Source organism: Gambusia affinis, linkage group LG20, assembly GCF_019740435.1.
Source record: "Gambusia affinis linkage group LG20, SWU_Gaff_1.0, whole genome shotgun sequence".
Lineage (NCBI taxonomy): Eukaryota > Metazoa > Chordata > Actinopteri > Cyprinodontiformes > Poeciliidae > Gambusia > Gambusia affinis.
The window spans coordinates 8146974-8268869 of record NC_057887.1 but is presented as its reverse complement, the minus strand read 5'-3'; the positions used below and the strand labels follow the sequence as shown (position 1 = coordinate 8268869).

Sequence of the window (121896 nt, the reverse complement as noted above, 5' to 3'; positions counted from 1 at the left end):
ACAATTGACAAAACAAGTTAATTGGTGCAAAAAGTCCCAAAATATTGCATGAACTGAAAAAATGTGCTGGACTCCAACTAGGGAACGTTTGCATATTCACACTGCATGTTTACAATGAGACGACCTTAAAGTAGCGCGATGCTTCCAATCTATTTTCCAAATAAATTTCAATTGGTTGCTTTACATTTAACCACCAAATGCAAATGTTTCCTAGGTTCAAATTCTTTTAATTTCATACAGGTCCACAATGGCCTTGACCCCTCTCAAACTAGTCTTGAGTTATTAAAGAGTTATGTAAAATGAAAATAGTATGAAGGTTATCTACTACAGGAACGTTTTGAATTTTAATCATCTTAACTCCTTGTAGACTAGACGCCGTTTTTTATTTTTCACATTTGCTAACCAAATAACTAATTTTACTTATATTAGATATCATTATTATTCAGTTGAACAATCTGAACTTAGCATCTACTTGAGGTTGTATTTTTTTTATACAACTGTAAATAAATTCAGATATGAAGAAATATCCCTTATAACAGATTTCTATTAATTTAGACTTTATTATTGTTTTTTTATATATCTTGACGCAAGTACATTGTTTGTCTAATGGCGTTTTCCATTGAATTAATGTGTTTATAATGATCAAATTGAAGGTAGATTTTAAAAGACGCCCCTTCCTCAGATTAAACTTCACCAAAAAAGCTACCTATATTTAATTTTCACAACTCGCCTGCAGAGCTCATGAAATGTAATCAGCGTGGGAAAACGTCTAACAGAGAAAAACAAATAACACAAAGACCTCACCGAGCCATGTTGCATGTTTAGAAAAATATGGATGATTTATTTGACCCTACTTTTGACAAGCCTTGGACTCCATACCCGAGAAATTTCAGTCTTCCATTGTCAGTGGACTACAATCTACATCCAAACATGAATGTGGTACATTTGTTGTTAGCAGCACATTCATTCACTTCTCGTCCAAGCACGTTTGCAAAGAAACACGATAATTATCTTTTCAGGTACTTGGTTAAGTGGGTTTCTATCTTGAACTCACAAAACAGTGATGAGTTATAGTTGTTTAGAATCTATTTAAAACAGACAGTCTAATACAAAGTTCATCCAGTACAGACTTGTCCATAATACTGCTTCTAGTATAGCTTATTTACAATTATCTACTCGAAGCAAAAAATGAAAATAAAAAAACTAAACTAAACCCAAAAAAAACAAAAACAAGATTGCCATTGTTTTAAGAACAAAACAAACTAGCCATCACTATTCAAAGTTAAAGATAAACCAAAACTGAATATTTTCTATTGATTGTGCTTTGTAACCCACAAAACCACTTGATAGTCAGAAATGGAACATCAGTCAGAGGCACCAAATACGAGTGCAGATAACATCCATTTCAGTTTCTCTCTTGAGATTCTCTAGAGCTATGAGTTAGATGGGGCGTAAAAATATTCTTTTTATTCCTTTATTTTATTTATTTATTTATATATTTATAAAGATATTACAGGCTCCCTCTTGTTCATCGCCTGTGATGGTGCTGCTTTGCACAACAGAAGTCACAGAGGAATCACTTTTTGTCTATACCCATGCAGAGCCCTTAAGATTTGCCAGAAAAGGTCACAGATTGTTGGGACAAAGGGGACTGATAAAGGCTTAAACAGACACAATCAGTGTTTTCCACTAAAACATACACAGATGCAGTCCGTTAAGACTGTGGACAAATGGGATTATCCAAAAAGTGGAAGTTATATTAGGCAGGTTAACTTGACAATGCCCAACCTCACCCCTTCCAAAACCCAAATCTGACTTTAAATCTTGCTGGGCATGTTTATGCAGTGTACAGTGTAGTTCTTCGTTCCGGTCTCACAGTAAGCTAGCGGATGATCTTGGTCCTGGAATCTTCAGTTAAGGAAAATGTAGTAACTACGTCCTACTCTACAAGGTGGCAAGTGTAACCATGTTCTGCAATCGACCCCACTGCCTGGTACAGCAGTGATTCTTCCAGCACAGTTTAGGTTTGGGTTGCTGTTACACAGTCACCTCAGTCTTGCTGCCGGTGCGGTAGTGCTGTGGCTGTTGCTGCTGCTGCTGCTGCTGGTGGTGCTGTGGGATGTAGTGGAGCTGCTCCACAGTGTGAGTTCGTCTGGAGGCAAACACTTGTCTTTTATTTGCTGTCTGGTTCATGGCTAACGTGTTGGAATGCACGGCCACTCCCGTCCCCGGTGCCCCGCTGCCGCCACCACCACCGCCACTACCACCATTGTTCGAGGCACTGGGATGGGAGTGCATTTTGGTCATCTTGTAGCGATCCATGAGCGGAGTGGTCGGTGTGAACACATCAGTGTGTGAAATGGCGCGGGAAATTGACTTGTCACTGCCATAGAAGCCGCCAGAAATGCTGCTGACCATGCCACGCTTCAAGGACATCATCAGCTTGTCCGGCGACAGAAGAGGATCTTGGGACAGGAGGCGGTCTTGCGAGTACAAGCGGTCCTGCGAATAGAGGCGCTCTTGAGAGTAATGGCGGTCTTTCGAATACAAGTGCTCCTGGGACAAGAGTCGGTCCTTGGAGTACATGCGATCCTTGGAGTACAGGCGATCTTGCGAGGTGTGACGGTCCTGTGGCAGAAGACGCTCCTGGGAACGAAGACGTTCAGCAGACAGGAGCTGTTCATCTGAGAGGATTCGGCCTCCGTAGGGAGACATGCCCTCAGAAGACATGTTGTAGTCCTGGTGGGGACCACTTTGTGGGACCAGAACGCGGTCTTGGGACATGGCCCTCTGGACACGGCGAGGCCTCTGCCTTTGCTGTGACTGTTGCTGTGAAGACTGCGACTGAGGAGGGGCCTGGGAGATACTGGAAGGTGGGGGCTGGCTTTGGAGTTGCTGCTGTTCCCGATGCTGGAGAGCAAAAACAGAGATATAGGGTAAGTTTACTCACAATCTGAGGCAGTTTAGTTGGAATCTAGTGGATGATCATATATAGCTTTGAAGACACTGAAGTCTGGAGGCTTACAGCCGGCACTTATACTTCATGCTTCAGAGAACATGACCTCATTTTAAAGACTGCTCACTCAAATCTAACCATTGTGCACCCACCTGATCTTGACTCATTTTGAGAACATGCAAAGGAAGAGTGCCTCTTGCTGCCAGGTCAGGCAGGTGGCGCTTACGGGTGTAGTAGTCATCAACGTCTTTATCTGCTACAGAGGAAATGATAATTAGGAAAAGAAAAGGAGGCGAGCAATGAAGAGAGAGATCCAGGATGTGAAGGAACAAGAAAACACACAGGAAGACGTTTAAACAGGAAGGGAAAAATTGGATCAAGAGGAAATGTAGAACATTGCACACATGGCAGAGAGCGATGTTGACAGACCCATCTGTGTTTCACCTTTCCAAGCACATGAAGGGGAATAGAAAGTAGAGGAATTGCATATTCCATGCTAGGCACACAACATCCACATATCCTTGCTTCGTCGGGAATGTTACAGTCAGCCCTGGCTGTGTAGGGGGGAAACTTTTCAAAGGTCATGTGAAAATCTATACACAGGAATGCTCATTTCGCAGACATGGAGGGAAACATACAGGCACTTTATACACTCATGCTGGAATGCTACTGGTTCCCAGGCAACAACAGGTCCTCCTTGAGAGCTGCAAGAGGTTTCATATTACTGAGTTGGTGCCTCTTTACTTGTGTCAGCAGACAAGAAAACATGCATTTAGAGGCAGGTCAAAGTGACAAGAAGACTTTTGCAGATGATCAATTGTAGGGAAGAACATTGAATCAAGGTCATGCCACACAACACAATCACATGCATAAAGACTCATCACTGAATTACAAACATGGTGACACACATGTAGAAAAGTTGGGCCGGACGTCTTGTCAAAGAAACACGGAATCGGCGTCCGTGAATGTTGTTGAGTAACTCGTCCGCCAGTGAACTAAATTAGGAATGAACGCAAGCGGAAATAATTTATTGAGAGCTCCTAAATGACTTTTGTGTGTGATGCTATCTTCTTCAGTAATGAGTGCAAAAGTGTCCATGCCACCTGTCCGTATTTGATTCAGCCAAAATCCCCCTTGGCAAGCCACGGGCGCTCGCTGCAAATCGATTCATTATGAGAGATAATAAAAACAAGATGTTCCTATCTCAAGCATAATAGTCACCGCGATCTGGGCAGGGCATTGCAAGCTCATCAACCATATTATCATGGAGTGAATTAATAACTTGAGATGTATACTGTTCTACATGGCAACAGTCTACATGCTTTTTTTCTTCGGTTTGATAGCAATTTGCATTAATAAGCATAAGCATTATTCTCTTTTATTATCTCAACAATGAAACCGCTGCTCTATCTTCCCTCTCGCACATTCCTGCATGATCCATCAGCATGCCCACAGTAGTTAGGCGACAAAAAGAAACAGCACAGCCTTTTGGCTATTTGCTGCAACAAATAATTTGCTTTGGAAGCAGAAAGAAAGTTAGTAAAACTGAAGGACACAGCCTGGGGGTATTTGTACTGCTTTGTACACCAGCTCTGTGGTCGGCTTCTGATGTGACAATTGAATTCATTTGCTTTTGATTTAATGCCCATCAAAAGCTGTTATCTTAATTTTTCCCAAGCATTGTTCACATGAAGGGATTAAAAACTAGCCCTGCGTGCTGCAAAGCCATTTCACACTTTGGCCAGAAAGGGTTGCTGGCAGCTGCCGCCACGTGCGCCGGTGTGGAGTGAACCCTGACTGGAGGAGCCGTAGATCGTCATCCTTCACTTTGAGCGCGTGCCAGCAGTGAAGTTGGGCAATCTTGATGAGATTACGCAGGCCTCAAGGAATATTTGCTTTTCCCTTACACAATGTCAGGAGAGGAGATCTCATTACGCAGCAGAAATCCAGCGTTGTGCCACTAAATCAATGCGAAACCAAGCCGCGTCGGGCCGGGCGCAACACTCCACTTAATGTTGTGCTTCTCTGCTCTGAGAGAATAGGTGGCTGCAGTCTTTAAGTGGAGAGGAGAAAAAGCAACGAATATCAATGACCCAGAGAGTCTGTGAGATGACTCCACTGATTTTCTGATGGATCAGAGCTGAGAAATGAATACCTCAATTAGATTCGAACCTCTCTTGATTCCCCTTCATATTTGCTCAAATTGGAGTATTGTGAATGAGTTCTTTCGCTAGATGACCTCAAAACAGCAGGAAAATCTAATTCTTCTCGCTTCCAGTAAGGGGTCATGGAAGCAGACATGATGAATATTTTTTTTCTTTCTATGTTTTTGGGGGGCTGGGGGGGGGGTTATCATGCAGGCACCGGGACCGGGATCCTTCTCTTGCATTAGTGCAGTGAACTTGGACCTACTGAGTTTCTTCAGGGATGAGAACCGGCTTAGGTCGGCCTTGACGGCCGCCTCGTAGGAGGGCGGCAGGTGTGACAGGCTCTGGAAGGAGCGCGAGAAAGACAGGTCGTATGGCTCCGTCTGCGAGGTCAGGATGCCGCTTATCCGATTGTTCTCTGGAGACACATACGTACATATACAGACACAGAAGAAGAAGTAATGGGCTTCCCAACCCAAACCCCTTCAAAAGACACCGAGCACGGATGAGACCCCAGGCGATCAGCACAGACGGCCACCTGCTGAAGTGGAGGGAAACAGGAGTAGGCTGATGGAGGAGCTGAAGTCTTAGTTGTGCAAATATTTCCTGGGGGTTCTAAAGGTGCTCTGAGAACATCGTCTTATGGAGAAATTATTCATGGTTGAATCAGTTCCTTTTGGTGCAGGTAAACTAAGTTAACAAAAGACACATCTTCACAGTTTCTCACATTAAAACCAAAAATTGAAATGTATTTCACTGGGGTGTTTAGGGATTGACCAACACAAAGTAGTGTCTTTCACATTAGGAGAATTGTGTTTTTTACAAATAAAATTGTCTTCAGACCCCTTTACTTTGATACGCCTATATAAAGTCAGGTGTAAACAGAAGTCATTAGATTTGTTTCGTAAATGGAGTTTGCCTCCAGGTAAATCATCTGTTCTGTGAAGGAAATTTGTCTGTAAAATGTTGCTATTGGTCTAAAGATCTAAAGACTTTTGAAATGCCAGGTGCATGAATGGTGCAATATAAATAAACCTGCCTTGTCCTCTCTAGCCAGAATAGTAAAATCGCTTACTGTATTCAAGTGTTAAAATGGTCTAGTCAAAGGCTCAGTGGTAAAGCAGGCACACCATATGCAAAGGCTACATTCCTCATGCAGTTGTCCCTGGTTCAATTCCCGACCTTAGGCCATTTGCTGCATGTCTTCCCCGTCTCTTTTTTTTGTTGTTGCTGTGGAACAAATCCCACTACTGCTACAAAAACCTTTAAAACAATAGTCTGTGTTCAGACATGAATCCAATCCAAACTCCCTGTCAGTCGGACTGAGCTGGAGCATTTACCTCATGGCCATCGGTTTTAGTCTGTAGATGTGAAAAGCTAGCCAAGAGATACCCCAACAGAAACTTCTGTCAACTGAGGGAAGCTGAAGATGCATATACTCCTCACTGAAGGTTTTTATTTGTAGAGAGTTATGAAAATCATTGCCCTCCTACTTTTATTCCTCACTTTGTGTTGGTCCACCTCATAAAATGTCAAGATAAGATACACTGGAGCCAATGGTTCAAAATATTAAGATGCTGGCGGGTTATTGATAGATTTGGAAGCCAGCATATAAATTAAACGTGTGAAGAAATGAGGAATAAAGCATTTTTACAGCTGGCTGTACTCCATAAAGCTTCAAAACCTCCAAACACTCTCCTGGCTGTTAGCTTTGCAAGAGCTCCAGTCGTTGTGTTCTTTCACAAATCTTGCCTTTGAAGTTCTATTTCTGTCAAAAAAAAAACAACAAAAAAAAACCCAATAAAACTTCAACATCCAAGTACCTGCTTCTCAGAAATGGTTGCGCATCTAAAACTCCAGCTTTCTGTCGGTGGCAGTGGGGTAGTGGAGGTGGGTGGGGGCACTATAGGTGGAAACATCACATAACTGAGCGACCGTTTGCTGTGGGACTGACTCGACAGGTGAGGCGGTGGTTTGACGTGAGGAAACGGTGCTCTGAGAAGGAAACGAGTGGAAGAAAACAAGACAATACACGGAACGAGCGCTGTGTGCTGGAGAGTGACCCTGCTCATGACAGCATTGTGATGTGATCTGGGACCAGGTGGGGTGGGCGATGCCCGGACTGACTGTTGTTGAAGCGATGTGATAAGGTTTCAGGAAGACACTCGGGGTGGGTTGCTGCCGAGAGGCATGTCTCAAGGACCTAAATCTTCTGTTATTCTCACTCTACTTTTTTTTTTCTTTTTCTTTTTTTTTATTATCTCGCATTCGCACGCATGCATGCGCGCAAGCATCCGGAGTCTGTCCCATTTACCTCCGTCTTCCTCACTCTGTCAATCTTATCTATCCCGCCATGCTGCCACCCACTTTTCTCCGCTTCTTAATTCTTTCTTGTCCGTCCAGTATTCCCTTCTCCCTCATTTTCTCTCTGGCTGCTTCTCTATCTCACTTCGCCTGTGAGCCTTGAGTCTGTCACAGTGCAGAGCAGCAGCATGGGTGCGGCTCTAAAGCAGCCTCCATTGAACGGATAAAAAAAATAAATAAATAAAAATGGGGCTTTAGTAAATTTCTGCAAGATGGAGAGCATGAGGCTAAAATGCAGCAAAAATGTAGACGAGGCCATCTGAAAGGGACAAAAAATCAAAAACGTTGACGAATATAAGAAGGAGAGAAAACTGGATGAGAAGCTGGACAAAGTAGGGCAGAGGGGCGTCGAACAACTGCTGGGGGTCCCGGGAGCTGCAGGGAATGGGGACTGGAGGATGTGAATGAATTGTAAGTGGAGTGTTCGGCAATCCTGCATCAACAAAAAAGAACCGACTCAGAATGTGGCATGCTGTTAGCGTTCAATAGAGCAAACACGTTTTTTACCCCTTCATCAAGACGGACACTACAACCACACAGACCTGGCTCAAATAGTCCCAGACTTCTGGGAATTATCAATTTCACACCAAGTATTACACCATAGAACTTGAAATTATATGTTACTGCCAACAAATTCAATGAAAATGTCAACAACAACAACAAAAAAATCGAGTGTGAATACTGTGGAGAGAAAACCTGTATGATGGCTGAAAGTAAGACTGGGCACCTGAAAGTGGTTGCCTGAGATTCTGGGGTCTCTAAGCAGAGAAAACTGGATCAGGGCAAAAAGAAAATGACAAATTATTATTCTGTTTATGGTGCTTAAACTGTTTGAGTGAGTAAGAGAGATGATCTTGGTGATATAAAAAATTGGCTTGTGCATTGAAGTTGCAACGAATTTCCATTCGATTCGTGTTGCATCACTCCATTCAGTTAGTCACTGTGATGGCCAGTCACCAGAACATTAACAATCAATTGTCCATAAACATTTACTGAATGATTTATTTCTGATTCAGTAAATGATTTAGAACATTGTTTTACCTTCTGCTTTGCTTTGTGAACTGGTTGTTTGAACGCTGATTGTAGCAACTGTTTTTTGGGGTTTTTTTAGCTCTTAAAGCTAATTTGTCATAAATCCTGGTTGCTGACGACCAGGATTCATATCACCATTACTAACCATTATCGGTGATGGTTATGGCAACTATCACTAGTCATTTTACTAGTTAGTGACCGTTAAGTTTTCTTTGCTCCGTTTTACTATTTTTCTGTAATTTCTTTGCATTCCTTGAATGTTACTAGCCTATCTATAAAGAGTTTCTTGCTGTTTGCTTTTATTTATTCTGTTTATCTGTAGGGCTTTCCGTGTGAGAGCCATAATGCAAAAATTCACTCCTTTAGCTATCGTTCTTTAAAACCAGACCTCACCAGACGGGTATCGATAAAACAATAATTGACTGTTTGGCTAATAATGGTTAATACAGATCAATGTGATCTAAATTACCAGCTTTATTAATATTTTCCCTTGGCACTTATTAATAGTTATTAACCAAACCTATTGTCAGAGAACATCCGTTTCAAACATGGCTACTGCAGTGTTTAACTTGCATTGGTTTTCAGGTTAGGAGTAAACCATCTAATTAATCGTTATTATCTTTTGACTTTTTTTAAATAATTTTTTTATGTGAAGTTAGTGGGTTGGAATAAATACATATTTATTTCCACTCTGGGTCTCGTACTTTAAAACAAAACAGTCATGATGCAGAAACTAACAATAGTCAATATCGTCACAGCGGTTCCTGCTGTTTTTGGCCAAGTTAGAGGGTTTTTTTTCTTAGATTTTGGCGTAAATATGAAACTGTAGTATTTTGACCCGTCGTAGAATTTGTTGGCAGTAAGACAGATTTAAGTCGCAACGTAAAACCTCGGTTTGGGTTGCGCATTTGCAATCACGTGAGATCTAATAGTAGTTTGAACCCAGTATTTGCAACCACACGGCAAACCCTGAAAGTTTCCCGTCGGAGCGGGATCCAACGGGCTTTCGAATCTACTTAAATCAGGTCTGGAAAAAAAACACAACAACACACCAGCCGATGTGGAAGAAAGGAGGACAGGAACGCGAGGATGGGTTAGTGGAGGATGTACAGTATGAGTGATCAAAATGGCGTGAAGAAACACTTATATCAAATCAAATATGTATGTATGACTTACCACGTCTCAATGATCGGTGAGCTACCAAACCCAAGTAAAAACAACAACAACAACAACAAAAACAACAGTAGTGTTTTCAGAAACATGTCGATGGCAACAGGGGTCAGAAAACACACCGCACACAAACCTTCTCCACATTCAGCATGACCAGTGCAGAAAATCCTCCCACAAACAATTATTCTGATGAATTCAGCCTTCGCCTCCGGAGGCTCCGGTTCCGGAGTCTGTGCCCGATTTGCCATTTTTTGCGTGTGATGTGGAGCGGCGTGCTCCGGTTGTGTCAGTAGTGGGCCGCAGAGAGGCTCGGAACATTGGGTTTTATCTGGGAAACACACTGCATGCTGAAATGCGAAAGGATTTTAGCCAGACTGTGATCAAAGTGGCTGTGTTAGATATGTTGTTGAAATGGATTTTTCATGTTTCCCACAGATCTCCAGGCATTTGTTCCCAGTGTGTGGCTTGCTTATCTGGGTGAGTGTGTCTACACCATATGGTCAATTATGTCCACAAAAGGAAAGAGCCGCTCTGACTGCAAGACGTCAGACGCGTTTCCTGCATACTTGAAATTTTTTTTCTTGTTTTCTACTTTTAATGAAATACATAAGAAGAAAATGAAACGAACCAAATCTAAATGGCGGGGTTTGTATTCAGATCGGTGGCTCTTTGCTGCTGCGTCTTTAAACGTGGGAGTCTGCAACACCGGACCAGGCAACCGGCAACCCTCACAAGAACAATTTGGACGTGACCGCTGAATGACATCAGCGATAACAGAAAAGGATTCGTAGTGTTGCTCCTCTTTGGCGCTTTCGAGTTTTGGCAATAGGTTTTGGAATCACAGCAAGGAATTCAGAGTTTATAAAAAAAAACATTACAAAAGTAAAATAAATGAATAATGAAATGACATAGAAGCTATAAAATGTTTAGATGCTTTTTTTCTTAACATGGCGACACTAAATAAATAATTGTTGGTTTATATAGAGCTCAACTCCTGATGTCCATTAGGATGGACATTCAACCTTGGAAAAAAAATCCTGCAGTTTGATTGACAACATTTTCAAAAATAACTTCAAATACTATCACTGAAAATATTGAAAATGTTTATACTGAGAGTAATTTTATTAGCCTCTCATGAACTTAAATTGATATTTTTGATACAAAATAGAAACTCGCCGCTTCCCTTCTCGAGTTTCAGAGCAATGCTTGTCTTGTCTAACGTGACGCTCACCCATACCCAGTTCAGATTTAGATCTTCATTGCCATAGGTCAATAATAAACTGGTCAGTGAATCATTCAAATAACTAAAGCCCTATTTTTGTATTTGCTTAAACCGAGAAATCCATCATGTCCATTCCAGTGGACGTGATGTCTGACGGGGTTTTAAGGCGAGTTTTTATCTGACAAAACAATATATAGGCACACGATTGTTATCTTGAAAGTTCTAGTCACGTATTTCTGTGGGGTGGGCAATCCTGTCCTGCAACTCTTAGATGTATCCAACACACCTGAATCCAACAGCTGAATCGCCTCTCAAGTGCAGTCAGGTTCTCCAGAGTTCTGCTAATGACCTCATTATTTGACTCAAGTGTGTTGAAGTAGAGACTCATCTAAATGTTGCAGGTGACCGGCCCTCGAGGACTGAAGTCGCCCACCCCTGCTCTAGAATCCAGAGGGCCACATAAAACCTTATGGCGGACAGGATTTGCCCCCCGAGCTTTGAGTTTGTCAAATGTGATCTATAGGCTAAATCTGTCCAAAATATGACTAATAATTGTCCTGACAACTGATTCTCCCACCTGAGCTGTAGGTTTCCGTTGCTCCTCCAGAGTTACTTTCTTAGCTTTCTGGTGGTTCCTCTTGCCAGGTTTTTTTTTCCTGGTTTTCCCAGTAAAGTTTAATTTTTATAATGTTTCCTAGTGGTAGGCGTCTTAAAGCTTGGCTAATCCCTTCATAACCTAAGTCCCGCTTTCAGCCTGGTCTGTCTGCTGCGTTCCTTGGTCTTCATAATCCTTTTTGCAATACTCTCCTGCAGATTTCTGAGGCCTTTGCTGCACAGCTGCATTCATACTGCGATTTAATGACCCACAGGTGGGCTCCACTGCTTATTATGCACCAGTTTTCCCATATGTCTGCTTCATAAAACCCCAATAAAATACGTCGCAGCTTGCCACTGTAATGTGACAAAAAGCTGGAAAAACCCCAAGGGAGCGCGTCCTCGGGTTTCCTCGCCCGTCTTTTTTCCAAGAGCCGCCTCTCGAACACAGAGCTGAGCCAAGAAGTCACTTCAGTCACTTTTTCTTACCATTCTTAGGTGTGCGTGTGGGGCTACCTAGAGCCACATGGTTATAGCTGTGCTGATGGGTACCTGCAATGACAAAAAGCAGTGAAAGGTCTGTTGAATGTCCAAGAGGAGCTCCAGGTGTCAAAGTGCAAACACAGTGGTGTGAAGGAGAAGCACTTAAAGGGATATTCCACTGAAAAACGTCGGCTTTCAACGTTTTTTAGGGCGAAAAACCATAGACTCTGTAGTCGACTACAGAAGGTTGTAGGTTCAAATCCAGCTTCCTCCTGCCACATGTTGACATGCCCCTGGGCAAGGCACCTAACCCCAATTTGCCTTCTGATCTGCATATCAGTGTATAAATGTGTGAGTGTTTGTGTGGTCAAAATGACTGGGAAAGCATTACATAAGTCCAGTTACAATTTGAGTTGGATGCAAAATTATTATTATTATTATTATTATTATTATTTTTAAGTAGGTGAAATATCCCTTTATTTATTGTTTTGCTAAATTATCACAGTGAACATGAAGACAGGAGGAGAGTGAGAATTTAAGCCTGCTTAGACTTCAGCTCTACCTCAAAAAACCTGTTTACATCAAATAGCATCCAGAGAAGAAGAGCCAACAGCAAATACATTAGAGAAGCAAAAAAACAAAACAAAATAAAAAAACATAAAGCAGGGTCAGTATGCAATATTTATTACATCCTGTCCTGGAGCACACAGGCAAATTGTATTATTTAAGAGTAAGTCATACACAGCGACCACTTGAATCGATGCGGCCCTATTAAAAACGATAATATATATGCAGAGCAGCCGGCACAAGAAGCTGCTGGAAGATTAATGAAACAGGAATACTTGCTGACCAGTCTGTGTTCTATGTGGCGCGGCTACTGCCCAGGAACACACAGGCATTTACTGCAACTTCACATTGCACAAGCAACATCCATTTTGAGGTAACCCGGTTCGAATCCATCTCAGGCCAAAATAAATAAGTGCATCTTTCCAGAAAAAATGGAGAAAAAAAAAATTGCAGCCCCATTTCTAGACTACCTTTCCTCCCCGGGGCTTTAGAAGAAGTGGGGGCGGAGAAACGCGTTGCTTCAGTTCCGACCGCTTGTGGCCAGATCCAGTCTACAGAAACTCATTTGCTTAGTTATTGTGAGTTCTGTGGGGATGCTACAGCTCCGGATTAACTTGCTCCCACCTTTTAATTTAATTTTTAATGCCACATCTCTCATTTAGAGGGGATTTCATGAGCTGCTTTAGACTGGTTCAAATTGTCTAGGTTACATAGCCTTGTGTAAAATGCGGCAACAACTTGGTTTGGATCGATTTTTCCTTGAATAAAATGATTCCATCAGTTGAAAATTCAAATGGCATACATTTCTTAATTAATAGAGAGAGCCACCTTTATTTAAACTATAAAAACATTGGGTGTTATTTCTCCTGATGACTAGGCTACTAACCGGCCAGTAAGACTCCACTGTTCAGCCGAGCCTGAGAAAATTTTGTCTTGAGTTTGACCAAGTCACCACACTCCTGATCTAAAACTTTTTCTTACCCAAGAACCATTTTTAAATCAGATCCAACACCAAATCCTGAACCATAGATAATCATATCTGTTTTTAAATCCTCTCGTTTAGATAATTGGAATGCTCCTTTTTTCTTGTGTTAAAAGCAGAAAAGCCTTTGATCGTCTCCAGACAGCGCAACACGGCTCAAGGCGCTTCTGCGAAGTGCAATTGTCTCACATGGTTTAGCTTTGAACTCATCAAAAATTCAAGCCGTTTTACTTTTTAATCCAACAAGTAGAGATAATAATAGGTAGCGGCCGTGGTACAGTCAAAAAAAAAAAAAGAAAAAAGACCGAAATAGAAACGTCGGCTGCATGCATGTAACACCGCAGCGACATTCAAAAGCTTCAGCAACAAAATCTAGTAAACATAATGTGGCAGATAAAGGAGAAACATAAAACACAGAAGCACTGCGTGGGGCCCAGCAGCCCTCCAAAGTGACATCTTTTCGAATTTTTATGACAGACGGCTATTTTCAACACAGGCTGTCACTATCACACCATCAGGCTTCATGCGGTAACCCTGTGAGCCACATTGTTCTGTTATGCATTGTGATGGAAACACGCGCCAAGCTTGGACTCATAGAATCACACTTACGAAGTCAGAGGAAATGATTGAGAAAATTTCATTTAACACGACAGCTTCCTCCGCCCCGGAGGCAGCAGGCTCGCACACAGAAGTAGCACACCTTTAACACACCCAGGAATGGTTTACCATCCTGGAGCTGCTACAGAATCCTTTTTCGCAAAACTACACATAAAACAGCATTTTCTCCCAGAATAAACCAATCTTACTTGTCTGTAGGTGCATCGATGCTCCTGAGTGCTGACAATGGTGATCTGAGAACGGTTTCTGACATAGCTGGGTGGTCCTGCTGCAACAATGTTTTGGCAGCAGGCTCACTAAAAGAAAAGAAGTCAAACCGCATCACCAGCACACATCTAACAAGTTAACATGTGGCTCTGATTCTGTTTTGGTTTGGGCTTGACATGAATGTTGGCATCTGTATCTAGCCACTGGAATCCACCAGATCATTTTTGTGAACAATGCATCTACGATAAAACTGACTAGCAAACCTTAAGGTGTTATTGTTATCCCCCTATGTTTCCACTACATTTATCAGGGTAAAAACAGATGACCAGGGTAATAAAAGAAAACATTTCCCCCTAAATATATTAGATAACATTTGATTAAAACTTTAGGTCATAATACCAACCATTGGTGTCTTCATTATATTCTCCAAAGCACTTTACAGTACAGTCACCCATTCATTCACACACAGATAGTGGAAAACTACATTGCATCCAAAGACACACCAACTGTTTCAATTAACCTTTTTTCCATGCGTATATTGAAGTATTTCAAAAGTAAAAATGGCATAATTCATACATTTTGCAGAAAAGCTTTTATGCCCCGTTGAGGTAAGTTTAGACTTTTCCAAAAAAAAAAAAATGTAAATGTGCTGAAATATAGATGAAAACACATTTCTCAAGTTATGGCAAAGTTAACACCCCCATCTTCTTGTGGGTCTGTGCCTTACCAGAGGCACAAACCATTAGCCATTATCCATTTTTTTCTGATGTATGGCCCATGCTAGTTTGCAACTTCTAGCTCTTGCATATTACAGCAGTATTACACAGCTACACATAGCTTATAAAATTATGCTGGTTTGGCTGATTCCCTCCAAACCAGGAGCCAGAAATGTGAAAAATTCCACTGAACGCTGGATCTCATCCTCCAAACATCCTTTCTGTGTGCTTACCATACAACTGTTCAAGTATTTTATCACAGCTTCAGCAGGATAGGTTGTTCTACACTCCAATTACAGTGGATACGTTAAAAAGAAGTCATTTTCTACATCAACTTTATCAGTCTAATGAGAAGCTAAAATACACTTGGAAGATGGAGGACGCCTCAAACAGATCGCCTGTCTATTAGTGGGCAACAGAAAGACACACACACAAAAAAAAACTGTCCACAACCAAGATCTTGGATACGGCTCAGGGATTACAATTTCCTGATAACGTTTCCGCCAGATGATGCTAAAGAAATCTCCTGACTCCTTTAGATTTGAAGGCGTTCGGCATTAACGAGCGGCAACATTTTATTTTTGTGTGTGTGTGCGCGTTACCTTCCGCCTCAATCGGGAGAGTGGCTTTAATTTCAAGCCACAGAATCAAGAGTTTCAGCCAATCATCCACCCTCCCGCTGGGTAACGAGTGTTTAGCAGATGACAGGAGACGGGACGCAGTGTCGCGGCGCTCCGCTGGGCACTGCACTGTGGAGGTGCTTGAGTTGAAAGATGGGACCTTTACTGAGCCCATTGTACTGGGAAAGATGATGAATGACAGCCATTCTCAGCGGTGCGTGTGTGTGTGTGTGTTTGTGTGTACGTATATGTGGCTTTTGCGTGTCACGTATAAGAAGGAGGCAGCAATAGATGGAGGCTCCGTCATACTAATGCTGTCGCGACACGTTCTTATGCTGTCTGCTGCTGTGCCTGTTTAAAAATGCATTAGAGCCAACTGGTGAAACATCAATTTACATCTGTCACAGAAGAGCGAGGCTCGACGCTCTCACATCATAGCTCTCGATATTTGCTCAGGCTATGAAGATAGATGGCATGTGTCTTGTCTGTGTTCCTCCTTTCTCTTTACTCATATCTCTGCTTAACAGCGACTCTCACTACAAATGTTGCTCAAACGGCAGTAAATCCACACACAACCGAGGCCCTCTCTGCCGAACATATTAAACAGTGCTCATCGTGATAAAAAATGTCTGCCCGTTTACTGTCGGAACTGGAGGAATCCAGTCGGAGATTTTGAAGCGATAGTCGCTGCTTCTGGATGGACAGCGTTGGTGCTTTCAAGACGTGTCGGAAAACATTTTTATATTTGCTGGAGTTACAAAATTAGTTTGATTATTTAAGTCTGACAGGGAGGCGAAGACAAAATGATACCTTCTGACCGTACTTAAGTGTCGAGCTTTTTAGCTGCATTGTCCATTAGTTTAGTCAAATAATTCACCTCTCACCAGTGAGAGTTGGCCAACCAATCAAATCCAACACAGACTTGGGGTAACTTGTGAACTGACTGGTCTATCTGTCTCTCTGCAGAGATGCTTTTCCCCTCTGGGTATCGCAACAACTTGGCTGATTTCCAGAAAATGTCACGTTAGCCACAATAATAGTAATCATGATGGACATTTAATTCCACGTTCAATCTGTGAATCCAAGCGCTACCCTGTCTTAAGCAGGAGAAACGTTCACATGTCTGATACTTAGCAAGGCTGCAGACTCTTTATGTCATGTACCTTGTTAATCTCTTCCATTAACCTGCTAGAGGAGTACTGATGGAAAATTAGCTCCTTTGGCTAAATCTGGCATATTTCTGTGATGTATTCCTGTTGATGTGTAGTCATGGTTCCCTTTGTGATTTCATTAAAATCCACAAAAAACAATCCAACAACCATTAAACTTACTAAATTAGCTCTAATAAGACGTTGTGCTAAACTCCTGGCCTGAATCCCACTCTGGGATCTTTTTACATAGACTCTGAGTGTTTCCCCGTGTGGGTTTTCCCCAGGTGCTCACAGTCAATAAACACCAGTGTTGGCTTAAATTATCTCTTTTAAATTGCCCATAGGTGTGTGGATGCGTGTGTGCGCGCGTGTCTGTGTGTGTGTCTGCCTGTCCTGTGTGTCTCAGTGATGGACTGGCAACCAGTTCAGGGCGCATCCTGCCTCTCGCCCAATGACTGCTGGAAACAGGGACCAGCCACCCTGCAAGGACAACTGGGTAGAAACAATCGGAGGAGGAAGTTGGAGTTGACTTGATGATGGATTCATGTAAGAAAGAAGATTAGAATTGCTCTTTTCTTTAAAAAATTTTGAAAAAAGTGGAGAAAGGCTTTAATTTCTCTAGGTAAGGGGTGGCCAGGAATAATAATAATAAAAAAAAACCAAGAGGGAAACAAAAGAATAAGTAACTTATGCTTAAATGCTTTTGCAATGGCAGCCTTAATGACCAGCCTCTGATTAATTTAAGCAGCTGCCTAGCACTAGAAGAAAAAAAATTAATAGAGCTAATCAGCACCAAACAGGAGCAGGCTGAGCTGTAATGAGGACATGACAGTTAAATTCTTAGTGAGACAGAAATGAATACCTGCTCTGAGTTTTGAAACATTATGGATATTGTGCTAATGAGAATTCAGGCGACCATAAATATTAAAAACAATTTTAAAATCTACGCAAACGACTCGAAAGGCAGACAACAGAGCGGGGGGGGGGGGGGGCAATATAGCGCCAAGTGAGATGCGGCTGGCGCTTCCGTTACAGACGGCCATTTGTACGTTTCAGACTGAAATGGACCCGGCTAATTGGACTAAACGAATCACTTCTACTGTGTTGAAATGGCTAATTTCTCACCACAGTAAACTGAACTGAATGTAGCAGGAGAAAACCTCGAGCTCCTGAGAAAAGGAGTTGTTTGTTATTTATGTTATTTTCATCCCTCCTCCTCCTCAACCTGCTTTACTTTCACGTGTTTGCAGATGCAGCGAAGTATCGGGTTCACTCCACAGCGATCCGGCTGACCCCTCCAAAAGTGCTGGTAAGAGTGTGAAATGAAACGCTAAATAAAGTTTTAACATGCCGGCGCGGCGCTGCTCTGTTCCACCGAGCTGCTACAGATGCAGAAACATGACCTTCATGGTAAAAACATCAACAGCAACAACCCGTCCTGTGAATCCTGACTGCAAAAACCATGAGGAATAGAGAGAGAGCTCTGTGGACCGACGGAGCAGAATTTTATTATTTTAAACTGGGGGTGTTTTTTATTTATTAAATCTGAATTATTTAATGGGAATTAAAGGTGAATGTAGTACTTTTTACTTTAATATGTTTTTATTCTTAACCTTGAGGGGAAATTGTGGATTTTGTGTCGAATTTCTGATCTCTGGATGGTGCAAAGTTTTGGACTGTAATGCCAACTTTGACCAGCTCTGATTTCTCTTAAAGAGCTGGAACCTAAGAAGACATAAACCAGCACTGAAAATCTGATTTCTTCTACAGTCAGAATGAACCAGAGATGCTTTGAGACATAGAAAATACAATTTGTCTCTAAAGAGCCTTTTAAATTTTTTTACTGTATTTAAAAAAAAACAACAACTTAACAACAGATCTCGAACTCTGAGTCTTTTTCACTGAGTAAATGTAATAAATGTAATAAATTTGGTCCCCAATCAAACAGAATTTCCAGGATTACCAGGTCTGAAAACACCCTAAGAATGAAAGTGGAGTTTTTTTTTAACTGATCTGACAGACGGGATCAAACAGTTAGAAAAAAAAAAAAGCATGTAGTGATTAAAAGTGACTTTCAGATTCAGTTTTTAGGCCCTAAGGAATTTCTCTACAAGTCATTACTAATACCCAGGAGATTTGGAGGGGAAAAAAGCCCATTTCACAAATGTACCTGGCAAACATGTAAACAAAACTGCATTTCGGAAAGTTCGGCAAAACAGACGTAATGTTTACTTCCTCGGCAGCCATGAGTTTAATGTTCACAGGAATGAAGTTGGGACTTTTGATATAACTTCCTGCACTACTTCACCGCCACTCTGCAGTAAGGCCCCCAACGCCCATTTAAACGCACAGCTAAAAAAAAAAAAACCAAATGTGAACCAACACTAGGCAATTTTCTTAAATTCTGATCTCACTCCGGCGATTTCCACTCAAAGCTCCGGTCTGAGGGGCTCTGAGGAGACGGGCGTGAGCTTCACAGACCAGCCGAGCAGAATCAGAGAAGGGCCGAGGCTCATTAAGACCCCGGGCGGCTTCGTTCAGTGATCCCATCGTAATCTGGAGACCAATTAAATTCATTCAAGAAACTCCAGCACAGTTAGCCTCCCACCAAAACTCTCCGTCCGCTTATCAGCTCCTGACACCCCGCGGCCTCGTCACCTTCCTGGCCTCCTTAAGCTTATGTCAGAAAATAACATCCACACGCAGCGTTTCTCTGAGGCAACCCCAGGAACCTATTAGTGATTAAAGTTTCCTCCCGCGTACCTCCATGTCTGTCGGCTCTTGCATTTACCTCCCTAGCTTGTCGTGCTAAAGCGCGTTCGAAGCCGCCGGTGCCGTTTCTGAACACGATGACAAAATCCTTTGTGACTGACACGCCCCCTTCAGATTACCGGAGTTAAATCGCTAAATGGCTGTTTGTGCTGGCAGCACGCGGATGACGCGGTGGTGTTTTGTGAGACTCGATGGTTAAATCGGCCTCATCTACCATCAGTGAGCTGCGGAGACCGTTCGCACACGCATTCCTCTGGATACAGTCGCCTGCAACTCCACAAGAGGATTAATCACATTAAATTTCCCTTTGCTTACACAGTAAGGGTCCTCTGGAGAATACCTCCTTGGCGAGTTTGCATAATAACATCCAGATGGCGGGCAAGTGAGTCAGTAATATGACATTTGGTGTGGCATTTTGTTTCACATCACACTTCCAAGCATCGCATCCATATAAAGCACTCTGGGGAGGCATGCCAAGGAAGAGTGAGCCAACTGGAAAGCACCTTGAAAGCCCATGCCAAGGTTAGATAAGCAATCGCGGAGCTAATTGTAGTTACACACTCGTACCCGTATTTCTATGACTGCCATTGATTTCTGCATTCTTTGATGTCACGGTGTCCAGGCGGGAATCCCGTCTACTTTTTACGAGAAGAAATGTTGCAGTGCCTTGCAAAAAGTGTCCACACGCCTTGAGCCAAACGGCCAGAACAATTAATTGCAGCTTAAAAGTGAAAGAAATGTACAACTTTGAACTTTACAGAAATAAAAATGCGAAAAAGTTGACATGGTTTTGAGCTTAACGTGTTAGAAAACTAACTCTATCACAGTGAAGTTGCAAAACACGGTGGCGGCTGCATTATGCCGTGTGATATTATTTGCAGCAAGAAAAGGACAGCTGGTCAGAATTAAAGGTAAAATGGATTATGTTTATTAGTGTGCATTCAGTTGGGAAACCTTTTAGAGATTGCAAAGAAAGGTGCAGGATGATGACATAATTACATCTGGAGATACTTTTCTTTTAAGCAGAATGCCCTAGTCAAAGTCCACACTAAATCCAATTGAGAATCAGACTTCTCTATAAATGCTTTCCACCACATAGTTTCAGCTATTTTCAAGCAGAGTTACAGACTGTAGATGTGGGAAGCTGGAAGAGATATGTAGTCACTAAAGGGAAAATGATCGATGGGAATGAAAACTTTTACAAGCTTATAAAAGAGACGGGGAGGAGAGAAAGGTGATGCACTGCCAGGACTTTGACTGCTATGGCACAGCAACTCATTTATCCGTGCAGACAAACGTGGTCATCAAGGTGTATGACTTGGCCCCCGTGCATTGCCAAAAGTCAACTTTATTATGTCAAATAAAAGCAATTTGCAGGAAAACAAACTCGCCAAAATGTCAGAATCCTCAACTCTTCCACTTCCCAAAGGCGAAGAGGTAAGAAGCCAGGAGCTGGGTAGAGAGCAAGAACAGGAAACTATTCCACCGGGTTCTGCTGTGTGATAAGTGTTGACGGGGCTGGGAGAGCAGATAGCATTGCGACGAGACAGTGAAATGATGTTGGTCTGAATCGTTTATTTATTTATTTTTTAAGTTTAAACAAATATCTGTGGATAATAATCTCATCCAGGACCAAAAGAAGTCCATACAATGATTTAAAAGGTCAACCTTTCCTCCCAGGAGGGTGTTTACATTCATACAGGAGTATTCTAGCCTCGGGTACATCATTAAAGGTCAACTTTATATCACACGGACATTGGTGAATTAACTCCACTGTGCTGCAGCGCACAATGGAAACCAAGACGTTAAAACTGGACGCACAACATTCTCTTTAAAGTTACCCTCGATACAAAGACCACTATCTAATGCCCCTGCAATGAAAGCTCATTTGATGGACAACATATCAGTAGTACAGAGATTAAACTGGCCTACTGGTGTTTGCACAGGGCTCTGAACACGCTCAGAGACTCCTCACACTTTCTCCAAGAACTTTCTAAACAGCTGCCATGAGGCCAATGGTGGCACAACATCAAAAGCGCAATCAAGAAACTGCCACACAGCTTTCTGCCTGGAGATGTTAATTACGTCCCGCATGCGGTACTTTACCTGCTTTCAGGTCAAACTTCAGAAATTTTAAAGGAGCTAAAATATCGTCGTGCTGCTGTCAAGATTATGGGCTTCATGTCGTCATAGAGATTTTATGTTTTATCTATTTGTGTTTGTTCATATACTTTATGGATTTTTTTTTTGCCATAATCTATTGAAGATCAAAGAGAAACGTTCACATTTTGCAAACTCTTTGCTTTACGGTGCTGATGGAGTCATAACAAAACTGGTTGGATTTTCCTTTGACATGCCAGACATACGTGTTTTTCCGGGTGTTTTCGCACCTGATGGTCAAGTAGACTCTGTTTGTTTGGGGACCAAAATAGCAAATTTCTATTTTCAGCTGGTCATATGGTCCAGACTAATGGAAAAAGTTGTTCCCCTCCCTCACCTATAGTGGCGCTGCCAAATGAAACAAAAACCCCAGAAGAAGACATAAGCGCAACTTCCTTAGCGTAAAACAAAAAGCATAGAATTTTAGCGATTGTAGGATTTCTCTTTCGATTTTGTAAAAGTTCACGAGTCATGTTCCTGCCAGCGGTAGACTCTCATGTTTGTTTTGGTTGCATTTACCCAGAATGCCCTGCACTACAGACCACTTCCTAGACCTTTCACGCAAATGAAGTAGAGTTTGACTAAAGCGGACTAAACAGGGCCGATGTGAAGGAATCTTGAGAGAAAAATCAACATATACACTGGGAAAACATGCATATGTCACTCAGAAAGGCACCATCTTAAATCTGAACCTAGAACCTTCTTGCAGCACTATCATTTACCAATGAGAGAGCTCTAATTTGAAAGGTGATTATTTAGCCTGCCACCAAAAGTTGTCCGATCCTCTTAAAAGAATCAATAAATACTTCAGGCAAAAGGGTTTGCATGGTATGCCTTTACCCAAAGTCCAAATAATTGATTGGTCCACACCAGCACATCGGGGAAAAACACCCTTAAAGTTTTAGCTTTCAACTCTTCCAAGATCTTCAAAATGCAGGTAGCATGGTGGACTCAGACAGACTAGAATACACTACAGACAGATAAACACAACCTAATGAAAAGCCTAAAGGCTTGATATCACTCAACAACACACAAGAGCAAACAGAGGCGCAGTGGGGAAGTGAGCGAGGGGCTATGGAGACAGAAATACACTGGACGCTGGATAAAGTGAGACAAAAAGCTGATAAGAGAAAAAAAAAGCATAAGAATTTGGTGGAGTGCTGCAATAAAAAGTGGAGAGAACCATCAACATGGGCGAGTGATCACAAGCCCTCACAGCACTCCCTCAGCCCCTCACCTCCGCACCACCCACCGCGGATTCATAAGAAAGTCGTCGTCTGCTCTCTGCTCCGCTCCCCTCATGGCATCCCTCTCTAAAACCAGCAGCCTTTCTGCTCTTTTAGCCCTGCCAAGCAACAAGCTGGAGCTATGACAGCCCCAAAAAGGAGCTTGCGCTGCCACGAGGGCTTCAGAGTGCACACGCACGCATCCTTTATGTGTGTGTAGGCATGGCCGTGTGCGTTTGTGTGTGTGTAAATCCATGTGACAGGTATGAATACAAATAGTGGAGTCCCGCCGGCTCAGGTGTCAGCGTGCTGTGCTGTTAGTAACACCTCCTTGCCTTCCTCTCGCCGCCGAGGACGCGGAGGCAACGGAAGCCACCGTGGGCCTGACATTTAACAACTGACAAGGAGTGTTCACATTTAATAGCTAAATGTTAACTGCCATAATAGCCCCACTTCCCTCGATTAGTGGGGACAAAACTTCAGGCCCCTGGATAGAAGTAGCTTCCACCTCTCCATTGATTTCCCTGGCAGAGCAGGAAGCTTAACGCTGACCCAATTGCAGCATTGATGATAAAGCTTCAGAGGTTGGTTAATAGAACTTGCTGCTCTGCTAATTTTGGCTTAACTGAGTGGCTACTGTGGGTAATGCTTTGTAATTAAGAAAAATGACCATTTGAACTCAAAGCTTCACTTTTATCCAATGTCACTTGTCTCATTCAGCCAAAACTATAAGAAGCAGTGAATGTATAACTTCTGTCTTTAATTTCTCTGATCTGCGTTGCTGATGAATGAGTCCTCTTACACCTATAGAGCCTTAAAAAGGTGTTTCTACTCTTTCAACCTGTGTAGTAGTGCACACATGCGAGATGGAGGCAAGATGCATAGTTTTCAACAGAAGTGTGCGATACTGCAGATTTTGATTTCAATCCGATGACAAGTGAATTGCTTGGGTATCAGTATCGCCGATACTGATACCCAAGTATTGGTATATCATTCTTGTGGTTTTTCCTTATTTTCTTTCTTTTTTTGGTTAAAACTTTGAACAGACTTTAGATAAAACCTACAGGTGTCTACAAAATATTTGAATAACATCTTCACACAACAAACAGAAAAACAAATTTGTGTGGATTGTTTACTAAATAAACTACAAAAAATGAGATCGAATCAAAACAAAATCTTTTTTACTGTGCAGTTGGGAAACTACAATACAAAAATAATTTTAAAGAAATTCAAGAGGGAATCTGGAACTAAAATATCAATCTTATTACGGTATTGATCCGATACTAATACTGTCTTGTGGGTCGATTTGCCCTCTAGTTTTCAAGGTTGCCACATATGAAAAGGTGAATAACACTAAATATACAGCCAGTAGATTAATATGAGAAGCTTTTCCATTTGACTCCTGCTGAGTCTTTTGTAAGTATCCACGTAAAAAAAGTGTAATAGAAAAGATAATATATATTGTAGGTTTATATGCACAGATCTATGCAGTTTGAATGCTTATGTCAAACATGTATATGTAAGTTTATTATCTAACAAATGCATTTCCTTGTCATATTGGTGGTGCGCTGTAGGGTTGCTATTTTCTCACGTGGTAAACAGTTTGAAATATTTGTGTATTCGTGCTTTAGAAAACCCCAGTGAGAAGTCCAGATTAGAAATTTGCTTTTCACAGGCACACTCCATCCAATATGGCTGAGCAAAAAGGAACGGGCAAAACGTTCAATATTGATGTGGAAACCTAGTAAACATGTGCAGCTGGGGCTGCAGTGGATGGTCGTTTCAAAAAGCATAAAGATGCCTGGGTAAAAATACACATAATGTACACATTCCTATTTTTATTTGTATAAAGTTTAGTCTACTAAAACATTTGCAAGCCGCTGTAATAAGCTATCTCTTCACCCACAGTTTTTAACCAAAGCACAATTTACGTGGAGCTCAGAAGGAGTAAATATTAACATGTATGCCAGCCTAATTGGTTGACACATCAGTGTGGTTTCTGAAAGTTGAATGCGCTCCACGAAGGCAGTGAGTGACAGCTCCGCCTAGGCATCAAGGCAGGAGGCAGAGAATTTATTGTGATTTCAGTGCCTCCTGCAGACTCACTCGTTGATTTCTGACTTTAAAATGCTGCTGGCAGTTGCACTGTAGCTCCATCAGTCTCTTCGCACCCTCATTTTTAATTCATCACGCTGCAGCTAACGCTCTGCGAGTGTTACATATTAAAAGTTTTCTGCTGTCGCTCGGTCAAAGTCGAGTGCTCAAACTTCATTGCATTGAGCCGGCAGGACCTTTTAGAGAGCTGTGCATCAATAAAATACCTGAAGACCTCAATGAACCGAAGCTCTGTTGGGAAGGAGTGTGGGTCAGACTCAGAACAATGAGACAGACGAACAATTACGTCAAATTCTTAATCCTACTTTTATTTTTATTTTTTTTAATGTGACCCCATTTTGATTATCTTGGTTAAGTTAGTTCAAGTATACAATGCTATAAAAATGTTCCTAAGTGTTCAGGAATTATGAGCTGAAAATAAAAAGTACATATAGCTGCCAGCAGTTGGAGCTTTCCAAGCATTCAAAGTAGCAGAGGGTGTGAATCTTCATCAGTGCAGACAAAATGTTTGCATTTTGTAGTATGTGATGAAGCAGCGTTGTTTCTATTCGTTGCTGCAGCACTTGGGTAGCATATCTTTAAATTGTGTAGCAGTGTTGTAAATATGTGGCACACTGTGTGTTTTGTGAAAGTAATGTAATGCTGTGGACTGTAATGACATATCAAAATTGCAACAAAACTGCAGAAGCTGCTGTATGTGCTTGAGAAAGGAATAGGAATTTATCTCCCTACGCCATTAAAATGCAAGGAAAGGGAACCAGATCCCTTCTGAAAAGGTGAACTGGTTCTACTCTTAGTGGTAAAACTTTGCCAACAGGTCACACACTGGGCCCTGAAGTATGAGAGATCTAAGACAAGTTTAATTTAAGTTTGGTTAGAAATCCTATGGTTTTCAGTCTATATCTATTTCTGGGTATCTTCAGTAAGAGACTTCATGAGTGAGCACTAATATTGGCACAACAAAAAAGCTGCTTTATTTTGACTGTCTGCCTTCAAATGGCTTAATGGCTTAATCATTTGACCGCCAGTTTCAACCCTCTTTGCATTTTGCTAGTTACGTGCCGACGCAAACGTACCCATAAAGTTAGAAATGCAAATGCATTTTCTAACTGCAGCAAATGTTAGAAATTTCGGCTTCTTTTGCGATATGATCGGCAAGTGATGCTAATGTGCAATAACAGACCGGAATGATTAACCTAAACATCTATCAGTTTGTCTGTATTGATATTTGGTGTGATGGATCCATTTGACTGCAGATTTTATCCCCAAGGGAATTTTTCAATATAATTTTGTGTCATTCAGAGTCATGGCAGCACACTTTGTAGAAGCATACATTCTGGTGTCTGCACTTTGAAATTTGAGAATCTATTGGAACAATTTGCTTCATGAACAACTAATAGCTTATTTGACGTTTAGCCCAATTGTCAAAAAATGTCAGAAGTCACATATGTTTACTATATTGAAATCTTAAGTTGCTGTATCGTTTCTTACAGTATTTTTGCTTTTGTTTTGTAAAGCAATGTGAGAAAGGACGATTTTGCTCAGCCAGTCGTGTCGGGCTTCTAAATTGTTGCTTTGTTTTTGATGCATTGGCATTTTGAATACTGTGTATACTGGGATCAGGGGGGGGGATCCACAATATTCTGCTTTATAAATGTAAAGGAAAACCCAAATGGCCCTGTCTTGTTTCTTCTTTTATGTTAAAAGATCGACTCAACATAATTGCAACAATCTGAGCGCTCCTTGTGGTCATAAAGCTGTAACCCAAATTAAGAAGAAAGTAAGGCATGCCACAAGTTTCACTTTCAGTTCAGGTTTCCATTATTAACCAGTTGTTTGGATAGTATAGTTTGATCATCAATATATGCGAGACGTGGTGGACTGGTGGAATTTTTCAACATTTACAAAAAAAAGTACATGGCTTCATATCTGCCAATGCCATTGAGACAAAATGCTCACATTCCACACTCAGACAGGTTTTATAAAGCTAATATGCTGCACAAATGGTATTGATCTTAAATCCCAGTAAATGTATACCTCTCCCAAGTTATTCATGCTAATTTCCAGTCTGGCATGTACAGTGCATTGGTGTTTACCTGCGAAGGCAGTTTCTATTTATCAATTTTCTTATGAGTTAACATAAGGTGAATGAAGACGAGGCTGGAAGTGCACTTACAAAACAACTTCAGCTTAACGAGATGATGGCACAGAGTGTCTTTTCAGGTCTGCTATCCAGCCGTTGTAGCACTGCTCTGTTGTTTCTCCCGGCGACAGAGCAGACCTGCAGAATTAGAGTCAATCCTCTGCACATCGTTTCCATTACACACCCTCATCCCATGTGGTATTTAACAGGGTTATTTTAAAATTCTGCAGCGCATGTCTGTTTCATATCAGTAAAAAGCAAAAAAAAAAAAAAAAGACTAAAATTAATAATAGTGATTTAATTCCTTGAAGTGAGATTGGAAATCTCTCGAGGAAGTCCTAAAACAAAAGAACAAACGACAAGACTATCAGTTTTCTCAGCTATAATGAGCCATCTCCATTAGTTAAATAAGGGCATCCATTTCCATCCACACTGAGACGATCCTCCTTATGAATCAGTTTTGCCATCATATTTGTTAAAATGGCCGTGCTTGTTGGGTTATCCATATTTCACATCAGATAATGACTAAATCTAAATGAATGTGTTTTGAATTGGGTGAAATGAATAGCTCCGATTAAAAAAAAATAAAAAATTCAACACCACTGTAATGCTCTAAACGTGTGGAACAACCCCTGTCCAAATTGCTTCCATCTCGTACGCTGGCAAGTATCGCTCTTTATCTCATAACTCACAATCAAACCCCCAGACAGCAAAGGCCAAGTTGTTACTTGACGTGTCATCGCCTCTCCCGTTTGACAAATGTGCCGGGATAGTGTCCGCGGTGGCGGGGAAGCGAGCGCAAGACGTTGAGATGGACTTTGTGACCAGCTCGTTGTGGAAAACGATGCACAGGTGAACTCTTGTGACCCCTGTGAAGGCAACAAAGTAACCATTCTATTGGGAGAGCGGAGTTGTTGTGTCACAGCAAAAGACATGATTAGCCCATGTTTTTCTCCCTGAAAAACCAAAGCCGGCATTTGAATGGTAAGTTACATCGAATGAATAAATGTAACAGCAAAGGCCGTTTCTTTTGTTCTTCTCAGCAGTCGACGGAGATACCAACCAAGTCCGCTTGCAGGCTGTTGAAAAGCAGACTTCCTTTTGAGAGGAGGTGGAGGGCGAGGAACAGGCAGAGGAGGAAGAGGAGGGTCCGTATATCGTAAGCAAGGATAAGCACAGATTTATCTGATGTCTTCTTAAGATAAAAGAAGTAACATCATCAAAACTGCGTTTATCCGTGCCTTTATAGACCAGCCCTCCTCTCCACTGAGACGGACAGAGCCAGAGAGCACACGCACGGCAGAGGTTAGCACATCAACTCCAGCGTCAGGACATCACAGAGAAAGTGAAGCGAGTTTTTGAAAAAGAAAAACAAATGTACATTTCAGAGGGCACAGATTAGAACAGAGGAGTGGAATGAGGCCGACCAGTCAGGTTCTAAGGCACAGCACAATAAAGAGACTAAACACGATGTGGGCCGGCGGCAACAAACACCAGGAGCGTCGCTTTACTTTACGTTTTGGCTTTTTCACGTTTTCCACAACTTCCATCCAATCTGTGCTCAAGGAGTGTCCCAATTCAGTTAATAAATAGAAAACAGAGGAGCTGTGCGGTGTTGAAGGCAGGCCCACATTAGCACACAAGAGTTTAGAGCAAAACCAAGAAAGGGTGTCACGGTACAATGTTAGTAATTCACAGCTACTACAGGTTTCTGCACTTTAAATCGACTTTACAGATCATGTTAGTGAGAGAGACAAGAGAGGAAGAGACATCAAACACAGTTACTGTCTGTTTTAACATTTTTCCTCATATAAAATAAGAACAAAGGAAATGATTTTTTTTTTCCAGTAAATAGTTGATTTATATTTAGTATGATGGGAGTATTAGCGCCACGCTAACACAAGAGAATTAAATTACAAGAGTAAAATAATTATATTATAAGAATAAGCTTGTATGAGAACAAAGTAATAAGTGAATAAAGTCATAAAATTACAATTTTATTCTTGTAATATGACTTTATTCAGTTGTTCAGTATGAGGGATTGGTGCAAAGTCAGTGACACAAAGCAGTTGGTTGTGTACGTTCACTACCTGCCCTGCTAGGCGGAGTGAACCCTGCAAATCAAATCAACTTCATGACTTTTTAGCCAGTTTGAAAAATAAACCCAACTTTGCTGCGTTGTTTGATAGCCAGGAATAATTGAATGTGCGTATGAAACGTGTTGCATCATGTTGGCGCTACATAAACCGAATTCAATTCACAACCGTTCAAAAAGAAGGCTTAGCTAACCAAATGGTAAATATGTATCTCTTTTCCAACTTTTATGTATTCTTTACATCAAATCAATCATTTCCTTTGCACTTTGGCTACTTTGTAAGAAAAAAAAAGTATTATAAAATATCTAACATGCAACTTTTTTTGTTTCTATTTCGCATTTTCGGGGAAAAAAAAAAAAAACAGAAGAAGATCTGCAAATTATATCTTGAAGTCTCTCTTGAGAGAATCCCGAAATGAACAAAACCGGTGAACGTAAAACAGAACAGTTTGTGGACGGTAAATAAATTCTGTTTAAAATCCTCCTGTACCGTTACACCCCGTGAATCCAGCACATACAAACCAGACTGTAACACAGGTAGTTCATCACACAGACAGGAGAGCTAAACGTTACAGGTCGAATACACAGGTTAGATAAATAGATAGAGGTCAATGGGAGGGCACTGCACCATGATTAACACTCCAGGTACGAGCTGCCTCAAAACATTGTCTCTGCTCTGTGAGCGTTAACAGGCTCACAGAGCCAATCCAAACAACAGGAAGTGGTTTGAGGCAACTTTGACCCTTAGACAGAAAACAGCCATCCCTACCATGGTGACTCTGGGAGCGGACCGGCCAATGTTTTTCCCCTAGAAAACAGAACCCAGTGGTTATTGATCAGACTGAGCTGCAGCCACAGAAAGTAATCACACTGAGCTAGTAGTCAGTAGAAGTCACTGTGGGTTGAATTGCATAGCAAGAAAAGAAAAAGAAAAAAAAGTTTCATTCAAAACATCAGTCTGGTTGACATAGTCAATATGTGTGAACATTCCAACATTAGATAGTAAAACAGCACAAGAGCTTAATGTCATTATAATTAACCCTTATAAATCTTTAACGGGTGCCCGTGGGCCACAGCAGCAGATTTCTGGACATGCCGAGTGCGGGAAGCAGCGGGGAGATGAGCACAATTTTAGCGGCTTGATATTGATTCTGTGGCATTTTATCTTCCCATCAACTACTGGCAGATCCCATCTGACACCATGACACAAGGTATCAGCTATTACTGCAAAGGCGCGGGCGGAGGAGCGGAGGGATGACAGAGAGGAGTCGGGATTTTGAGATGAAAAGAGAGAAACTGGGCGAGAGGAGAGGAGAGGAGAGGTGGGGAGAGGATAATGAGAAGAAGAAAGGCGAGGAGTCACTGCTGTTCCCCTCCGCACTCCCCCACTCCACACACACCCTGACACCACGGGGCTCCAGCCATGCAACACTTTGATCCATCACTATTGATTTACCATCAGTGTCTCATCGCCACTGCCTCCCACACAGCAACCAGGATGCCTTCCTGAGATGTGGCTCAGGACGACGAGCACACCGGTTTTGACCTGAAACCTATCAACTAGATGAACCATTATAGCGCAGTTTACATCTATGAGAAGTCTTGCTGGAGATGCACTCTGAAATGGAAATAACAGGTTTCTTTTCTTCTTTTTTTTTCATTTCAGCAAACTGACAGGGCCTTAAAGGGGCAGTATTATGTGTTTTCCAGGCGCATAGTGCCATTTTTACAGCATTATTAAGTAACTGTGTTACCTTCAGATGTGAATAAATAAATAATATGACTTAAAAGAAACTTTACTTCCTGATTTAACACTTTGAAAATGGGCCACTGTCTCTTTAAAAACGCCTGCTCTTTCTGAAAGGCCGCCTTCAGGAAGTCATCATAACATCAGTCCTCCATAATTAGCCGTTTAGCGTCTTTACCAGCGTTGCTCTGAGAAGTAGCTCCTATAATGAGCTTAGCTGAACCACAGTTCCACCAGGTGGTTAGCTATTTACTGATGACTAGTCTGAAGGAGTAGAATAGGAGAAATAAAATAAAATAAAATTTTATTTGTATAGCACATTTCAGCAGCAAGGCATTTCAAAGTGATTTACATCAAATCAAACACAAAAACACAATGCAACATAGAATCAGCAATCAAAACACGACATTAAGTCAGATTCTGTCAATAAATTTGTAATTGATTACGTTTCAAATACAATCCAAAATAGGTGGGTTTTTAGTTGAGATTTAAAGGAAGTCAGTGTTTCAGCTGTTTTACAGTTTTCTGGAAGTTTGTTCCAGATTTGTGGTGCATAGATGCTAAATGCTGCTTCTCCTCGTTTGGTTCTGGGGGTGCAGAGCAGAAACAGAACCAGAAGACCTGAGAGGTTCTGCAAGGTTGATGCAACAGATCTTTAATGTATTGTGGTGCTAAACCATTCAGTGATTTATAAACTAACAACAGTATTTTAAAGTCTATTCTTTGAGCGACAGGGAGCCAGTGGAGAGACTTTAAAACTGGTGTTATCTGCTCTATCTTCCTGGTTTTAGTGAGAACTCCAGCAGCAGCATTCTGGATCAGCTGCAGCTGTTTGATTTATTTGTTGGACAGACCTGTGAAGACGCTGCTACAATAATCAATGTGACTGAAGATAAACACATGGATGAGTTTCTCTAGATCTGGCTGAGACATTAGTCCTTTAATCCTGGAAATGTTCTTCAGGAGATAGAAGGCCGACCTTGTAACTGTCTTTATGTGGCTCTGAATGTCCAAGTCAGAGTCCATCACTACTCCCAGGTTTCGGGCCTGGGAGTAGTGAGAATCATGGAGGTGGGCTACTCTGTGAAGACGAGCTACACCTTAAAGGTAGGGCTAAGCCCAGCTAGGCGTTTTGGACAGCTCAATGGTTGCCATGGAGATGAAAGGATTTCTCAAACATGCATGAAAGAATCACGGCAACACTCCTTGTATGTTTTTGATGAGTGACTAACATTATAACATGGCGAAAAGCTCCAAAAAGTTGATTTGACGTAACACTGCCCCTTTAGTAAAAGTCACTCTGACATGTAGACATATTTAGAAAACAGAAATAACCTGGACGGTGCAAGAACATCGCATGATTTTTGCTATAAATGTTTGCACAGGTCAACAACAGAAATCACCGTATTAGTCCAGATATCTACGCAAACACGTCTAAGCCCACTGCAGTTCCTAAACATCGTTTTAAGAACCGTCTCTGTTCATGAACACTCTCAACCTTCACGCTCTTCTAATCTTCTAATTGCTACTTAACAAAAATCACACATATTGTTTTAAGCAAACATTTTTACCGTTGTTTCCCTTGATTAAATACGTTAAAAGTGAAAATGTACTCCTTTTATGGTTTATACATGCATCAAATCCATCCAGCTCTTAGAAAAGATTTTTATATAGTTTAATAAGTTTATTAAGAATACTTGTTCTGAAGTCTTAGCGGGGATACCCTTGATTTTATTCTTTGTTGGATTCAAAAGTCTTACAGCAAACCAGGAACCTACAGAACACTTCTTTTTCTTTTTAATTATAAAATTAGAACGCATTTTACACACACAGAGGTTAAGACTTCAAGGAAAACTGCAACTTGGTATCGGCCAGTAAATTCCAGCCTGTAGCAGGGACATTCTTATTTCTAGTTAATTAGAAAAACTATAAAAGTAGTGAAGATATAAATAGCTGACATATTCAGAGGAGAGTGTTTTATCTCTGGGAGTGTTTTCCGCAGAGAAGAGACTCTCCTGTCCTTGGCTCGGTGCGCAGCTTAAGCCTCGCGCTGTAATACTACAGTGAAGGAACCTTGTGAACCCGGCGAACTCCCAACATTTTTTAAAGTGAGAAACGAGGCTGCTGTAAATCATCGACTTTAACAGACGCAGGATGTATTTCAGCGGATTCTCTCTGAACCAGATGGAGAAGCAAAAACAAAAAGCCCCTTTCAAACTTTTGTGATCCATCAAACAGGGATCTCCCTGTCTTATTGGGGGGGTTTTTAGGAAGAAAAATCTGATAAATTCTCAAGCCCAAGCTTTGCTGACTTATTATGCTTCTTAGTTTGGTTTTGTTTTCTGTAGGGCAGTACCTAAGTTTTTTTAGCAAACGATAGTTTCGATTCACGGTGTTGCCATCTGATGTTAGGGAGCCTTCTCGATGTTTAGTGTTTTTTTTTTGTTTTTTTTGTTGTTGTTTTTTGGGGGGTTTTTTGCCCGGGGAGAAGCATAAGTTGGAGGCTTCAAAAACAACTGTCAGTCGAGGGACAGCACTTTTCATAAAAGTCGAAACCTTAACGGCGGTTACAAATAAAAGAGCACCTGGCAGCTCAGCGGGGTGCGCTCGTGCTTCCTGGCTGGATTGGCACCGCGTTTTCAAGTGCCATTCTCACACCTCCGCTTATTCAGCGAGAGCAGTTCTGACAATAAAAGAAGGGAGGAAATTTCAGAATTTCAGATAATGCACCATTTTAAATAACACAGCTCCAAGCATAGAAAAAAATAATAAGCTGAGGAGAAGAGAATCCCTTCCGAAGGGCCAATCAACCTGCCAGCGTTCCCACCCACAGCTTTTTCCAGTATTTGCTCGGCTTTTCAACCCAAGATTTCTTCTTCTTGGATTTTTCCGCGGCAGGCCTTGGCATATCAGCGAAATTATTTCACTGGAAACATGATGTGGAGCTTGCTTGCTTATATAAGAGGCTAGAACTGTCGCAATAAACAATAAATCAATCAATTAGCATAATTTACCATCTTCATCTTTTTTTTCTCTCTCTTCCTACCAAAAACTAGCCGACAAAAGCCTTCAGTCTGGTGCTCTGGTCTCAACCAGCCCATTTTGTGAAAAACAATTCTGTTTACAGAGACTTCATAATTCATTGGATTTGTTGTTTTGTTTATTTATTTTGGATATTTAAAACGTCTCCCAGTTCCAATGCTGATAAATGTTCATTAGAATTTTAAGTTTAAGGATATTCGAGCGGGTGTACTTGCATTGTTATGCCATTACCAATGTATTTCTTGAAAATAATCTCGAAACGATATTATCGTTCACTGCGATGAGTTCTGGGGCAATTTATCGTCCAGCAAAATTTATTGTGACAAAAATCGATAAACCAATGGTGAGGCTTTAAGAGCCGAGTTCAGAACTACCAACTGTGTTTCACAACTTCACTTTTTGCTTCCACTGATCATCTTAGCAAATAAGTACAGAAAGCAAAAATTACACACATAAAAGTGAGCGCCTTTTGCTAAATCTCTTGATCTAGTGTCAATATTTGAGTTTCATTGATAATAATGAGTATTTCAGTGACATAACGGCTTACATGATGGTAATACTGACTCCAGGGGCTGCTGCCAGACTGTGATGTATGTTGCAATAAAGCTAAATGTTTTTTTATGACTGCGAGACTTCACATAGTCTTGAGTTTCATATTAACACACAATGTAGCGCATGTAGCTCTCATAAATCCCATAAAAAAAATAATAAAAACTCTCACTTGCTAATGATGCGGGTGCAGCCTGGGAGCCGAAACCACATTCAAACCAAATGTTCATTAATTCATCGCTGCAAATGGATCATTGTAATGTGATAACTCCGAGCTTTCAGCGTAGCATGGAAAAGAGCTGTTAGGATTCTGGGTTCACTGTTTTACAGCTTTTGTTCCTCAGCAGAAAGAGATGAAGGAACCCAGTGGTGTATTGTTGTCAGGCTCTTAATGTCTGGTTTAGTCATCTCAGCTTTATTTTCCATGGGTTTACAACCTCACGCCACTGATGTGTATTATGTTTGAGTGCGCTGACAGAAAATAGTGGCTAGACTTTTAAACCAAGCTGTAAAAAAAAAAAAAAAAAGTGTGACCACGTGCCACAGACAGAAACAACACTAAGGTGTTTTAAGAGAGAAGCATGTGTTGTGGCGGTAAATGAAGGCAAACTTTTAGTTTTTTCGTAAACAGCTTTCTAATTTCACTTTCAAGCAGCTGCTGCTGCACTACAGCTCTCACTTGGACACTCGTGTAAGTTGGCTTTGCATTTCCTGTATGCGCAATACCCAGAAAGTCCGGTGGATGTCAGAGAGGGTTTTTTTTTTTTTTTCTTTGTTAAATGTAGCTATTGCTTCTTCCTGGTCGGCCATGTTTGTTTACGTTGAACTCACGTTTGGTCTCAAGAGGTTTTGTGAGATTTCCATGAATGTTGTTTGTGTGTGCTGTGTTGCTCGACGCCATACACTTTAAAAACCAAACTTTAAGTCTTTTTTTGTTTGTTTGTTTGTTTGTGGTCTCTCAGGTTTTGAGAATCAGTGCCCAATTTTAAAATCTTTCCGTGTGAGGCAGGCGTAACAATGTTAATGCGTTCGACGCTGGAGAACCAGTTTGTTCACTTAGGATGACTTTTGACTTTTAATAGGTTTTCACTTTGACCAAAGAATTGGTCATAAAGTCAGCACAGACAATCTAGATAGCTACCAGTACGGACAGGGTTTTTTCGGGCACTGCTAACTGCTTAGCATTAGCACATTATCAAATTAACACGTCCGAGACCCAAACTGCTCTGTAATTGTGACAAAACGTCGAGCACTGTTATTGTGCAGTAGACTGAAAGTGTAATTTATGTTGCACACACACACACTTAACACACGCTGACAAACTCGCAGCTGCTCCCCTGCTGGGCGTGTTGGAATTGCCGTCAGTCCCTCAGAACCTGCTTGCATAACCCACGCTGCCAGCTCCAGCCCACGTCGGCTTATCATTAGGCGGTAGCGTCCGAAACAGCTTCTTTTTTTTTCTTTTCTTTTTTTTTTTACATCGTCGTACCTCGCTTCTCTTCGTGGAGACGAGGGCACGTGCGAATAAACATATGAATGATGTGCCCACGATATGAAACACAAAGGCGCGCAGGGAAAGATTAAATTTGTTGTTTGTCGGAAGAGGAATGAAGTGTCTCAGCCCGCTTTAGAAGACTCGCTTAGAGCAGATGGTGCAGCTGTTTGGGGTTTGCTCCCTCTATATTTAAAAGTAACGACGTGAAATGTTTCATGCTCAACTGGTTCAGGGGTTGAGGCCATAAAGCAAGAAAGCCGATCGTGACGTGATTAACAAAAGAGGAGTGCAAAGTTGCTGCAGTTTACCAGTCATCTAGCAGGGGAGAGAAAAAGGCTTTCTTCATTAACTCTCCATCTCATCCAGCAATCCCCTAAACTCAGATAGAGCAGGGCGAGCGAGCAAGGGGGAGATTAAGAGAGAGAGAGAGCAAAGATTCGATAAAGAGGAGCCTCTTATTTCATCGCTTCACACACTGCTGGATGATCAAAGTACAAAATGCTGTTTTAATTCCGAGAATCATATCTCATCTTCTGTCCACATACTCATTTTAGAGAATTATGCTGCAGGACGGCAGGGGAGAGAAGACACGGCACACAAATTAAGCTTCCAAACTTCAGCTCGACTGCTGCAAAATATTTCACGCAAATGATTTTTGACCCACAATGGAATTTGTAAGAAGGGCCAGGAGACTTTCGCGTCTACCCCGAAGTGTTTCCGAATTACATACCTTCCAATAGCCAAGTTTCCAAAGAAGCTAAACAGAAATTATTCTTAAAAAGAAAAAACTTTATTAAGACATGACTACTATTAAAAGGTAACTGAGACATGCCGAGACATTCCTGAACCACCAGCGTTAAATAGCCTGAGATTTTCATTAACTCTGATCATATAAGTTCTCTTGCAAACTGCTGCAAACTACACAAGTTAGTGAACCCCTGGAACAAACTATTGAGTCTGTTAATAAATCTATTCACTTAGTCGAACTAGACGGTTCTACTGCAGCTTTGTAAATATGTCTAAACAATGTCTTTTATACTTTTGGTAAAATCTTGGAATGTTTGGTCTAAAAGTGAACGTTTCTAGTTGTCTAAAATCGGGATTTCAGATTCTTGTTGACGAAATGTAACTCCATCGTTCGTCTCCCTTGGGAAGGTCTGGTCAGCGTTACGTCATAAACTCTTTGACACTATGAGAGCTCAGTTGAGGTAGGAAATTACAATTCATGCTTTTTTAATTTATTTTGTTGTGTTTTTTTATTTTATTTTTTTAAATCAAACTAAACTTTGTCTCTAAAGATCTCCAGAAAGGACCTGTGTTCATCAGCGTGCAGCTCAGCGGTTCATTCCTCGCCTATTTGTGGTTTGGTATTCACAGATTCAACTACTGGCAGATTTATCTGTGGAACTTGACTTTGCGGAAATCTTTCCATTTGCGGATTTTTCTTTGCGAGTTTGAAAAAAAATTACATAAAATATTCTAAAGAACATTTAACTGGTGTAGCTGAAATACCTGGCTGCAATACTTTACGTGCAATTGGCTGACATTTGCAAACCAGCCAATCCAAGAGAGGAATTCATTTCCTTAGTGCTGATTGGTTGTTTCTCTTGCAGCACAGTTATTTGTGGTGTTTAAACTATTAAATAGTCAGTTAATGTGGTCCCTAAGCTTGAAGTCCACTGTACAAATATGTAATTATGTCCGTGTGTTTACCATTAATGTCTCGGTCAGCACTCTTCAATGTTTTGCAAATCTTTTACTTCTATTTGGTGTATTGCGGGAGCAGCCCCACCCATGATGGTTTTAAACCACAGTTCTTTCTTCAGCTGCCGACACAGTGGATGTAGAAGTTATCATATAAATAGAGCAAAGTGTTTTACTTTCGCATGCTACCAGGCAATACAGCATTCCTCAAACCTTTCAGTTCACCTCCTCCACCACATACATGTGTTGGTGAACTGCGCGCCCTCTAAATGCCCTACCCCAAATGCGTTCGTAATTATTTATTTAAACGTGGGGGCGAAATCCACGAGTGCGGACATGCCGCTTGCTAACTTACGAGCAGATCTATTGCTTCTAGTTTCCAACCTAGAAGCATGCACAAACTCTGGTTCAGCACCCGCAGAACCTCCCTTTAAAGACTGTGCTCGAAAAAACACACACCACATTTTCACTTAAGTTATCACAATTTCATAAATAGAATCTTAGTTTTGTTTTTAATCAATGCAATTACTGTGAAAGTGGAAATTCATTCTGTATATATACACATATAGGGCTTTGGAAAAAAATTAAGAGACCACTTAAATTGATCAGTTTATCTGATTTTACTCTTTATAGGTTTATGTTTGAGTAAAATGAACACTGTTCTTTTATTCCATGAACTACTGACAACACGTCTCTGAAATTCCCAGCAAACATTTTGTGTTTATTTGCAGAAAATGAAAAATGGCCAAATTAACAATAAAGATGCAATGCTTTCAGATCTCAAATAAAGTTAATGTTCATTTAGGAACAACAATACTAATGTTTTATCAGAAATCAGTATTTGGTGGAATAACCATGAGGTTTTCAATGGGGTTCAATGCAGTGGTCTCTTAACATTTTCCAGAGCTCAATATGAATCAGCTCAAAAGACGGCCAACTGGATGTGTGTGAGAATTGAACGAGGCCACAGCTCTAGCAGTCAGCGCCTGCTTAACAGTAACTTTCACAATAAAAACCAATCAGCTGAAGTAGATGACACCTGATGCCGCTGCAGCGGAGACGCGCGGCGAGCCGTGACCCTCCTAAAAGCGATCCTCCCCGGCGTTGCTGATGCCGGGCGCAGCTTCCAGCTCCCAATTCAACAGCACAATCAGGCTCGTCAGGGGCTCCAGTCTCCACTCATTACAGCCAGTTAAACCTAAACTCATTAACAATGAAGCCATAACAATAGTGAGCACAAAGGCAGAAGGTGTGGGAGGACTGCCTTCACATGGGGGGGGAGGAGGAAATAAAAGACAGAAATGTAAGGGTTTTTTATTTATTTTTTTAAATATAATCAACTGTCAGTCATTTATTAAGATAAAGGCTTCTTTATTACTGCATAGGGGGACTGGAGCTCAGTGTTGCATTTTAATTACCATATTGCTTGAATTTTTACAAAGTGAACATAAGTATGCGGTGCCATGACTGTACCGGCTTGGCCTTATGAATAGAAATGTGTTCCATAAAAGACACCAGAGAGAGCAGAATTAAAGCCTCGACATCCTCATTGAAATTGCCCATTTTTCCCCCCTCCGTCTCCTCTGGCCTCCTGCTTGAATTGGGACTAAAATGACAAAAAGGCTTGGCTGAATATTAACAATTCCTCTCTGCACTAGAGGGAATATTGGTCACCTTTCCGACCATCTGTGATTTCACTTTCACTTTTGATCCTGTTTTGTTCCCTGGCGCCGTACGTCAAAAGCATAATTCCTTTTGTTTTGTTTTTTTGGACTTTAACCAAAACCTTCAAAATGTGTGCAAGTCTCCCCAGATACAGCGGAACATGTGTATCCTGCTTGAACGGCTGCCAAAAAGCACAAAAGCTGATAGCACTTGACACGGTGTGCTCAATTTGTTCCTGACGCGCGGTGTGAGTGAGACGCATCTGAATATTGACTGAAGCCGTTTCGTCCACCCGGGTCCCTATTGATACGTCAATCATCCCTCTAAAATCCAGTGAGAGTCTCGAGAGCGGAACCGTGGGCCCAAGGACGCCGCTCTTCTCTGTCGTGTTTTAATTGCTGCTGGCACGGCACGCCATGAATCATGGTAATGAGTTAATGAAGTCGTTGAGATTTAGTGAGCAGCCACGGGCGAAGGACTTCCAGCAGAGAATAATGCACCGTTCAACGTGGCTTTATTAACATTTCCCCCCCCCCACCCCCCCAAAAAAAAAGGGCCAGTGGTCACATCAGCCGAACAATCACAGCTATTCTGATTAATTTCCTGCGTGTTCAATAGAGAGGGCATCGTGCGGTGGACTTTGTTGGAGAAGTTTTACGGCGCCGTACGTTGGCATTTTAATATTTGATCGCGATTGGAAGGAGAGTAAATTATTTTCTCGTTGGGACGACTTTTCTTTGGCGACACGCAATAATATCCAAGGACGTTAGAAACCACCCCGCACTCCCGAGTGCTAATAACGCCGAACTAATGCCGCTTTTCAGTCATGCTACCAGAAAGCTGTAGTTATTACACAGGGAGTCTTTGTCAGTCACACACTTAATCCTCCTGTTTGCTCCAAAAGGAAGGGGGTTTCTACTGCCAAGTCTCCGCACGAATGTGCGTTAACAAGTCTGACTTTAATGCAGCTCTAACAATATTCCTGTTGCTTGAATAGGTGACAGGATGTGATAGAATCATTCAAATTATTTTTTATTAACCCCTTACTGCTTAAACGTTTGGAAGATTATATAAAAATACATTGTGTTTTTGTTGGGGTAAATTAAGCAGAGATTGCTAATTTGAATATGTATCACAAAAACTGATAGGTATCATGCAAATTAAATCACATTAGTAGTCTCAGGTGTGCGTAATTTTTTACTAATGCTGCTATTGTTAAACAAGGGTGTTGAAATTGCAACACAGATTTCTATACAATCCATTCTGATCCACTGTGACAGTATTTTTAATGCAGTTAATTACAATTCGATATTGCCAAAACATTGACCCTTAGATTTTTGGGGGGCTGTTTTGGAGGGTTTTTATCAAAAAGATGTTTATTTTTTTTATTATTTATTTATTTATTTTTAGCAAAAAAATAACTAAAATTCACATTTTTGTTAAAAAGTGATGGGGAATAAAAAATACATCACAATCTCTTTCTTTCCAAAAGATGTTTTAGGCAGCAAAAAGAAAAAGAAAATCACTTGTGCAAAAAATGACAGGCCACTATTTTAGTAAAGTGATATAATATGTATCAATAGGAGCCTTGCCTAAATTAAGACTGTGACAGACGGGCGACCTGTCAATTTTTTTGCCAGGGCCGTTCACGCTGCCAAACAAATGCAACCTGTATGTGTTCTGCAGTATGAAAGGGCAAACGACCTGAAAGTGTCCCGCATGCGCAGTAGAGGGCGCAATTGCGTCAGCGTTCGCAGTGTTTTGCCAACCGCCATTAAAAGAAGAAGTGCTCAGTGTGTGTGGAAGTAAAAATGGAGGCTAACGGTGGAGCATAGCTTACACATTTGAAGTTGCTGTCTGACCGGAGCAGCATATTAACAACTTAGTTCGTCATAGTTGCTGATTTTCTCCCCGCTTGCGCGTATCAGAATTGTGACATTTGTCGAATATTGGTGACGTTCAGTTCGGATGAATGCGACCTTGACGTTAGGTCGTGTTTGAATCGGATACTTATCAGATATAGGTCGCATTCGAAAAGAATTCGACCTGTGCAGTTCAGACTGTCATGAAAAGATTAGATACAGGTCGCATTACGTCAAGAAAATTGGTATTGGGTCTCTTCAGTATGCAGTGTGTACACAGCCTTAAGCGTATCTCCAAGAAATTCAAAGATGCTCTTTAATTTAAAAAGTTACAAATAACAAATGTTAGAACAAAGATGTTTATGTTGTGTATTAGTGAATTTATTTAAAAAATTGAACAAGTCTTTAAGTTTTAATAATGTAAATCTTTGCCAGTTTGGATAGCGTAGCAACACTCAAGGTTTAAACCTGCCAGTTCTTTTAGGTCCCTTCAAAATAAAGCACCTTGAGAGCCACGCAGAATGATTTAACCCCAGACTAGCAAAGAGACAAAGTTCCAGTCCAGTGTCGAGATGTCTGTTAGCATAGCAGGACAAATCCCAGAATAACCATTAGGATGATGTGGAAGAAAGACGCCTTCGCCCACAGAGATTTCTCTTCCACTTGCTTCTAGCTTCTATCTGTTTTTAGGGAAACTGGAAACTGAGATAAAAATGCGACTGTACTTGCATTCGTGCTCAGCTAAATCTCCAGTGTACGCCGCTGCTTCTGTGCAAACACAGGGTCATTGTTGTTTGGCATCGATGAGCCAGCGTAAAAGCAGACGTAGTTATTCTTCTACCCCTACATTTTGACAGGACACATCCTCTTTATTCCAGGTCAACAACTATAAAAGGTCTAAGCGTTTTAGCTACCAACAGTTTAATGAATCATTCCGCAGAGACAGGAGAAGTTTTAAAAAGCGCTTACCATCAGTATTCGTGCTGAGGGTTTTAGAAAACCAGTGGACTAAATGTGCTCAGTGAACAGACCATGTAGGCCAATAATGCAAAACATTTCTGCAGTTCTTAAATAGAAATTGATCAGCTCCAGTATTAATTTACCTTAATAAACCTTGATATTGTAATACACTTTATTTACCTTGAATGACAGAGAATGTATGCCAGAACCAGTAGCAAGTCAAAAACTCATTGATTACCTAACTGTTGTGTTATTAGATGAAAGAAATAACCCAACCTAATAATACTGCAATTCTCAATACATACATTGAAACCGGTTAGTAACATGCTTATTAATGCAGGTTAATGGTCAGATCTAACATGAATTGCGCCAAATTCCAAACAAGGTGGATTTTATTTTTGGCGTGAGCACTTGACAGGCAACCAGCTTTCATTTTAAGAATTAATTAATTAGATTAATTAGAAAATTCAACTGGTTTTCTGACTTGCCATCGGGTTTGATGGACATGGCAGGATCAGAGTTCTGGCTGCCATGGCAACTAGAGCAGATTAAGGCTTAAAGTTTTCATCGAGTTGAATCAACACCTCCAGTGGGCCAGATTATTACGTTTCAGAATACATTAACTGGTAAAATTTGACTGTTTTGGTAAAGCAGACATTCTGGAAGAGGAAGCAGAGAGGGCAGGTACAGCACCCCCTTCTGGTGGCTAAGAGATATAGCAAACTGATTAACTTTTAAACCAGCTGTAGAAAGGACGGAAAATATTCAAACACCTAGATAAGAGCTAGAGCAGAACAACATATGTAATCACAATCATCATCACAGTTTCAGAGTGTGCAACATTGTGATCACAAAAAACTCAAAATAGGTGCAACATTTGGTAGCATGTATTTTTAGTATCAGACATTCAGGCTGCATCTTGCTGTATTGTCAGCAGGCATGCAGGTAAAATAAGTGTAAAATGTCAACATCTTTCACACTAAATTTATTTTTACTTCCTTTTAACAAGGAATTCGAGGTACCTGGCAACAAACCAAGTAATTCACACCTTTAGTCCACGAAGATGTTATGTTTGAAAAAAATAGAGTCACTCAAGGATGAATCATTGAACATTCATAAAGCAATAGTTCATAGTATTGTACTATTGGTAAAAGCAAAGAGACCTTTACAATAGAAAGTCTCCAAGCTGCTAAACATACTTTCGAACGTTTGGAACATTTCAGTTCCAGTGAAGACTGCAATCCTGAATGGGAGAGAACATAATTTCATCACAAACCAGCCGAACGAGAGTCATAAGATTTCTGACTCAAGAGTCATAACAATAATCCAAAGAATCGTTAAAGAGCTGCAGAGCACTGACATGGAGCTTCAGAAAGATTTCGAAGTAGGAGGTACGGCCTTCCCCATGAAACTTCAGTAACCTGAGTGCCTACTCACTTTAGACTCCTCCTGCTCAAAGAAAATGATTAATGCAGCTGGTTCAAAGTTTGCTGCAGAACATTTGATGCAGTCGGTGAAACACTGGTAGAGTACAGCCTGCTTAGGTGAGGCAAAAGCTGGCTCAAATCTAGTCACTGCAAAAAAATTAAAAAAAAGACATGTTTGGAGGAATGTTGCCTCCCCAAAAACACCACGCCGCTAAAAGTGAAGATTGCAGGTAGAAACATCATGGTGAGAGCTTTCTTACAGCATATGCTACTCGCAGAATCCATGTTATTGAAGGAAGGATGAACGGAGAGCTATACCAGAATATTCTTGATAAGAATCTGAAGATGAAACGAGTATGAAACTCCAAACAAGACAGCAGTCTTAACCTTTCCGGACCGAAAGGAGCACCAGCAATCCAGCCAAATTTGCAGAACCGTCATTCCGCCACACTTTGCGCTGTCTGAAAAATTCCAACGGTTTCTGAAAGGGGAGACGTTGTGCTTTTCAGCCAAAATCGGGCTGCTACGGTAATTTCACTCCCGGTGAGCAGGGAGTGAAATTAATCTGAGGGGCCATTCTTTTAATAGACGGTAAATTGCGAAAATAACTTCCTTGATATTGAAAGTTCCAGTTGTTCTGGATAAATGGGCAAATATATTTACTCACAGGACATTTAAAGAACTGCGTACAATTAAAATAAGCAAAAAATATCCAGGCGGAGATTTGAAAGTTAGGTCATAAAGGGTTGAACTCACACAGCGTTATTACAGGCCTCTCCATAAAGCCTTTAATGCATTTCTGTACATATGTTGATGTGTTCAATACTTATTTTACTTATTGTATTTGCAGATAAAAGCAGACTCAATTCAGCTCATTAATAAAGCACCAATTCATAACAGAAATCATCTCAAAGGACTTTGTAAGACACACACAACCAGTTTATATCCACATTACAATATATTACACTATTAAACCAATTCAGAGAGTTACTGCAGTGAGTAAGGTTGATGGTTTTGATGCTGACAATACGGAGGATGTTTATATTTCCAATAGCCACAAGAAGCAATGAGTCATTTTCTGCCAGTGTTCATAACAATATATGCAAGTGGATACTAAAGTAAATAGATCTCTGTGAAAGCATATGCATAATAAGTTCTATATTCCAGAAGTGAGGAGGTAATGGGATCCAAATATCTCCACCGTTTGAAGGACGCTCCTTCAAACTGCCTGACGACACAGTGCTGAGAAAAGGTTTTCGCTTTCGCAGATTTTTCTTCGATCTTTTATATTTTTTTTTTGTCACACTGAAATGCTACAGATCAACAGATAAAGTCTCGCAGATGATGAAGATGGTTTTTGGATGACGTTTCGTGATCTGTTTGGTCAGTTTCTGGCCTTTGAACTCTCCCAGTATTATTGTTTTTCTTCATATTACTACTTTGTATTCCCAAACAGGTTGTATTTCAGCGAGTTGTAGAGTCTACGGTGTTGAAACTGACGTCAGCTTTTCAGAAAGTCTCATTAGTCACAGTTGATTCACATTTCATGGATTTTCTTTTTACTACAAAGTGCCAGGTTGGTTTATTTGGCTTTTTTCCTTATACTAAAAAAAAATATTTGATAAGGGTTTTGTATTTGCTCAAGTCAGATTGGAGTGATACTAAATTTAAGGCGGGCTTTTTTTTTTTTGCTAATTATTTCATCACTTAATAAGCTTTGAGTCGAACCTATCATTAAAGTCTTATGGATGATTGCTGCCAATTTCAAGCCAGAGAAATTAGTGGCAAATTGAGGAAAATACACTCCAGGTATTATCTAAATTTAATTTCAAGCACCAAGCGCTGAGTTGGTGCTGACATAGTTGTTACCTGGGAAATAATTTGATTTGTATCACAAGAATTAGGTAATATTTTGAAGACATCATTGTGTGAGATTTAAAAAAAATAAATAAAAATACTTTGATAGAGCCCACAAATTACTTACAAGCTCACATAATGAAAAAGCTGTAGATGTCATGGAACCATAATGTGTTTTTAATTCTGTCGTTTATGGTTTCTAAAGAGAAGTGGAAGGTGAAGAGGAATATTTACTGAAAATGGTCCCTCACCTCACTGTAAAAGAGCAGAAAGGCAGAAAGTGTAGAAAAGCATAGTTTTTTTTAGCTTAAATTTTACATCTGGCTGTTAATTCAAAGGGTTTGCTGAGCGATCAGTATTCAACCAGGACGTAAGGCGAAGTCTCGGCTGGGGGTATGGGAGATGTCTGACTGCGACTTTCTGTGATCTAATTAAGTAACAACCCTCACTGAGCTCAGAGGAAAATCTATACAACTCATTTCCAGAGACGCAGGAATCATTTCTCTCAAAATGAATACTACTGCATGTGTTAGATGACCGACATCTTATTTTCTGAACGGAAGTCATTTATTTGCATATTTTTACTGACTACAAACCAGTCGCTGTTCACATCAACTCTGCCCAGTTTGCCCTAGTGTCTGTTTTCCTCCTGAGCTATCAAGTCGAGGCTCTGTGCAAAAACCTGAGGTACCTATTGAAACAAACAACATGCTGCATAATGCAGAGGCACTTTGGGGAGGCATGCAAGAGGAGACAAGAGAGCAGATTGCAAGGTGGTATAACATGTGCAAAATAAAATCTGCCCGACAAACATCTTTGAAAATGCAAGATTTGTTAAAAAAAGAAAAAAGAGAGAGCTGCTCTTTTGTCTCTTCATAATGCAAACCATTAAAAAGATTGGTTAGTCAAGGATTTATGCTTAGGGCATTTGTTTGCTCAAAATACATCAAATTTCCAGACAAATGGTTATTTGATGGCTTGCAAGTGAGGGATTTCTTCCCCCTTTTCGACACTGCTTCGGTGATATCATGTGGAGAAATTAATTGAAAGACAACTGAAGTGGAAAATGACTGTTAGTGTATTGTAAGTCCATAAACTAAGGACGGATTGTAATTAAGCTCTGGAGCCGGGCATGAAATGTTTACCCAGGGACCCGCTTTGAAAATGCGTACCACGTACATGTCTTTGGATGAAATACAATGGGACTTTATGGGTGTGTTTAATTATTACATTCTGCAGCTCAGGAGCCAATGTGCTCCCTTTGCCTTTGACAAAGCATCATATTTCATGTTGGCACACGTTTCAGTCAAATGAGGGCGAGTCAGGTTGATAGATCGGGGGTCTGCAGAGATGATGCATTTCCACTGTGATTGCTTTCATAGCCATTACTCACAGTATAGAGTGATTAGTGGGCCACTGGCTGACACCCATGCTTGCCCCTGTATGACAAAACCCTCTCTGAGGAGGGTCGCCCCTGCCACCAACTTGATCGTTTACTATGGGGTTCAATTAATGAGCTAAAATAATGGATTATGCGCATGGCGATGAATTGAGCTGTAGGGGGCAAGACATCTTGAAGGACAGACAGTAGCCATCATGGAACAGGTTGGAGAATGTCTCTGTGCTGCTGTCTCTTTCCCAGAAGTCTTTGTGCTACAGGTGTTTTGGGAGCAACATGTCTGTAAAGATCCTGAGAGGAATTTTGCCCAGTTCTGACAGGGAGCATTTGAAATCAGCCGGCATGACAACCAAAATTCAATAAAATATAGCATTTACATAAAATAACAAGAAATCAACACCACTAAAGCCTGCACTAGGATCAATGTTTCACTTCCAAAAATCAGCTAAATATTTAAAACACAGCAAGTAGTCCCAAATTGTGAGTATTTTTACCCCGGACGAGCCCCCAATTTGGGTTAAAATTTAAAACCAAACAAACCAATCAAAAAGTATGTTGCTAAAGATGACTGGTAGTAAATATTGATAAAGTAACATTAATACTAATCAATGATAGCTAATAGAAAGTTAGCAGTTATATGAAGTGGTGCCATTCACAGCACCCAACAAAGCTGACGTCTCTCTGACCTAAATAAGAACCCTAAACCAAACCATTGACTCATTTAGGAAAAAATAACTTCAAAAACATAAAGATATAATATTAAAAAATCCTCAAGAAACAATTACTCTACAGAGACTTAAAGAACAAGTGTGAACCAAGGCTATTTTTTAATCTGGCTTCATCAGAGGAAGAAAAACAATTAACACGTAAAGCAAGATCTAGTTGGGCTGGAGTGTTTGAGTCAGAACCGTTGAGGGATACCAGAAATGATTGAAGTGAAAAACAATAAAAGGCTTTTTTGTTTTCAAATAATGAATTATATGGGATCAACTTTAAACTCCCATCACTGAACCAATCGTACCCCTGACAGATTTAGACATACAATTATTGTCATTCAATTCAGAAGTTTGGTTCCTGATGAAAAACATGACATGCATCTATCAAAACATAATAATCTAAAAGCAGCATTTCTATTCACATCTAAGAAAAAGAACAGCATGCCAATTATTCAGAACCTTATTACTGAATTATTATTCAATCAAGCTCTTCCCACCAAAGAGAGAGTCCACAGCACTCAACACATTTGTTCCTGGTTCGATTCCCAGCTCTGGTCTATTTGCTGCATGTCTTCCTCCTCTGTCTCCATTCTTCTTTCTTTCAAAGTTTAATAAATTTCATTTGTGCCACAAACATCCTTAAAAAGACACCCTACATCTGCTATGTTTGATATACGGCATAAAATTGATGTTAGTTTATGCTCAGTTTCTTTTTTTAAGTAATTTATTCCTTGATCTTAACTCATAGATTTAATGATAATGAGTAAAAAAAGAAATTAATTTGCTTCCGTGATTGTATTTCCAGTGAGATGACTACACCTAATAAAACTGAAAAAAAGAAACTATTAAAAGAACAAATCAATTCTAATACTGAGGCATTATGTGCATTTATCAAACGTTTGTGTGGCGATACATTCTAATGTCCATAGCTACATTAAAACAGCACAAAGAAATCCAAACAAATCAGGATGCATTAGTCATGCTTTGTTAAGTGATTAGTAGTGCAGGAGTTTCTCACAGAACTCATTCAAAAGAGCTGTTTTACAATCTGCATTTATATCACCAGAGTGATATAACCAAGCAAATGTGCTACTAGTGAAAACTGAATATAATCGTTTCTCTTCAAGCTGCTGGAAAAATGATCCCTACTCAAACAAAGTCCTAAAAATAGAGTCTGAGGTCACTGCACTGGAAGAGAAGATTAGCTGCTCCAGCTAATCTTGATTAGCTGGATGAAGACACTGCCATTGATTTCCTTTTTTTTCGTTCAGTTGGCTCTGACGTCGTAGCCTGTGTTGTCATAAACGCCAACTATTCTCATAATCGTCTTTCAATTACTTGACGCCACAGGCTTCCCAATCATGGCAAGTTGTTAATTTAGAAGCCATGCCATGAATTGAAGGTAAGGTAGAAGTGCACCAGCACCAGAGTTGGTACTGAAATGGCTAATGAGCTAGCTTAAAGACTTGAATTCAATGAGCCACCAACAGAGTAGACATCCTCTTCCTGGAAACATTTTAAAATTTTCACTATATTTCCCAAAGGACCTTAGAGACAGCTGCATGGCTTCTATTTAATATCTCCACACTTCTGCAGGTTCACCGTGTCTGCCAAACACACGCCACTGTGGTCGGAAACAGAAAAGAGGCGCGATGTGCGGGCGAACCTCCTCTGACAGAGCTGGACGGCGTCAATTTCTCGCATCACCCAGGTGAGTTTGAGCGCTCCGGGGGTAATTCTTTAGACAGTTCTTTCGACTAGTCGCGAGCAAATATTGACTTGCTCTTTGGCAAACATTTAATCTCTTCTGAGCAGGCGATTCAGGGTGATGAAAGGGCCAAATGCTAATTACAGGGGACTGCTAATTAATATTTGAGCCGATTAATAATGGAGGAACTCTTTTTTTTTTTTCTTTCTCTGTTACATTCAAACCTAACTTCTTGGTGTGTGCGTGCACGGGCGTAGGGGTGCGTGTGTGTGTGTGCGTGTGTGTGTGTGTGTGGAGGGAAGAGGGGTGTAAGTTATTCTGGCCTCACTTGTACAAAATAAAGCAAAGGGTTGAGCTTTGGTGAAATGTGATTCTCCTTGCCCAGGGAATGAAGACAGGCAGGAATTTTATTACATTTCCCTGGACAGACTGCAAAGGAGTTCTGGGCTGTTTTCACTGAATGTGATGCAATATTGATGGTGCTTGGTCAGGTTGGCTCTAACAATGCTTTGAGAAGACAGATCAATGCCACATCAAGGGAGCCGAGGCAGTTTAGCAAGGAGGGATGAAGGAAGCGGGGGAGAGGAGGAGAGGTATCTCATTTGGTTTAAAATGGGCAGGAATTGAGCTTTGTGCCTTGAAGAACAATGACAGAAAATCCTAAGCGCTTCTTACTTTGGTGCATTTTCATCGACCATGTAATCGCAAAATTTGGCATTTTGAAAATAAGTGGAAACACTTTTTTTTCCCGCATTGCAAGAGTCACATGATCAACAACCGGACGTTACTACTGGTGGAGAAGATCAAGAAGACAACAGGAAGTAGTTGGAGGATGATGATGTGGCATGGTTTTATTAAATGACTTATCACATGAACAATCTTAGTCACATAAGTTGCAATGCAATTCCGAAATTGTGTTTTTTTGACATTAGCGCAATACTGACAAAGTTTTGAGCATATTTGTCATGGAAATGCAGCTTTTGTCATGCTGTATCCCATCTTCCTATGTGTGCTGGGGTATTGAAAAACTCATGTGAAGAAACAAATCAAATTTTCGCTTTTGATTATGGTCTTGTTTTATAAGGTGCATGTACATCGGGAATAAGAATGTGGTATTCAGTATTGCGCTGGATCAAGAAAAGTTTTGTCACTTTTACATTGATGTGACGCATCTCATTTTATTTCATCTTTATATTATTAATTAATTTGTTTATATCAGCTGACTGGGACTGAAAATGCATGTGCACTATTAAACAGTCAGATTATTAAAGGAAATAGGGTGAACTGTCAGAGTCACTGAATGTCAACCATCCAGCATGCTGAGGGGAGTGAATCATCATTCATGCAGACAAGACTACAAAGTGTGAGCTTAAGTAATGCTATCATTGGGTCATTGTTGCAACATTCGACTCATCCTTCCATAGATTTTGTAACAATTCTGTAAACCTGTGGTATACCTAACCTGTGAGGTAGTCATGTGACAACATTTTCTTTGATATGTCCGAAAAGGTATGTGCCTTCCATATTGGTTTCCCATATTGTCAAATGGGGCTGCACAGTGGCGCAGTTGGTAGAGCTGTTGCCTTGCAGCAAGAAGGTCCTGGGTTCGATTCCCGGCCCGGGATCTTTCTGCATGGAGTTTGCATGTTCTCCCTGTGCATGGTGGGTTCTCTCCGGGTTCTCCGGCTTCCTCCCACAGTCCAAAAACATGACTATCAGGTTAATTGGTCTCTCTAAATTCTCCCTAGGTGTGAGTGTGTGTGTGAATGGTTGTGTGTCTTGTCTGTTTTCTGTGTTGCCCTGCGACAGACTGGCGGCCTGTCCAGGGTGAACCCCGCCTCTCGCCCGGAACGTTAGCTGGGGATTGGCACCAGCAACCCTCATGACCCCATTAGGGACAAAAGGTGTATAGAAAATGGATGGATGGATATTGTCAAATGGTTGGTAAGGCAATGTTGATGTGTTGTCTTCCTTTCGTATTGTCTTTCCACACCATGAAACAGAAGGCACATATGCAATGGTGTGATGGGGGTGATGCATCCACCAGAGGTCCATGTTGAGATGTGTTTCATAATGCCTCACATCTGTATCATATTTCCATGCATGCTTTGCTCACAATCAGCTGACTATTAGGATTAAAAAGACTGAGCAAGCAAGCAAGCACGGGTTCTGGCGGCAGAGTGTTTTGTAGCACAGATCCAGGCACAGACTTTACATCAACACCGGCAGTGCTTCGCTGTCAGCCTTTGCAGTTCATTGCCCACGGCTGCAGGCTTCTATTTTCACAGCAGGCTCCTTTTGTGCTTTTCCAATATCAACCAACTGAGGAAAAAAAAAACACTGTCTGGAAATTGCTTGGATATACAACCCGCACAGCAGTCTTTTATGTCTCGCTATCTAAATGGATTTGAGTGTAATGGAAGATTTCCACTAGCTGATTTGATTGTAAATAATGATTAAATTGAAACAAAACTAAAGTGTCCGTGAAAGATTTCCGCGTCCCGGAGTGTCTTGACGTCTTTTAGCAAAACTTTAATTCAGCCGTTTGGATGGCTCAGTTGTTAATGGCAACCTAAATATCCTGGCGTTAAAAGTCAGGTAAACAAAAAACAGCATTACGTCGAACATAACAACAGGGGAGTCTCCGTTTGGTCTGTAGTAAATTCAACTCAATTATTTATGCAGGGCCAAATCGCAGCCAGATGTAATTTAGTTAGATATAATCAAATTGAGGACTTCACTAATAGCTCAATCTAATTATGATTATTAATAATTTAGGCTGTTGCGTAATAAGTTCTCTCATGAAACATAATGGTACTTGAGACTGACCTCCCCAGGACAAGAAGAGACGAAATTCTAACGATAGTTTTAGGAAACTCTGACTTCTTGTTAAAGCCATGAGACGAGACCTGGCAATGTAAAAATACCACAATATTTCCAGTCAAAATCTGTCTCACAGAATGCCATTCAGTTGCTGTGAGGATGTCACCTCTAGTGTAGTAATGTCCAAGCAAAGCGGATTAATATGGATGTGTTTTACGAAGGTGTGTGCCGCAGGCTTGACAGTTGCTACGAAGAAGATCCAGTCTCCCTAAATGTTTTATGTGGCAACATTTTGGATACCATGTGGAATAAAAAAATAAGTGATTATAATGATAAAACATGTAAATATTTAGTCAGTACCAGGAAAATACTGCAATTGGTCTATTTAGTTGATAACTACTGCGCTAATTCTGTTACCTGGTTTGTATGTAGCTTCATGTTAACACAACTTATTTTTGTTTGTGTAGGGACTTAATTTACTTAGTGATAGTTTAATTATGCTTCACACTAGAGCCACATTCACCAATTTAACTCAGAAATGCACACACATTTGTGAATCAAACTAGGGATGTACCAATATAAAAATTTGGGCCGATACTGATATCCATCCATCCATCCATTTTTTAATCACCCTTTATCCCTAATGGGGTCAGGAGGGTTGCTGGTTCCTATCCCCAGCTAATGTTCCGGGCGAGAGGCGGGTTCACCCTGGACAGGTCGCCAGTCTGTTGCAGGGCAACACAGAGACATACAGGACACACAACCATTCACACACACACACACTCACACCCAGGGAGAAGTTAGAGAGACCAATTAACCTGACAGTCATGTTTTTGGACTGTGGGAGGAAGCCGGAGAACCCGGAGAGAACCCACCATGCACAGGGAGAACATGCAAACTCCATGCAGAAAGACCCCGGCCGGGAATCGAACCCAGGACCTTCTTGCTGCAAGGCAACAGCTCTACCAACTGCACCACTGTGCAGCCCCCGATACTGATATCTAATATAAATTTATGACTGACAACTGATATTTACCGATATTGTATATTTCACTACTTTTTCGACACCTTGAATAAAACGACCACCCAGCTGACTTCACCACAGCTTCAGATAAACTCTCCACAATCCCTGTGCTGCATGACCAAACACCGACCTTATATCGATACCGATGTTATTGTCGAAATATCACGCATCTCTTAGTAGTGATCTTCCAACTGCAAGAGTTTTGACTCTACCTACTGAGCAGTTACTCATAAAATATACTAACACTGATTTTATTTTAACTTTTATTTTGATTTTAACTCAGACACGCATTAAGATTCATTTAGATTTATTAAGTTTCTGTTTATGAGAACAGAAGAGGGTTTTTTTTCCAAGAATATTGCTTAAAAACATCTCATTCTCCAATATTGTGTCCTCTAATCTTATGAGCAGAGTGTACTGTTACACCTCCCTTTAAACAAAACTATTAAATGATGGTCAACAAGATTCAGCATTACACGTTTAATTATGAGATCCACAAAATACTGCAACCTTTGATGTCTCATAACATTTTGTCAGAAGCTTACCTTGGTCTTTTAGAGACGAGGTTTGAGGAGAGAACCTTTAAGTGTGAGCACAAATTTAAACTTGAGTACACTTTGCTCATGTAACAACGCTAACTCATTTAACTTTTCCTGTGTCGCTGCTAATCTGTCTTAAACAAGCAGAGTCTGATGAAACGACACTGTGGCTCCAGTATAATTTGAGTGTTTCTCTTAGCTTTTCTTCTTCTAACACCCTTATCTTCCTTTTACCGCCATCAGCATTCCTTCAAGGGGTTTGATTTGCGTGCAAAATGAAAGGAACCAGACAGTACATGGCATCTCCAAAGCGGAAAGAACAAGTGACTGAGAGTGTTGACACACTCAATATCTTCTCTTTCAAGACGGCATATGGATGTTTCAATCCCGCCATATGCGCCTGAGGGGATTTCTCCCTAAAGCGAGCTCTTCCTCTTTCTTCTCGCTTCTCCTCGGGGATCTCGGGGCCCCCTCCACCGCAGCTTCTGTCATCCCAGGCATGATAGCTGGGAGCCTTTTCTCTGCTGCGTCCTCCCTTGGCTTCTGTCACCAACCGCTGTCTGCGCGTCCCTAACTCCCCGTGGCCCCCGGTAGCGCTGCAGCTCACTGTGCCAAATGTGAGGTAATTAAGACACAGAAAACTCCAGCGCTCGGTTGGAGGGAGGACTGAAACGCTCGTATCTGTCAGATGCTGCAGCATGTGGCTAATTTTTTGCTGATTTGAAGGCGGCCAGCTTTCAATCTGGACGTACCGCAGGCGGCGACTTGACCGAACAGAAAACTAAGTTTGCCTGCTTTGCAACAACAGTGTGTACTTTACTTGTTCATAGGTGCACAAATGGTGACGGTTGTAGTTTGTTTTTTCTTTCTTCTTGTTTTGACAGTGATTCTAAATTATTTAAAACAGTGGAGATACTTGTGTCTTACATTCACTCTTTAAAACAACTCCAACATGCAATGTAAGCTAAAAGTAGAATTTGCATTTTTGCAAGTGGAAGTTCAGAAAGTAGATGGATTTGGACATTTTTAATGTATGATACAAATGATCACATGATCAGTGTTGCACATAAACACATTCAAATGGGTATGTTAATTAGTGTGAGAAACAACCGACCAGGGTTTGAACTTAAGATTGTTTTTGCCTAAGCAAATTGTACTTAGTGCAAACCATTTTAGCAACATTAAACTATGTCCTTATGTGGAATGAAGACTTTAAGACTTTACAGACTATGGACAAAATGTTTAAATACGATTTAAAAAAAAATCTTGGTAATATTGCTTTAAAATTAATTTACTAGTGATGTAGTCAAGGCTAATTAATAGTGATGTTACATGACGTGCCGAGGCTTCGAGGCGTGTGTCGAGTAATGGAGGGGGCGTTTCCGTAAAGCGCGTATCGAGGCTTGCTTCATTTAGGGGAGGAGCCGAAAACGATGACGTCCGAGGCCTCGCTGCCCGGCTGTACCACGTGACTGCTTCGGGAAGTGGCTCAGATTTTGGCGCGGGGTTTGACAGCTTTAGAAACCCCACAGGCTCCATTCAAAATGTGTGTTGTTGTAGGCGAGTTGCGGTCAGTTGAGAGAGTGGATAGAGTTTTGATAGTTTGGATAGCAGAGTTTGGATAGTGGTTATTTCGTTTGAGACAGGTAGGGACAATATATATATATATATATATATATATATATATATATATATATGTATATATATATATATATATATATATATATGTATATATTAATAAACACTACAACTTCCCCCACCCAATAGGGCAGTTTCATTAGGAAGTCATAGGAAAGCACGGGCCGCCGCACGTCGTACACAACTCCTCGTCCTCTGGTCGTACCCAAGGGAGAGAGAGAAAAGGTAGAGCGAGAGAGGGAGACACAAAGAAAGGAAAAAAGAGAAAATCCTATCCTGTCCCACAGCTATCCTATTTTTAATTTTAATTTTAATTCTAATAATAAGGATACGTGAGTTTTCACCACCTGATTTAACTTGAGTTACCTTGAACTCCAATACCATCATCACACACATCATAAGCAGATTTGCTCTGGAATAAGCAAGGTATTGATCTAAATGATTTTTTTTATCTTTATTTATTTATTTATTCATTTATTTATTTATTTATTTATTTATTCATTTATTCATTTATTTATTTATTTTTATGGGATCAATATTTAATGATTTTAGACTTTATTATTTCTGGACTTATAATTGGGTTATTTATTTAATTTGAGCTTTTTCCTATTAATCTCACTATTACAAATAGGATTGGTTAGTTAGTTTTAAAGTTCTTAATTTTTATTTTAGGATTTTTAAGATAGCTGTGGGACAGGATAGGGTTTTCTCTTTTTTCCTTTCTCTGTGTCTCCCTCTCTCTCTCTTTCTCTCTCTATATATTTTTTTTCTCTATTTCTACATATCTCTTTGTCTCTCTCTTTGTCTCTTTTTTTTCTTCACCTTTTGTGAAGTCATTCCCAAGAGCCATAATAGACAAAAATTCAATGCATCACACGTGTTAAGATACAGCTGGCTGTGATTATACACCTGGCCAGTAGGTGGTTTCGTGTGCACATGAAGCTTCAAGAAATGAACCCTTTCTTGAACCAATTGGCTCAAGTGGTTCAATGCCTCATGAGGCTTCATCTCACCATCACTACTAATTAACCCAAGTACTAGTCAAAACCAAGGCGAGATCCTGAGAGAGTTGGGACCAAAGTCAAGCCTAAGGAGAAGACGACGAGCCAAAAGACAAAGACTAAACTAGCGAAAGACTGGTTGTAAAAATAACATTTTAGTTGTTGCATTGCATTTGCAGCCGGACATTTAACACAGAGTTGCACTGGAAAAAGTGATTTTCAGTTGTGGTTTTGGCTGGTCTTAAGAAAACATGCTGGGTTTAGCGCAGAATGTTCAGCAAATCTTCACAATAAGAGACTTGGGTGTAAACATTCTTCACCTTGGACTTAACACAAGACATCTTCCAGACATTAAATTACTTACAGTCTATTGTTTCCTTTTTTGGCTTTTGAATTGCACAAGTGTGGATGCTGAGTGTTCAATGGCTGTAGTCTGCAGAATTTAGACATCACCCATTACGTCTTACTTACTAAGATGTAATGGGTGATGTTGTGATTGTTTTTACCAATCACAATTATGAGTCTTCCTATAGTGTTATCACATCCCAAATTATACTTTTTGCTTATTTTAGAAACATTGAAGCATGGATATTATTAAAAATACATACATTTGCCCTCCTTATTCATGATGTTAAATTTTCTTTTTGCTCAATGTAATATTCACACAAAGATCCACTATACATTTTTGTTGTTGTTGGCTTTCGCGCACACTTCTGTTACCTTAAGGGTATTTTTAGGCCATAATTCATTCTGCAAGAATTAGCTTTTCCCCTCTGTTTGTTATATATCTAAAATGATATATTTGATGGGAGGTTTTATTCTCTGAGCGTGCGGTTGAAGATTTTCGGTGAATAATGCGTGATTGACAGCATTGCATATGCTGCCTTGTTAGAATACAGTTTATGGGAGGACAGAGAACCGCAACCACAAACGCGACGTGTTTGATGCCATTCGTAGACTAAATGACTCATAAAGTCCTTTGTGCAGATTTACCATTTGTTTGGAAGAGTCAACTGCTCAAATTTTGATTGAGAATAAAATGCTGCATGTGTGGAGTGTGAATTCAGCTCAGAGTTTCTAAGTGGATAAATATCAGCACTTAGTTGGAATTTGTGTGGGCTGAATGTGAAAGTAATTCTTGCACACCTGGTGAACAATATGACTTACCCTGATTATAATATCAAGGAAAGCGTGAATAATTATATTAAATATTCACTCAAAAATCAACATTTGAGATAGCAGACCCCTTTTTTGTCAAACGGTGTGTTTTCATGCGCGTGTCAAACAATTTTCCTTCACGAGATGCGTTTCCCGCTTGACACATCTGAGTTCTTCCCCATCTTTAGACAGTTTGTCTGTGATCAGTTTTTTTGTTATTTTTTTTTATAATGGCATTCTTTGAATGCCACATTAATACTATGCAAAAGAAGCTACAAAACTACAATATCACTACAACTGTCACTGCATTGTTAGACGTGCGCGACTGGCTTTGACAGCAGATAAGACATCTTTTCAGAGGAACCCGAGCAACAGGGAGGGAAACAAAATAGCTACATGCAAATTCACACAGCCGGCAAGCTTGTAACTGTTGAACATGGACGAGTTGTTTCTGCTCAATCCATTTCTTTTGTTACGTGCCTATCTGGAGGTTAAGGAACATCCTATGGTGTACAGTTAGAATTTCTTGAGCCAATCAGCTGTCTATTGCCACTCCATGTCGCTTTTTAGTGTCAGCTAGGTAGGGAGTAGTTTCCATCATCAAGGTAATCAGTACAATCCTTGTCCCATCTCTCTCATCATTTGTGTCAAATGATGAGAGCTTAAAACTGTCTATTGTAGACCAGATTACTTGGATGTCCCAAGAGGCCAAACATGCGTCAAAGCCAGTTTTAGAAAGGATAAGGCAGGCTAAAATGCAGCTTTTGGAAAGTTCAAATGTCAGCAACACTGAAAATGTCTGAACTGCGTTTGTGCCAGGTAACCAACTAGCTTAAAACAAGTTTGACCAATTCCATCAAGACGAATGCTCAAATATCCAGTCAGAGGTAAACCAGAAGGTTGTTAAAAATAATAACAACTGTTGTCAAGGTGCTGTTGTTCGTTAAATATTACAGGCCATCATGAGTGGACTTAAGCTTCTGATTGACAATTTACATGACAAATAAATTTATCTGTTGCACCTGGAGCTACAAATTCAAATTTGGCCAAAAACCTGAACGCAGGAGAGCAATGATACCTAAAACTCATGAAACAAGACGAGACATGATTTAAATATTACTTTTAAGAAAAGTTCAAAGATGAAATTTATTCCTTAAAAAAGACTTTTTGCATTTTTATAGATTCTGCCACAAATTAAAAAAACAAAACGATTTGTTTTCATCTCCTCAGCCCTTGGAACATTTCTTCCGCTATGTATGGTCTGCTGTACGACATTTCCCAGTTACTATTGATACAGTGGGTTATGATTGTTACATATCTTAACATAGCGCTTGCTATGTAAAGCGATGCTCTCTACCTCTTTATGCATCTAAACAACTTGCACACTATTTACACTTTTTTCGTGTCTTCTCTGGCTCTTTGTTGCACTTGTAGTTCCAACTGGAAACCCGAAATGCTGCCAAAGAAATGATTTAAGTGTAGTTGGGGCATCTTCTATTCCAACTTTTTCAGGCAAACACATGGTGACAGCAACTAGAGAGTGCTCACAAGATGGCATTTACCTCAACGAGAAATATTATGTTTTAATATCACGAGATTTTGTTACACCACTAGTAGAAGATACGGTAGAAGATACGATGCTTCTACAAGTTCTTTTATCGGGTATCAGGACTTGAGCAGTCAGCAAACGGTACCTGAGATATCATCAGCGCTGCACCATGTATGGACCTGTTCCGGTCGATACGCAGTGAAGCAGTGAGAGTGACCCCCGCCCCACCCCTTTCGTGTTTTCACACCGCATCATATTCCCTCAGTGCCTCACTCAGTGGGGGGTTAACAGGCTCACTCCATGTGTGTGTGAGAACACCCTCCACAATATGACACACTCTTTCCCCCGCCCTTAATGGCCTCTAGGGAAACTTCATTATTTATTGCTGTAGAAGGGGCCTTTCAATTATAATACCTCTGCACACCTTCCCCCCTCCCCTCGTCCATTACCCTCACAGTCTGAACTAGCAGATTGAATACCTGTAGAGTCTATCGGCGGTAATTCAAGCGCCCACCTAGTTCACAGAACCTGCCATGGCGACATGGTGGAGGCAATTTGCCGTTCTGGTGGAGGAGAGGGCCGGGGAATGGTGTGCCGTAATGTGCAGTGGGGGAATGGAGTAAGTGACAGCTATGAGATGTAGACATGACCGTGCTTTCTCTCCCTCTCTTTAACTACCAGGTCCTGAAGAGCCTTCATCGGCCCACAAAGCTCCGCTCAGCATGTCAAGTCTCTCACGTATTGTGTGTGTGTGTGTGTGTGTGTGTGTGTGTGTGTGTGTGCGTGTGTGTGCGCGTCTGGGTGTGTTTTTGCTTAAAATTAGTACCTCACGCCAAACTCGACAGGGCATCAATCCCTCATCGTTCAGCCGACGTGTTGCATGAAAAGAAAACAAACAAAAAAAACCAGCATGAGGTGGTTAAGGTGAGGCGCGGCGTGTCGGCATTCCTGCTAAATATGTGGCAGAGATAATGAAACGGACCGTTTAAAGTTCCAGACTGGGTTCTATTATTCACCGAGAGCAACAAGAAAAGAGTGCCCCGTAATGGTTTATCGTCTGTGAATGCGAAATTAGCAAATTGTTTAGGTGTGCAGTAAACAATTGCCCAATGCAAATTGATAATGATTACTTATTACCACGGAAACAAGAGTCATTTATCAGCCTCCGCGTTGGAAGCTGAGCTGCTAGATCTTGACGTGTCTGGGTTTTTATTGGAATAAGTGCTTGTGCACACATGGGTTATTAATGTTGTACTGTAAGCACAAAACTGAAAACAGAGTCCTGACATCAACTCATATGGCCGGGTGTGCTGGGTGTCCACGCTGTCCTAGTTTTGCGCTCACTTCCATTTAACAATAAAGCATTGAAAATGTGCATGTATTAACTTAAGAGATTAAATCGACAAAAACTCTTCCTCGGTCCCAGCACGGTAACAACAAACACGTTTTGGAGTTCGCCGTGAACAGAAAAATAAATAAATAAATAAATAAATGAGAAGAATCTAGAAGGAACGATGGTGCAAATTAGCGCCGTACTAGAGACGCACACTCTCCTTTTGCCTTTTCAATTTTTCATCGGCTGGAAATGGAGTTGGAGATGGATGCCAACCCGGAGCTGATAAATTTTAATTTGATCCCTCCCGTGCATCAGTATTTGCACGATGCAACCGGCAGCCGTAACGCGTGTGCTCTGAATGGCAAGTCTACGTTCAGACTCTGCACAGAATACAAAGTCTCCCCTTCTCTTGTACAACAAAAGGCAATCATTCATTTGTTTTCCCCACACAATGGCCTCTGGACAATAGCGATCGGCGGGTGGGGGCGGACGGCGGAAGATGCAACCAAGTTATCTGCCTTTCCCAGTTTCTGTCTCTGCCTCCTCGTAATGAATAATAGATTACAGATGAGTGTGTGACTTGTTTCTTTGCTGTAGGGAGCTGGTATAGAGCCGATCGAGGTCAACACACCAGCGCCATGATCGGTGCTTCACCAGGTTGGTCTAGAAGTACTTGGGAAATTGCTCTCGGTGAAAGACTTTTCATGTCTCATCCTTCTATCACTCAAGGCATCTCTGTGAAGGACACAGCTTTTCAGAGGGCAATGTCAAGCTTTTTAACACGATTGCAGGCAAAGGTCAGCTATTTTGTTGCTAAATCTTTGTCTGTTAGCTGCTTCGCTGGTGTGTCTATAAGACGTTTTCCTCCCTTTTGTCGGGCTTAGCCGTCTTTATGCTCCCTCAGTTGGATTCTCAGTTGGTGGGGAGCGACACCAGCTGAGAACCGCAGGTTAAAGGTATTTCTGGAGAGCAGGAATCCAGGCAGCTGCAGCTGTGTAAATTAAATGCGTAGCCGAGACTTAAAGGCATTTTAAATAGGGGTAGCTGGAAGAAAAAAGAAAAAAAGGACTTTTTCATTCAAAGTCTCAAAGCTGTCCTTTTAGCAACGGATTAGCAACTCTCAGATCTGCTGTCGTGTGTTTAATGAGAGAGGGTGCTCACTCCTCACATTCGGTCATAACATAAAAAAAAAATAATAAATCAATTAAAGGCACACACTGGATTCAAATCCCATCACTTACGCAGAAAAGGGGAGGAAAAATGCTCTGTGTGAAAAGGCTTGAAATTCAAAGGGCCGAAACAAATTTCAACCGCTACAGCCATCCTCCTTTCATCTGCGAGGAAATGTGCACGAAGGAGGAAAACCGTCCAAGGGGATTGATATTCAGGCTAAAAGTTCACAAGTTCATTTGATTTCTGAGCAGAGCATTTAATAGCGTTTCGAGTCACTTTTATTATGGATTTCCCCAAGTGAAGGTTAAGATGGTGACGAAGGGGGCGGAAGGAATTAAAGGTGCTAAAAGTTATTTTCATCCAGAGATCGCTACCAGGAGAGGAGTTGAAGGACAAGAAAAAACTTGATTTCCAGACTTTGCAGAGAGTTTAGTTTGAAGGATGATAAAGGAGTCATGGTATCAACGTACAGAATCTGTCCATTTTCTCAAAATGCTTATTCCTTGCAGGGTCTCACTTCCCTGTCAATGGTTGACAGGCAAGGAAAGCTAACATGCTAATGAGTACCTGAAGAAAAGAAAACACCTTCACAAGGATTTGCAAATGTTCTCGAACTGAAACTTCTTTGAGACCGAGCAGAACCAGAATATATCAAGGCTTCTAAAAGTTATTTCAAAACTGAATGAGTATGACTTCTATTGTTGAAAACTTTTAAAATGAGATGCCACAGGAGCTACCAGAAGGATCAGCGTTTTCCTGAGCTAGTGTAACGTAACACAGTTCTGTTATTTCTCCCTCTTTTGTAGGCTGAAGAAAACCTACACCTTCACCTGGGAAAAACACAAGGACTTGTAAATATTTGCAATCACAAAATAATCTTATCCTCAAGAATCTTATGTGGAAACAAGTTTCTTAACTAAAAATAATGAAAACTCCCACACACACCTCTCCTGAAAATGCACTTAAAATCATATTTTTCAGCATTACATAGTCCTTAAACCCTTATGTTAACATTGCTAGAAGGATTGTGGAGCATAATAGTTATAAAACAATACAGTTTTCCCTGCAATACCTATATGTCCAAACTAAACGGGCTTATTGAAAAGTGGAAGAGAAAACGCCGTACACTTTTATCATTGGATGACTTTCACCTGAAAAGGTCCAACACTGAGCCACCAATTCCTGCAGCATTGCCAGATCACACAAAACTGCCCAGCAACACTTTCTCCAGGCTCCCAAAACAAATAAAAAGGTTTCCTAGACATCTGTTTCAGCCTGGGCTTCACGATGTTAGGACAAGTGCCATATCACTGTTAATGCACACGAACAACAACAGCTCTGCTTGAGTGTTCAGGTAATGTTGGGCATAGAAACTCTAAGTTATTCCCAACAACAGGCACTAAAAACAACACCAGAGAAACGATGTTACCATACAACGAGAATGCCAAACCGGCCCTATTTTCTACTGACATAGCTACATGCTGGCATAAAAGAGTTATCCATTCTTTCCTTCAGCTGGAGGATGGTTCAATGCATTACACAGTGACATTAAACAAGAATGAATCTCCTGACCTTGCTAAGTAAGCTTGAGCAAACAAAACAATCCAGTGGCGTGACTGATTTCAGACCGATCTGGCGCTTTATTTGTGTACAGAACCCCGCTGATCAAAAATGATGAATGTCGATTCAGAAGGAGGGAAATTAGCATGAAAAAGTCCTTGCATTCCAACCGACACATAAAATATCTGTGCTTTCTTTAATGAGCGCCGATAAGAGTTGCCATGCTGTGCAGCGGGCAGCGTCTTGATTGATGCGGCGCATTGAGACAATGTTACTGTGCCCAAGCAAACGTCACAGCAGCATTGTCTGCCCATCAACCCACCAAACTAACTGCTTGTGTGCAGCGCTCGGCAAACAAATTCTCTTGAACTAATTCGACTTTTTAAGTTTGCTATTTTCTTTTTGAGGTGTTTTTTTAAATATATATATATATATATTATTCTTTCTTCACTCGTCTTTTCCTTAGGAGATAAAAGCCGTCTTTCTTTTCCCCTCCAGGATAGCACATTGTCAGACAAATAGCTTCACTTGCTCTAAAGTGGCCCCAACAGAAGGACAATGATAAGAGAGCCGTCTTCCAGCTGTCATTTTCTCTGTCTGCCGCCACATCTCACATCACCGTAATTGACTGCTATCTGAGAGTGCTATTGTTCCTCAGGACTCCCAAGGGTCTTGTCAGAAAGTCTGGGGAGTTTTGTCATTCACTGACCTCAACATATTTGTTCTCTGGTGGTAATTTCAATAGCGACAAGGTGCTTGGAAAAGTGTTAATTCGGTAAAGGCCAATGAGAGCTATTATCTCAGTTTCCACTAAATGAACAGAGTTGAGTTGAGTAAATAATGGTAAGATAATAGCCGATGTTTATTATTCCCTAATAGTCATAAATGTAGGAAGTCGTGCACACCTGTACGTGTCTGAAGAATGAACTTAGGGTTCTTGTGGGACCTTACAGCAAATAATTAGCCACGGTTGGCGGCATATAAAATCACTCAGGTGCTGCACAGTGTGGAAAACCGATATGTTAGACAACCTAGAATTGACTGGAAGGCCCCCACAGATATAAATGCAATCCAATGTGCATATTTATGGAAGTCTAGCAGAAGACTGTTTTTCAGTCAAACCCTTGAATGAATGTGAAAACTGTCCTTCCGTGTTGCTCATTACAACCTTTGATTTCTGGAAAAAATAAGGTCCTTTGAGTAACTTTAATGAAACATTGCACTGACATTCAATAGCTGCAAGAGCTGGCAAAAATGGATAAATCCTGATTCGGACAATCACGCTAAAAAATTCAAAATACTGTACAGTCCCAGGTCTAGACCAAACCTTTTCCATCTGATATTTTGAGAAAAATTCTTTCTGAAAACTTTGCTGTAACGTGTCCCCATCAACAACTTTTATGAGACATAAAACTTTCAGTATTTATTAATGTATTATTTGTATAACGCGACTGTTGTTTTGAAAGTGCCCTGTCTTTCCCTAACTGGTCCCTGAGAGTAAATCCTGCTGGAGGATTATGTCCTCAGACTTGGCTTTTAGAGGCCAGAAAGCAGAGCAAAGTGAAAGGCTCAGCGAGCGACTTTCTTCCACACAGTGACTTCCTCTTCAAAGCGAATTTTATAACAGACATCTAACACAGGACACCTAGAAATACCCAGTGAGCCCCTAATGGAAAAGGACAAGGAAACACTCCTCTTTTGAAAGATGGCTACAATTATTCAACTCTGTCCTCGTTTTAAACAGTCCTCGATATTCAAGGGAAGACGTGTGGGAGATGAGACGAGGCATGGGGCAAAGATGCCCGGTCATTTCCCCCGCCTCGTGAATACAATAATTCTTCCGTTCCCTCCCTCTCTCTGCTAATGAGTGCCACGGCCCAGGCTCTGCTCTCCAGGACCTTATTAACACTTTCTTATTGGTTATTCTGTAAGACTGCTTAGCCAGCAGGTCAGCCGTGCCACCTCCCCAGAACCTGATCATCAATTTGTATGAGCCGTAATGCTTCCCCCCAGTACGGCGAGCGCTGTCAATCAAAAACTCACACGGGACACTCGAGCCGCATTTTAAGCCATGGAAAACAGATTCGGGGGTAAAGATTGCTCCCTGAAGTGCGGGCTGACTTTTTTCAAAACATTCTAACAGGAATATATATGGGTGAGGCTAGTAAAAGAAGTTGCTATAGTTAAAGCGAGCTGTAACACCCTAGAAGTTGTACTTCAGCTGTCAGAGAATAGAACTGTAATCTATAGAATGGTTGTGCTTTCAGCAGCTCCTTTAGGGCATTCTGTGGTATGCAATTCAAATATCGACATTGAAGGACCTCTGGATAAAAAAAAGGGAAAAACTGGCACTGATTTAACAGATAGCTGGGGTTTTGTTCTGCAGACGTGAAAAGAATTGATGTGGGCTTCGTCACAGGGCTGAGTTGGAGAGTGGGTGTGGGGTGGGGGAGAAAGAGTAGCTCTCTATTTCATCCAGCAATTTCATTGAACATCTAAAATGGTTAGTTTAACATTTCCAAAGGCTGATTGTGGGAAAACGTTATTTGGAACGATTTTATTCAAACGCTTTTATCTTAAATAAACTGACATGGCTTGTGATGTAAACAATTTTCTACATTTCCAGGGTATAATTTTGTGTCAAAGACCATTCCTGGGGACAACACAGCAGAGTTGTATGACACTGATGACTGATTATCATTGGCAATAACAAAAGCCAAGCAACGAGAGAGTTTGGAGAATCGCGACCCCTTTCCACAGACTACCGAGACCAGCTAGGTACGTAGATATAATTTCGCATTAATTTGTTTGTTTAGCATAAAAAGCAGTCGCACATTTCTCTTACTTCCAGATGTCGGACTCAAATCCATCAACTCCAGGACCAAGCTTTCTTGGGAAACCCACAAAAGGTATTTAGTCTCACACAGTGAATTATTTATGTCAGATGTCAGCAATAAAGCTCAGTGAGACCTATCCATGGGTTCTTACTTTGCAAAAAAAAATACTGTTTTCATCTTGAGTCTGTTCCTCCGGGACTTGGAGCGACCGAGAGGGAGAATCAGTTGACGCCAAAACTAGTCTAGTCAGTAGAAAACTGAGCCGGACAATGAAGGGTGGATCAAAAAGGATTATATAAATCAATAGACTTCATAAATCTGATTATTTACGAACTGTGATGTGGTTGCACAAACACAAAGTGTGTACCCGTTCGCACATCATTTTATAGTTGCTTACATTTTTGTGCTCTACCCACACATCAGGATGCATTAGTTGAGCATGTTAAGATTCCTCGGGATCCCAGAAACAATCTCACATGGAAGAATTTTCAAACTTAATCAATAAAGGTGAGAATTGAATCCAGAAGGCCATGGCGAGTGTGTAAAAATCTAGATTGAAGATTGAAGTGTGTGTCAGCGGGTTTATTATTAATCTATGGATATGTTGTATAATTCTTCTAAATGCCTCGTTTGTTCAGATAAAATTCAATCATAATGTAATGTATTTAATAGCTCCTCCTATCCTCAAATAAAGTCTAAAATTAAAATGCTACACTGTTTAACTCAGCTTGCAGTCAGTTTGGTTGAACAGAGCAAGCTTTAGTTTGCTTAACTTCGTTTTAACATTTAATACTGCAAGTTTTTTTACTTTTTTTGTGAACTCCTGGTCCCCAGGGAACACTGGCCTACATGTTTTGCTCCAACACACCTGAACAAATTAAGAAGAACACATGTTTCAGCAGCTTTTTGTCCGGTTGGCTGAGGGTGACTCTTCCTACAAAATGTTATTAAAAAATAAACAAAAATCCCCCACAAATGGCAATTTGCATGTACAATAAATACCATTATCAGTTTCATTAATAACTAACAGAGATGCCATTTATAGTTGTTCCTTAACGATGCACTGCATAAGCAGATTTAAAAAAACAACAAAAAAAAACATACGATACAAACATTTGGCAAGTGTTTTTTTTGTTGTTTTTTTTCTGGTAAATCAGCACAGATGCTCAGAAAAGTTTTGACAAGTGCATCAATTATTTCTCACAGGATAAAAGAATGGAGGAGGAACGATCGAACAGAGCTGTAGTTGTTGATTTAGTACCACGATCCATCCGATAAACCTGAATCCCTTGTGTCAAACAATCAGCGGTTCAGGTCTCTGCTTCACCCCGTCTGCTTGCCCCTGTCATTGAAGATCATGTAACATAACATTTTAGGGCTTAAAAATTCAAAAACCTTTTGAAATGCACAGAAATTTGACTCGGAGCGCTTCAATTCTGAATTAATTTTTAAAAATACTTTAAAGATTTAGACCCTGTAGAGTGTGGAATTACCTCAGAAGCATTCAATCTATAGCTGATCCTGATGTTACCAAAAAACAAAGCTGTTGTTACAAAATAACACCTGAAACAGAATCTCAATTCAACAGTTACATTGCTAGCACTGCAGCACAATTATCTGCTACAGGAAGTTAGAAAAGCAGCGTGCTGTGGTGGCGCAGGGTGTTAGCACGGCCCACGTTTGGAGGCCTTAGTCCTCGACGCGGACGTCGCGGGTTCGACCTTTGCCGCATGTCTCCCCCCCTCTCTTCACCCGCTTTCCTGTCTGCCTACTGTCACAAAAATACGAGCCACTAGCGCCGCAAAAACTCTTCAGAGAAAAAAAAAGGAAAAAAAAAAGAAAAGAAAAGAAAAGCAGCAGTATAGGTTTTTTCAATATTAGTGCTTGTTCAAAAGGGGGAGAGGGGTGGAAGCAGTTTATATACTCCACAAAAAGTTTCTAAATAAGATAATTTTTCAATAGAGACAGATGATTATATATTTTAGGCCTGTATTACAAAATTAAACAGTAGAAATAAGGCACCATAGGGCTCGACCACATTAGGAGAGCTTGTTTCCTGTGTAAGATGCTTACAGCTATACGCCATCTTTTTTTATCCCTCCTCATCATATTGAAATTAAACTCTTAAAGTTTTGAGTGCTCACAGACTACAAAAAAAAAAAACAGCCTCCGTAAGTTATTTACTTCGGACTAACTTGTTAAGTTTGACAACGCTACTTATAACAACAGTCTCTTTACTGCGGCCTTTAAATGATCATCAATCATAGATGGCAGTGCAGTTTGCTTGGCTGCCTCATTGTAAGCTTCCAAGTATCGAGGAGGGAGCTTTAAATTAAAATGACGCTGCTCCAAAAAATCAAATTAAAAATGTATGTGTGATGCAAATTTCAGTTTGTAAAGATTTTTTTTTTCTCGACCTCTAAATGACCTAAACCAAGGAGAGTGCTGAGACTTTTTCTTGTTTCACTGAAGAGACTTTCTAAGAAAATTCATGAGAGAGTTTTGAGCAGAACAATGTGCGAGATTCATTTTCGCAGAAAAATAAAATAAAATCATACTCTATTTCCTCTCTGTCGGAATGAAAAGTGGATGAAAATGCTAAATTAGTTCACAGATTTAGCCAGGGCATTTCTGTACACCTGCAGCATCAGTTTAGAAACGAGACCCTCTGCGAGCTTTAATGTGAAATATAGCAGGAGTCTTAAATCAGAAACATAACTTGCTGATACAACATGATGAATTAATATGCCTATCAATACAGCATTCCCTGAAAATAAATGAAAAATACTGCATTCTCTGTGATTTGTCAACAACAGGAAATAGAGCGTTCACTCAAACTAATACATATTTCACAGGGCTATATAAAAGTTGTAAAAGACAAAGTGATTTTTCTCTTTTTCCCTTTTTGCCAGAACTGAAGCCCGTCTGTGCAGTGATGGAGGACACGAGACAAACATCCATTCACACGTAAACATACACCTCCGTCCAACTTCAATCCATCCAACATGCATCGAATTCGAAGTACATGGAGAAAATCCACTTTAGGTTGAACCCTACACATGGCACACAGAAGTCAACATTTTAGTAAAACACATCTCAGCACTAACTTTAGAAGAATGTTCTGATTTCTGCCCAGTGTCAATCTAAAGGAGCCGACAAATCCAGACCTAGTCCCACATCTCCAGTGGCTGAAATCAACATTTGTCCCTTTAGGTTCATGTTGGCACAATATTGTCAACTATTGTGGATCATTTTCAAAACTGATGAGCAATAGAAAAACAAATGGAAATGGAATGAGCATGTGTTAATGCAGGATTTATAAAACAAATCAAGCAGGAAGTGCTTTTTTTTCTGCGAAGGACTATTACTGTCACTTGAATGAAGCAAGCCTAATATCGAGATATAAAGATGCCAGGGTAACGGCAAGTGTTTGTTTTTTTTGTTTTGTTTTTAATCTTCAAAGATTATTTAATGCAAAGTTCAGTTTGAGAGAAATATTGATGGTCATCAAGATGCCGCAACACATGTTAACCTTTTATTGACCCACAATAATTAATAAACCAACTGCGTAATTTAACTGCAGAATATGGGTTGGAGGTGAGGACTTTGATGCTTGGTGAAAACAGATCACCTGGAAACTTCAACAGACTCCTTACATTGGTGCATATCATTAAGAATGACTGCAGACAAACAAAACATATAGTGTGTAATGTTACAATCAAAGCCTGAGATTTTTACGCCCTTCTGTAGGTTTACTGACTTTCATTCACCTCTTGACACAAGAAACTCATTTCTTATGAGACTTAAGTCCCAGACCTACATTTTGAGTTAGTTTTGTAAGTATTTGGAGCACTATTCCCACTCAGATCTGAATCATTTCTTTTCTTAAGTTTGCAGTTTTGCTTGAGTCTAAGCTGTAGACTCTAGTTGTTCTCTGTACAACTTTACGTCTTAGTCAAACTATTCAAGGTCAGTTTAAAAGTAATAGAGTCCTTGATTGCTTAATTGCTACTTGTGGAAAGCATGACATTACCCTAACCTTGGGTACAATTTCCAGATGCCTGAAGGTGCCAAGTTGATCTGTTCAAACAATTGTATGCAATTGAAGCCACCCTGGGAGAATCCAACCAACTGTTTGGGAATTTGCAGGGTTCTGTGTGAAAGGGACGAAAGAGCCGGGTCTTTACAAACACGAGTATCACCCCCACGTTGTTTAATCCTTAATGACCCAAGTTTCAAATGTCCGCCTGGATATTTTTTGCTTTTTTTTAATTGCACGTAATTTTTTAAAAGTCCTGTGAGTAAATATATTTGTTAATTTTTCTATAACAACTGGAACATTCAATATGTAGCAAGTTATTCTCACAATTTACCATCTAACTGAAAGAGTCGCTCCTCAGATTACTTTCACTCCCTGTTCAGCGGGAGTGAAATTACCGTAATAACCCAATTTCAGAAATGGTTGGAATTTTGCAGACTGTGGCGGAATTACAGTTCTGCGAATTTGGCTGGATCGCCTGTGCTCCTTCCGGTCTGGAAGGTTTAAAACAGATACTATTGTACACACGGGATTGGCTTAAGGAAAGCGTCCATCCACATAAAACCGTTGACCTACACCACTGATCGTTGTTTTAAACCTATGTCTGCCAATCACTATCCTTCAAAAACAACTTCCTGTTGGGAATTAAACATGGAGCCTTGACATTCATTTGGATGGACAGACAGAGAAGATGAACAACTTTTAAATACCGTGTTAGAAAAGAAAGTTAATAAAACACAAGATGTCGGTTGGGAACTGTGTCAAAGCAAGTTTGCAGACGTTGAACGCCGTTGTGCCTCCGTATTGGGAGGGATAGGTGGTGTTTAATAGCTGACCTCCAATTTGTCTTTCTCCTTTACAACTCAATTTATCAGAGAAGTTGGGCTTGTAAAAGCAAACAAACAAAAATCGTCTGAACCTGCATCTCAAATTTCCACTATGGTAAGAGTTTTTAGTAATAATCATTTTCAATAGTCTACGTGTTAATGAACGGGCAAATTACATAGAAAATGTATTTGGTTTCCCAGATGTGTGGATCAAGTCTAAAAGCATCTAAAAAAAAAAAAAGTCAGATTACAGTTTGAAAATGCACTCAAGGGTCAAAAACGTTCAACTTTGGGGATACGTCCATTTGTGTGATGAAACAAAAATATAAGCATTTGTCATGCTTACAATCTGAGGTTTAAATGAAAAAAAGCGGGCAATTTGAAAGGGAAGTCAATTCTACCTGTCCCAAGAATTAGGGTGCACTTTCAAAAACTGAGGAATGAACACTACGTGGAAATATAGAAGCACAAACAGGTCTTTGAAATGGACACTGACCCTAAACATGCTGCCATAAGCGGCAGCAAAGTAAGTACTTTTGGAGTGGCCGTCAAAAATCCCTGTCAGGAAGGATGGACAAAAATATTCAAGCAAACTCTTGTGAAAAACGATTCAGCAAGTAGAAATATTTTTGTAAAACAGAAAACAGAAAAAGTTAGTCTCATATAATGTCAGTCAGGAAAAAAAAAAAAAGAAGTTGTCTTTTTCTGAAGTGTATGTAAAAACCGGGCCTGAACCTGTCTTGTTTTAGTAATGTGTTGTTTTCCAGAACAACTTGCTACATAAAAATACCAATTAGCACCTCCTGCACTCCCTAATCCCCTGAAATTACATTGTAAATAAAAGTTCTGTGATAACATCCCTCACTAATGCCGCTCCTACATCTCCAATCCCGCCATCCCAGGCACATTATATTCATAAAATAAAATAAAAAAGAAGTAATTGCCTGCCATAAAAACCAATTTGACTTCCTCCACAGGGCAGAATTAAAAGTTGGGCTTAGCAAGGTAATGAAGTATTGCACATGCTAAGTCAAGAATGGAGGCTTTGTCCGGAGTAATCACTTCCTCCGGTTTCTACGGCTCAGCTGTGTTTTATACCAAGAAGAGTGACATACGGGAAAATAATTAAAACTGACGCGTTCAACCAATAACAGCTTGCAAGCTGCATATTTATGTTATGTAATCACATTTGCATATGGGCTGTCAATCTTCACTCCAACGCCGAAAATTCAAGTCAATCAAGGTTTCGCAATTGTAATCCTGCCGCCCCAAAGACGGGGATCCTGGATCCGGACGCCGAGCCTTTTTCCTGAGCGGCAGGGTGACGGCGCTTTACAGGTCCGCGGTTTTGGCCGGGCAACTGGGAGCCGATGGAAACCCACGTTGCACCTCTCCCCTGAAAAGAACAATCGATATAAACCGGCCATCGGGCCGCGTTTGCTGGTAGCGATGATGTGTTGCGGCGTTGCATCACCGCTGCCAGCACACACACACGCACACTCACAGAGGAAGCAAAGTTGCTCCGGCTCCCTTCTTATCTATCTTCTGAGATTATGTTCCCAGTGAACTTTTATACAATTTCTGGCATCTCTGACGCTTCAAACTGGGTTCTGCAGTTTTCGCACCCAAGGCGGTTTAACAGTGCGGTCCCATCTGACACATAGACGCACGCACACACACGCACGCAGACAACAGATCAGTGAGCAAGCTCATTAGTTTGGCTCAGTTTGACAGAAGCCTCCACCTCACTGCCTCCTAATTTTGGACAAGAGGACAAGAGAATACGCAGAAACAAAGGAGTGTGTGAGGCAGTGCATCGATCTGGACAGATGGCCGTGAGGACGGGAGCAAGGTTAGCAGCTGTGCATGCTAAATAAAGTTTAGCACAAGTAAAACTCTGTCACCCAGGGAAAAACCCGTAGATGTGTAAAAGAAATTAAACTTTTAAACTTAATGGGTTGTTTTTTGTTTGCTTTTGGGCGGGGGGTGCTAATCAATGGAACGCAATTAGCTAATAAGTCTCGGAGGGTGCCAGAGACAAAACACTTTGTGTGTCAAGATAAGACCCTGAGTACTTGGAGTTCATGTAGGTAGAAGATGGAGACCAGACCACTTGTAAAAACACACAGCCTAGAAAAAAAAATCTATTCAAAAATCCTTACATTTTACTCATGTTGCATCCATAAACCGAAATCTTTATGGATATACAAAAAAAAACAACAACAACAAAAAAACAAAAAAAAAAACAAAAAACAGGATGTTTACATGGTGGACCATCGTGAAGCATTGCATAAACATGCAGTGGAACAACCTGGTTGTTAGGGGGCGCTTTTCTTCTTAAGGCAGCTGGTTAGAGTTGACGTGAAGATGGGTGGAACTAAATACAGAGCAGTCCTTGAATAAAACCTCTTAGAGAATTCAAACGATGTGAAACTGGTTCACCTTTCATCGGGAAAACAGCCCTCAATATACAAGGAGAGGTAAATTTGATTGGTTTAGCTCAATCAATGTGCTGTTAGAATGGCTCAGTCAAAGAACACACATAGGGCCAATTGAGAATCTGTAGTAAGAGTTCAAATTTGATGTTCTATCCAATTTGACTTAGTTGGAGTTTTTTTTACGAAGAGAAACTGACAAAAATTTTCGTCTTACGAAACACCCTAAAGGACTTGCAGTTGCAGTTCCAGAAAAAGGTGTCTCTAAATATGAATACCAAATGTCTATTTGTGACAAAAATGTTAAAAGAAGATCATATTGTTCTCTGATTGTGAACAATTGGTGTTACTCTGCGACATTAAAGCCCTGTGCTAAATATCGATGTGAGGCTGTAATGTGGAAAAAGTCGAGGAGGCGTTTGCCCTCAACATGACTGGCTATAAACTGGACCTGTGCGCCTTGTAAAGCATCTCGCAATGACATTTGTTGCGAATTGGTGCTAAATAAATGATCTGTATTTAATTGTAATACGTTAACAGGCCACTATAAATCCTAGGCTTCTCGGGCCGCGCTGCAATAAACAGCCTTACCTCGTTAACATAATTGTTCAGGAAACTGCAGATGCTCTGCTTAGTATGATTGCATAGAGTCACAGATTAGGAAATGAAAAATACGCCAAAACAAATACGTCGAAGCAACCTTTTAAACAAAATCAACATAAAAAGACATGTGGCAAATGTTGCCAGGCCGGGAATCGAACCTGCGACCACGAGGACGAGAACTAAGGCCTCAATTTGTGTGTCGTGCTTTGCCCCTGCAAATTTTTTAATAAAACCTTATATTTAGAAAATTCTGTTTCTTTGCAGACCCTGGCTTTTAATCCAAAATTGCTAATGCTTCAGCTGCTCACCTGCTGCGCTAAATTGTTGAATTGCACCTCTGACCAGTTCTGTTATAAATTAGATGCACACATGTGTTTTGTTAAAAAAAAAAAAGAAAAAAAAAAAAGGCTTGTTTGCTAAAAATAATTAGCCCTATTTAACTACCATTTGTTCATCAACGTTGCATTGAAGCCTTGGGAAAATCTGTGTTTCGCCATTCATTCTGATTTTCAACATAAATGGAACATGACAAAAGGCGAAGAGCGTGGCGAACAGAGACACATGTCTCCTCTTATTACAATTTTCATACATAAGAGAAAAATTTTTTTTGGATTGGAGTCATTTTTCTAAATAATTTTGGATCCATCCTGTCTGCTAACACAGTTAATGCTTTGCAAAAACAACACACACACACCCCTTACAGGATTGCACACTTTGTCATGTTACACTAGTATGTTATTGTGCTGTTCTAACACTTTAACATGCTTTGAACTAGACTAGTGCACAGTAGCTTCAATTTATATGGTTAGTGTTATTATCCTTCATCTCAGCCTAAAGTCTTTTAAAGAATAAATGCATCCTCGAACCATGACACTAATAAAACATAGTTACAGTTTGTGATGTGGAAAAATAGGGAAAGTACATTCAGAATAAAAGACATTCTAATAGCAAGAGGACTTCTATCCATTTAAAAGAAAGAAGGTTGGATTATATGGAACTGGTCATCTTAACTTTGTGTTGACAGCTCATGTACCAAATCTACATTTTTATGCGGATTTGGGTTTTTTAAACTCCTGGAAATCTATAATTGACAAAAAGAAAAAAAAAACAAAAAACACAAGATTCGTGGCGGTAAGCAGTCCATGTGAAACATTACAAATTAAGTACTAAGACTATGAATAATCATTCCTAGAAGTCACAATATTAATTAGACTTTTTGTACCATAAAACATTCTATTGGTAAACTGGCTTAATGTAAATCAACTCATTTTAATTATATGCAAAAACTTTTTATATTAGAATGAAAGATGAAAACCTGTCTAATGAAGACCTGAAACCAAAACCAGCAAAGATGAGGGGGGAGAAAAAAAACTTTTTGAGAAAATATGGGAAAACCAATTATGTGAGCTCCCCCTGGAGCCTGCAGCTGATCTTATTTAGCGCGTAGCTGTGATGTACTCTGCCACACAGATGTGAAGCATCCAGCTGCTCTGACTCTCGACGACACCCCCTGAACCCTCCTGCCGCTCCCGCCCCGCTCCCCAATGGGAACGGCTTTGTAACGTACAGACAAAACCTGCCGTAATTAACAATCAAACACAACTACTGCATGTATAATTAGGCACGATAACAGACGGCGAGCTTATCTACGCCAGAGGACCACAATCAGGGTCCTCCTGAACCTGGTTCAGTCAGTGTAAGAAAAAGTTAGTTTAAAAAAAAAAAAAAAAAAGACAGAGATGCAGTGAAAAACACAAACAGCTGTTACTGGATTTATTTTTCCTACTGATAACCCTGAGTCAGTGCTTGTGTATTCTCTTTTTTTGTTTGTTTTCTGTCTCCTGCCTTTGGCCAAATTAAACTAAGCTGAGCAAACCTCATCAGAAAATAATGAAACTCTGCATGACTGTAATTCAGACGGAGTGTTTACACGCTGCGAACCTTAGTGTGACTCATCAGAGTTCACATCAGCCGCACACACGGCTTACAACAACGCACAAAGTTGAGATAATTTCAAAAAAGAAAAAAAAAAAACAGAGCAAATTGAAACGTTAGCAGGTTCGTGGAAGAATTTCCAAGTCATTATGCGGCGAGTGAAATAAATACGTTTTGCAAGTAAATCTATTTCTGTTCAGGTTGTTTAACATCAAATCCACACCAACAGGTGGCAACAAGTCACGTGATCCTGACATACAGAGAACAAAGTCCATGACTTAACTTATGTTTTTTTTAAAAAGTGGAATGACATTGGGAACAGGTGTTATATGAAGCTAAAGAAACTTCAAAAAAAGAATGGAAACCCGAGAAAAACTGTCGGCATAAAAGAAAAATTCTGCTTGTTTTCATTAGCAGCTGATTTGCTCCCAATAACTGGCCTATTTAAAGGTTTATTGCATAAGAAGCATCTCATAATGGGTAAAAACAAACCAAACAAAGTCATTGACCCAAAGCATTCTGATGCCATTCACTATAGAAACATTTATCAAATTCCAAATGTTCAAATGAGGACTGGTTGGGCTCATAATCAAAAAGTTAAAAAATAAAATAAACCAGACACAACCATGTCCTCCTCACAAATTACTGACAAAGGAGTCAAAAGAATAATCAAATTTTTATTTTTTATTTTTATGAAACCAATGCTGCGCAAGACTCCACCAGTGAAGAAAAAGCATATTTTGGCTTATTTAAAGTTTACTTTGGAACACAAAGATAAATAAGTGAAATACTGGGAAAATACAGTTCAACTGAATTAAAACAAACTTTAAGGTTCTTTCAAGTAGAAGTAGAATTAGATCTGCACATTAACTAATGTTAATATGGAAATTTGGAGGTGGTTTCATCATGGTGTAGGGCTGTCTTTTGATTTATGGTACACCGGCAGTCTTCCCATAACACAAGCAAGAGTTTAATTGAGAAAAACAACAAAATATTCTTAATAAGAAGGTGAAAATTAGAAAGAAATTCTGCTCGAAGAGCCCAGTCAACCACTCGGCTTGAATTGAAGTGAAAATCTTGTGAAAGAAGTGAAAAACGGAGCGAGCCAAGAGCATTTAAGATTTTTATGGGAAATAAATCCACCTGAGCAATCCATGTGACTAGTTCCTCCATACAGAAGATGTTGTGAAATTGCGTTAAAAAGGCGATCCTACAACGTGTAACCTGTGTAATCCCACTTTACGTCGTACAACTTGGGTTATTAAGTAATTTTCCTACAAATATCTGGTTTGTTACAAACATCTGGTGCCTCATTCGCAGAATACTTACTTAGAAAAACATTCATTTGCTCAATACTTGTTTCCCCTGCTGTGTGTTGGCTGGCTCGACAATGCAGCAGGAGGACAGCACAGCAACACATTTGTGGATATAGAAGAAACCAATCTGCATTTGTAGATGAGAAAAGAAGCGGCTTGGGGGAGAGACAGAGAGCGGGGGAGGCATTAGCAAAAACTGCTCGTTTCGTTCTGTTGCCCCCGGAGTTATTGTACAGTGGTGAAGATGCTGAAGATAATTCCGAGAGGCAGTAATATCCAAGCGAAATTTCACAACAGAGCTTCGATGATTTTAAGGATTCAGTCTGCAGTAACACCTGCCTCCGGGCGCCGCGCAGCCAAACAGAGATGCTGCCAAAAGAGAAAACTGTTTAAAGATTCCATGTGCTTTACTTATTTCTCTTTTCTGTTCTGTTCAGTTTTTGTTTTTTTTTTAAAGGAGGAGGGAAGGGTGTTTTAGCATCAGCACGCCATCCCAATCTCACAATCTGTCATTTGTTTTTGCACAACAGTAATCAGAAGCAAGCCGCTGCGAGGAAAAGCACAGAATTACTGCGGAATTACCAGCACTGACGCTGAAAGCTAAAGCACACCCCATACTGTCACAGGGAGTTCACTGCCAGCCGTGTGGGAGGCCCGCTATTGTCATGTTTGCACAAAAGCAAAAATCTATTTAAACAAATTAGGGGACTGTAAAATTCACAAGATTCATAAAACCCTAATAACTTTTTGCCACATTACTCGTCCCTTGTGGAGAAACGGGGAGGGGGCCACCGTGGGAGAAGGGGGTTTCAAAGTCTGATTTCTTTTTTTTTTTGTTGTTGTTATTTTTAATCTAGCTGCACGAGATTGAGAAATGGAGCAACCCCTGGAGGATTTAGTATGTATGTGTGTGTGAGTCCATAAGTATGTATATAATACGGATATTTTAAGGTTTTTGAAGATACAGGATAAAGTAAATTTCTGTATTACATCTCCATTCAGTTGATGGCGGTAATACACCAAGTATGTAAACTGCCAGTAAACGCCATAGAAGAAGAAGAAGACCAACCCCTAAGAATAAAATCAGACGAAGAAGAGAGCTAACAGAAGTAACGGCTAATTTTAAGTCAAAATAAAAACACGACGTTTGCTCGTTAAGCGCGTTAAGGACATGGGGGAAACTTCTCACCCCACACGGTTTGATGTAGTTGAAGACAAAACCTGCGACGCGTGGGGACCAAAACAACGTGTGAAATTAAACCAAGCTACGGTGGCCCTGAGATGCAAACCACTACAACATTAACGAAGCACAATTACAAATTACAAAAGCACTACAACATTTACAAAACCACTACAACATTAACAAAACCACTACAACATTAACCAAAGCACAATTACAAATTACAAAAGCACTACAACATTAAGAAAACGGAAAGGGTTTCTCCCAGTCGGAGACCTGAGAGATCGCTGATTGGACGACAGTGCTTTTGAACTGGAAGTTATCACGTGAGCGGGTCGGCCCGTTGTTGCGATATGTTATAGCGTCCGCCATATTGAGAGTAGCTTATCTACCAGCAACCCAATACAAGTACATGGACCGGACTTCGTAACGTGCCGTTCTGCAAAGTATTTCAAATTAATGAATGCCATTGACACAATCTCTCACACATTATATATAGGAATGAAAAAAACAAAAAACAAAAGGACAACGTTTCAAACTTTTTGATGTGATTATTTAATTGTTTTGAGACACAATAATTACATCAAAAGCACTGTTGTCCAATCAGCGATCTCTCAGGTCTCCAACTGGGACATACTCTTTTCCGATTCGTTAAGGTTGTAGTGCTTTGGTTAAGGTTGTAGTGCTTTTGTAATTTGTAATTGTGCTTCGTTAATGTTGTAGTGCTTTGTTAATGTTGTAGTGGTTTGCACCTCAGGGCCACCGTACCAAGCAGATAACAAAGCTACAGCAGGTCAGGATGACAAACGGGAAACCAGCAAGCTCTGACAGCAATATGAAGGGAGGCACACAGCAGCCGAAGTCAAATTATATTTAAATTATGTAAACTTGTCACTAGAGCAGTCATTTACAATGCAACAGAACAAGCGTTCAATTAAATATTCGAAAAGATGTTATCAGGTGAAAGGGGGTTTGCGTGCTCCCGTGAACTGCATCTGGTTTAGCGGAACAAAAAAATAAATAAATAATTAAACGGAATAAATCACAACGTCTTAGCTGCATACCAATTAGTGTTTTACCCATGGGAAAACTTTGCCCCCTGCAACACCCCCAACTAATGGCATGTGGTCATGACTGTGTATGAGTTGGAAGTCACCTTCTCCGCCCCTGCGTCACCCACCAGTGGAGGCTGGCGCGCGCGCGAGGGAGCTTGTACTTAATTGCAAAAATGCAGAGGCAGGAGTCCATGTCAATTACCCAGGGAGGGAAATTGAATCTGAAAACATTTCACCTTCATCGAGTGTCTTGTTGTTGATCACCAGTGTTGCAAGTGGAACATTAGAGGGTGGGAATTAGCATTCAGCCGGGCGTATGCAGCGCGGCGTGTCGGTATGGATGAGAGAGGAGGTCGCCTGCGTGAGGAAAAGAGAAGGAAATGCGGAGAAAAGGTGGCGCTCTACCTTTCTGGTGGCCTCGACCGAGCGTCACGAAGCCAGAGGAGATGAAGTTGTGAAGGTCGCCGCCGCCGCCGCCGCCGCCGCCGCCGCCGCCGCTGCTCCGGATGCTCTCTTTCCCGTAGTGGAGACCTGGTGGCGCGAGGACCACCGCACCACATTTGCATGTTGAGTTATTCAGGTGGACACACACACACACGCAGACACATGAATGCAGAGAGAGAGAAAAAGGTTTTGTTAGTATTCTGACCATTAAACATGTGGATTTTTAATTGAGCCAAAGCAGGGCTTTGTTTGTTTTTGGTGTTTCTTCCAAGGTCATAATCAAACTCAGAAGGTTTAGCAATGCACTGAAACCCCGGCTCCAGACGGGTTTAGGGGTGGAGGGGCATCGGCTTATTTTGTGGGGGCAAGATGAATCTACACAGCAATCGTAATATTACTCAAGTAAAAGAAAAAGATACAGTGCAGTAAAAGTACTCTTATAAGTACCTTTCCAAAAAAGTTACTCAAGTAAATGTAACAAGTACTACCCACTTTGGAGCATAGACAACAACACCAGTAGGTTACTTATTAACAAGCTTAAGTATTTGTTTTGGTATTAGCTAGCTAGTCATCATTTAGCTAACATTACCTGCAGCCAACAGCATTACTCAACTCAGTAGGTAAACTTGAAGTTTGTGCAAAGTTCTTTGCGTTCTGCTGGTTTGCCAATTGGGACAAATCCTTCAAATTTTAACACACAGTCACAAATGTAAGTCGCTAGCAACTGGCAAAAGCAGCATTATTTTGTTGCTATGTGATGTATGTGTGACGTGACTTTTGGGATTCCTTCCATCCATTCATCCAAACGAATACTTTAAGCTGGATACCATCTTAAAGTATTGCTCCTCTACACACGAGGAGCAACAAACGAAAGCAAAACGGCATGCAGGAGCGACAGTGGTGAAAGTTGAGCGTTTTTCAGCAGGTTTTTTTTTTCTTCTTGTTGCTAGCCCATGAGTCAACGTCTACATATGAGCTTGAAATTTTGCATGCTCGAATTTCGCCGATTGCTTGGCAGCAATTGTCCCCATCGTACAAAATGAACGGAGAGTGAGCGACGTCACTCCCCGTGTGTCAAGCCCATCAAGCCCAGGCATACATCCATCCCTGCTGACCTCTTTTGGTCACGGATTGGCCACAGTACTCAGGCTCTCCCCAAAGCCCTTCTGCTTAAAAAGGGTAGTTTTAGTTGAATCAATTGCATTGCGGGTATCATTCTGTAGGTTGACTTGAATGAGGTTTTAATTTTTGTCTTAGGTTTTTCTTTTTCTAACAGATGGAAGCCGAATACATCCTAAAGTTTATGCGCCATCCAGATGTCTCTCATCAATAAGTCACCGAGGTCGTTAAAGTCAGCCAGAAACCTCTCACTAATTCGAAGGCGACATTTTTCTAGTTTTGAACTAGAACAGAATGCTCTCTCGTAATTTGGCTTCCTGAACGCACATGCAGGTCATTAAACATGATATATGTGCATATATGCAAATGGCACAAGTGGGCACCCCAATGTCACCTCTGCTTATGTACAACTGATTGCTCTTCCTTACAAGTAACAAATTACACAGGATTGATTATTAAGTACAATTACAGGATTGGCCATTGGTCCGAGTGTTTTAAATACCTCCCAATCGGAGACGAGGGGGTTTTCATTGAGACACATTGAGAGTTTGGCTGGTGACCAGAAATGGCCAATCAAAGCTCTGATTGTTTACTAATCAGTAAACCAAGCCTTTTTTCAGAGTAAAATCTGCTGTTAGAAGTAAATGCTAAGTTGACGATCTTTCGGCGTAGGGGACATCAGAAGAAGCACAAAAGGCGTAAGAAACTATGTGAAAGACAAATGTGTCTCCAGTGGAGGTGTGCCAGTTCAACCAGTCTCCACCAAAGCTGTTACAACAGAACCAGACTTTGGTGGGTCACTGGTCATTTTCACTCTGTCTCCATGTAATTGTAATTTTGTACCCAAAAAGGAGCAGAGCATCAAAGGATATAAGTCTGTACCAGCTACCAGCCTTGGGGACATTTTATTGAATTGCTGAAGCAGCGAACTGACCCAGAACTAACTTCAGCAGACACAGGCAAGGCTGAATGCTTTTACAACAAAGTTGCTTTGTTTTTGTTTTGTTTTTTGTTTTTGTTTTATTACTTCTTCTCAGCTTTCAAACTTTGTTTGTTATAGAAACTAAAAATTAAAAGTGGTGGAAATCTTCAAGTGTATGTATTGGGCTGAATTTTCAACAGAATACATGCAGAAATCAATGTTTACGACTCCTGACTAATGTGAGACGCTTAAGAAGCTTTGTCTACTCCGAATTATTTTCTTTGTTTTAAAGCAATAAAACTCTGCTTTACTGCAACTGTTTTATTAACCAGAGTGGAAAGTTGCCTCAGCTCCTAATTTAATAAATTAATGACACCTAATGAAAGGAGGGGTCAAAACAGAAGGTACTTAAAGGCAAATTAGAAGAAGCAAATGTTGGTATTGGCAAATCCCAGTGCCTCCACTATAAGTACATCTCTGAACAGCATATCTACCTTTTTAATATAGACCAGGATACTGAAACATCACATCCCAAACCCTGAATGCAATTATTATACGATGTTATGTTTGAGGAGCTTAACAAAGCAGATATGTTTGGCGGTTCAAGTTTTGCCGGTGACCTTTTAAAATTGTCCAATATTTGACTATTTTATCTCTCTTACCCAGACAATCGAGGAGAATTTCTACATGGTGTCATTTCTGTTAGACATAAATAAAGGAGGAACGGCTGATATGTGAACCGTACAGACAAAACACTCTGGACCGTTTGAGAAAGGAAAAGAAAGAAAGGGGAAAAAAATGGCCTGAAAAGCAATATGTTTCCACCGCCCACATACCGATGCACTTTGAACTCAATCACACCTCTCAGCACATTGCTTTTATGGCTGCAGATAGAGTATCTGCTGGGGTTATTTTTCCCATTCAATCATACAAGCAATTTTGTGTCTGACACAAACACATGCCATTGTTGTTTCCCTCCGTCACCTTTGTCACTGATAGGCCGCCCCGCAACCAAATGTGACAACCCCTTCCATCTGAAAGACCCCCTCGAGAGCCGTCATCCCACTCGTTTCGCCAACCCGCTCCCATCTCCAGCTCATTAAGCCGAGGTTTGTCGCAAAGGGCCCGCAGGGCAATGGCCGCGCATTATGAATTTATCGTCTCTGATACAAAGGAAATGGCGACTTCGTGTACGGCTGGCGCACCGTGGCTAGGAGGGGCTGAGAATCCACAAGGTAATCATTCTTTAATCAGCCATTACTGCACACTTAGACTTTCTGAATTACCTCCAGGAGAGGCTGAATTTGAATATTTAGATAATTGCATCTTGAATGGAGCAGAGTGCGACGCTGCGTTGCTGAGACGAGGGAGGGTACGCCAATTCAAAGTCAGCCAACCCTTACTAGAGTCAGGCAGGGGGAATCTAAATGGTGCAGTATATCCTCTGAAACAATCTGTGTGCAGTGTCCATCTATGTACCTTTTTGTTTTATATGCTGAGAGACTGAGACTTTTTTAATGCCATTTTGGCAAAGTAGCTAAATGGCACTTTTTGGTGCCATTAACACTAGCCCTCTTGTGTTAATACTGGGGAATTGCAGGAGTCCAGATTTCATTGTAGGTCATAATTAACCGTACACTGCAAAGAGATGCTGATGAATCTCTGCCTTCGCACCTGAATCCCACCTCTGATGAACATGTATACACTTTGCGAGGCCAAAGGTCCAGCTGCATAATAAGGGGTAATAATAAGACGAAGGCCAGGAGACAATTAGCTCGGGTCTCTTAAGACGCTGAGGTTTAACACAGGTGCACTCTGGGAGAAGCCTCAATTAAATATGTTGATGCAGTCAGCACGGAAACGTTATTTATAATACTGGGTTGAAGCTCATCCGGCCAATCAGGAGCCGGAGAGGTCACAGTCAGCACAGCGGAGATGTTATGGCAGGATTAATTGGCGGGAAGGAGAAACGGGTGTGGGGGCGAAATGAGTGTGTGTGTGGCTGGGACAGGACAGCTCACTGAATATAATGTTAAAGACCCTTTTGGCAAACAATTACACTAATTATTGTCTGTACATATGCTGTCTGGGCAAATAAAGCAAGCTGGACTGCCTTGCAAAGCTGTTTAACTTTTTCCAAATGCTGTAACCACAAACTTAAATATGTTGCATTGGGGTTTTTTTATTTGGCTCAATCAACACAAAGTAGCACATCATTTCAAAGTAGAAGGAAAATTATGCATGGTTCTTTTTCTTTTTGTACAAATAAGAATGTGAAAAGTGAGACACGACGCCTGACTTTTCATATCAGCATCTACCCCTAAATAATCCCTAAATAAAGGGATTATAACTGCAACCGATCTCATAAGTCACTTTAGTAGTGGATAATCAAAATAATATAAGCAATGCGGTGGATACGGCACAATGTGGAAGACTGCGCTGGAGAGATGAAACATGCAAAATACTACTTGTGTAAGACAATGGTCATTGAACCATTTCCCCAGAATGTTTTTTTCAGTAGCAATGTGGAAATTGTAGGGTATATTCAGCAAGCCAATGACCTCAGACACCCAGCTAATAATTAATAAATAATTCTTTAGTTCAGTGTTTCCCTCTTAAGCACTTCAGAAAATGTTAAGTCTACCGAGTACCACCATCTTTGCATACTTTTTTAAAATAAGATCAACACATTGTTAGGTTTGTTCTTGCCTATGGAACGACTGGTTTTGTTGTCAATTCCATTTTTTACTTGGAAGTTGAAGTTTCCCATTTTAGATTAGAAAACTTTACATAATGTTTCCCATGAATTTGGAACATCATGTTGGAAACCTGTTGAGTTCTCACTAAACCCTTGATCTCAACATCCAATATGGCTTCTTTGGACTTAAAGCTTAGTGAGGACTACTGGGATCTCTGTTGGAAATGCTGCTGTTGTGTTTTAATGGGAGCAGTCAGTCTGGTCACTACATGAAAGCAGAGCTCAGCGGTTTACAAATAATCAACAGTGAAGTCAGGTTTGATGTCAGTCCCCAAACTTTAATCTCTGTTGAGATTAAAGCAAAGATAAATGTGCTTGAACCTTTCATCTTGTTAGCTGCAGATCAAACTTGAAATCTTGAAAAATAATCCCTATGAAACTTTATTGTTAAGAACCACCAAAGATACAACACCAAAGTATTTCTCGTAGTACTTGCACCATGAAAATATTATTGTCTAGATGTAAAAAATACCCTGTAGACATACCCCAGAAACTTGCAGATGTTATTGCCCTATTTTTAATAGCAAAAACAATTTACACCTTAGGTCCTTTTTCTTCCACTTCACTATTATTGACTATTTTGTGTTGCTCTACTAGTTTAAAAATTCCAGCTCTACAAAAACACAAAATCTTACCAAGTATTCTTGGTGCAGTGTCTAGTACACTTGAAACAAGAAGAAATTAACTTATAAGTAAGGTTTCAACAAGATTCATGAGCTTGTTTTAAGTCAATAATTCCTTAATATTGGTAAAAATGTACTAGTTTCACCGATAGATTGTTTCACTTATAATATGGAAAAAATGTCTTGCCTCACTAACAGCTAATTTCACAAATAACTAGTAATTTTTCTTCAGTATTAAGAAACTATTGGCTTAAAACAATCCCTTATATAATCTCTTATAACTTATTTCAAGTGTGCTAAGATATTTGCACTCGAAATTAGACCAAAAACCCTTAGCAAGTTTTTGCTGTGAATAAAATACATAGAAATGTGTGGCCGCATGCCGTCACATTCAAGGGCTGTGAATACTTTTTTATGGCACTCTAGGCACTGTGGCGCTTTAAAAATATCTGAAGGTCACGTCAAAGCAGCTTAAACGGCTGGAATGATTACTCGATCATGAGGACCTCTCATGGTCCACCACTGCTGACCTTTAAGCTCCAAAGTTTGCCCATCTCAAACAAAATTAGCTGATTGCCCCACGCTGGAGGCGATGAGGCAGATATAGACAGCTGCTGACGGCTTCTCAGCCGCCATGGGGGCAAGCGCTCTAAGATGGTGATTCTGCTTACTCTCATGGCTGTGATGCAGGGAACATAGCCTCATAACTCATAATCCAATTTGCTTTTTTCTTCTTTTTTTTTTTGGAATTGCTCTACGGGAGTGATTGTTTTTCTTCTCTTTTTTTCCCGCCGTTGAACAAAGCGAGACGGAGGAGAACAGCGACTCTCCGCGCTACCTGGAAACTATATTTCATCATTTTTGCGCATTAGGAAAATGTCAGAGAGGAAACCAAGCAACACGTTTTGTATTTTCTGCTTTTTAAAAAATAATAATAATAAAAAAAGAGCAGGTTTGTGTGCGGCAGATAAATCAACTTCATCTGAGGGAAGCCGTGAGGCAAACTGCATTACTCAGTGAGCGGTTATTGTTTACTTTAACCAAAGGCGCACCAGTGTTAAGTTATCTGGACTGCGTCTTGTTGTGGCTGCAGGGCGCTCTGTGTCTACACCCCGGCCTAAAAGAGAATCTGAGCCCGACAACAACGCAGAGGGGATTCAAATAAAAATAGCTGCACTTTGCGCTGGTATCATATTATGCTATCTGCACTATTTTTATTTATTTTTTGCTATGGGCCCCTATTTTTTTTCTCTTTTAACCCAAATATATAGCCCTGAAAAAGCAACACAGTTTGTCATACACCAAGGGTGCCATGTCACATAAGGCCTGTGAAGGGGAAAAGAGAAATCAGCTTGTATTTTTAGAGTCTCCAAGAAAAAAGAAGTTCAAAAACGACAAGAAAGAAGCAAAAAAATAAAAAATACTTTGGCAAGGATGTGATTACTGCTGAGAGCGACAGAGCATCTTCACATGCCGCGGATCAAAGGAAAAATGGATGTTATTCCCGCTCCAAACTGAAGCTGATGGGATCCTCCTGGGCCCTTTAGCCACTTGCTTTATGAGGCCTCTACCTGATTTAAAAGCGTCTCGAAAAAGCCTCTGGATGTGAAGTGCCAAACTCATCAGCGATGACTCCATCTGAGGACCCTCTTCGTAAGAGGCCCGCCTCCTCCCTGTGTGCCAAATGCCCATTTAAGCGCACATGAATATGCATTCTCTTTCAAGAGCGGGTGTGTACAGTGGGGCTCCCGATTATTATGCGCACATCAAGCACGCTCTCTCGCCCGCACTGCCACTGCCTTTCATGTCCAAGCCCCGTCAGGACCGCCTGTTCTCCCTGACATGAGGGTTGGGAAGGGTTTGGCCTGGCTAGCTTTAGCAAGCAGGCAGAATTCTCCCAGGCCAAGCAAAGCCACGGGTAGACGAATCGAGCAATGCCTGACCTTTGCTGACAGTAAGTACAAGCAAGGTTGAACAAAAGGCAGCCTGCCACGTGCAGCTCCATGTCAGCCTTGTCCCGCTCCAAGGCTGCCTGGCGAACATTAAGCGGAGAGTGATGTGGCGGCGGAAGGGACTGAGACACTTAGTGAATGAATGCAGACTGCAGTCGTAATAGAGAAATGTGAAAAAAGTCCCCCATGTACCCACTGGATGGATATGAATAGGAATCCTTTATTTAGCTACCTCTATTCCAAGTGGCTGCTGTCCTGTGGCACAAGTGGGCTCTAAAAAGTACATGGTGTATTGGATGAAAGAACATAATTTCAGCTTCGCCATAACTAGCAAAAGTAAAAAAAAAGTCCAGATTTCAGCATCATCTTTAAAAAAAAAATTATGACCCCTATTAAACTCATATCAAGTGCTGGTATTGCTGTCTACTGCATCTACAAGAAATCCTGTGTGTTTGATGACCTTTATTTCACCGCCTGACAGTAAGAAACCCCGGCAACAGCCTCATAGCGTAATATTTTGGCTTGCGATGGCACCACTTCTTTGTATGGTGCCCTTTTGATCATGGAGGCTCTTCACAACTTGAATCCTTTCCAGATCCATAGCTGATTAGCATGTGTACCACAGTACATCCAAGTTCTTTAGGGTACTTCTTGCCTTAATCCATCTCATATTTTACTTTCACATTTGGAAAAAAAAAGTTGCAGTATCCAGATTAAGAAGGATTTAGGATTTGAGGACTGTAAAGGGTGCTAACGTCTAGAAAGCCACACCACAACATGTAATTGGTTTTTATGAGAACGGATCTCGATTTCCTAGGGCTGGTGTTAATACACCCACAAACACCACAATGGTGCCAAACCAAAAAGGAACAAAAAAAAAAAAATCAGATTACAGTTTTGAATACATATATATTTAAAGATGTTTTTGCAGCTGTAGTGGCAGATTGTGAGAGAGAAACAAGTCAGGCGGCAGAGGTCAGAAGCTGTGACGACCGCATCAAAGACTGAGACTGTATGTGGAAGTCCAATTGGTCGTATTATGTATGATTATGTGAGTAGTACTCTTTATAACATGGCATAGAATGGTGTAGCATTTATGGCTGTAACCACTGTCACCAAAATACAGCAAGTCTGTAATCTGCTGCTTTGTTTGAATCAAACTCCTTAACTTTGTCCTTCAGCAAAGACTCAAGAGATCAAGTAATTTAAGTGATTTTTTTTTTTTCTTTTGTGGGCTCTAGCGTCCCTTATATGAAAGTAGGCTGACAGGAAAGGGGAAAGGAGAGGAGGGAAGACACGCGGCAAGTATCGCCAGGTCTGGGAATGGAACCCGCAACGGCCGCGTCGAGGTGTCAGGGCCTCCAAGCGTGGGTCGTGCTATCCATACGCCACCACAGCACGCCCCAATTTAAGTGATTCTTTAATTAATTTTGACGGTCCAGTATAAAAACAAAATATATAAGTCACAAAATTCAGATTACTTCTCTATACACAGGTTATGACTAGTGTTTGAAGCTCTGTTTTTGCTGTGGAGAAAGTATTCTTCACAACTGGAGTTATTTCTTAAGTTATTTGGCAAGGTGCAAAAATATGTCAAAGTTTCAAACATTTTCTTTGTTCCAGCACTGCTGTGACAGTGAGCTCATTCCTGTGGTTTAATAGGGATATCCGGATCCAATCCTATAAGCATTGGCTCAGGTCTCCAATCACCGGTGTTTTTAGTGATTAGCATCTGGAGTCTCTAGTGAAACTTAGTTTCGGATATCTGTTAAAGAACCGCACTCTGTGATTATGTCAGTCGCTCCCTCGGCAACACAAGAAGAGTTTGGAGTTTTTTCTGCTGCACTTTGTCAGTGTTTGTGTGTGACCTGCCACCCCCAGCTCCCACCACACACACATTGAGCTCAGATGTACTCAAGACAGCTCCCATTGTGGGGGAGAGTCACTGGTCACTCAGTTTCACAACATATAGGAAACGGAAAGTTTCTAACCTAGGAGAGTACATTTCTCTAAACGTGGTCTATACATCATTAACAAAAACTGCACTGATGTATATTATGAACGGAATTATACAGTATTTTATTTATATGTACATTGCCTAGGCCAAAAAGAAATATCTTGCATTGATGACAGGAGAGTCTGACCAATGGTCAAAATCTTCTCCAGTACATTGCAAAGATTCTCAATGGGGTCAAACTCTGAACTCTCATTCACAATTTCAGTCCGATGAGACTTGGCATTGTCATCTTGGAAGGAACAACCCATTGAAGGGATAATCTGATCATTCAGTGTATTCAGGTCAGCTGACCTTGTGATCTTGCTGAACCTTGACCTAACCAACTGCAGCAACCCCAGATCATAGCACTGCCCCAACAGGGCGGTACAGTAGAAACTAGACAAGATGGCTGCACCACTTCATCTGCTTCTATTCTTACACTGATGCACCTGTCATTATAGAAGAGGGTAAATCTGTCAGATCACATGACCCTTCTTCCATCGCTCTAGAGTCCAGTCTTTCTGCTTCCTCAAAAATTAAAACCTTCTTCTCTGTTAGATTCACTGATCAGTAATTTTATTGTGCCTACGGCTGTTCAGTCCAAATCCTTTGGGTTCCCTTCACATGAGTGTGGAAATGCAGTCAGTCAGGGTTTTCTTACATCATATTTTCTCCTCAAAGACGATTGTTCCCCTCTATCCTTCCTGTTTTTAGCAACACATTGGACATTTCTCAACCCCGTATTAGTAGCTTCTACAATCTCCTTAAAAGTTTTCTCTACTTATTGCCATTGACATGACCCTTCTTAAAGATTAACATTTGTTCCTTGACCACAGGATGTCTTTCCACATGGATGTTTAAGAAATTATAAGTTAATCGTTGCATCAGCTAGGGTTAAATAACTTCTTGCCAGCAGACAGTACCCACCCAATAGGAAGCTCATACCTGTTTTCTCAAGTAAATTCACATAGCAACTTTTTCTTTGGTTAGGCAGTGTACAACTACACTTTAGGTAGATGTAACATCTTCAGAAGTGACCAGATTTAGACGTTACTGGCAACCTGCTGGTCACAAGTTAACACAAAGTCACATAAATCCATACCACCAGCTGGAAGACTACAGTGTCCGGACTGTGCAGAAATGAAGCAAAGAGACATAGAAATGCACTTTTCATCTGGTCCATATATTTCAAGACATTAAATTTTTCAGTAGTGTCAGGCTGTGACTCGGTATCAGAACATGGCTATTCGTAAAGGACAAAACGAAACACTGATCAGGACATTCCCATTTCAAAGTCCTTTCAGTGAGATGCCAGAAAAAGTGCCAAAGGAACCAGAGTTTTCCCAGGCTGTCTGGAGTAGCACAGTTATGCCTCCCCTCCACTAGTTGCTGCACACTGCCAGCTTACAAAAAAAAAAAAAGACAATATCAGCTGTTTGGAAGTATTTCCACTTACAAAAACGGTGTGGATGCTGAAGGAGCGCCACCTGTTTCTCTTGTGTGTTGTTTTAGCCTCAATAGGAATAATTGTTTTCTCTGTTCAATAAAAAAAAAACTGAATGACATCATGCGTTTCACTTCAAGGTCTTTGTGTGAACACCATGATGTCATTAATCGAGTAGCTCATGCCTTCTCTTGACTCAACACACTGAAGTTACGTTGGTTTGGAAATACCTTCTTCAGTCTCAGAATACTCCATCTTTATCTCCACCAAACTCCAGCTTCCATCCAGCAGGTCAAAACAGGCTCAGATTTTCTTTTTTGTTTCATTATTAAGTGCAGTTTTTCCAGTGCAGAAGTGAATCTCACTTTACATCTGAAATTAATGAGCTAATAATAATGCTCTATCCGCACAATGGAGTTTTATGTCTAACTTATCTGACTTTTGATTGGCTATGTTCAGTTTTATTGCAGCGGGAAGACAGAAATGTTGTCATTACCTGGATCATCAATCACAATGTCATTTAAAAAAAAAAAACATCAAAGAAAAGTTGCCAACATAAGCAACAGTTCTTAACATTAGCTTCAACAAAGAAGCACTATGGGGAGGAGTCCAACGAGTGCCGGGTTTATGAACCTGATTCCGATGGATGGATTTTTGTATTTCAAGAACTGTGGCATGGCAAAGTAAAACAATTTCTCATAGGTCAGCTCATACATTCACCCAAATATGCAATTTGTTTAGTTTTCCAGTGCTTACTTCCAAGTTCAATCGGTTGGGATGGGATGCCACAGACAAACAAAGAATCTGAGCTGCAAACCGTCTTCAAAACTTCAAACTGAAGCCATCACTGATGTCAGAAAAGCCAGTATCTCAGGGGAACTGTGCAAAACAGTAGCTCCACTACAAAATGTGCACAACACTTTGTCGATACTCCACTAATGTCAAAAAACAAAATTTCGCAATCGCTGTGTTTCCTTTAAATGAGAAACGCAACTATGATTGCATGTGAATAAGTTTAATGCAATAAGTTGTTAATAAACATGTGTTGTCATCATGCTTCTACCACTTCCTGTCTTGTTGTTTGTCATTTTTGCCAGTAGTAACATCAGGCATTTGATCACATGACTCGTATTGCTAAGAAGGCTTTTCCATTGCAGTTTTGTAAAAAATACTAATTCCGATACAGCCAAGAAAACCATCTCATCCTAACAAAACAACTTTTCATCCGTTTTTTTGTTTTGTTTTTTGTTTTTTAATTAGCAGGTTCCATTAAGTGAATTTAATTTTGTAATTCCAATTTGCGCAGCTTCATGGCCAGTGAAGCTGGCCAGTGAAGCTTCACGGTTTTTGAACCAGTGCACAAAAATGTAATCTCTTTTTTTTTTTTTTTTTGTCAGTTATCTGGACAGGATATGGGAAGGACAACGAGACGAATTTGTTGTAAATGCCAGTTAATCACTGTCAGTGTGTTTATTTTAACAGCTGCAAAATCAACCCCTCTAGTTTCTCTCGTTCTGCACATCGAAGCCTCCCGCATCCCTGTTTTTCTTTCCATCTCACTGGCTGCTTTGTAATATCTCATTATTCCCCATCTGTGTGTTTGCCTCTCTTCATCTGATAACACCTGCCTCGCCTAAGAACCTGCCGCCTCCGCCGCCAATGACGCCTAGCTTCCTGGACCTTATGTGTTCTCCATACTGAGTTCTTCTTTATTTATTTATTTATTTTTGTTAGGGGTGTGGGGGGTTTTAGAGGGCGGCGTTTTAGCGATTGATGCTCCGCGTCTGCTCGCTGGATTGCGAGGTTAAATCACGCCAAGCAGCCTGGCTCCGATTCACCCACTGACTGAGCGAGAGAGGTCGTCACTTCCAGCCTGTCAGAGTCTGTGAAGTCTTCACTGCTCCACCAGCCTGTCATTATCTCCACTAACGGGGCCGCTATTTTCTTTTTTTCCCCCCCTGTCTTTCTCTCTCTCTAATCGTATGATTGCAGGATGTTCCTGTCATAAATTTTACTGGCGAACAGGTCTACATGAGAACAATAAGTACGCTTCACAGTGAAAGACCCAGAGTTAACGTTAAACAGGCATAACACCTCAGCAGATGCATGCGGGGAAAGCTGCGGCGCTTTCAGAGCAAAGTGAAGATGCGCAGAGAAATCGGCGGATGATCAGAATCAATCTATTTTCCTCTTGATCAGCCAGTCGGAAACTCTGAAATGTAATCTTTTTCCAGTCAGTGAATGCACATTGTTACTCAATGTTAGTAACGCCCTGTTTTGTATCACTGTGGGATAGTGAGAAACGTCATTTCAATTCCCTTGTATGTCTGGACATGTAAGAGGAATTGACAATAAAGCTGATTGATTGATTGATTGACAATACAGAGGTTGAACGGAACAAACAAATAAAAAATAAAAAGCTGAGTGGTGTACAGGAGAATTGCTCTGCTTTATTCTTTGTTCTTTTTGTTTTGTTTTGGTTGTTTTAGCACTCCTAACCTCTGATGACATTTTGAAACATGGTGGAAATGATAGTTGTGCTAAATGCTAACGTAACACGCTAAAGAGCTTGAAGAAAAACCACAATGTCAATTCCAGCACATCCATCCTCTTGCAAAAAAATCGGAGATCAGAAACTGGCCCCAAGTTTCTGATCGGTGCATTTCTACCACGCGTCGCAGACGAGGCTCCGGTGACTTACCGTGGTTGGACTTGGAGGAATGCACGGGGGTGTAGTGGTTCTTCGACGAGGTTCTAATCGGCGTGTTGTCTTTCGGCGAGCCGTTCATCGCTGCAAAATTCTCACAGTCGTATTGGGAGATGGGGATGGGCCCCTGTTGCATTAGAATGTCTGCGAGGGCCCTGGAGAAGGCAACACAGGAGCAACTATTACACACGAGATTATAGGGACGAGAGGAGAGGAGAAGAGGGTACAGGTGTTTGAAAACGGCTCTGATACATTTACTCGTTCCTCTTTTCCCACGTGTGGGAACGTGACAAAAAGTTAATTTGCGAGAGGAACAAACGCTGGATGCTGCACACATCCAGACTAATTGGGTTGAATTTGGATGTTTTTCAGTCGGCACCAGGTGCATATGGAGGGCTGAAGCCTTCCGGGGGGGTGGGGAGGGGGAGTGGGATCTGAGAGGGTTGGAAGGAACGGGGAGAGAAGCAATCATGATGAAAGAAAGTTAGAAAAAAATAATGTTTGTTTGCTCTGGCATGGCTTCTGGAAGAGAGAGGGGGGTGGAAACAAAAAACCGAAGAAAATCTAATTACATCTGCAGAGCCACGGCTCAAAGCTTTTGTACGACAAAACGTACGAGCCGTGTAACCTTTTGCTTTTAAATTAATATTTCACCCCTCCCTCTCCCCGTGCATGCCCTTGCACTCTTCCTGCTGCGCCTTATTGGACGTGCAGCGGCGCATGCATGTCACGCGCCCTTGATGCGGCCCTGTGACATTATTCACAGACTGAAGGATGCTCAGGTGCTGAATAATGCACCGTTTGCCATCAGCGTTGTTTCTAGAGCGCGGCTGCAGTACGGGAGGAGGCGTGAAACGGCCTGTCACCATGGCACCAAGTGTTAATTGTGGGGGGATTGGTGTGTCAAGACGCCCACATGAAGCCCACAGACAGAGGGCGGGGTCAGTGTGAGGGGTTGGAGGCGGTGGGGTTATGGTGTTGGCGCCAACTGCTCGGACTGATCTGCCTCACTAGCCAAGTACCTGGGATGGAGGCAATGTGATGTGAGGTACAACATGCAATATGAATGTTGGGTATTGATCTCTTCAGGGTGGATGTGCACCAACGCACACTTCCACAAAGATCTCTTTCAACTCACATGCAATTATTTCAGGCTTTTAACTTTTTGGGGGGGTTAACGCCTGCTCCAGCTAACCATCACCCTTAACAGCAGATTAACGGTCAGCCTCGCTTTCACGTTTCTAACGCGGCTCTCCATTAACACGTGACACCATTATCCTCTTGACCGTTGCTCTCCAGGCAGAAGTGACGGCACTAAATGGTTTGCAATGTTTTCACTGACTTCCTTCCCGGATGATGGACTCACCTGTGTATGTTCATTTCCTGAGGCGGACCCGTAGCCTTGTCGTAAGCCACTTTGACCGACACCCCCACCACTATGATGAAGGCTATGACCCCGCCGGTGATGTACACCGCCGTGTTGGTGTGATCCATGCTCAGCTCGTTGATGGTCGGGATGGGCGTCGAGGTGGAGGTCGCGTCCGGGACCGGCGTGACGAATTTGCAGCCCGCCTGGTTCAGCCGGTCCTTCTTGTGCTCGCAGCAAAAGCGCATGGAGCACGTCCCGCAGCAGTAGCGGTGGTACGTGTTGTTGCACTCGAACGAGTTGTCGTACTGGCCGCTCACGTCGTAGTAGCCCTGGCAGGTGTCGTAGTCCTTGACGGGCGCCGGCTTCGGGGTCCTCTGCGGGACGACCGTGGGCACCACCGTGGCTTTGGGGGCTTTCCTGGGCGCTTGCTTGGGCTTTTTGCCCCCTGTCGCTGCGCTCAGGACGCAGAGGGGGTCCAGGTATATGAGCAGCAGAAGGATGTGCCTTATCCCCATGGCAGCGCGAAAAAAGAAAAAAGCTCTTCAAGTTCTAGACGTGTTGGCGAAAGATACTTTTAACTCTGGTCAAGCATTTAAAAAACGGGCTTCTTAATCACAGTCTTGCCCTTGTTCGCGCAGTTTCCCGTGCAATCATTGTGAGTACAGCTGGGCGCAAAGCGGTCGTCAAGGGCATTCTCTGCTTTTATTATGCAATGAATGCTCTAAAGCCCATTGCGGCGCAAGAGAGAGAGATAGAGAGTGAGAGAGGGGGGAGCGGTGACAACAGAACGCCCGATCCCGGCAGGGACAGGAGCTGAGGGGGAAGCCCCGGCTCCGAGAGCTCTCCTCCCCGGCTCAGCTGCGGCGCGGGTCGCTGTCCAAGGTGCTGATACCCGGAGACCCAGCCACTTCTGGAGGCAAACTTAATCTGAAAGGAACACAAATATACACCAGACGACTTCATTAGGATTTCCGTCACGTAACAAACCCCGTCGTTAATTAATAACCATGTTTTCAGCATGAGCCCTAATAACTTGGCTTTCGGTTTTTTTGCTAGTTGTTTTTTTTTTTTTTAACTGATCATCTCGTTTTCGTTGTTTCTTCCTCAAAAAAGAAATAATTACATTTTCTCACCCACACAGAGAAAATGTAATCGAAAACATTGAGAATATTTCAGTTGACAGAAGCGTGCCAAAAAAAACAAACAAACAAAAAAACTGCGCAAAACTAAACAGGGTAAGATCTTTTAAGACTTTTCGGTGAATCAAGTTCGGCTCGGCTGGCGTTTTCGGAGTGGGAGGATGAAAAGCGACCTACCTCTGGTTGGATCCCCGCTAGGGACTCGCTCTCTGTCTGGGTCTCCGAAAGTGAGGAGCGCATCAGAGCTCCTAGCGGCTCTGTCACTCTCTCCCTTCTCTCCGCACTTCTTCTCTTCTCCCTCCCTCCGTCTCTTACATCACTTCAGTGCTGGCGTCAGAACTCAGCCAAGTATCGGTAAATTGGACCTCCTTCCCTCCCTTCCCTTTTCCTCCCTGCCTCCGCCGCCTCCTCCTGCTTTATGAAAGTAAGCCCCGCTTATTGGCATTAACACGTCTAAATTAAACGGCGGTTCGCAGGCTTGTGTTTGCATAACACGGTGGCCTCGCTCTCGCTCTCTCGCTCTCTCTCTATTTCTCTCTCTCTCTCTCTCTGTCTCTCTCTCTCTCTTTCTCTACGCCGTGCTTGTTTATTTGCCCACACAGTCCTCTTGGCAGCTGCATATTCCATATAATTATGGTGGATTCGATCTGTGTTTAGTTTGAAGTTCGGACAAATCAGCTGAAAAGCCCACTAAGAGAATTTTTTTTTTCCTGATTGGGAAAGCAGGATGTCTTCCCGAAGCCGCCTTTAGAAAATCCAACATGGCTGCGGATATCGTTCAAAAATTACAAATTTGGAGTATGAAAGTTTTTATTTACACCTAAATCAACAGCAAACACCTGAAATCATATATCTATTTGTTAAAAAAAACAAAAACATACAAAACAAAAAGGAGAAAATAAATAGCAAGTAGTTTTTGCTAGCATGTTTTCTTTGCATCAGGACATTGTTTTTTGGCTAGGTGACGTAAAATAAGCAAATGGCAATTGTTCTGCGACTTTTAACAATGAACATTGTTAATGGTTTTTGTTTTTTTTTTTTACTTAGAAGTTACACTTTCCACATTCCAATTGAGGAAAAAAAAGTAAATTTTCTGTATAAGTTGAATTTCCAACTTTTAGAAAGAAAGCTAACCCGAGTTCAAATTCAACATGGCTGCCGCGTCTTTAAAACTTAGCTGCAGTAATAAACAGTTTTCTGCTCAAGTTGTGAACATGTTTAGTTAGTTTTAGTGCCTAGTTGCAGAGTGATACTGATGCTAGTTCACATTGCTAATAGCCAGTCACTGAGCACAACATAAGAAAATCCCACACCGGAGGACTATTGGTCCCGTCACATTTTTATTGGAAGTAAACAATACAATCAACTTGGACAAACCTTGAGGTGATATTGTCATGGAAAAACAGGAAGCAGCTCCCAAGCTCCCACCACAAAACCCAAAACGTGTAATAGCACACATCCAGTTGAAACCACAAGTGTACAGACACTAAATAAATACATTTTTCTGTCTGAAGTTAAATCAGAACAAACCTTTTGTGCTTGAGGCCAATCAGAATTACCAAAATCATTTCTGTCTGCTAACTGCCACAACAATAATGACAGCAAAATAAAAAATAAAAAAAACAGTCAGATTTATTTAAAAGTGTATTCAAAATCAGGAGTTTAGATACAGAACGATTATCTCTTTAAACAATGAGGGAAATCCCAGATTACATAGTAGCTTCGGAAACATCTCACAGGTTAACGGACACATTTGAGTCGCCTGTGGATGTGTTTTTGGGACGCACTGCGTTCTTGCTTGAAGTCAAAAGAAATCACCAAAGATGACAGGGACAAAATGGGAGAGCCGCAATAACCTGGTTCATACCTGGAAACAACTTCCAGATGATTGAAGGTGTCTGTTCAAACAATGCATCCATGTTTTAGTCAAAGTGGGAATGTCTAGCTATCATAACATTCAGGGAGAAGACAGGTTCTGTGTACCAGACAACTCAGATGTTGTGGTCTGAAATGTTTGAATTTAGTCATACAATTCAAAGACGAGGGCTGCACAGTGGCGCAGTTGGTAGAGCTGTTGCCTTGCAGCAAGAAGGTCCTGGGTTCGATTACCGGCCGGGGATCTTTCTGCATGGAGTTTGCATGTTCTCCCTGTGCATGGTGGGTTCTCTCCGGGTTCTCCGGCTTCCTCCCACAGTCCAAAAACATGACTGTCAGGTTAATTGGTTTCTCTAAAATTCTCCCTAGGTGAGAGTGTGTGTGTGAATGGTTGTGTGTCCTGTATGTCTCTGTGTTGCTCTGCGACAGACTGGCGACCTGTCCAGGGTGAACCCCGCCTCTCGCCCGGGACGCAGCTGGAGATAGGCACCAGCAACCCTCCCGACCCCGTTTAGGGAAGAAGGGTATAAAGAAAATGGATGGATGGATGGAATTCAAAGACGATTCTACCAAATACTAAGGAAGTGTGTTTAAAATTTTGACTCCGAAGACATTACTGAATTAACCTCTAACATATTCTGTTATTATTGTGGTATTTAGCAACATAAAAATACTTTTGGTAAGTCTAACCAACCTAAAACAAGTAAAGATTGGTCCGATATAACTTCAGAACAAAAAAAAACAGTGTGTCTTTCTATTTGCTATTTCTGAACTTCAGATTTCAACTGTATAAAACGAATTGAACAATTCAGAAACGAGTCATCTATAAGTCAGTGGAACACACTTTCTGTCCAAAATCTATTACTACATAGAATAAAGAGAACTGGATTGTAACAAGCTTTTTTTTTTAAATAATTACATACTTACTGAGCACAACTGGACAATATGTGTTTATGTAATACCTGGGACATGTAACGCATTATTCTGAGAAAACACTGGAAATTTCCTCTTTGAACCAGAACTCTGACATGGAAACTCTGAATCCCCTTTCCAACGCTCACTTTAAATCCTATAGACCAAACATACCAAACCTACCTCCAGCTAGAAAAATAAACTGCTAATTTACATTTAAATCACCATCTACACCTACATCTCTATGGGTAAATATTTTATTTGTTGGTTTCTGCAAATACAGAGAAATTAATTGCTACTACTACTATTTGCCCTGAGCTTTAGGATGCTGATGTTAAATCCGGTTTTTGGGCAGACGTGCCATTCACTTAGGAAGCAGAATGTTAATATGCGGCTCCTGAAATATTATAGCATGCCATTCGTCTTTTACGATTGCAATAATGCACAAATGCATGTTGCAAAGACTAAGTGATTCGATATACAGTGGACCTTTTCTAATTAGCTAAAATGATTAACAGACACTGGCGCTTGTCCAGCCTGTATCAGGAACGTTATTAATGGTGCCTTTTAATTTGTACTCAAGTCAGAATCTCTCAGCTACGACCAGAGAAAGTCGGCTGCCTCGTGTCATGACAACGCTACGTTCATATTCAGTAAGTCAGAGTGTGTTCTGAAATGGCTTATTTGTCAGATTAAATGTTCATTTTTCAGTTTCATAACACGTCATCTTTACAAAAACAAAGGGATTTCAATAAAATCATATGTACGTTCTAATTTATCCTGGTTAACAAACACAACAGTCAAGCTCAGTTTGTTATTCAAACTTGCTTAAAGGGGCAGTGTTATGTAAAATTGACTTTTTTGAACCATACATCATGTTATAATGCTATTTCCTTATTAAAAACACCTGGAATGGGGGCGTGCTCCGGTGGCGTAGAGGGTAGCGCGCCCCACACCTGGAGGCCCTCAGTCCTCAACGCAGCCGTCGCGGGCTCGATTCCCGGACCCGACGACATGTCTTCCCCCCCTTCCTGTCAGCCTACTGTTGTATAAGGGACACTAGAGCCCACAAAAAGACCCCCTGGTGGGGAAAACAAAACACCTGGAGTGTTGCTTTGATTCTTTTATGCATTTTTGAGAAATCCTTTAATCTCCCATGGCAACGATTCAGCTGTGCAAAATGCTTGCGTTGGGGCCCAGAGGGACAAAAGAAGCTCCTCCTCTGAGCTGGGAAGCTTCCGGACTTCCGCCTCACACACGTGAGCCGTCCTCTGCAACTCCTCCTCTTCGGCTCCTTCAGACTAGCCAGCAGCAATTAGCAAACACGTGGAGGAAGTGCATGTGCGCTGAGCTCATTATACGAGCTACTCTTAGGTGCAACACTGCTAAACATTTTTTTGACTTTGTGTTGTTTTTAATAGCAACTGAAGGCAACAAAGCTCCTTGCTTGTGCAACAAAATGGCGCAATGTGGCTGGAAAATACCCAACACTGTCCCTTTAAAAGAGTTTTTTCTTTCACCATCTGACAAGCAAAACTCATCAGGACCTATATTGTATTTTGTTGAATATGACCAAACTCGAAAACAACAAGAAATTCAAATGTACAAAAGTCCAAAGTATACAGCACACGGGAAACAAACATTGGTCAACATAACCAAGAGCTGTCAGACTGAGAGACGTCCATGCAGACGATCTGACTGCTGAACCAGGATTAGGTGGTTGATTAGAAACAGGGTGCAGCTGTGAGGGAAGGCAAGTAAGCCAACTTGATTTAAGAAATTGGAGAAGTAGCTATTAGAATGTAGGGAAACAAGGAAACAGGCTAAACACACACACAGAGAGATGCATCTTAAAACCTCCGACAACCGCAGATTTCGTGACACATCGGCATTAAATCCAGCGAGAGCTGGAGAAATAAATAATCCTTTTGTTTTGTACCTCGTTAAACCATCACTGCACACCAATTGTACTGTTGCCCTGCCAACAGAATCTACCCTTGGCGTTCCGGGTAACAGTGAAACTATCTCCACTGGTTTTCCAGATTTTGCGCGACTCTGGAGGTGAACGGCGCGCCTTCCACCGCGCCGCAGTGGTACCTCGGTGTAGAGCTGCGTTCCTCCCCTTAGTCTGCTCATTATTGCAGATAAGGTCACTCATGTCGGGGTCCGTAGGCAGGCCAAAGGCACCTGGGGGATTGTGGTGGGAACCGATGGGGGTAAATTACAAGCGAAGAGTACGCCAAGACCAGCCAAAAGCCGCGAGGCACACTTCTCCACATGGCTTTGTTTGTTTTTCTTCAAAAAAGAAAAAAAAAATCCATGGTCACCAGTTTGGGGGAGAGAAAGAAAAGAAAAAAGATAATATGAAGGTTTCTAAATAAAGAGGCTCACTAATTACCACACATTGAAGCAGCCCAAACACGGCAGGAGGAGCAGGGCTGGATAATGATGGTATGAGACCTGCACACATAGCTCTCGGTGTCACTTGGAGCTTGGAGCGTCAGATTTGCACCCCAGACACTTCTCTGATCACGACGGTGCGGGTGTCTTGACAACAGCAGCTAAGAGCGAGGAGTGGAAGCCGCAGAGCGGGAGCGGGACCTTAAATCGCAGCTATATCCTCCTCCTCCTCCTCGGATGGGAAGGCTAGCGACGTGACGAGCATGCAGCACATTGTTAATGGGGAAGTGTTCCGGGGCTGTAATGATGTGGGCCAAAGGAACACAAGTAAAGATCAGAGGGGAGAGAGTGTTGGAGTGGAAGAGCCTGCAGAGAGAGCCGGGAGGGGAAAACAGAAAAACAGCTGGAGGAAGCTGGGTGGAGATTTTTGAATTTTTTTATCTGTTAAAGTAAATATCTGATTACAGATGTTAGCAGATAATGTACGGTTAAATGTTTGTGGCTCTGATTTCTTGGACGATATCTGAAGTCGATACAAGCCTGGAGTTGCTGTGGAAGGATTTGATTCGGTGAAGTAAAGCAGAGAGGTGTTTGGCTTTCTACATTTGTCACCACTGGTTTTACTGTTTCTGCCACCACCTTCAGAGGAAGCTGTGCACTGGTGGGAAGGAAATTCTCCTCTCCTCCACTTCTGAATTCCTCACCTTCAAGTCCGGAAGAAGGAAGTTGGTTTCGTAAGATTAAAAAACAAATGAGTAACGGAATAGGAGAGGCGAGAAACTGTTAGAAAAATGAAAAGCTTGGACTTCATTCACAGCTTGGTACTTGGAAAACGACACGACACGGGAGAAGAACATGAAAAAATAGAAGATATTTCAGTATGTTGGAAGAATTTAGAAAAAATAATACAAAATAAACTTTTCAATTTCATAAGTACGAGGAGATTCAGGAAGTTAAAATATTCTAATTTGCACTTTTTCTTTTACAGAAACAAATTTGATGAAGTTGAACAGATTGGGCACAATAACCTGTTTAAACTTTTAAAAAATTGTTCTTACTTTTTGTCAGTTCGAAATAAATAAATGTGATTACAAAAAACACGTGTATGAAATAAAATAGGCATTCTGAGCCACACTCCATACCGGTATAGGTGGCAGTAATGCGGGCCATATGTTTCTTGAAAATGGGTACAAAAATAACAAAACAACAACAATAAGAAGCAGATGCCAGATTGTTTTTCTCCAGGAGGGATAATCAGACCATATTTCATCTGCATTCTGTGGTGTTCCGATGTTTTTTTTTGTGCTGTCTTTCCTCTAGGAAACCAGTTTCCCAGTTCGTGGTGTGTCTCTGGTCTCAAGTCCTCTGCCGTGTCCCTCTCTGCTTGTGGAGGATCTCTCCTTTGTGGCTCTCACTCCTTTTGGTCCACGCGGTCAGGCTTCCTCTTCCGCCCTGACTCAGAGGTCTGTCCACCCTCCGACGCGCCGCCGTCTTTCACGCCTCCTCCTGGAAGAAATGACACGAAAAACCATTACCAACAAAGACCACTCACCACCTCCTGCTGATCTCAGGCTCACGCCTTCCCCCCTTTGGCGGTCTCGTCCATCATATCCCAAACATATCCAACCTCTTACCTCTGCTCCTCAGTGCCGTCCTTGATTTCTCTCTTTCCTCCTCCTGTCTCAAGGAAAATGTTCAACTTCTCTTTAGTGTCTCTTTCAGATGACCAATTGGACATTCTTTTGCACGAAATCGTTCTCAGGTGAGGAGATTTCAGTCAGCTCAGTCCTGGCCACTTCCAGCTCCTTTTCAGAATGAGCTGTTTTAGGGCGTCTTGTCGCTTTAAATCGAAACAAGCAGCTGCAGGCCACGCCCTCATCAATTCAACGTTGACTCTCGCTTGGGAAAACGGCTGCAAACGCTTGTGCAGTCTGGACGGCGAGACAGCAACAAAAGCGTTTGTCTTTCCCCAGCAGCCATTGTACAGCGCAAGTCTGGATTGAGTGGAAGAATGGGGAGGGGAGCGGGACACGGCTGCAAACACGTGTGCAACCGTACATCTGCAGAAAAGCAGAAGTGGAGCCTCCTGCACAACCAACGAGAATGCAGGAAGCAGTTTCTGGATGGTATACTGCAACAACAAAACTTTTTTTTTTCCACCAGCCATTGGCGGGCCTGACCTTTATGGAAGAGTGGGGGCACAAAAAGCATGTAGAAGAAGGTCATCTGAACAGATGCGACCAAAATGGAACTTCTTATGGCTGCTTTAATAAAAAATATGAAGATTATTAGTTTTTTTTTTTCTTTTCTTTTTTTTTTTTTTTTTCATCATGGAGTCTTATTCTCTCATGTGAAATCTCATAAAAATACATTACAAGTGTTTAAGGGACGTCACAGACTCGATGCTACTTTCACATATAGACGCGATAAAGAACCTTTTTATCATATAATGGAGTGGGATATGAGTTCCGGTCGAGTCCTCTTGCAAACCACCACGAAAAACCAACAGCATGGCAACTTTTATTTTTATTTTCTTTGCCGGTCAGCCAGTAATTTTTATTGTCCAAAAATAGATTTAAATAATCCTCCAGTGTTGTTCCACAGCTGATTCTGCTACCCTCAGGTGTCCGGGGGGGGAAAAAAAAAACTTTAATTGGTCCGTTTCCCGCGGTCATGACGGCTTTAGACAAATATTTAGGGCAATAAAGCCACAGGAGCAGATTAAGGGGAGATATAAAGCGAGCAAGTTTTATACTCATGTGAACTACTCCAGGGTGTGCAGTTGTGTGATTAACAGGCCATCTAGCCTGGAATTTCACATCGCTGCTGAATTGAGCATGATCTATGTGTGCGTGGAGTGTGATGTGTGTGTGTGTGTGGGTGCGTGTGTGTGTGTATGTGTGCACGCGCGTTGGCACAGGAGAAGCTGCTGCATCCGGACTGGAAGCGCTGCGTTCAGCACGTCAGGAGGTAAAAAACAGGCTAATTAAAGCTGCTGTGTGCCACATGTCAGCCACGTCCCGCTCCGTGTGCAAGTGAACGCAGATTTGCTAATTTGGATTGGCCAAGTTAGAGATTAAACGAAGATTTAAACCGTGTGCATCTCCTTCCTCGGCCTGTGCGCCTCGGAGATCTTAGTGAGTTATTCTCGTTTTAACGTTCTTTCTTGCAGTTCCTTGTGATGTGCGAATGCCTCTGCTCACAGTCGGTGTGAAATGATGCTCGCTGGTTGTGCAAATATTCAGGGAGAGAGAGAGAGAGAAAAAAAAGGTGTGTCTTCTGTTCTTGTGAGCGTTTCTGTGCCTAGTCTCGAGTCCTGATATCGCAGCATGTCACGGTTTCAGATAAGAGCAGAATTATTCAGTCTTCACATCAGCCGCCGCATCACTGATCCTCGGATTAAAGCAGAGCTGAAACTCCGAAAGCGGTTTTTGTTTTACGTCTAACATTACAGCCTCGTATGCAGCTTGAAAGCGCTCCATCCGCTCCAACTTTCATTACTTATTGGTCAGATGTCGGGGGAGATGTTAGGAATATTTACAAGTAAGCATCTGAAAAGTGTGGAGTGGATTTGTTTTCTGCTTCTTCGTACTAAAACTCTTAGATAAAATCCCCAAGAGTTTACCGACTGCCTTTCCAGAATGTTCCAGTTTTGTTTCTTGCTTTGTTTTCACATCTAGAGAGAGTTGTACCCATTCTTCTTCAATGGATAGATAAAGATCAGACAGACAGGTTGTCAGATTTAGGGCTGGGCTTTGACTAGGCCATTCTAAGAAAGGAATTCTATGTTCACATTGCAGATCTTGATACTGAAATTAGATTTTTTTTTTCTCCGAAAACGGATTTATTTATTTATTTCTTGGTCGTTCATGTTATTTTTAAAAAGTTGCCCGTATCCGACGTCAGTGTGGACCGTTCGCGGTTCCAAAGTGGCCCGCATGCGGAAGGGAACATCAACTATGAAGTTGCCCCCCTACGTTCCTCAATTCAGACAAAAATGGTGTCAAACGTTTGTGCTATGTTTGTGCAGCAAAATGTTTTGTTTGTGTCGCTATCATTTTGGAGATATTAAGAAATCTTTCCAGAGGTCATTAAAGGTCAACCGCACACCTTCTTCAAAAAGGACAAAATTGTTGTAAATCCACTCGACTACCTTTGTGCTGCAAAATGCTTTTTTGTTTGCGCTGCTTTAGCTTTGACGATATTAATGACATTTTAAAGGTCTTTTGTGGGCTCTAGTGTCCCTTATATGACAGTGGGCTGACAGGAAAGGGGGAGAGAGAGGAGGGAAGACATGCGGTAAATTTAGCTGGGTCCGGGAATCGAACCCGCAACGAGGACTCAAGGCCTCCAAATGTGGGTCATGCTATCCCCTACGCCACCACAGCACGCCCCATTTTAAATGTCATTTTGATTTTGTAAAAGTGGGGGAGGGGACTGGTTGATCTTTTGACCTTTAAACTTTCAGCAAAACCTTTTGCCGCACTAAACCAGCGCAAACGTAGTCGAGTTGAAATAAAACCCATCTAGTTGCATGATGCTGCCATCGTTATCTTAAGTTGGGATGGTGTTTTCAGGGTGATTTAATTGTATCCTTGAAAGAGCTAATTGCAAATAAATGCTGGACTTTTGCATTTGCGCGTTCTTTCCTTCTTTAAATCTGCTTTTCCAAGATTCCAAGAACGTTATCTAGATGCACTTGGTTGCACCAGATCTCCGTTGAAAGAGGACCCCGAAGAAAATTACGCCACAACTTCCAGATTCTGTTTTTCAAAAGCGGCTGTTCAGCCGCTTTTTCTTTCCTTTCCCACTTCAAAATTAGCCCTTGGTCTATAAAATAAAAGCCCCGGTAAAATCATCGCGGTTATAAAACAACGACGGGTGAAAAAACAAAAACACACTTTGGGGTTATAAATATTTTTCCGGAGTGCTGTCGTGAAACTGTCACGTTTGTTATCTGCTGCGGCGTCGCCTCGTGAAAGTGTTAACAAACGAGCCAGAAATGAACTCCGTCTGTTAAAAAAATGCCTGAAAACGAGAGGCCTTCAGAACTCATTCATTTTTCATGCTTACTCATCCCATCGACGCCACGTGGCAGCCGAGGCTGATGGCTGCTGTCATCAGGGGAGAGGTAAGCTGCACCCTGAGACGGGCGCTGCTGGGCTACATGGTGGAAGTTACCTTTAAATGAACTCCATGTGTGTTTTTGTGTAAAACTAAAAGCACTTTTTATCTTAAATCAATGTATATTCAATGAATAACATTAAAAAATGTTATATATATGGATATGTTTGTTGGAATGGCTGTCTCTCATGTAAAAAAGGAAATGTTGCAATAAAAGAAGGAACTGAGTCCAGATCGACTAATTCTGAAGAGACTGGGGGGAACAAAAGAGACGCTAATCTCCAAATTGTAGCTATTAAAATGGAAAATTCTTTTTTTTTCCCTCCTCAAAATTTGGCATTTCTTTTCAGGGTTTTTGTCCCTTTTTAAAAAAAATAAAATAAAAATTCTGAAAATGTCATAATTTTGACTGTTTAAAATAAAAATTCTGACTTTTTTCTCAGACGTTTGACTTTCTCAATAGCTAACCTTTATTTTGATTTTGTCAGAATTTTGACTTTCTTCTCAAAATTCTAACTTGATTTTCTCCTTAGTGGCCCCTTTTTCACTTCTGTAAACTACTAGGGCTTAGAGAGAGAGAGCGAGAGAGGGAGATGTTTGGTAGTATTTTACTTGTATGTCTGCTTCCTTTTAAACTGTGTTTAAACTCTGTCATTATGAGCTCCAGTGATAACCAGTGACCCTGAACCAACTCCACTAAGTAACTGAATGAAAACAGACAGACTGAACATGATCAAAACAAAATCAATCTGGCTGAAATAGGGAAAATTAGGGGGGGAAAAAATCCCCAAAATAATCCAAAGGAGAGAAAAAAAAAAAGAAGAATATCTAACCTTAAAAATCTGCTAAGAAACTGAATATCCTTCTTCAGAGAGTGAGTATTACAGTTCTACTGCGATCTTTCTCTGAGAAGTGGTGAAGACCCGTCTTGGAAAAACTGTAAGAACAAACTCGTTGTGGAATTTCTTGTAATCCCGAGAGTTGAAAGAAGAACGTCGTGTTCTATATTTTATTCGGAAATCGCCACTCATTCTTTTCAAAAATCTTTTTCAAACTGTCCCAGTTGTGTGATAACGTGTATCTGTAAAGTCCCGAGGCTCCAGTTTGTAGAACAGCTTTAACTGCAGATGATTTATCTGAACGTGTGTCCTCTTATTTTCACTCAGCTCGTGGAAAGAGTAGAACAGGCTTTTCTGCTTTTAACAAGCGTAAATCTATCAGTTTACAACCAGCAGCTGAAGCGCTGAGGCCACCCGTAGGCCCAGTGTTTGTGTCGGACCTTTGGGGAGCTTTGCTATTAGCCATGTACGGTGGCCGACAGGTGCAAATGCGCAGCAAAAGAGAAAACATGCAAACAAAAAAAAAGACACCCCCGAATGAAATGCAGCAAACAAAAAGAGAGACGCAAACAAAAAAGAAGACGCCCCCGAATGAAATGCAGCAAACAAAAAAGAAAACACCCCCGAATGAAATGCAGCAAACAAAAAGAGAGACGCAAACAAAAAAGAAGACACCCCCAAATGAAATGCAGCAAACAAAAAAGAAAACACCCCCGAATGAAATGCAGCAAACAAAAAGTGTTGAAAACGGAAGTGCTCCAGACCACTAGGGGGAGTCAAAGAAAATAGTATTAATTTCTATGGGACCAGATGCAAGATTCAGAGAAAGAAATATGAAAGAAAGTAAAGGTACGTATTACTATATTTCTTTTCAGATACGCCGTCTTTTATAATATTATAAATATTATTATAAATATTATAATAATATAATATGTCTTCTTTAATAATGTAATATCTCTTCTTTTATAACATTATAAATATTATTATAAATATTAGAAAAACATAATATGTCTTCTTTTATAATATTGCAAATATTATAAAAGAAGACATATTATATTATTAAAGAAGACATATTATATTATAATATTTATAATAATATCATAAATATTATAAAAGAAGAGATATTATATTATTAAAGAAGACATATTATATTATAATATTTATAATAATATCATAAATATTATAAAAGAAGAGATATTATATTATTAAAGAAGACATATTATATTATAATATTTATAATAATATTTATAATATTATAAAAGACAGCGTATCTGAAAAGAAATATTAAAAATGTCACTTTCCTGAGACTTTAATGGGATCTTCTATGTTGTTTTTCCAAAACTTGCTACACTGTACACCAAATGTAATGCTGCAGAAAAACAAACATTTTTAATACAGTTAAAAAGTAGTATTTCCTTTTGTCAAGCAGCACATACAAAACTGACAAAAGTTTGAAGAGCAAAAAAACACAAAGACAAAAACAGAAAAGAGGATTCCTGGTGGACTATAAACAGTGAAAACGTATTTTCCATCTCGCTGAAGTGCCGAAAAGACGGACGAAATTCAAAGGAAACCTTTGAAAGACTTGCAGAAAACGGGCAGTGAAAGTTCAATCCTGAAACAGCGACGCCGGTCGTAAACTCCGCACTGACCTTAGCGATAAATATTTCACAGCTGGAGAGTGTTTGTTTCCTCGTTGGTAAAGAAACGCAAAGAGGGCCGAGCAGCGGGACTGAGCATACGTGGCTGTGAAAAAAGGTTGAAAGCAAATCTGCATTTACTAGAAGTTACTGTCCAGAACTGTCCGGGGAACTTACTTTTGTAGAAGTTTCTAGCCCCTGTCCTGAAACTTTCATCGGACCTCGTGATTACTCTCTTGGAAATGACTCAGCCTGTTTAAAATTAATAGTTTATAAAAACAACGTGATTTTCAAAATGTCACTTTCCTGAGACTTTAATGGGATCTTCTATGTTGTTTTTCCAAAACTTGCTACACTGTACACCAAATGTAATGCTGCAGAAAAACAAACATTTTTAATACAGTCAAAAAGTAGTCGTCGTCACCAGTCACGTTCATCGCTCCAAAAAAAAAATGGATGAGAAGCGAAAGTGAAAGAATCCCCTTGGTCACAAACTGCAGACTTATATCCCGAAGTAGCTGTAAGTAAAACAATAACTTCTGTCGATCAACTCTGGCGGCAAACGGAGCAGCGTCGACCATCTGGTGGAGATGCAGTAAAAAAAAAAAATGGATGGCTGATGATGGAGGAGCGCAGATGAGTTCTTCAAACATCATCACACTCCTTTCTTTTTTCTTTTTTCCTCTTCAGCGAGTCATTCTTTGTGTGAAAAAGAAAAGAAGACTGTTTCTTCCTGAGCTACAAATCAAGCCTCGGCCTGATGTGGTGAGGTGTATGAACCATTCAGGAGACGCTGTAAGTTTTATAGAAGCCGCTTAGACTTTAATTTAGAATCTTTGGCTGATTTAACCTGCTGCCAGTCACACCCATGGTGGTGGTAGGTGGTGCTGGTGGGGAAGGAGGGTAAAAAAAAAAAAAAAGAAAAGAAAAAAAAGATGCTTGTGCAAAGCTCTTTCCTCCCCTAGTGTTCCTGTCAGGCAGCTTTTGAAATCCCTTTTCTAATGGGAGCTGGCATTCCACCTTCTTTCAGTATTTTCTCTGGAGGACGTGTGTGGAGGGTAAAGATGACAGTGAAAATATGCTTGTTTTTCTGAAATACCGCACTTTCCTGCAATAATTTCAGTGACCTCTTCCTCCTCTTCCTCCTCCGTCTGGATCCAACACCACCGGCTGCTCCTCAGACAACCCTCTGCTGATGGAGCTCCATTCATGCAACATTTATCTCCTCCTTTTGCTCTTCAGTTACGTCACAGCACAGAGGAGGAATTGAGGGGGGAAATAGAGGTTGTGTTTTATATATATATATATATATATATATATATATATATATATATGATTACACACAGCAATATCACAATAATTTTGTCATGTTCTGTGTTTTTCTGTGTATTTATTTTGAGTTTCTGTGTCTGATTCTCCGTGTTGTCGTGTCCCCCCTTGATTGTTCCCAGGTGTGTCTCGTTCCCTGATTACCTGATTAAAAGCAGAGTTAAAACGTAGTTAATGAGCAGTTTCTAAATGAAAATGTGACAACTTCCCTGTGGAATCCCAACTCTGATTACTCAGCCAATAAAACAACGTTGAAAATGATGTGACATTACCACTGTCCATATGCATGGATCTTTTAAAACATGCTGTTTTTCAACTTGCAGAAAAAGAGGCAAAGCCGGTGGAGAGCTTTAAGAGAAAACTGTCCCTTGAGTTTAACTGCATGCTGCTGAGTCCGACTCCAGAATGTGCTGTGTCAAGATTTTTTTACTTATGCCTCATTTTTTTATTTTTTTATTTTTTTGTGCCCATGAGGCTACAAGCTTAAGCCATAGGTTTACTCAGGTTGTCAAGCTACGTGATTTAAAACAGACAGTTTTTTGTTTCAGGAGAAAAGTGAAGAGATGTGCCAGTGCTTCTCGCACTTGCCCCCGATTCTTAATAAAACATCACCCGAATGTCATACAAATATAGATGAATATGTCACATCGGGGTTTTTTTCGTACAGCACTGACAAAGCAGTGGAGCAGGTCCCAGGTCTGAGAGCGGCTCTGCCATTGTTCCCCCCTTCTCTCTCTCTCTCCCTCTCTCTCTCCGGGGGCCAATCCTTTATACATGCCATGTTCTTCTGCCATTACCATGACCCAATTTCTTTTGAAAACTGCGTTTTTCAACTTGCAGAAAGAGGCAAAGCCGGTGGAGGAGCTTTTAAGAGAAAACTGTCCCCTTGAGTTTAACTATGCATGCTGCTGAGTCCGACTCCAGAATGTGCTGTGTCAAGATTTTTTTACTTATGCCTCATTTTTTTTATTTTTTTATTTTTTGTGCCCATGAGGCTACAAGCTTAAGCCATAGGTTTGGAGACGGTAGGTTGTCAAGCTACGCAGTGATTTAAAACAGACAGTTTTTTGTTTCAGGAGAAAAGTGAAGAGATGTGCCAGTGCTTCTCGCACTGCCGCGCCGATTCTTAATAAAACATCACCCGCGAATGTCATACAAATATAGATGAATATGTCACATCGGGGGTTTTTTTTCGTTGTTTTTTTTTTGCAAGGATCTCTGAGCCGTTTACCAGAGTGTGGAGTTGAGAGTAATGACATTCGCCAGCATGCCGTCATCGCTCCTCCTGTCTTGTTAATCTAAACTGCTGCCCCGGCTCCGGCTCCGGCTCCGGCTCCGGCTCCTGGCACCAGAGATGCCACACTGTAATGTCTCACTGAATTACCGGCAGACTTACAACTGAATGGGCCCGTTTGATGTTCACTGCTGGCTCTTGATCAGGCCCATATATTCATTGCCACACACTCAGCCGTTGAGGTCGTAAATGATTAGCACCGAGGTGGGACTTAGCGGGATGTAATGAATGGGAGCTGATGGGATGGTTGTAGAGCTTGGGGGAATGGGATCTATTTTTTTTTTGCCGTTTGGAACTTTGTGCCAAACTATATTCAGCCGCAGGTTAAAGTCATCAATTGTGGCGACGGTCATTAAATCGGGCTTCAGTTTTTTTTTTTTTTTTGTTTTTTTTTTCCCCAAAAAATATCTGTATTAGAATTTTAGCAGTTTAAACAAACATCTTGAACAGTATGCAAAGTGTGGAAACAAAAACAGTAGTAGTATTACTGGTCAAACCAAAAATAAAATTCAAACAAGAAAGGACAACAAAATGCCTCTCACAATCCTGGTTCCAATGCAACCCATCACATATTCCACATATCGTCCTTATATTGAGATTTAAATCCAACAGTATATGTCCTCAAATAAAATTGTCTCTGGGAACTGCAGTTAACATGTTCTCCAGTCACTTGTACCGTCTTCTGAGATGTTCAAATCTTTGACATACCTAATGAAGGGATTCCAGATGAACTCAAACAGATCCTGTTTGCCCTTTAATATATATGTGATTTTTTTTTTCTGATGCACCTTTATTATGACGAATTATGTTTAATACTCTCCTCACGTTATGAAAGCCTTGCCTCCCCAAAACAAACCCGTTTTGATCTCGGTCAAATGTATTTGGTAAAACCTTTTGTAAACGTCGTGTTCAGGCTTCAGTTTTAGCTCAAAATAAATTTTTGTTACAGGTGTGGATAAGAAAGACGAAATAAGATTGGTGAAATATCTGTGATTTATGCTCTATTACTATAACAAATATCCTCAATATGAAAACTAGTAGCTTCAACCAATTTGATTGTGTTACTGTTTTTCAAAAAAGACGCAAGTCCAGTTTATTTGCGTCGCACATTTCAGCAACAAGGCAGTTCAAAGTGCTTGACGCCATAAAAGCATAATACAGTGACCAAATACGAAACAAGCAAACTTTGCGTTTTGTCAAATGCCATCATCAAAATAATCATATATATTGATCGATGTTCCATTTACTACTAATCAAAAACAACTCTAAACAGGGAGGGTTGTAGACTAGATTTAAAGGAACTCTGTGTTTCAGCTGTTTTGCAGTTTTCTGGAAGTTTGGTCCAGATTTGTGATGCATAGAAGCTGAACGCTGCTTCTCTGCGTTTGGTTCTGATTCTGGGGATGCAGAGCAGAACCAGAACCAGAAGACCTGAGGCGTCCAGAAGGTTGATACAACAACAGCAAACAACAGCCAGTGCAAGGCTCCATGTGGACCCTGGTTTTAGTGAGAACGTGAGCAGCAGCGTTCTGGATCAACTGCAGCTGAATGATTTATTTTTTTTTTATTCAAACCTGTGAAGGTACTGCTGCAGTAATCAATGCAGCTAAAGAGCAACACATGGATGAGTTTCTATAGATCTTGCTGAGACATTAGTCCTCTAATCGTGGAAACGTCCTTCGACTTTGTAACTGTCTTTATGTGACTTTGAAAGTTCAGGTCTGAGTCCATTGCTGCACCCAGATGTCAAGCCCGATCATTAGTTTCTTGCTGTAAACTAGTTGTCCTAGTAGGACTCTCTCCATTTCCGAGTCTCATTTTCCATCCATCTATCCCATAAAAAAATCATCACCTTCCAACCAGAAAGAGAAGAAAATCACAAACTGGTGTCAGACAGTTTTAGGATTGATAGTCATGTTTTCCGAAGAACAGAGAAAGCTTTTGAATCAACATGAAGGATACTTTTAAATCTGTAAATTATTACACATTCTTCCTTCATTCTTCATTCTTCGAGAGTGAAGAATGAAGGAAAAGGCTTCGGCTGCACCACAGTCACATCGTCAGTGTTCAAATTGTCTTACAAAAGCAATTGATGACAGTCGCTTGGAGCTGCAAGTAATTTAGTAAGAACGACAAATATATCCTTTGAAAATCAGAACAAGTAAAGCTGAGTGCAAGAAAGACCTAGTAAAGTCCAGAGTAGGTTGTAGTGGCACAAAACATAAACAAATCTGTGGGATTTTGTTGTGAGTGATTCATCTCCTTATAGCCATGCTCATCTCTTGATTATTCTAAAACAGTCCTTACCCTTCTAGAACATTCTATGACCATATAGAACCTTCTAGAACATTTTATACATTGTAAAACTCTGCTCTATGTCCCTAGGCGTTCCAGTTAGTTCTATGCTTTTCTAGAAGTTAGCAGCGTTTCCCACAAAGTTCTAGAATATTCCAAGGAAACAATCTGAGCATTATTGACCTTTTGCACGTGACGTCACGCTCTTCAGAACTCCGCCCACTCCGCCATGACGGACGTCAAAACATCCTATGCGCTCCAGCTGATTAGTTGATTTCGCTTTAGAAATGGTGGTAGGGTGCTGCGCGGCTGGCTGCACAAACAGACAGGGATGCAAACCAAACTTGTCATTTTGTTGTTTAACTTTTAATGACGATACCGCGGCGATGGATAGATAGCAGCCGTCGATCACAAACGACTGGCAGCCCTCGGGGAAAACATTTTTTACAAGGTAAGAAGATTAATGTTCATGTACTTTATATGTATCAAATATGGCGTTATGGAGAAGATATGCTTCTAACCTTTAGTTACCACGGAGACGATGCCGCGCCATCACGTTAGCATAGCATGTATGGCAGAAAAAACGGTTAGCATCTCGTGTTTTGTACTTTTTTAATGGTGCTCCGGTGTAAGCGGAAACGCTATTTATGACATAGTGACATAAATCATCTGTTCTGAATTCTACTTCTGTCTGTATTTTGTTGAACAGTAAATCACATTTTCCCAACCACCACCTTCCCTTTATCATCCCCTTTCTTCGACCCCTTTCAACCCACAACAAGGTGCTTCTCCTGTAAATCAGGTCCAAAACACCTTTTATTGTGAAATGCCCAACGGCATCTTTTCCTAATCATCACGTCCTCTTTATTGGCAGGTTGTTGTTTTTTTATTATTCCAGTGACTGCAACCCAGGCCTCAGTGATGTGTTTGGAAATTCAAAACAAGTCAAGACCGTCACATTCAAGATAAAATAAATAAATAAATAAATAAATACAAAAAACATTTGTCAATTCAGCTTCTCCGGAGCAGCAGGGAGCTGAAAACGCTTCCCATTCCTTCTGAGTGAGCACATAAAGTGGAGTTAAACATTGATGTGCAATTATTTATACATCTTGTGGTCTCACGCGCCTCCTGACGGTGCTTCGCCTCCCTTCCTGTCAGGAGCTGGTAAGCGCTAATGTGGTTTACCAGCTAGTTGAGCAGCCATTATCAGATGCCACAGCGTGCGCTCTGGGAAGCCACCTGGCGAGGCGCTTCGTTACCAAAGTTATGGCAAACGCAACGAGCTCCCGCAAATCCCGTCGACGGCTCCCACAGGACGATTTTTTTCCAGATGCGTTCGCTTTCCCCTTCACTGGAGCGCTGCAGCGTGCGTACGAGCATGAGGGTGTGTGTGCGTGTGCGTGCGTGTGTGTGTGTGTGTGTGTGTGTGTGTGTGTGTGTGTGTTTGTCATAGCTAGAGCATGCCTGGGTGAAAGTGGGTCACAGCTCCCAATATAAGAGCATTTTTTCCCAACCAGGGGCTTTCCTTGAACAATGAAGAGAAATGAAAGAACGTGAACCTTGTCCTTTTTTTTTTGCCCTCATCCACACTTTCACCTGTTATCATGAAAGGGTGAACAACAGCAAGGTGAATCCGGTACCTATGTTTTCTAAATAGGCTATGTCCCTCCATCTTTCAGAAATCTGTCAGCCATCTTTCTGTACCTCTTTGGTATCAGCCATGTCTCCCAAAACTGGAGTGAAGCTTGCTTCTCTGGCAGGCCTTATTTTTGTTGTGGGGAGGGAAAAACCCCCCATCGATTTCAGAGACTTGCATCTTCAGTTTCTGTCTACTGTTAGCTAAGGAGATTCTCTGAGCATTCCAGTTGGTCTAACAATAAATATTATACTGTGTTTGTTTTTTTTCGTTCTAGTTTGTCTTTAAGGGTGTTTTTACCGGTAGACTCAGTTCGATTGGAGACTGAAATTGTAACATTTGTTACATTTTCAGCTGGTGTGGTTCGCTTTCACACTGCATTGTGTCAGACGATCCAAATCTTGTCCCTCCCCTCGCCTGTGGTGGCGTTGCACCAAGAACCACTAAAGGAAACAACATAAAAACCTCAGAAGAAGACGTGGGCACAACTCCCCCCATCACAAAATGTGAACAAAAATGGAATGGCATGAGATTTTGTTGGCTGTAGGATTTCTTTTTTTGTTGTTGGTGAAAGACCACGAGCTGTTTTCCCTCTAGCGCTACAAACCATCATGCGTTTGGGTTGTATTTATCCAGAATGCCCTGCGCTGAAGCCTGCTTCCTGCTTTTTGAGTGGTCTCATATTGCAGATATGCAGTTGAGCTGCACCAGAGTTCATTTCAGCTGAGGCGGCTGAAGTGGATTAGAGTTTGCTTTCTGGTTGGCATCAGAGTCTGATTCACTCATCCCCAAACGAACCGAACTTTCCAGACAAACGAGCTGGAGTTCAATTAAAGTGAACTAAACAGGGCTGGTGTGAATGCACCCTCAACGATTTTCCCCTATTCGCCTTCCCCCACCTGTAGGCTTGCATAATTACACAGCCTGCTTCAGATGGAGAATAGTAAAAGGGCTTTTCGAGATATTGAGACCACATTATTTATCGATCCTGACACAGTCGCATCAGACCTGCCGATGATGGTCTGACATTACAAATGCCTCCTTTTCCAGCTCATTATCCAGAAAACCAGTGTGTGTTGGATCTCTCCCTGGAGAGGTGTTTCCATGTGCTGGAGGGCAGCGCAGGGGTGTGAGGGGGGGGGGAGGATCTAACAGAAAGAAAGCAGCCCGTGAATTTTGTAACAACGCACACTCCGATAATTGCATGTCGAGAAAACAAACAGGAGCTGATGCTAACGGCTTTCACGATTTGTAGAACACCAAATGTGAAGTTCTGCGTCATCCGTTCGTCTGGCGCCACATTCACGTGACGTGAACGGCCGCGGCTGTAGCCTCTGCTGGCCGTCAGCTGTTCGTTACGGCGCCGTGGGGATTGAGGGAGTCCTCGGGGCTTACATAAAAATAAATGACTGCTCTTCATCGGCTCTGTGGAGGACACATTTTTAGAGATTTTCCTGAGCTTCAATATTCCTTCTGATAAAAAGACAATGTGTATTTTATGGCAAAATAAGTCTGTGTAAATTGAGTTTGGAAGCGTCCGTGTGGACAAATAACGGTCACGTTATTGTGTTTGGATTGTGACTATATATGTTTATATCTCATAATTTTATTTATTTATTTTTGTCGTTGTCGTTTTGGTCTCACTTCTCTAACTTAAAGTGTTTCCACAAGCCCAGGCCCAGTCCACATGAAAAGCCCGGGCAGTACCGAGGAATTCTTGAAGATAATTGGAGAGGTTCCTCGACGGAAACGTCATTTAATGTTTAAAAAAAGTAACATTATCAGATGGCTCAAATTTTGGTATTTTAAGAACCAAAATGAAACCCATTAATATAAATAGCATTTCAAAATGAACAAAATCAGCCACAAGAAACTCACAAAATCCGCTTGTCTGGTGGATGTTTGGTTACAACAAGTTTGTTTTTCATTCGGTGACATTACTCACTGGATGAAATGTCTGGGTAAAGCATCCAGACATTTTCCTCAAGTGAGAGCAGCGATACGTCCTAATAAAAGTCAAAAGTACATCATGGTAAAAATTCTCAGAAAAGTACATAATTTTCAAAATTTCACTCGAGTAAAAGTAACGAGTTACTGGAGCAGGTTATTCACAAGTTATCTTGCTATTCATTACTCACTCGGTATCGCTGACGTTTCACAGAATGTGAGAAAAGTGCTGAAAAAAGGGGGATCAGAGCGAGAAACTGATGGAGATGAAAGGTCGCACCCATGAACAATGTTGCAAAATGGACCGCTCTGCCTGGGTGGCTCAGAGTTTTGCCTCAGCTGTGCTGAGACGGCTTTGTGTGGATGCAACTGAATGTTTGCCAGGATCCTTTCATATGTAATGGGGGAAATCCATTTGTGAATATATGCGCATGTGTGCATGTGTGAGGGGGATACAGTGTCGCTCCCCCGCCACGGGCTTGGGAGACTGATGACCTCAGGCTGACCTTCATTATGAGCACGTGTAAAGAAGCTGTCTGCTTGCTGACATCGCCCCATGTGGGGGGGAAACAATGGAACGACAGCCGTGCGCTGCAGTGTGGCGCCGCAAACTGTTTTTTCCCATGCACACCGACCTGCTTGGCGCTGACTTGCCTGGAAGAAGATTTTGACACGTTATGTAAACGCAGTAAGTCACTCAGCTTCTGGCTTTCAGTAATTTACGCTGCTCCTAATCTGAAGGCCCCACATGTAACACAAACAAGCAGGCTTAAAAAACAGTTAACATGAATAACTACATTACTGACACTGATCAAATACAAGAGTGCTTCCTGAAGAGTGCAGTTTCTTTTCATCATTTATTATTAAGCGCTGTAGGGGGCGGGGGACAAGTGTGCAAATCTTTCCCGGTTCTTTCTCTAAGGAAATTTACTTTAATGATTTGCTAACAAGTTTGTTAAACTAAAAAAAAAAAAATCCTCAGTTCATCCCGGCTCCTTTAAGATTGACGGATGGCGCTTCTGTGCCAAATTAGGATTTCAAATCGCACCCCGACTTCACTCGTCAGCAATATTATTCCGGTATAATTACCAGCCCCTTAATTGCCGTCACCACAAGTTTAATTTTGTTATTTTGTTTGGAATTTGCAGAAAACCTCGAAATTAATATATGTTTTTGGAAAATTCACCAGAGTATTGCAGTTCAATCCACTCTTATTGCTACTTCTGGTAAAGTCATGTAAAAACCCTTAGAAATAAATTCATCTTTCTTTGCAGTCACCCAGCCTTATATTAACATCAATGTAGAACCTATAATCGGATTATATTTGGCCCCTGCAGTGAGTACTCCCATTTTAAGAATTATCTTTTTTTTCCCTCTGTGTGTGTTTGCAGCTCCAGAAATGATTTTGTACGGCTCCTTGACTTTATGAGTGAAACAAATTTGACCCCCTCTCCTCCAGCAAGGGAAAGAGTTAGCTACAACACAAACGAGATCTCTTAATAGCTGCGCTTTTTGTATTCTCTTTAGTTTCATAGGGGAAAAAAAAGCCCACATTTACCCACTGTCTTTTACTCAAAGAAAGACTTTGATTCCCCTGACTCCGCTTTTAATTCATTTAAATATTTAAACTTAACTTAATACAGCAATTAGCAAAGAGCAGTCGGCTCAGAAGGCATCGTCATCACACACTAATCTATGTCTTCTCTTGTTTTGAACACGTACAAAGCTCTCCCAATGAACTTGTGGTAATTTTGCATTCAGCTGGCGGTGCGTCAGGGTCATGGTCTTTCAGAACGTTAATCAGGAGTGAAAATGCGACGCGTGCGGCCGTAGAGTCCGACCTATGCCAGTACGGACCCTGGAGTGGGGTACAATCGTGAGTGCAAAGCTGCTGTGGGAAGATGCTACCGGTGTATCAACCATGCTGGAGCCACAAGTATACATTCAAGGGCAAGAAAAGACGGCAGCTACTTAAATGAGGACTGATTACCTTCACACTGAAGGATGTTTTCCAAAATCGCCAAAGTGTTGATGCAGTTTGGAAGTAGTCCTCAGTCACGCTACAAAGGAAGGTAATTCTAGGTGTTTGTACTCTTTTGTTCATTTCCTACAAGTTGGTGAGGGTTTCAATTTAATTCAACTGGTCAAACACTCAGTTCTCTGCTCACCACAACAGACCAGGGTAGCATCCACATCACGGTGAGCGCACACACACTATCCATCTATTGATCTACCGCCATGTTGGGCAGTAAATCCTTGGGCGGTAGGTCCGAAGGTGACCACAGCTAGCTTTATATCCTGAATTTAAATTGCAGTTGTCTAAGAGTACATTAATATTTAAAGAGGGGGAGCAAAAACTTCTGGTGAGGGTTGATTTAAGGGTAGGGGAGTATCAGGTCTGTGCTAACTATTACAGGTGATACCTTTGAATCCCTTTGTCCTGGAAAACGGCGTATGGTTTATTCTCTCAACACTACAGTTGGTCCACTTTTAGAAGTGGGTGTTACTGGCCGATACTGAATGAAATCATTCTGTTCCAGATCATTAAAAAAAAAAAATTCTATTGAGAAGCACAATCTTTCTCTCTGAAGATTGTCCCCTCAGAAGCCCTTTTACTACTTTCTTGCTTAGAATATGAGGTTTTGATTGCTGTTGGCTTTCCTGGCTGTTATGACTTGGGCAAGAGAAAGTGTGACCATTGCTGGCAAACACTGCCTGGATTGAATTTAACACCCCGTGTCTACCTTTTGGCCAGAAATAGCTTGTTGTAATGCATCCTGTCCTCCTCCTTGCCGTCCCCTCACTGCAGATATTCTCCATTCTGTGGACTGGAAAACAAAGAGGCTAAAATAGTTCAGTGTCACAATAGGTCATTCAGTGACATTGTGTGGGAAACGGACACCACATCACATACTCGCCAGCGCTGATCATTAACTCATTAACTATGTCTCTAAGAGACTCGGAGGTCTAACAACAGCTCTCGCAACCTTTAATGTAGTTATAGCACACAGAGATATGAGGAACATGCATAGATTTTGGCACTAAGATGCTTTTCTAGAAGAGGCTGTTGTGCTGACAGACATGGACGCTCCAGGAAGTGCCTCTGGTTTCAGTCCGGGATGTGCCAGCTCCTAACAGAAAAACATTTGTAACCTTAGCACTTGTTTACATGGGCATCAAATGACTTCCAACTCTGGCCAGAGCCTCTGGGTACTTAAAGCTGACGTATGTAACGTTTACAAAACTATGTTTGCTTGTTTTTTTTGGGTGTTTTTTTTTAAATATTTGTTAAAACTGTTACTATTTTGTGACAGTTTGGCATGAGACAGAAAAAAGTCAAGATCCTCCACCTCTTCCAAATTGTACTTTCATCATCTGCTGAAATGCACAGCTCAGTCAAAAACATCCAGTCAGAGCCAGGAGCAGGGTCTTAGCACTGCCAATCAAGCTCGTGTATTCAGTACTTAATGTGCTAATGGAAGAGTGACCATTTAGCCACCGTCTTTGGTGGCTATGATAACTAGCCATAGTACTCACAACAGACTCTGCAGTTAGGAAGAAGATAGCATAGCAGAGAGCAAGAGGGATGCAAACTTGTATACCAGCATGATTGACAGCTCTAAGCCTCGCCTCTTCGCTCTGATTGGTTGGTAGTTTCTGACCTAGCTGTGTATTTCTGTGGTTAGCACCAGGAGAAGGCAGCGTAAACTGATTTTTTTCTTTTTTTCAAGGATTTTCCATCTCCTATACTGCATAACACTGGCAGTTTTAATAAATATGTAGAATTTTATTTAATTTTTAAAATAAAAGATACATTCTGTAGCTTTAGCTTTTTTTCATATTCCCACGCTTAGGTCAACCTAAAATGAACTTGACAGAGTACTTATTGTTCAGGTTGTAAGGCAACAGTTGTAGTAAAACACAGTCACAGCAAAGCTAAATATTTAAACTGGCTGTTTTGTTTAATCACATTCAGCAAAACTCTTCAAAAATAACGAGCCTTCATTAAAGTTTCATTTTTACTGACGAAGCAAAGCACACTTTTCCACATATCCACCCCATCTTTCTTCAGACCACGGCTTCACCTGGACGTCATTGTCCACACGTAAAACCGCGACGATCGCCGTTCCTCTGAGCCGTGTCTGCATGCACCACACCAAGCGGGCTATAAATACTGCATCAGCCGAGAGAAAGGGCATAATTCAGTCCAATGAAATATTAACACCTGCTCACACACATACATGTAGAGCAGAGTAGCGTGAGCAGATTTCAGAATAATGCCGCGGGTGTTTGGAGCTTGATGGGTCCCGGCGGTGAGAGTGGCTGTACATTGCGATTCAAGGCCTGGTGAGGAACATTGCACCCACGAGGATCTTGTTGGGCGGGAGTCGGGAAAGGGTCCCCCATTTGGATCATTCCTACTTAACACAATAAAGGACGCTCTCTTTGGTCTGCAGCCCATTCTGCTGCTGCTGCCGCCGCTGCCGTTAAAACCGAAGGACACGGAAACGCCTCGCCCATTCTAAACAGAGCCCGGCCTCATCAAAACAGCCGGGAGACATCATGATGTGGGAGCACAGGCGCACTTTTCTTAGCAGAATGAAAAAGGATTTAAGCATATCTCAGCAAT

The 121896-nt window shown here is 41.1% G+C and overlaps 1 protein-coding gene and 1 long non-coding RNA gene across 11 annotated transcripts; one reads left to right on the top strand and one right to left on the bottom strand.

The window, feature by feature from the left end:
• Positions 1–816: 816 nt before the first annotated feature.
• On the bottom strand, positions 817–96338 carry LOC122822882 (protein shisa-6). 10 transcript variants are annotated; one of them, XM_044101935.1, is made up of 10 exons: positions 96150–96338; positions 94831–95760; positions 93459–93619; positions 79905–80030; positions 30110–30148; positions 11975–12037; positions 9676–9696; positions 5369–5521; positions 3109–3212; positions 817–2910 (listed from the first exon to the last, which is right to left on the bottom strand). In XM_044101935.1, exons 2-10 carry the CDS (start codon positions 95346–95348, stop codon positions 2038–2040), a joined length of 2058 nt encoding a protein of 685 aa, XP_043957870.1. In that variant the 5' UTR covers positions 95349–95760; positions 96150–96338; the 3' UTR covers positions 817–2037. The 10 variants fall into 10 exon arrangements, with proteins under 10 accessions (XP_043957870.1, XP_043957872.1, XP_043957873.1 ...); XM_044101937.1 differs by having other exon boundaries at positions 3109–3209; XM_044101938.1 differs by lacking the exon at positions 9676–9696.
• LOC122822883 lies at positions 47551–69886 on the top strand. Its single transcript, XR_006369241.1, has 5 exons — positions 47551–49165; positions 49360–49474; positions 65899–66050; positions 66124–66181; positions 69022–69886. It is a non-coding gene; the product is annotated as an uncharacterized LOC122822883 (long non-coding RNA).
• Positions 96339–121896: the final 25558 nt, after the last annotated feature.

Excerpts from the sequence above, each read along its gene's own strand:
- LOC122822882 (XM_044101935.1), bottom strand. The coding sequence starts at position 95,348 with ATGGGGATAAGGCACATCCTTCTGCTGCTCATATACCTGGACCCCCTC. Across the intron at positions 80,031-93,458 it reads TTCCTCCAAGTCCAACCACG|GTCTCCACTACGGGAAAGAG; the intron begins GTAAGTCACCGG and ends TCGCGCCACCAG. Across the intron at positions 9,697-11,974 it reads CACACGCACACCTAAGAATG|CTCACCGATCATTGAGACGT; the intron begins GTAAGAAAAAGT and ends TGGGTTTGGTAG.